The 143117-nt window shown below is 41.5% G+C and overlaps 9 protein-coding genes across 9 annotated transcripts in view; all 9 read right to left on the minus strand.

Annotated features, from left to right (window-relative positions):
• Positions 1-864: 864 nt before the first annotated feature.
• On the minus strand, positions 865-8117 carry LOC123016560 (vomeronasal type-2 receptor 26-like). Its single transcript, XM_044417073.1, has 6 exons — positions 8023-8117; positions 7443-7734; positions 5280-6134; positions 4487-4711; positions 3285-3411; positions 865-1766 (listed from the first exon to the last, which is right to left on the minus strand). Exons 1-6 carry the CDS (start codon positions 8115-8117, stop codon positions 865-867), a joined length of 2496 nt encoding a protein of 831 aa, XP_044273008.1.
• Positions 8118-13531: 5414 nt separating this feature from the next.
• On the minus strand, positions 13532-21106 carry LOC123016561 (vomeronasal type-2 receptor 26-like). The gene is made up of 6 exons (XM_044417074.1): positions 20892-21106; positions 19999-20290; positions 17947-18804; positions 17270-17497; positions 16270-16396; positions 13532-14433 (listed from the first exon to the last, which is right to left on the minus strand). Exons 1-6 carry the CDS (start codon positions 21104-21106, stop codon positions 13532-13534), a joined length of 2622 nt encoding a protein of 873 aa, XP_044273009.1.
• Positions 21107-28047: 6941 nt separating this feature from the next.
• LOC123016562 (vomeronasal type-2 receptor 26-like) lies at positions 28048-34220 on the minus strand. The gene is made up of 4 exons (XM_044417075.1): positions 33372-34220; positions 32719-32946; positions 30531-30657; positions 28048-28949 (listed from the first exon to the last, which is right to left on the minus strand). Exons 1-4 carry the CDS (start codon positions 34218-34220, stop codon positions 28048-28050), a joined length of 2106 nt encoding a protein of 701 aa, XP_044273010.1.
• Positions 34221-42821: 8601 nt separating this feature from the next.
• On the minus strand, positions 42822-48841 carry LOC123016563 (vomeronasal type-2 receptor 26-like). Its single transcript, XM_044417076.1, has 5 exons — positions 48551-48841; positions 46288-47088; positions 45642-45869; positions 44875-45001; positions 42822-43723 (listed from the first exon to the last, which is right to left on the minus strand). Exons 1-5 carry the CDS (start codon positions 48839-48841, stop codon positions 42822-42824), a joined length of 2349 nt encoding a protein of 782 aa, XP_044273011.1.
• A 4392-nt stretch (positions 48842-53233) lies between these two features.
• On the minus strand, positions 53234-77087 carry LOC123016564 (vomeronasal type-2 receptor 26-like). The gene is made up of 9 exons (XM_044417077.1): positions 76800-77087; positions 74177-74404; positions 65247-65520; positions 63807-64060; positions 61443-61838; positions 59058-59918; positions 58372-58599; positions 56368-56494; positions 53234-54135 (listed from the first exon to the last, which is right to left on the minus strand). Exons 1-9 carry the CDS (start codon positions 77085-77087, stop codon positions 53234-53236), a joined length of 3558 nt encoding a protein of 1185 aa, XP_044273012.1.
• A 4605-nt stretch (positions 77088-81692) lies between these two features.
• On the minus strand, positions 81693-90197 carry LOC123016565 (vomeronasal type-2 receptor 26-like). Its single transcript, XM_044417078.1, has 6 exons — positions 89983-90197; positions 89175-89466; positions 86792-87652; positions 85390-85611; positions 84207-84333; positions 81693-82594 (listed from the first exon to the last, which is right to left on the minus strand). Exons 1-6 carry the CDS (start codon positions 90195-90197, stop codon positions 81693-81695), a joined length of 2619 nt encoding a protein of 872 aa, XP_044273013.1.
• Positions 90198-93928: 3731 nt separating this feature from the next.
• LOC123016566 (vomeronasal type-2 receptor 26-like) lies at positions 93929-104115 on the minus strand. Its single transcript, XM_044417079.1, has 4 exons — positions 103399-104115; positions 100903-101130; positions 98739-98865; positions 93929-94830 (listed from the first exon to the last, which is right to left on the minus strand). Exons 1-4 carry the CDS (start codon positions 104113-104115, stop codon positions 93929-93931), a joined length of 1974 nt encoding a protein of 657 aa, XP_044273014.1.
• A 6771-nt stretch (positions 104116-110886) lies between these two features.
• LOC123016568 (vomeronasal type-2 receptor 26-like) lies at positions 110887-119404 on the minus strand. The gene is made up of 5 exons (XM_044417080.1): positions 119114-119404; positions 117528-117610; positions 116751-116976; positions 114186-114312; positions 110887-111788 (listed from the first exon to the last, which is right to left on the minus strand). The coding sequence occupies exons 1-5, from the start codon at positions 119402-119404 to the stop codon at positions 110887-110889; spliced, it is 1629 nt and encodes a 542-aa protein (XP_044273015.1).
• Positions 119405-128372: 8968 nt separating this feature from the next.
• The window catches only part of LOC123016569 (vomeronasal type-2 receptor 26-like), a 19271-nt gene continuing 4526 nt past the window's right edge, over positions 128373-143117 (minus strand). The window contains exons 3-6 of the mRNA XM_044417081.1: positions 135762-136601; positions 135076-135303; positions 131270-131396; positions 128373-129274 (exon numbers count right to left, since the gene is read on the minus strand). Of these exons, the coding sequence (XP_044273016.1) occupies positions 128373-129274; positions 131270-131396; positions 135076-135303; positions 135762-136601 (2097 nt within the window). The remainder of the gene's footprint in view (positions 129275-131269; positions 131397-135075; positions 135304-135761; positions 136602-143117) is intronic.

Here is a 143117-nt window from a genome sequence, read left to right on the forward strand (position 1 = left end):
TTTCATCCTCCCACTGTCTGCCATTTTGCTCCAATAGATTTCTTCATTTCATTTCTGTTGTTCCACCCCTACTCCTTGCTTGCTGTCCTTATTTTGCCATACCCTGAGAAGACTTCCTCACAGGGCTTCTCATAGGCCAGCCCCAATCACCTGCCCTGACCTCCAAATGGGAGTCTTCCGGGCTGTCTGCATTATGCTGTGGTGGCTCAAAGGAGGGATGTGAATTTTCTGGACCTCGCTCTGGGAAGTCTTTCCCTGGAACAAATCTGTGATGCATATCACCTTGTCCAGTGCAGCCCTCTCTCATTGTGTAGCACTTCGCTGCTTTTTAGGAAAGGCAAATAAAAGACTTTGAATGTATCTCTTCATTCTGAAGTCCTGTAAATGCCTTTTGCAGTCTGATGAAGCAAGGGTTCTTGCGTCTGTCAAGCCTATGATTGATGTTTGCCTATCTTGGTTGGTCGTAAAGTCAAAGAGGGATTTGGGGTTGGGTCCAGGAGGTTGTTAGTTCCTGTCTTAGAGAAGGAGTGGTGTCTTCCACTTTAAAAAATGCTATTATTGCATCACTCCTGAAAAACCTGCATCAAAACCTGAGTCACATGCATGTCTATGTCTTTGCTGTGAAAATTCATTGTCCTAGCTGAAAGGGAAGGTCATGGTACAGCAGGGCATTTTGTACAAATGGTTTTTTTTTCTGTGAACAGTTATAACTTTAGTCATTTTCTAAATGAAAAATTCAACTAGCAAGAAGTTGGTGAGTTTTGCAGGAAAGCAGGTGCAGACAGGGGAATTTTCACCTATATTCCACACAGATGTCAGTCCCTAGGTCCCACATCATCCCTAAGAGAAGACACTTATAATTCTTCAGTCTTTCCTTCTGATAAGCTGTTCCCTGCTGTTGAGCTCAGGTCTTATTAAAATAACGTAACATTTAGGGGAAAAGATGCAACCAAGCAATCCAGCACTGGAGGCCAAGATAGAGAATATCTCCACAGCTACCATGTGTTTTCCTTTGGTGCTCAGGTAGGTTGGAACAAAGGATAACCAAACACTGCAAAAGACCAGCATGCTGAAGGTGATGAACTTGGCTTCATTGAAGCTGTCCGGGAGCTTCCTGGCAAAGAAAGCCACCATGAAGCTGGCAGTTGCCAGGAAGCCCAGGTAGCCCAGCACACAGTAGAACATAGTCACAGAGCCCTCGTTACATTCCTGGACTATTTCCTCAGGTACTGTATGAACATCGACATCTGGGTAGGAAGGATACATGGCCAGCCACACAGTACAGATGCCTGTTTGAAGAAGGGAGCAGGAAAAAACGATGGAGCTGGCCAGCCTTTTCCCCATCCACTTCCGCATTCTGGACCCTGGCTTGGTGGCCATGAAAGCCAGAACCACTGTCATGGTTTTTGCCAGTACACAAGAGACAGCCACTGAGAAGATGATGCCAAAAGTGGTCTGCCGGAGGAGACATGTCACCTTCTTTGGTTGGCCAATGAATAGGAACACACAAAGGAAGCAGAGCAGGAGGGAGATGAGGAGAGTGTAGGTGAGGCTCCGGTTGTTAGCAATGACTATGGGAGTGTCGTGGTGCTTCACAAATAACCCTAAGACCAGAGCTGTGGTCAAAGAAGAGAAAAGACCAAAGAAGGCTAAACTGAGACCCAAAGGTTCTTTGTAAAACAAGAAGGTTATTGTTTTGGGAATGCAGTAGTCCTGGTCCTTGTTTGGATAGCTTTTGTCTTCACATTTCTGACAGTCATCCATGTCTGAAATAGGAAATATGTGGTCCTGATCTCACAAAGGAACCGTGTATCTTTATTACATGTGGTAATTGTCTGATCACATTAAGCAAATTAAATCTTATCAAAAACTTAAATTGCACTGATAATGTTAAACTTTGCAGTCATGGTTGTGCAGTGCATAGCTTTTTAGGTCTAAACATATATTGGGTTTTAAAAATAGAGCAATCATAATGCCTCACATAATACAGCTCCACAATTATTAAGTAATGGTCTCTTTCTTCTGAATTGACTGCAGCATTCAAACAGTGTTGAAACCTAGACCCAAATAAATTATATAGAAATACTATCATTGACCAAAATTGCTAGATCTCTGAACAAGGACTCTGGACATGTTAAATTCTGTTTTATATTATCTCTTCCATTACACTGGCGCTCGAGTCAAAAGAAGGGATGGAAGAGGCAGTGAAGTTTGATTTTGTTGAGGTTTTCTGGGTCCCACCTCCAAGTTCAGTTGGCCTGCTCCTGTTTCCAATTGCATTCTATTTTTCTTTTCATGTGAATGGGAAAAATCACTCAGAAATGTGCCACAGTGCCCCATACACTGGACATGCAATCCCATGCACAGTGAAACAGAATAAAGGCCTACTGCTTCCAGTATGTTGTCCAGGGCATGCTGGTAGTTGTAGGCCTTTTCTTACATAGAACTGCACTGTCAAACTGCAAAATGTGCTTATTTCCATTTTTGAAGAAGCACCATTTCCCCATTTCATTCCCAAGTATGAACATTTTTCAAATTACAAATATAGCCTATGTTGTATTTTGTATTAAACACACTTTAAATGTTCATATGCATGCTGTACACATTCCATTAATAATTGTATCCTGCATGCAACTGTGACTTATACACACATTTCTTTCTGCAAGCACATTTATTGTTTCAGGAATTTTGGACATTATTTCCTATGTAACTCTTGTATGCACTCCTGTGTAATATATGCATGCTTGTCTGTGTTTTACCGAAGAACTCCACTGCAACATTGTGAGAAGAGAGAATTTTGACAGTAGGCTGAGTTTCAGTTCATGTACTGTTCCAAAAGTGTGAAATTAGGCAAGTTAACTTTAACATGTGATGTGAACATATTTCTGCCTTGCTTTTTTGCTGAGAATAAGATTGTTATAGCATCGCCATGGTGATGTTATAAGTGCTTCTTCCATTGATTAAATAAAAGTGAATTGCTTTAACGGAACGTAGAATGAGGCAAAATAACCAGCCAGAAGTTCTGATCACTGGCCAGACAAGTTCCACCACTCTATGCCTCCACATGTCATGCTTTTACACATGACATGAACTAAAATCTTGGAACCTGCTATAAAGAAGCCATTTATTTCTGTTTCTACCTCAACTTTTGCGCAGACCATCTAACATTACACCTCTGCTTAACTGGAAATTTTCAGAAAAGTTGCTCTTGCTGATTCTCAGCAGAAAAATTCTTGATTTCTTGTTTTCTTGTTTTATGGAAGAACATGAATCAACCAACTCACCTTCATGCTCTGCAATCTTCCCTTCTGGGCATGGAATGCAATTGTAACAACAGAATGGCTCTCCTTCCTTTACTTGCTTGCTTGTACCAGGATGGCAACTCACTGTACACACAGAAAGAGGCTGGACCTAATTCAAGAATGAATGGGGAGAACAACCACAATGAGCTTGAAATCCTTACATTTCTGTGTTCTTCTTGTATTTTACTAAAACAACCATCACATTTCCTGTCCTGTGTCAATTGTCTGAACACGAGTATTGGATATGCCACAGGCTATTACCTCTTCTTAAAATTCAAACAATGAATATGGTACAGCATTATTTCTCTTTTAAAAGTACAATAATTCATGAGGATGGGTGAGTTTTTTATAAATGTAAACTCAAGTTTACTTCCTACATGGACTTCTTAAAAATACTTTAAATTTCATCCATTCACCCTTCCTGAAACATTTCACAAAAGTGCTGAATAGAACACATGCACATGGACACTGGCTTTTAAATGCAGATCTATGAATACATCTTTTGGACAAAAAGTTGACTTTGGCCTATGCATTCTTATAGTGTGTTGGGAGGAATCCAGGATTGGAGTTGGCATTTCTGGGTTCCTATTGGCAGGACAGAAAGGATGGAGGAAAGGAATTCCTCATTTCTTTCTTCCTGCCCACCCCCATCATACCCCCTGCTTTAATTTTCCATTGTGGAATTATTCGATTATGTCTCAGGTTAGTTTGGTCTAAATTTCATCCCAGGTTGTGCTCAGGGCAGAGGGCTTTGGGAACTGTATTTGCAGCACTTCCCTCTGAGACTGATCTCTAAGGGAGAGTTCTGTGGGATTTCTAGTGGGCAGGAACTTGGATAATCAGGCTCCACCAGCATTCATCTTTGTCTGACCATGTCTCAGTCTGCCCACATTTTGCTCTGGGGCAAAAGACTTAGTGGCTGAAATCTGATCTGAAACTTCTGTAAGCTGGAAGGAGTGCAGGGGTGACCTTAGCCCCTGTGCCCCTTCCACCCTTCATTGGAGGCTAGCAGTCCTCCAAATTCAGAAGCTTCTGGGTATCCACATAGGATGGTGTCATTAATATATTAATTCTAATTGTGTTTCACTCAAGTTTCTAATTCTTTTGAAGATTGCAAGCCAAGTTTAAGGCCATTTTATTGGTAGAAAGATAGGGTAGGAAGAACATGAGTGAATGAACCTCACCTGGTTAAACCAGAGGTGCCATGTTATAGCCTCATCATGGATCAGTAATGCCTGCTCTGGATCCTGTGGATCTACCCTTCCAACTTTCACACGGTGGAAAGTTTGATTGGAGGAAAGAACCCAATTGAGCACATCAAATCCAGTTATAAGACACCCACTCTGGTCAAAGGAAACCTTGTCTCCAGCGCTGTTATTAAAAGAGATACTTCTCAGAAAGTGATGGAGCTAGATTAAAGGGAACAAGCAAGAATTTGGGAAAAGCTACATCTGGCTATTCCAAGCTGGGGTATAATGGCACTCAGTTCAAACATTTCAGTGCAGAAAAGATAGGTAGAAGAAGAAGATTTGGCTTTTTTGGACTACTAGGAGGAGCTACATTTAATGTGCCTGAAGAGGTTGGGATTTTGTGAATCTTGTTATGGGACCCTACGTAATAGAAGGGTTGAAGCATGTATCTCCCATGAAATTAGACAGAAACAGTACTCTTGGTTTTTCATGGAGGAAAAGAGTGCCAGCACAAAGCTCCTTACCCCATCCTGGTATGATGAAGCCCAATGCCATCTAGTGAATCAAATCTTCATGAACATTATTAATGTACATGTATAGTCTAACTCACCTAAAGCCATAATATTTCAGCACTGCATAACAAGACAATGCTAAGTGCAAAGACTTGGGAAATTTGAGGAAATTATGTGCATGTGGAGAGTTTGAGAAGCAATTTACTACATAGCTTGTGGCTTTCTTATCTCCCAAAGATAGTTGCTTTCCAACATAGTGATGTTGAGCACATTACCTGCCAGGAATCTGGATTCTGAAGTTCTCTTCTACGTGTTCTTTCTCTCTGTTTGAGATTAGATGAGGACATGGCATGCAGAGCATGGGCCACAGCATAGACAGCGTTGTAAACACTGTAGCTGTGCCCGGTCATGCTCATTTCAAAGAAGGACCCTGGAAGGCTCTCCAGCTTCTCATCACCTGTACAAGGAGTCTCCTCCTCTGTTCCTGTAACCTGATCTGTGAATTTACAACCAAAGGCTTGTTGCCAAAAATCCCTGATAAATCCATCTGCTTCTGTACCAGAAGGGTTCCTGCCTTGGAGAAATGCCTTGAATCTGGGTAGATCACCAGAGTGAATTGTCAACGACAGAGCACCATCAAATATGCTTGCATCCCAATTCCGTTGATAGACCAATGATGTGAACTCCATCTGGGCTGCCATTATCCATACTATACCTCTTGGTTCAGCTGACACATTTTTCATACTTGAAAGATATGGTAACCATCTCAAAAGGACCAGGGAGTAAGAATCTCCATAAACCACCAATGCGTTGGCTTTGCTGCTCATGATTTGATTATACATGTTTTCTCCTTGTTGCAACATAGCAGAGAAATCAGTGATAAATTTGAATGTGGGAAGTTTTTCTATGAAGGCAAAGCAGACATGATTCTGGGAAAACTGTGGAACCAGAGTTTGTACAATTTTTTCTCCATTCTCATCATCCATAATGAGCATCCCAATCCAAGTCCACCGAAAATGCAGGAATAGTGAAAGAATCCCCCTATACTGAAGGGCTTCCTGAGGGACCATCTGGTAGAAAGGAAGACCTGGGGTTTTATCATTTATTATATGAGCAGCGCCATATACGAGCTTGAGAGAGCAAGAAAGAGAGAGAAAGAACATGAAGAACAGCAAAATATTGCAGCTATTCATAAAATGTGTGTTAGCAATCGTTGAAAGTCACCTTCAAATTAGGATGGTAGGATGCTTCTGATAAGAGAATAGCTGTTGTCCATCCTCAGCCTACATTGCTTGGCAGGTTCAATAAAAGTTCATTAACATCAGTTAACATTCATGTATATTCTTAGGGTTCAGGAGGCTGAATCCAAACGGATTATTCCCAGATAGCGTCCTTTTTGCATGTCAGGATGTGGTAATCTTTTACATTCTTAGTGTAAGATGTAATAATTCTTGATGACCTAAGGTCAAACTCTTCCTGTATGTTGTAGCTTTGCACATAGTACTGGTGGATTGCCTTATTGCTCAAAAGAGGCCAGGTTGACCTATCCACCTGATAATGACATTTGGGTGTCCATGAACAGGGAACTTTTATAAACAAATGAACAAATAAATAGATAAGTGTCATATCATGAAGCCATCCTTCTCACCCAGAGATGAGAGATGCTTTACTACTGTGGTGAGTTTGTGGCTGTTCCCACATTGAAAATCAGTGTCCCCATCTTGCTGCAAAAGATGTTCTGAGGTTGGCATGGATCTGCCTCTTTGAGGTAGCTCTCTTGACCCCCTGTGACAATCAGTCCCTCTTTCTCTTGCATTCAGGATGTGACAGCTGTTTTCTTATGTACCTAAAAGAGCAATGCTTGCATACAGGAGGGATGCATCAGTGGGCATAGTGGGACCTATACCTGGAGAAATCCCCTAAAGGATCCAGTGTAAAATGAGCCTACTGAGTGGCAATTGTTTGCTGACTGGATTGTTTGGGTGTAATGGAAGAATGTGGAGAGCTAGACTAAGGGGAAGGGGATAGAGTATACCCCACCTAGCCGCACTGTGTAGCACATGCAGCTTATACTACCACTACTTGTCACAAGAGGAAAAATAAGAATGCAGAGGTACTACCCTAGTCTAGACTTGTTGTTTGTGTGTGTGATTGTGCAGAAACACACACATGCATATATGTAGAGGGAGGGAAGAAGAGGTAATTGCAAATACACAATGGCACAACAGCAAAGCATCAAAGATGATCTAGTTCAACAGCTGTATACATATTCATTAATGAATGAAATATCCAAAATATACAGACAGTATGGCCCCTCTAACTATTTTCATTAGAAATATTTCTTGTTTTGAATCACCCAGTAAGAAATTGGAAAGGGTGAACGAAGCCTCAGTCATGTCACCATCTTCCATTTTGCCCAAGACTGACTAGTCTCCTACCTGTGGAGTCTTATAAATATCCAAGAGTGCTGCCACATGGAGGGAGATTTGGGAGTCGAGTCCCCCGATGACTGCTACAGGGTTGCTCTGCATGTCACACACATAGTTCGGGACCAATCTCTCCTGTGCAGATAAAAGTAGCATTGTGGCATGATGGGTCCTATCTGCATTGTTATAGCTGTCATAAATGTTGAAACCCAGAGTGAGATTGGGTAGTATCTGAGTGTTCTCATTTATCTCCTTTATGCCAAACACCAATGCCAGGATATGCTGGTAGTTCTTAGGCACTACACTGAAAAGAAAGATACATTCTGCATCAAAAGAGTATCTCCAAAAATGATGCTATTGCCACCCTGTCCTGTGTCTTCTTCATCTTCTCACTGTCTTTCATGATTGTCTCTTTTGTCTAAAGTCATCTTAACAAAAGTATCAAGAACAAACAATAAGTCTGGTTGTGTTCAGAACACAACACTCCCTATGCTTCATAATTTTAGTAGAAATGATGTCTAAGAGTTCTGAAGAGAAGCTCTGGTCCTCATTAGTTTATTTAAGATTGATATCAATACCATTAAGTCCTTACACAAGATCGTCCAACAGTGCCGGTGGGGGATCTTCTGTGTAGCGCAGTTCAGAATTGTATATGATGGCAGCATGACTTACAATACTACCAATCATGTGGTCTGCTGGCTGATGATATGAGTGAAGTGGTGAGTGAGGGTGCCAGACCCTGCATTTCACAATGCCAGCCTTGCAAACCAGATGAGGAAACACCACTAGAAAGACTACTAAAATTATCATTCTCAGTGCTACCACAGATGGTCCTTATGGGCATTGATCTCTCTCTTTCCACCTCCTACAGCACTATAATTAGTCTATGCATGCTTAAAATTGCCTTATTTGAAAACCGTCATTTTTTATGTGATCTGAACCCTGGAGTATCCAAGACCAGAATGGCAAATCCTCACCAGTTGCTTGCCCTTCACCCCAGGAAGAATACTGGGTCTTTATTTCACCATCTACTACCCTCTTCCAAATTACATTTGCAAGTGGTCACTGAAATCCTATAGGGGTTTTAAAGCAATGCAACTTTGATACAAAAACAGTCACAGGAAGGTAATTATTACGTTGGAAATTCCTTGCTATTATTTTTTCCTCGTGGTAACTGAAATGTCACTGAGGCTTGGTTGAGTAGGTAGAGTAAGTACTGTCCTTTTAATGATCAAACAAGAAATTAAGTATTAAGTCAAAGATGAGATTCCCTGAGGAATTATCTAAGAAAACAGCCTTGTCACATATCCTGAAGTCATTTCCCTCCCACCTTTTTTTGTTTGCACATGCTATTGCACGTGTGTGTGTGTGTGTGTGTGTGTGCACACATAGAAATCTCTTGGAACTGTAGCACTAGTAGAGAGATTTGCTGTTTTCTCTCTGCTATTTCTTCATTTTTAAACCCAGGGGGAGAAACTGAAATCAAGCAATGCATCAGTCCTAAATGCAGACACACACACTGCCTGATGGCCACACTTCTTTGAGTGGTTTAGGGAAATAAGGCATCTTTACATTTTCCTACATGGGCAAACATGAGCCTCAGAAGTGCACATAGTATTATGTAGGAAACTGGTATTGGAAGTTGGGAAGCAGTTCAATGCCCTTTCCTTGTTGCAATGGTCCTACTTCAAGTCCTCCTCCACTGTAGTTGCTTATGTTTTTAAGAATTCATGGGTGGACCCACATAGCTCTCCTACATTGAGTCTAACCCTATTTCTGCACCACACTGTCTGTGTGTGGATATCCTTAGACTCATACCATAGAACAGCAGAGTTGGAGGGGGCCAAGAAGCCCATCAAACCCCTGCTAAGTGCAGGATTCCCAGTTAAACCATCCCTCTCAAATGGCTGTCTAGATGCATCTTCAGTGTGGGAGATCACAGACCTTCCTATGTCACTGGATCCATTGTCATACTGCTCTGACCATCAGGAAGCTTGTCCTGTGTGTGCATTCATGTTGGGAAAAAAGAGAGATCCATTTGGTATTAGTCACAATACTGAATAATGCGTTTGTTTTATAATGAGTTTGTTCTATAAATCACGTAGAATCCCCATAAAGAAATGAAAGAAACAGAAATAACTAAATAATATACAAGTACTTGTGTGTGCCATATAAAAGAACGTATGCAGAGACTAGTCATTGGTCCTCTATGGCACCCTCAACTTACAAGGAAGCACTTGTGCAATCACTAGAAAGAAATGAACTGATGTGCACTTTGACAGCAATGTGAATGTAAAAAGGCAAATGCTAGGGTTGGGGTGTCTGCTTCAGGGATGCACAAATCCTGCACTTTCACTTTCTCTTCATTTTGCATTTTTTCCCTTAGGATTTGGATCGTCTTGAACTGGGGAATTAGCCACCCAGAGAGTCTAAAACAGATAGGTTGATATATTGCAAGCAATTTTCCTAACATCAAACACACCAGTGGTTTTTTTTTTTTTTTTATTACAAGAATGCTTTAGATCGGGGAGCCTGGCTATCAAATTCATAAAAGGTAAATTTGGTTCACAATGTTGTGAGCCACCCAGAGAGCTTCAACTGCTTGGTGTCAGAGAAAAATGATAAATAATAAATGAACAGGAAACTAATTTTGGTTTTTCTAGTGCTTCAAACCTGCAAAATTAGGTAGGTTCACATTGAAATATTAACCAAATAAATCTCTAACCCTGTCTGTTTTGGAGAAGGAAAGACTCAGTGTAAACAGTACCAATACATTTATTTTCCCAGGCTTTCTTCATGATGTCCTTAGCTTTGTCTCTGCTCTTAAGTTTCTTCCTGTTGATGGAGGACAGTAATGAGTTCACATTATACTCTCACAGCACATTCTCCAGGACTTGATAGTTTGGAGAAAAAAACTTTTATTGGTTTCATTTGGAGCCAGAGAATCAGGCAATAACAAATACAGGGTTAGAAGGATGACTTGAGTTTCTTTGTCAGCATTAACTGAAAATGAAGCACAAATTCAGTGGGAATCTTAAAAAAACAAAAGCAAAAAAACCTTAAGAACTTCATAAAGAGCAAGGTTCTTTCTTTCTTTCTTTCTTTCTTTCTTTCTTTCTTTCTTTCTTTCTTTCTTTTATTTGGGTAATTTTTTACCCTGCCCAATACCCACCCAGTGGGTCTCAGAATGGCTTGCAGTTCAAATCCCATAAATACATATATATCCAAATAATACAATACAGGGAGTCATAGAGTCACAAAGATATACAGAGTCATAAAGGCAACGGATTACTTCCACTTCTGGGATCCCCCCACCCCCCTCAGTCTCACAAAACCAACTGATCCTATGCAGACTCTAAAGAACTGCCATCCCCTCATATACACTTTTTAAACTTCCAGGGAAGAGAAGTCAGTTGTAGGGGTGGAGTTCCAATACATCCCCTGTGTGGCACCTCTGACTTTGTTCTCATTTTCTGTGAGTCCAAGTTCCTGCTGAGCTTATCTAGTTTTTGTGCAGCACTCACCAGGAACTGAGATGTTCACAACTGCTAGGGGCATCCTTCTTCCATGCCACATACAGTAGCTATTTGTGCTGCTGCTCCTGACATGAGAACTGCACAGCAGAATGGAGCCTTGTGCAACCACTAGCTGTGTCCCTCTTCTGGGCGATGTGCAGTAGCTCCTTGTGTTGCCAGTTGATCAACCTTCATTCTGTTGACTTCATTCTGTTGTGTTGACTTCCTCTTGGCTTGTTTGTAGGACTGGGCTGAGCATGAGAGGAAGTCCACAGATGCCAGATGGGCAGCTGGAGTTCATCCGCAAAATATTCTTATCTTTTCATCCTCTTTATCTTGATGGAATGCGTTTGTTCCTCCCATAGTCTCCATCCATTAATGAGTAGAGAGGTGCTGCAAATCCATTAATGAGTAGAGAGGTGCTGCAAATCTGTGGAGAAAACCCACTAGATTCTCTGGCCACCAGGAATGATGGCTGGGGAAGTTTGCTAGTTGTGGATTCTGGAGGGACCTATTGAGAAAGAGTTTGTCCCAAGCCCATTCATAGGAAATTACAAGTGATAAGGTACAGGATTCAGTTTCTGAAAAAAAATCCAAAATCATTTGCAGTCATACATCATTTCTTTTGGCAAAAACTTGGCATCTTTTTGGCAATGTACACCAAAAAAAGAGAACATCCATCTTCTCCCTAAAAAAAAGCTTACATAATCTCTGCTTCCATGACTCCATTATTTAGCACAAGGCTAATTGGAAGAATTTGGGCCAGTGGCAGACTCTCAACCCAAACAACTTCACTGGGTTGTTTTTATCGGGATAAGACTGATAGGAGGAGGAGAATGATGCAAGCTGTTTTGAGTTCTTTAAAAAGAAAATGGTGTGATATATTGCAGAGTATACTTGCAGGTGAGTCAGATCCTGATTCTGACAATAAGTAATAAAATAAGATGTTCTAAGTATCACATATACCAGTTGAAATACTTCATCAGACATCCATAATGGGAAAATGAACCTCTCTGAATGAACTGATTGAGCAGCCAGGGTAGCATTGATTGCTTTTTGCCAGTGGTCCATATATGTGTGTGCATCACTGAAGAAATATGATTTTATGTCTGCTGGTCAGCATAAGAAGCTACAGAAACATTGAATATCATTGGAAATGCAAATATGCTGATGGACTTCATGAAGAGCAGCTAAAAGTGGATCTGGGATTTGTCAAAATTATTATGATTTTTCATGAGCATTAGGGGTATGGCAAAATTTGACTCTTACAAAAATAGAACTCTCTATACTATAAATGATAGTGAAAGAGAGGTGTGCATTCTTCAATATTTTCTTTTAATAAGCTGTTCTACATTTTTCTGCTCAAATCTCATAGAATAATGTAGCATTTGGTGAAAAGAGGCAGCACAGAAATCTTACACTAGATGCTAAGATGGAGAAGATCTGCACAGCCACCATGTATTTCCCCTTGTTGCTGAGGTAAGAAGGAACAAATGACCAGCATGCTGAAATTGATGAACTTGGCTTTGTTGAAACTGCCATGCAGCTTCCTGGACAAGAAGACCACACTGAAACTGTTGGTCATGAGAAGGCCTATGTATCCCAAGGCACAGGAAAACATAGTCACTGAGCCCTTGTTATATTCCAGTATGATTTATTCAGCCATTTTTTTATTTATTTAAAACTTTTATATGCCGTCCCCTCATTCCACGGCATCTCAGGGTGGCTTACAACTTAGAATGGAGAACATGTCAACATCTGGGAAAGGGGGTGAGTTTCCCAACTTCGCCACCTTGGGGGTGCCTCTTTGGCAAGCCAGAGTGAAAAGGGGAACCAGTGTTGACTCTCCCTCACCACTGCTGCCTGCTGATTCTCACCCTCACCCAGGCTGCCACGCTGAACTCAGTGCTCTTCTCTCAGCAATGATGAGCTCATCTTTAGGTTGAAATTTTTTTTTTTTTTTTTTAGGTTGAAATTTTTTATTTAAATAAAAACATACTACAAAGGTACAAAAAGGCCCAAAAATTGCAACATTACAAAAATAGAAAGTACCCCATCCGTTATTTACATCTGTTCAAACTGCCAAATGTACACAGATTTACAAGATTCCCAGGCTTTACGCATCAAATGTACAAAAAGAACTTTGTATTGGCTTTTCCTGATAGCTTCATGCCATGTGTCTGAGCAACATGTATGAGTGATTTACGGACATTATGTTATTGGGGCATGCGCCCCACTCAACCACGGCCATAATTTCCTCCACCTACTGGGCGGCATCCTCCCTTTTTCCTCGCGGCTCAACCAAAAAATCTTCTCTTGGACAAATTTGACTGAGCCGGCCACGTCAGCCAACTTTTGTGTCTTTATCTCTCTGTGGCGTTGGAGGGACAGCGCCAACAGAACGTACCGATTTATCAGCCTAATTGTGGACCACGGCACAGTCCAGTACGACTTGGGAGCCGTGGTCTCTCTCCACCGCCGCTTCATCTTTAGGGCAGTAGTGCTTTCCAGGTAGCTGCTAGGTGAGAGTGGCAATGTTCCACTCTTGACAAGTGGATTTGTACTTCTATCCTTGGTAAGCATTCTTCAGTGTTGTCTGGTAATTAGCTGTCCCCTGCTGTTCAGATCAGGTCTCAGCAGAATAACGTAGCATTTGGGGAAAAAGAGGCAACACAGCAATCCTGCACTTGAAGCTAAGATGGAGAAGATCTCCACAGCCACCATGGATTTCCCCTTGGTACTCAGGTAAGTTGGAACAAAAGAGAGCCAAACACTGCAGAAGACCAGCATGCTGAAAGTGATGAACTTGGCTTCATTGAAATTGCCAGGCAGCTTCCTGGACAGGAAGGCCACCATAAAACTGATGGTTGCAAGAAGGCCCATGTAGCCCAAGGCACAGTAAAACATAGTCACAGAGCCCTCGTTACATTCCAGTATGAGTTCTTCAGCCATGGAGAACATGTCAACATCTGGGAAAGGCGGTGAAGTTCCCAGCCACAAACTGCAAATGCCTGCTTGGATGAGGGAGCAGGAAAGAACAAAGACACCAGCCTCCTCCTTTCCCAACCATTTCCTCATCCTGGATCCTGGCTGAGTAGTCATGAAAGCCAGAACAACCAAGAGGGTTTTTGCCAGCACAGAAGAAACAGCCACTGAGAAGATGATGGCGAAGGCAGCTTGTTGGAGGATACAGGTGACATCCTGAGGCTCACCAATGAAGAGCAAAGTACAGAGGAAGCAGAGCAGAAGGGAGCTGAGCAGAGTGTAGGTGAGTGTCTGGTTGTTGGCTTTGACTATGGGAGTCCTGTGGTTCCTAATGAAGATACCCAGCACCAGAGCTGTGATGAAAGCAAAACCATGAGCAAGAAGGGCTAAAGTGAGCCCCAAAGCTTCTTCATAGGACAAGAAGGTTGTGGTCTTCGGAAGACAGAAATCCTGATTCTTGCTTGGATACTCTTTATCTGAACATGAATTGCAATCATTCATGTCTGGAAGGGAAGGGAAGGGAAGGGAAGGGAAGGGAAGGGAAGGGAAGGGAAGGGAAGGGAAGGGAAGGGAGCAGGTGGTGGTGAGTTTACAAAGAGAAGGAAGGCAAGGCAAAACCAAGAAGTCAGTGTGGTAAACTCTGACTGACTGATTACAGAAATGGAGCATTTGTCTGGATTGATTGTATTTGGACTATCCTTGGTGTTTAAACATTACTGAACAGAGCAGTCTTTGGATGATGACAATTTATTCCCATGGAGAAGGATTTCTCCAAAACCATAGAATTCAATGTGTCTGCTTTAAATGTGACTGCTTGGGAGGCCTCTATGGCAAGCCAGAGTGAAAAAGTGGGACCAGTGCTGCCTTATAATTGCTGTGTACTTACACCCCCTGCAGCTCAGTGCTCTTCTCTCAACACTGACCAGCTGACCTTTGGGGCAGTGCTGTGCCCCCACTAGCTGCTGTAGTAGAGTGGAAGCTGTCCACTCTTGTCAAGTGACTTTGTGATTTGATCCTTGGTAAAACGCATGCTATGTCTTCTGGTTCAGACAAGAAAGCCAATGATAATGATCCACAGAACCACAGAACAGGCCATGTGTAGTGGTTAAGAGCGTGGGACTGGGACTCAGACAATCTGGGTTCTAGTCCCGTCTCACTCATGGAGCCAACTGGATGACTTTGGGCCAGTCACAGACTCTCAGTCCAACCTACCTCACAGGGTTGTTGTGGGGATAAGATGGAGGAGGAGATTGAAGTAAGCTGCCTTGAGCCTTTGTAGGAAAAAGGCAGGATATAAATCCAAAAATAAATAAATAAATAAATTGTTGCTTTTTGTGGTTTTTAATAAACTATGAACTCTATGACTGGGACAACACAACTGAACAATCAGTGGAAAAAGCAACCATTTTTGTTGTTTCCTGCATATCCACCAGTCAGTACCTTACCATTTATCTATTACATTTTTATGCTGCTCAGTGCTAAAGGGTTCTGTGTGGATCAGAACAACTATAACCATAAAATACTCTGTAAAAATCTAACATTTGAAAATACAGTGTAAAATAAAAACAATTTCCAAAGCAAAAACTAGGAGTAACCAAAGGCTTAACATATAGCCAAACAGTTAAAACCACAGAGACTAAACAGCTAAAATATCCAGGAACACAATGTTTGAACCTGGTGCTGGTAAATGCTCATCGTGTGCACCAGGCAAGCATGTTTGGGAGGTTCATTCCACAAATGTGGTTCCACAGGGACATCTCTCTTCTTAGGAGCTACCACCTTACTTCCTTTAGTAAGGACTCCCAAAGAAGAAATTCTTTTGATGAGTTTGAAGTTTGGACAAAGGTATGTAAAAGAAGATACTCTTTTTGGTAACCTCAACTATTGGTAGCCTCAACCATTTAAGGCTTTGAATGTTAAACTGTGCAGATATCAGTGCAGTCATATTAATGACATGTAGACCCACACCTTCAGATCCCCTTCCCCAGCAATTTTAAGTAGATATTGCACAGGATGGAGGATAGCAAAGACTCCAGCAGAACTTCGTTACATGTCTGCCAAGTCATCGTACAAGAATCTGTGATTAGCCATCCCAGCACTGCAGTCTGAACTACTGCAGTTTTGTGTCTCCAAAAACCAACGCAGACAGATGATCCTGAAGGATACTGTTGTTCATGCTATAGAGAACTGATGAGTGATGCAAGGAAAGGGACTCATTTCCCTTTCTCCAACTCCCTCCCTTGCAAAACCTTCAGACTCATTTGAACTAGTGAAAAACAATCACCCCAATGTACAAACGTGCACTTTGAATACCTATCCAAGGAATGCATATTTCCTACCTTCCTGGCTTGAAATCTTCCCAGCTGGACATGGGATGCAATCATAGCAGCAATATGGCTCCCCCTCTTTCACTTTCTTGCTAGAGCCTGGTCGGCAACTCTCAGTGCATACAGAAAGTGGTTTTGTCTAATATGTGAATTAAAAAGCAGGATAAATATATTGGGAGAAACCATCTGTACAAACAGAAGGTTCTCATGTCAATAGATGAGTTACAAACTAATCCTGCATTTCAGGAATGTGCAAACCTTAATTTCCTTCATCTCTAATTTTCTTTATTGAAGAGATCAGTTACATATTTACTAATTAGCAACACTAATTTAAAATAATGAAAGAAGATATAAAGTGTTCAAGCATGCAACTTAGTTGAATGACAGTTTTAAAATGGAACAGTGGATGTATCATCAGCAATGGAATGGGCAGAAATTAAATGCTATTTTTAAAAACCCTTTAAATGGACCATTCCAGTTTTGAGCTGTCTGGTTTTTTGCTGTCTGTTCAGTAAAGAACTGTGTGTGCTAAACATTTATTAGCACTTCACTCAGAAAGCTGTATACTAGAACCTTCTGAGTCCTGCTGTGAGAGAGTTTGGCTGGTGAAGATCTGAAGTCTATGGCTGGTGTCATAATCAGGCTCTGGCTATTCTATGACTTACTAAATATTCCAAGCACTTCTCAGAATAGGCATTAAATGGATATTTACAGGAATCCTGGTTGAATTAGCATGGATGTATTTTACTGAATATTACAAATGTTTGCTGTGATATTCCATATATTAAAAACTGACATGAATTAACAGTATATAAATTTCTTTCAGTGTTTTACAACTAATAGTAATGCACACCAAGAGATTCCTGCTCATGGGAAAACTCACTCTCTTATGTCTTCACCCAGTATACTTATCTCAGTGATATTCATTTTTGAAGTATGCAATTTTTTAAAATGAAAGCTAGGAGGACTGAAGATCAGAGCTCATTCCAAGGAGCTGGCCAGTGGCCCCTACCTGATTAAACCAGTGGTGCCATGTGATGGCCTCCACATCAATGGCAAGTGTTGGGCCTGTAGAAGCCTGAAGATTGATCATTCCAACTTTCACACGGAGAAAGGATTCATTGGCAAAAAACTTCCAGTTGATAACATCAAATCCAGCTACCACCTCCCCTTTCTCATTGAAGGAAACCTTGTTGTGAGCGCTGTTATTAAATGAGACAACTCTGAGAAACTGATGGAGCTAGATTGAAAATAGGAACAAGATGTTTTCAAATATAGCAGTTTAGCATACAAGGCTTACTTCTAACATCAGCTTTAGAAGAATGTCATGAAAGATTACCATGTGTGGGAAATAAGGCTGAAGAAATGTTACTCATGTATTGAAAGGGAATTATCTTAATCCTTTTCTTTTTTGCCTCTTGTAAAGAACTCATGACAGTTTAAAATAATGTTATCCATTCCAACAGTCTCTGTGCAGGAACTGTCTAAGGTCTCTTAGGCTGAAAGAATGTGAATGACCCCAATTCACACAGTGAACTTAGTGGCTAGATGGGGGTTACAATTTGGACCAGCACAGTTCAACACTCAAAATAGAAAAGCTGGGTAGGTGACAGAAATGTGAAGTTCTTGCAACAAAAAAAAAAAGGGGGGTGGGCTACTTGGAGAACCTGAGTACTTGGAGAACATTACCTGCTGCTGCTTATAATTTCTGAACTTCTGTTCCTTCCTCTTCAGCACTGCCCTGTGTTTGACTTCAGATGAGGACATGGCATGCATAGAATGAGCCACAACATAAACTGCATTGTAGATGCTGTAGCTGTGGCCGGTCATGCTCATCTCAAAGAAAAATCCAGGAAGGCTCTCAAGCCTTTCCTTCCCATTGCAGAACTCCTCTTCCTCTTCCTCTGCTACTGTATTTGGGAAAACGCAGCCAAAAGCTTGTTGCCAAAAGATTCTGAGAAAATCATCTCCTTTTGTGCTTGCTGGATTTCTGCTTTCTTCAAATGATTTGAACCCTGGTAGGTCACTGGAGTGAATCCTCAATGTCAGAGCACCATGGAACATTTCTGTCTCCCAATTCCTTTGATAGACAAATGCATTGATCTCCATGTGGGCTGAGATTATCCATACTTTGCCTTTCAGTTTGCTTCTCCTGTTCACTTCTGATATATATGATAGCCATCTAAATAATGCAAAGGAATATGATTCTCCATGGGTCACCACTACATTGGCTTTGCTGTCCACTAGTTTATCATATATTTTTGCCCCCTTTTCTAAAATGTCATTAATTTTAGTGATGTAGGTGTGTGGGGGGATTTTTTCTATGAATGCAAAACAGACCCTTCTTTTGGAAAACATTGGAAAGACAGTGTGCAAGAATCTTTCTCCATTGTCATTATCTATAGAAACAAGTCCAATCCACATCCAGTTGAAATGCAGGAGCAAAGAGAGAATCCCCTCATACTGCCAGGTTTCATGAGGAACCATCTGATAGAAGGGAAGTCCTGGGGTCTTGTCATTCATGACTGGAGCCACACCATAGATGAGCTAAGGAGAGGCTGAAGAAATGTTAGCAAGATGGCATTAATGATTCGAACATGTTCAGTCTGTTCCACATGCATGCTGTTGGCAATTCTGAGAAAAGCACTGCATGACTTGTGAATTTTATGCTTTCCAAGCTAATTCCCAGTTTGTGACAATTGAGAGTCCTCAACATGTATTTGAGGACAATTCTCATGGTTCCGAGCAATCATGGCTTCAAGAGGGTTGGACTGCAACACATCTACATGCTGTCTTGTTCAGAAAACTTCTCAGTGAACCTTCAACACCTATAGAAGTGTTGAAATAATCATGGCTTTGCAAGTGAAGTTTGTATTCTATCTTTCCAGGGCATCAGACATACCATTCATAATAATAATAATGTACTGAAACACCATGAAAAGGGAGAAATATCTTTAAAGTCCAAATTTTAACAACCCATCAGATCAATTGAATCAACCCACAAAATGAGGTTGAATCAACCCACAACCCAGATTCTGTGCTTGACAGAATTACATGGGCAGGTACTGCTGAGGTTCTCTGTTCAGGTCTACATGGACTATTGTCACTCTCCCCCAGCAGCAAGCTGGAGAGGATCAGTGCCCTCAAGATCAGCTGGTCTGCACTGAGAAGAGAGAACTGAGTTGTGGGGAGTGATCAGCTTAGGGTAGTGATAGTGGGAGGCAGCACTGGACCTTTTCTTTGGTATAATCTTACTGAGCTCTACCCCAGCATTAATTGGTGAATTTCACTAGATTGCAAAAAATCACAATGTTTTACTTTTATCTTTTTTTTTCTTTAAGGGGTGTTTTGAGAGCAGTGTGTAACACACAATGGAAAAGGAATATTTAAAAGTCACAGAAATTAGTATATTAATGATGGTAGGAATATTAATAATGGCAAATAGTAATGATCAAAAAGGCAAGTGAATATTTCCAGTCGTTTACATTCTAATGTCATTCTAAAAGATATATGTACTCTTTCTTGCAGATGATAGCTCTACATGTTTTGAGAAGGAAATCCAGCATGAGGAGAGAATCGCGTAATCTCACATTATGTAAATTGAGTAAAAAGAAATAGAATACTTCATCCAATTGATTTCACTGGAAACATTTCTCAGACACAATCTGGGAACAACAAAGGAAGTGTGGGAGTGTATTTATATTCCCATCTCTCACTTACAGAACAGAACAGTTTTCCTACCTGTGGAATCTTGTATATATCCAAGATATTTGCCATATTGAGAGAGACTTCGGAGTCCAGTGCCCCAATGACTGCTATTAGATTTTTATGGATGCTGCATGAATAGTTGGGAGCCAACCTCTCCTGAACTGACAGAAGTTGCAGGGTGGCCTGACAGGTTCTCCTTGCACTGTCATAGCTGTCATAGACACGGAAGCCCAAAGTGCAATTGGGCAGTATGTGAGGGCTCTCGTTGATCTCCTTTACTGCAAATGCCAAGGCCAGGAGATGCTGGTAATTCTTTGGGATCATGCTGCAAGGAGAGGCAACAACTGAGGCACAGTGCGGAAGTCAGCATCTACGAAGCACAACTATACATGCACGGCCAGAAAGAAAGTATCTTGAGTTTGTGGAATAGGCTGAAAAAGAGCAAGTCATGGATTGAGAGTCAACACTGACATAGCAAAGCTATGTGGATATACACTTTAGTAAGCAAACTCCTTTGAGTTTGACAGGGCTTTGTTCCTGGGAGCAGGTGGTAAGACTGATTACAAAAATGTCTATGTCAGAGAGAATGGGCTGCAGAGAATACTGGAGAAACTGTGTGGAAAATAGGTAGGCATGAGGGAACTGTCTTTGAGAAAATAGCATTACAAAATTAATGAATCGTCTTTGACTCTCTGTGTGTGGTTGTGTCCATGCCTGATTCTGTGGTAATTGGATGGAATGAACTTGTTACTGAGTAGAGGTAAAACTGACATGGATGGGGCATAGAGTCATTTATGGATTGATTCCTCCTGGGCTATGTATGTACGACTGTACTTTCAGCCACAGTTTTTAGGCAAGAGCTCAGGGATTGATCATGGCTGTGACAGATGAAGAAGAATTGAAAAGAAACAGCAGAAACTCCTTACATGAGTTCCTTGAGTGAGTCTGGTGGGGGTTCTTCAATGAAGGTTATTGATCTGGATCTGAAGAAACCATGAAAATTGATGCTGCCGATAAGGATGTCTCCTGACTGATAGGCATGCAGTGGCAATTGGGGCTCCTGCACACTACATTTGAGAATCTGTGTCTGGCACCTTTTTTGGGAAAAGAGTGCCAGAAGCAAGGCCTCCAAGAGCACCATTCTCAACACAATGCCAGTTCTTTTCTGAACATCCAGACTTCCTTGTTTTCTTTGGCAATACTTGGGTCATTGAAGCATTTTGAGATGGAATTCTCTTCTCTAACAGTAGTTTGATCTGTTGACACTTTTGTTAGCTGATATAGATGTATCTTACATGGAAGCACAGGCTTGTTCCTAGTCCTTGTTCCTAGTCCCTTTCTCATCTCTACCTTGTTGTAAGCATATTTATAACAACCTTCTTGTTTTTCTGTTTCATTTGGCCTGTGGCCATTTGAACCTCCTGAGAGGTTTTATGCAGCAACAGAATTAATTGTTATCCTTTTGATAGTTAAAATGCAGGTTAACTACCAGGTCAAAGTTGCAGTTTCTCTATTGATTTGCTTTGGGGACAAATATGCTTGTTGCATCCAAAAACTTAATGCTTGGAAGGTCTCAATGAAAGAGGAGAACTATCCTCCATTTGTGATATTTTCTGTGTTTTGGATAATATGTAAATTAATCTTTATACCCTTATGAATTATTACTGATATAGCTATCTATTTATCTATCATCTTAAAATTATTTTTCTTATTCATGGTTTTACATTACTACTGCTGGCAAGTGTGTGCCTTTAAAGTGTTGTCTGCATAAGAAAGGATAGAGGGGCATGGCTTTTAGTCAGAATTGTGCTGATGCAGGCATAAGTCATATGGTATTTTGTTGAACGTTGTTAGAATTGATGGACTTGTTGCCAGCACATATACTTTGTGGCTGAAAATGTTGTGGAGACTTCATCAAAAAATGGAGTTCATTCTGTTGTCTTGGAGAGTGTATTGCGAGAGTATAATGTGAACTCTTCACTGTGTTCACCAACAGGAAGAAACTCATGAGCAGAGACACTGCTAAGGACACATGCAGAAAGCTCTGGAAAATAAATGTATTGGTACTGTGTACAATGAGCCTTTCCTTTTGCATAGCACCCTTGAACATCCACTCTAGAAACCAACGGAAAAATTCACACAACAGGACTGAAAGCAGTCTCTTGGAGCTCACAAAATCCACTGCACTCATGAATGGAGTTATGCTTACAAAACAAGGCTTTCCCTCTGCAAAGAAATTGGAGCTGGAGAAGCCCCTCTTGGTCTACGCTATTTATTGGCACCCTCAGCAGTCTGAAATACTTAAAGAAAGACACAATAGGAGGTATCTTCAGTTTAAAAAATCCTTTACTGCTTTGAGCAATGTTACTAGTGATTTCCACAGAACTATTCAAAATCACCAGAAGGTTTCTGTGTTTTATACATTTTCATAGTGCTGTGTCAGAATTTTGAGCATCTGCACATGGAGAGTGTGTGCTGTAAATATTTCCTGCATCTGTCCGCTGCTTGAACCCTAAGATCTCTCATTCTTTGGTACCCAGTAAAATATCTTGTTCAACCCTAATGTACTCAAACCTGTTTAAGAACGGAAGCTGTGCCCCTTCTGGCACAATACTGATCCACTGGCCTTTTTCTTCCTTTTTCTGTATTCAAATAAACAAGTCTGCTTCCTACATCCATGTTCCAGTCTATTCACAAAAAATTGGCTGTCTGTTTGCCTCTCTCTCACACACATACACACACACACACATGTTAGGAATGGGCAGACATTTACTGGGACAGTATTTTAATGTTAACCTACCTAATTTTGCAGCTTTGAACCACCAGACAAGCCAAAATTAGGTTTCCATCTATTTATTATTTATCGTTTCTCTCTTCCACCAGGCAGCTGAAGCTCTCTGGCTGGCTCACAACATTGCAAACCAAATTCATCTTTTATGAATTCCATAACCGAGTTCTCCAATCTAAAGCATTCTTGCCATAGAGGGCCAATGACATGACTGGCCTCTGCATAAGCTCACCCCATTACTGGTTTATTATGGATTCATTTCCTTTTCTTTCATTTCTCTGGTGAATATATGTGATTTATAGAACAAACGCATTCAACAGTAGTGAGAGTTCTCAGAATTGTGAATTATGCCAAATGGATCATTCTCTTTTCTGCCCATGAATGCACACACAGGACAAGCTTTGAAGAGCTCTCATCTCCACAACAACTATGTAGTCCCCCTTGCTGCTGAGGGACAAAAGAGAGCCAAACACTCCAAAAAACCAGCATGCTGAAAGTGATGAACTTTGCTTCATTAAAACTACCAGGCAGCTTCCTAGACAGGAAGACCTTAGTGAAAGTGATGCTTGCAAGAAGGCCCACATAGCCTAAGGCACAATAAAATATGATCACCAAGCCCTCATTGCATTCCAGTACTATTTCTTCAGCCATGGAGAACATGTCAACATCTGGGAATGGGGGTGAAATTCCCAGCCACACACTGCAGATGCCTGCTTGGATGAAGGAGCAGGAAAAAACAAGGACACTGACTTTCTTCTTTTCTAACCACACCTCCTCCTGGATCCTGGCTGATTAGCCATGAAAGCCAGAACCACCAAGAAGGTTTTTGCCAGTACAGAGGAAACAGCCACTGAGAAGATGATAGCAAAGACAGTTTGTCAGAGGAGGCAGGTGACCTCCTGAGGCTCACCAATGAAGAGCAAAGTGCAAAGGAAGCAGAGCAGAAAGGAGCAGGGCAGAGTGTAGGTGAGCTTTTGGTAATTGGCTTTAACTATGGGAGTCCTGTGGTTCTTCACGAACACTGCCAGCACCAGAGCTGTGATGAAAGAAAAGGCAAGAGCAAGGAGGGCTAAAGTAAGACCCAAATATTCTTCATAGTACAAGAAGTTGTTGGTCTTTGCAAAACAGACATCCCAATTCTTGCTTGTACAAAATCTGAGCATTTTGTACAATCATTCCTGTCTGTAAAGAGAAGTGAGGGGAGGGGGAATGTGGTGCTAAGAGCTAAAACAAATTCTTTTAAGGATAAGGTCTGGCTATCTACCTGAGACCTGCAGTGCAACACATCTCCATGGTGGCATGTTGCAAAGCTTATTCTTCTCAGTTACCTTTCTTCGAGAAATGTCAAAACAGTTATGTATGTATATGTTAAACTAGTATCTTGGTATTTCAGGACATCAGACACAATGCAAATAATAATGAAAATGCACTAAGATACCATGAAAAGTGGCAATGTTATATCTAAGCTATAAGAAACCCATCAAATCAATTGAAGCAACCCACAAGGTGGGTTGGTTTCTGACTCCCTGCTTGACAAGAATACATCATCAGGGAATGTTCAGATGTTTCTCAATTCAGTTCCTCTCTGCAGAATTTGGCAGGTTTGACGTTTGGAGAAACTTGCATCTGAATGAGAATTTGATCTTCTATAACTGTGTCAGGTTGTACAATTTGCATAACCTTAAAAGATAACACTGTCATGGATTTTTTTCTTTATTCCTGTGGTTTGATTATACTGTGTAGCACAAAATGAAAAAGTCACAAAAACATTTACCATGGTAATAACTATAGCAATAATGATACTAACTACTAGTAATGATCCAAAAATACAAGAAGTTAGAACATATTTTCAAATATCTTAGGTTTAAATGGGAGTTCAAATCAAACTGTGTGTTGATTCTTGCAGAAGTTAACTACATGTAGTTTGGAAAGGAACACCAGCATGATTCCACCACAGCAGGATCTCTACCTGTGGAATCTTGGCGATATCTAAGATATTTGCCATATGGAGAGAGACCTGGGAGTTCAATGCCCCAGTGACAGCTATTAGTTTATTGTGGATGTTGCATGCATAGTTTGGGAACAATCTCTCCTGTACTGAGAGAAATTACAGGGTTGCCTGGCAGGTTCTCCTTGCATTGTTGGAACATCACCGGAACCTTGCTTTTCCCTAGTCCCTTCTCCATCTCTATCTGGTAGTAGGATTCTTTATGTCAGTCTTCACTATTTTGTGTTTCATGTGGTCTGGGGCTACTAGAACTCAAGTGGTTTTTTGGAGTGGCTGGATTAATTGCTGCCCTTTAGATAATTAAGATGCCAGTTCATTACCATTTCAAAGTTGAAATTTCCCTGATGAATTGCTGGGAGAAAGAATATGCAAACTGCATCTAAGCATGGACCTCTTAATGCTTGGAATGCCTCAATGAAAGAGCAGAACTCTCTTCCATTTGGAGCATTTTGTGTGACTGCAGGATATTATGGAAATTAATCTAGTTTGACATGTGCACTCAAAGGTATCACTCAGTTCAAGAATAATGGTTAAACACTGGGAGGTGAAAAGTTTAGTTCCAATATAGAGGTCAGGAACTTCATCTTAGAAAGCAGGAGATTTTATGCAGCCTTTCTGTAGCAAGCAGTAACTGTGCACACATGGTTTCCCATTGAGAATCTTTCAATGATTCCTTTCTTTTGCAAGAAGTTATTCTGCATGCACATTTTCTGATTTAGGATCCTCCAATGATTACTTGGAACCATTTTGGTTTCACCATGCAGGATGTAGGATAGATAAGTAAGCCTTTGATCTTCTTTAAACTACATTTTAACAAAGGATCCTGTGTGGGCTCCTGTATTTTAATCCACTCTTCCTATCCTCTTCCACTCTTTTTCTCCTTATACTTTACATAATAGGTTGTAATACTTCTTCAGTGAAGTGCAGTTTCTTGCAGTTCAACTCACTGCTCAGTGCCTCAGACCAAAGATCTGGCTCCCTCACTGGGGTCCAGGATGGAGAAAATACAGTAGAGCCCATGCCCATCCCCCTTGTTCCAATTGTCCCCAAAGGTTCCATGAGGCTCAAGGCCAACCTTCATTGTGTTGCAGTGGATGATCAAGTGGTGATTCTCAGCTGCTGAGCTAGTTTGCACTAGCTGCCTTGCAGCATGGTTGGGTGGATTTGCCTTCCTTCATTTACAACCTCAACCTTCATTTACAAACTCAGCTGGCACACCCCTGGACATGCATCCAGACTGTACAGGGCATTCTCCCTGGACAAGCATCCTAAATGGAAAATTATGAGGTATTTATTTTCCATGCCTCTGTTTCCCTCCTGAAATAAATGATTAATTCCCAGTGAGCTCAGAATATTTCTGGAAATGCAAAATGTATGCTTTACTTTGTGATCTGTCATCATCCTGGTTAAATGGTTAACAAGAATCAATTAATACAAATGGGTTTCATTGCTTGCAATCATCATTAGCTATCAGAGTTGAGGCATTAAGAACATAACAATATAAAGCTATGCAGAATCAAAGCAAAGGTCCATCTTGCCCAGAATTGCATATATATGATGGCAAACCAAATTCCTGCAGGATTCCTCAGGATCCCTCAGGAAAAATGAGTGGAAGCCCTCCTCCTGTCCAAGCTCCTCAGCAACTGCTGCATGCAGCCATGGCTGATCTGGTAAAGAAGGTAGCACATAGCCAGCAAGGCCATTGGAGTAAAGCAGGGAATATTAACGACATGTGAACTCTGAAAAGTTCAAGGGCAGAAGCAGAAAGCAGAAGCAGAAAATATGCATCTCTACTCTCACAGTGTCAGCAACCAGGGAGAGGGCAGCTGACTAACAGAGTACAGGCACCGGGACCCAGGCAGACAGGATGAAACAAGTCAAAAGTATAGTCCAAAGTCAAGCCAGGAGCCAATACACAAACCAACTCTGTAGAAATAGGTATCGTAGTCCAGGACTAGCCAAAGGTTGGACAGCTGGGGGAGGCAGACCAGTCAGAGAAGGAGAGGTGCAGGCAGGACACTGGGGCGCAGGCAGGGATGCAGGCACAGAGTTCCAAGTCTGGCAGACCAGGAAGAGCTTCATCAACAAGAGGAAACCTTGTTGCCAAGGCAGCTTCTGAAGAGAAGAGCTGGTTCTTATATAGCTCTTCCCCAGTGCTCCCCAGGTGCAAACTCATGATTGCTCTGGCAGCTGCAGTGGACTGAGGAAAGAATCCTGCAACTACCAGAGCTGCTCTGCTAGCCCTTGACCAGCAGAGGGAGCCCTGAAGCTGCCTCGGGTCTTGACACACAGGCTTCATGGGAGTTCCACATAGATCATCTGGGTGTGTTCTTCGCTTGGGATAAGAAATTTGTTGTGGGGGTGGGACACCATTAAATTCTGTGGATTAGGCTCTCTGGACTCTGCTTGCTGTGGCCCTGAGTGTGTTTTCCTCAAGAGCATTTCCAGTATTTGTGCAGCACTCTCCAGGAATGGAGATCTCCACAGAACCCTTCTTTCATGCCACATGCAGTTCTTTGGACTTTTTTCTGCTTTGCTGTGAGTTGAAGTTTATGGTGAGGTTGCCCAGTGTCTGTGCAGTACTCAGGAGTGGCGGTCTCCATAACTTCTGGCAGCATTCTTCTTCCATTTCAGTTTGGCCATAGGAAGCTCCGCAGATATGGAGCACTGTGCAACCACCAGTGGTGTGCTTCTCTTGTAGCACATGCTTCAACTAATTGTGTTGCCTGTTGCTCAACCTTTATTCCATGATTATTTGTGGACTTTCTCTTGGATTGGCTCACTTTGCAGGACTGGGATGGATGTGATGGAAAGTCCACAGAGGGGAGAAGGATGAGCTTTTTATCTTCTTCATTTTGATGGAGCATGTAGGTTCCCTCTGTAGTCCCAAACCACAAAAGAGCAGAGAACAGCAAGTTATCTGCTTGGTGTAGGTCATTCACTGGACAATGCAAGTCCGGCTAGTAAGAATCCAGTTCACTTATCAGCTTCCTGGCATACATGGCCAGGGTTTGTGGGTTACTAAGCAGCAATTCAGCCCCCTGAGCTGTGCAAGAAGCACCATTCTTTTATGTACACTGCTGCTCCTGGAACTGAGAACACAAGTAGATTTTTTCATAATTACAGGATTTTTATGGGGTAAACTTTGATTCACATCTCCAAAGTGGCACAATCCTCCAGACTATAAATGAAATGAAGAACAGCCTTTTATAAAATAAAATATTATTTTATTCTAGAGCAGAACCCTTTACACTGTACATGACAGTAGTGGACAGGTATGTGTTCTTCAAGATTTTCTTCTAACTAATTGTTCCCTGTTGTTTAGTTCAGGCCTCAGCATGATAATATAGCATTTGGGGAGAAAAATGCAACACAGCAACCCTGTGCTAGAAGCTAAAATGGAAAAGATCTCCACAGCCACCATGGATTTCCCCTTGGTGCTGAGGTAAGAAGGAACAAAAGAGAGCCAAACACTGCAAAAGACCAGCATGCTGAAGGTGATGAACTTGGCTTCATTGAAACTGCCAGGCAGCTTCCTGGACAGGAATGCCACCATGAAACTGATGGTTGCAAGAAGGCCCATGTAGCTCAAGGCACAGTAAAACATAGTCATGGAGCCCTCATTGCATTCCAGTACTATTTCTTCAGCCATGGAAAAATGGTCGACATCTGGGAAAGGAGGTGAACCTCCCAGCCACACACTACAGATGCCTGCTTGGATGAGGGAGCAGGAAAGAACAATGACATTGGCTGTCTCCTTTCCCAACCACTTCCTCATCCTGGATCCTGGTTGAGTAGCCATGAAAGCCAGAACGACCAGGAGGGTTTTTGCCAGCACAGAGGAAAGAGCCACTGAGAAGATGATGGCAAAGGCACTTTGTCGGAGAAGGCAGGTGAGCTTCTGAGGCTCACCAATGAAGAGCAATGCAGAAAGGAAGCAGAGCAGGAGGGAGCTGAGCAGAGTGTAGGTGAGCTTCTGGTTGTTGGCTTTGACTATGGGAGTCCTGTGGTTCTTCACGAACATAGCCAGCACAAGAGCTGTGATGAATGCAAAGACAAGAGCAAGGAAGGCTAATGTGATTCCCAAATCTTCATCATAGGACAAGAAGGTTGTAGTCTTTGGAAGGCAGAAATCCTGATTCTTGCTTGGATATTCTGTATCTGAGCATGGATTGCAATCATTCATGTCTAGAAAGGAAAGCAGGGGGACAGTTTGTGTTTAGCCTACAAAAAGAAGGAAGGCAAGCCAAAACATAGAATTCAATGTCCTTAATTTTTTATTAACTGGAATCTTGGCCACCTGACCACAAAAATGGAGCAGTCCCAGACTAGGCACTGGACTGAACTCCGGTCTTGTTTCAGTGTTTGAACATCACTATGCAGGGCAAACCTTGGATGGCTCAATTATCTTTCCTGTGATGCAGAGACTTCCCCCAAAACCTTCAAGTAAATTCTTCTGCAAATGGGATGCTTCTCTTGGAAGCCAGAATGGAAGGTAGGAACCAGTGATGTCTTTCTTATATCCTTGCAACCAGCTGATTCTCACATTTGCCCCCCAGGTCAGTCCTCTACTCCCAACACTGACCAGTTCATCTTTAGCACTGGTTCTCTCTGCCTAGCTGCTGGTTCTGAGTGGCAATTGTCTGCTCTCAAATTGTGTATCCAGATTCAGACAAAACAGAAAGCAGCTCTGGTTCCAAGAAGCCATAGAACAGGTCAGTGTTGCTGTTTGTAGTTTCTACTATGCCATGGACTCCAAGATTTGTTTTGGATGACAAATCATACAGACAAATCAATTACATTTCTGTGCTGCCTTATGGTCATTGCATTCTGAGTGGATTAGAGGAACTTGTTGAAATATGTAGTTCAAAATTTGCAATCTGTAAAGCAAGGTAGAGCAGCAACACAAAAGTTCAACATATGGACAAGCATTAAAGGGGGGGAAAAAAACGAGCAGCTAAAATGCTCGGGAAAGCAATGTCTGCACCCGGTGGTGGAAGGAGCACAATCTCTGTGTCAGGAAATCCTCTTTGGATGCTCATTCCACAAGTGAGGTGCCACAAAGAAATCTTTCTTCTTAGGAGCCACCACCTCACTTCCGTTAGCAAGAATTCCTGAAGAAGAAACACCCAGGGTGATTTTGATGTTTGGGCAAAATATAGTGGCACAGAGATGTTTCTTTCAGAGTAGTCACCCACATAATTTTCTTTTGCAGGGACTTCTGAAGAAGAAAGAGCTGTGCTGAGTATATATTATTTTGATTTTTTATTACATTGTTTCTCTACTATATGTATTTTCATGGAAAATCTTGGTATGGTTTACAATAAAATATATAAAAAATTACAATACTTTATTAAAATTGGATTAAATAGTATGTTGCAAAGTATAACTTAGGATGCACCCCTTTTGGTAACCTTCTTCACTGATTTCATGTTTGCATTGAAAAGGAGGCGGTATTACATAGGGCCCTGTGGAACTCCATTCCAGGACTGCCAAGGCATAGGACAAAAATCAGGGACTTTCCTGCCCAGCAGCAATTGAACCAATGCAGTTTTCTGTCTGCAATTGCCAACCCAAACAGCTGATCCAAAAGAATACCATGGTTCATAGTATCGAGAACCAATGGAAGGTGTAGGGGAATCAACATGTTTCTCCTCCAACTACATCCCTTATAAAACCTTCTGATTCCATTTAAACCACTGAAGAACAATCACACCAATCTACAAACAGTCACTTTGAATATCTATCGAATGAATGCATATTTTCTACCGTCCTGGGTTGAGATTTTCCCGGCTGGACATGGGATGCAGTCGTAGCAGCAATACGGCTCCCCCTCCTTCACTTTCTTGCTTGAGCCTGGATGGCATCTCTCAGTGCATACAGAAAGTGGCTGTGACTAATACATGAATTCAAAAGCAGGATATGTATCTAGACAGAAACATTCTTTAAGCATTTCTCAACTCAAAGGATGGGTTAAAGGACTGACCCAGCATTTTAGGAATGTGAATCTTAATTTACTACCATGTATTGCTAGTTTTATTTATTTTGTGGTGAGTGCTCAAGGATACCCTCCATTTGGAAGATAGAAATACAGCAAAAGATAGAATAGTTTAATGGATGAAATGCCACTTCTAGAAGTTGCAGTTCTTCATATATCAGAGGTTATATTCAAAGAGTGTCTTGGAGTGTCAGCAACTTTATTTATTTCAAGAGAAAAATGATCGCTTTTCACTGGAAACCAATAACATCATTATTACAGATGTGTCTCAGCAGCACCCTTTGAACCCAAAGCTTATGTACTAGAGAAGGTAGAGATCTGGAATTAAGTGAGAAAATTTGGGAGAAACAAGAACATGATAATGACAATCCATATTTTTTATCTCATTGTGATTCAGGCTGTAAGTGCAGCAGCGAATGGCTTGAAGAACATGGCAGAAGTTGTCTATGCTGATGGACAATGTTCTCTTGCTGGCACTGGAAATGCAGCAGTGCAACTCACAGATATATCAGACCAACACTACTCCAGCACAGAAGGGAAACCAGTAATGCAGCACAAAGAGGACAGAGACAGCGGGCAAACAGGGTAGAACAAAATTACTGCAAAAGCTATACTCCTTGAAATGATAAGGATGTCCCAAATGGTAACATAGCTTTGAAATATACTGCTTCAGCTCTACATGTAAATACCTTGGATAAAGATCAATGGACTAAGAGATCCTGATTTAAAAACCTTTGTTTAATAAAAAGGACTGAAACAGTTGCAGTAAGTGAAATGGAAAGGCAGTCAGCAAGGATGCTTGGTTGCTGCCCTCTTGTCTCTCAATTGCAGGGCTCAGAAGACAGCATAAGGAGTAATTATGGTGAAGAGAGCTTTGGAATATGGGCCTTCAACTCAAAAAGGGCACCTTGCTTGAAGCTGCTGCTGCTGAAACACTCATAAAAGGAGGACCTCATGGACACTTCCCTTGATCAGCTTTCTGGCACCAGCCTTGAGGTTTCCAGAAAAAAATGCCACACCTGTATTCCAACTTGGAAGGCAGGGGAAGATTATTGCGAGAAGATAAACAAGGGAAATGGGCAGGGGACTTCCAGGAAGAGCAGAGGTGACCTTTCTCCCCTTTACTACCATCTTGTAATTTTTATAGATTAGAGTTTTACTCATCTAGTTGAATGGGTTTAGTGGGAGAGGGAACAATATTGGAAGTGGGTCAAGTTATGTTGACCTCTCCAATGTACTTCGCTTACTGCAGAATGCCTGCCCAGTCTACCTTTCTGAGGTCCCAATCCGATTCATGCAGAGCATGAACACACTTCTTTCTGCACCAGCTTGGAGGGAAGAGGGACAGGCATGTTTCAGAACAACGAACTGAGCAACCTGAATAGACTATAACTGCTCAGATGCTTTCTTGGGTCAGAGAAGATATCAGTATGCAATATACTTTTTCGGTGGCTTTGCTGCAAAGACTTATGTATATTAAATATTTTATTAGCATGTCACTCAGAAAATTGAATGTTCAAACCCTAATCGCACCCATATAAATAGGTTTTGCAGGTATTGATCTGAAGTCAATTGCTGATGTCATAACCAGGCTCTGGCTATTCTGCAACTCACTAAATATTCCCAACACATTAGGGAAGACCTACAAGGACCTTACACAGATATTCAATTACCAGTATTTGCATGATAGCCATTTATTGAGTATTAAAAATCCTTGTTGTGATATCCCATGCATTAAAAACAGATATAAACTAACTGTTTTACTTCCTGCTGTTTTGAGCTAACAACATTGGGGGTCAAGAAAGCCCTCCTCATGAGAGCCTTCCCTCTTTTATGCCTTCACTTGCTTCTTTCAATCCAAATGGAGTTTTGCCTGAAACTTTCTGGACGTGACTGAAATGAAAGCCAGCAGGACCGAAGATCAGAGCTCATTCAAGGGAGCTGACCTGTGGTTCCTACCTGATTAAACCAGTGGGGCCATGTTATGGTCCCCTCAGCAATGGTGAGTGTTGGGCCTAGAGAAGCCCGAGGATCGATCCTTCCAACTTTCACACGAAGAAAAGATTCATTGGCAAAAAACTTCCAGTTGATAACATCAAATCCAGCCACCAGCTCCCCTTTCTCATTGAAGGAAACCTTGTTCTGAGCACTGTTATTAAATGAGACACCTCTGAGAAACAGATGGAGCTAGAATGAAAAAGAAAACAAGAATAGAGATTTTCAACAGTAAGAAGACTGACTGAAGAAATGCCACTCATGCACTAAGTTGGAGTTATATTTATGCTTCCCCTTTTGCCCATTGTAAAGAACTCAGGACAACTTAAAATACCATCCTCCATTTCATACTTTTCCTCGCAGAAACCCTCTAAAGTGTGCTATGCTGAAATAGGTGACTGACTCCAATCCCTATAGTGAGCATTTTAGCTGAGTGTGGGTAAACAAATTGGATCTCCCCAGTCCCACATGCAGAAGAAGAAAGCAGAAGGAAATGACTGAGATTGGAGTAAGATAGAGGGAGAGAAATTTGGAGTATACTTAGACAAAAAATACAAGGGCCCTTGTCTCATCAAAACACATGGGTGCTTCACTCCTGAATACTTGGAGAACAGTACCCTCCATGGCGCTTCACTCCAGATCTTCTGATTTTTATTCTTCAGAACTGCTCTATGTTTGACTTCAGAGAAGGACATGGCTTGCATAGCGTGGGCCACAGCATAGACTGCATTGTAGATGCTGTAGCTGTGACCAGTCATGCTCATCTCAAAGAAAGATCCAGGAAGGCTCTCCAGCCTTTCTTTCCCAGTGCAAATCACTTCTTCCACATCATTGTCTACTGAAGTTGGGAAAAGGCAGCCAAAAGCTTGTTCCCAAAAGATCCTGAGGAACTCATCTCCATTTGTTCTGATTGGATTTCTGCTCTCCTCAAATGATTGGAATCCTGGTAGATCATTGGAGTGAATACTAAAGGACAGAGTACCATGGAATATTCCTGTTTCCCAGTTCCTTTGATAGACAAATGCATTGATCTCCATGTTGGCTGAGGCTATCCACACTTTGCCTTTTAGATTGCTTGTCCCCTTCACCACTTCTGATATATATGGCAGCCATTTATACAGTGCAAAGGAATATGATTCTCCATGGAGAACTACTACATTGGCTTTGCTGTCCACTAGTTTATCATGTATATCTGCCCCCTTTTCTAAAATGGCATTAATTTCCTTTATGTAGGTATATGTAGGAAGTTTTTCTATGAAGGCAACACAGACACCTTGCTTGGAAAACATTGGAAAGACAGTTTGCAAGAATCTTTCTCCATTGTCATTATCCATAAAAACAAGTCCAATCCATATCCAGTTGAAATGTAGGAGCAAAGAGAGAATCCCCTCATACTGCAGAGTTTCATGAGGAACCATCTGATAGAAGGTAAGTCCTGGGGTCCTATCATTCATGACTGGAGCCATGCCATAGATGAGCTAAGGAGAGGTTGATTAAATATTGGGAAGATGACTTTAATGACTGGAAAAGTTCAGTCGAATGCACATGCATGCTGTCATCAATTCTCAGCAAAGCACTGCATGGCATGGGAAGTTTCTGCTTTCCAAACTAATACCCAGCTCCCAACATTCAGGAGTCCTCAATATGTGTTTGAGGACAATTCTCCTGGTTCCCAGCCATCATGGCTTGATGAGACTTGGAGTGCAAGGGATCTCCATGTAGGCTTGTATGGAATGCTTGTTCTTCTCAGTTTCCCTTCTTTAAGAAGAGTTGAAACAGTCATGAATGTGCAATTTAAAATAGTATCTCATCTTTCCATGACATCAGACATAAGAGGAATAAGAATTACAATCTGCTTAATTACCTTGGCAATGGAGAAACAGCTTTAGAAGCAACAGTTTACAAACCCATTAAAACAATTACAGGAAGCACCTCAGTTGCCAAGCTTGACAGGAATTCAAATATGAAAATTGAGTTTCTCAGTTCTGGTGTACACAGAAGAATTTGGATGGTTTTTGCTAGGCAGATACTAACATGTAAATACAGGGGAAATACATTTTGATCTTCGAAAACCATTTCTGTGATTTTCCTGTTTCCACATCCATATTATGCAAAATCAGTTCATCAAATCAACACGTTCCTGGTTATGTCACTAACTTTTCAGATCAAAATATACCTCCTGTACCCCTATATACCTCACAGAGTACTGAAATTTAGATGTTGAAATGTCTATATACTTTGACAGATGTACTTCTTTTATTGTACATCTATGAGGAAAGGTGAAAAATATGGAAAATAAATGCAATGATTGAATTTGTTCTGGGACCAGCCAAGGAATTGTGATGGTGTATCCATTTCCACATCACTCACAAGGAGAAAGGAAAAGTGCTCCTACCTGTGGAATCTTGTAGATATCCAAGATATTTGCCATATACAGAGAGACCTGGGAGTCCAATGCCCCAACGACTGCTATTAGATTATTGTGGATGCCACATGCATAGTTGGGGACCAATCTCTCCTGTAATGACAGAAGTCGCAGGGTGGCCTGAAAAGTTCTCCTTGCATTGGCATAGCTGTCATAGACATGGAAGCCCAAAGTGCAATTGGGCAGTATGTGAGGGCTCTCATTGATCTCCTTTACTGCGAATACGAAGGCCAGGAGATGCTGGTAATTCTTAGGGATCATGCTGAAAGGAGAAGTGACAGGAGGGTCTGAGTGGAAATCAGCAACTACAAAGCAAAGCTTCACATGTATAGCCAGAATGAAAGTGCCTTGAGTTTGTGTAGTAGGCTGAAAATGAGCAAGTCACAGAATGAGAGTCAACACGGACAGAGGAAAGCTATATGGATGTGCAAGTAGTAGGCAAACTCCTTTGAATTCAACAGGGCTTTATCCCTGAGAGCTGGTGGTAAGTGCATACAAAAATGTCTACCTCAGAGAGAATGGGCTGCAGGCAAACATACTGGAGAAATTGTGTGGAAAATATGAAGGCATCAGGAAGTCGCATTCAAGAAAATTGCATTACAAGCTCAATGCATCATCTTTGTTTTGTGTCCATGTCTGCATTCATGAGCATGCTGATTCTCTGGTAATTGGAGGAAATGAATTTATGACTGAGTAGAGTAAAAATGACTGGGATAGGGCATGGAAGAATTCATGGGTCCTTTCCCTGTGGCATATATGTTAGGCTGCACCATCAGCCACAGTTTTAGGGCAAGATCCCTGAGACTGATCAGTGTAGTGGCAGATGAATAGGGAATCAAAACAAACAGAGGTACAGCCCTTACATGAGTTCTTTGAGCGAGTCTGGTGGGGGTTCTTCAGTGAAGGTTATTGCACTTGAGATGATTAAACCATGAAAAGCAATGCTGCCAATGAAGAGGTCTCCTGACTGATAGGCCTGCAGTGGGAAGGGCGGCTCCCAGAGGCTGCATCTGAGAATGTGTGCCAGGTACAAGCTTTGGGAAAAGATTGTCAGAAGCAAGACCTCCAAGAGCACCATTCTCAATACAATGTCTACTCTTTCCAAGTACCAGACTTCCCTCTTTTCCTGGACAACACTTCAGTCCTTGAAGCACAACAAGATGGAATTTCCTTCTCTAGTGGCCGTTTTCTGTGCTGACAGCTCTGTCTGCTGATAGAAAAGTATCTCACATCTCAGCAAAGGCACCTTGCTCCTTCCTTCTTCATCTCTCCCTCACTCTGGGCATATTTATGACAGTCTTCCCAGTTTTCTGTTTTATGTGGCCTGTGGTTATTTTGAACTCTATAGGGATTTAATGGAGCATCAGGATTAATTGCTGCCCTTTGGATCATTAAAATGGAAGCTAGGTGCCCATTCAAAGTTGCAAGTCCCCTAGTAAATTGCTGGGTGCAGGAGATATATTTGTTGCATCCAAAAATGGGGCACTTAATGCTTGAAATGACTCTTCCATTTGGGGACATCTTGCATGTGCAGGATGTTATGGAAATTAATCTTTCTCATCATGCACACACCAAGGTATCACTCAGTTAAAAAAAAAAAGTGGTTAGGCATTGGGTGGTTAAAGGTTGAATTGCAATATTGGGTGGTAGGTAGGTAGGTAGTGCATTATATCAAGCTACGGGCCTTTTAAAATTTAGAAAGCCATATGATGCAATTCTAGAAAAGAAAGCTTCAAATCTGTTGTGGTATTTAATTGAAACTGAAGGAGTTAAAAAGGGACAAAAACTAATTCTGGACCAGTCATGTTCAAGAAAGTACTCCCTTCAAACCCCGCCTCCCAGATCTTATCTTCTCAGCTGAAAAGGCAAAGAGAGAAACTGTATGGTATGTATGCATCAAGGTCTGAAAACTGAAATACTATTTTCTCAAAATCAGACTATGCATGTATAGCACGTGAGAAACCCCTCAAAAATTGTTTTCTGACTCTGTATATAGAGAGCAATAGATAATGCAATGAGGAAAGTTCTCCACTTTGAGGGATCCTCAGATACAGTTGTGGTGCTCCATTGGACTTCGGAATATCAGCCAAACAGGAGAGCTGAATGCATAGGTGGGACACATAGGGCTGGGAAAACCATCCAAATGTACTTAGAGATACTGACTAAATAATTAGATTAAAAATGATCATGCTTAAATATTTGCATGTAAGGCTGACTTTGGCCTCTAAAGAGGCTTGCTTAGTAGCTCTAATCTCTGAGCTGAGAGTAGTCAGTTACAGCCCCTAGAAGATCATCAGAAGTGGAGTGTCTATGGATGATGGAATTTAAAAGAACAGAATGTTTGGAATTTTTGATAATAACGATTAAACTATTTGTTTCCGAAAGAATTTGCATAAGAGGATTTGTTCCTACTCAATGTTTTGGAACACCTAAGTATGCACAAGCTGTAAAAGAAGGGGGCCCTCTTTCAAGTCTCAATAGGGCAGCTGAGTTGTCCCTTGGGAGAGCAAGGATATGCCTTAGAAAGTGACATTGGATTATCTGAAGGCTAGATAGAATATCTGCATTCCATCCCCAGACTTCACCTCCATATAGGAGGTGAGGAATGATCTTGCTCTCCAATAGCTTCAGTGCTGTGTCTATAAGGCATCTGCCCACAGTGTGGGAAAAATGCAAGATTGACCCTATGATCCCTAGTGCTGTAGGTTTCAGCATTACCAGATGGAGTTTGCAGTTCAAGGTATCCTTGGAAGTAACTCGCAGGTATTTGAAGGAGCAACAGTGTTTGATTGAGCTACCAAGGGTGCTCCAAAATAAAAATCTAGGCCTTTTCCTAACAACAAAAAACATTTCCTCAGTCTTTGTATAATTTGTAGTATTTTTTTCTTCTTTACAATATTGCCCCATTTCCTGTGAAAACCTTCTTAAGCCAATTATAGTTTGAGAAATCAGGGCAGTATCTTCAGCACATAAGAAAATTGAAATTTTTGATTGGTCCAATGAAGAAGTTTTAAATTATGGTCCTGATAAACTCTTCATGGTATTGTTTACATATAACTTTTTTTTGCCGTACTTTTTATTAAATTTTAAAACAGTACTAAAAACATCAATCATCACAAACATCAGAACTACTGAGTCAGCCCCTTACTACATATCTTTTAACATTCTGTAATCATATTCAGATCCATTTATGGAATCTCAAAAAACATTTTTAGATCTAAACCAAGTCCCGTTTCTCCAGCCAATTAAAAAAAAAAAAAAAAAGGTTCCAAATTTGATAGAAGTCACTATCTTCTTTCTCCTTCTGCGGTAAGATCAGTCCATCCATTTCTTACAGAGTCCCATTTTCCTTGACCAATATTAAAAGAAAGACTCTCCAAATTTGATAAAAGTCAATATCTTCTTTCTTCTTCGATAGTAGCTTCAATCTAACCAACTTTACACAATTCCAGATCTTTTCATTTTTCTAATATTAAACAGATGAACTCCTCATTATAATAGTTACAAATACGATCAAATACATTTTTTGCTTACTAGTATTCCAGTCTAATATCCACTAAAAAGGAAAGTGAAAGAAAAGTTCCAAGATTAAAAAAGAACTAAAGACTTTTAACCCAATTTATGTTCACATGTCTAACATCCATTTAGCATCCTTAAGGACATCTTAGCTAATCTATTTAACGACAACAATTATCTATGATATCTTTAAAACAAATTTTCTTTAAGCTAATTCATTAAAGTTTCACATTCAATTAACTCCTTTTAAGAGTCCAGCTCCTTACAATCTTTAATATATCTTGCTTGTAAAAAGTGGAGGAGCTGTACTGTATTTAGTACAGCTCCTCCACTCCCATAATAGTCATTTTCTAGTGTAGCAATTCAAAGACAAAAGAGTCATGCAACTTAGCTTTTGGTCATTCATTTTTAAGATAAAAAAGAAAGAAAAAGAAAAGACTCTCTCATTTTCCCTTATATCACCCACAAAGGAGAGGAAAAAAAAGGGGGGGGGGGACTTCATTCCTATTCTTCTCCTTCTTAGTTCAGTTTAAATCTTATCTTATATTCTCTTCATAATTCAACACATTTAAATGTAGGAAAGCTTCCACAGTTAAAATCATATACCTTAGCCTTTCCATACCACAATAAACATGCCAACCCATTTATACCATTCCTTTTTAAGATTTCTTTTTTACACCTCTTCCAAACTACTTTTGTTTTAATAGGGTTTGTTGAAAATCAATATTTTTACACTTTACATCTCCAGCCCATCTTTCTCCCCTTGGTGTTATTTGTTGAAAATCAACCCACTTCAAAGTCTGTATTTCAATCTTCACTATTTCTTGCTTTATCTTCAGTGATCGTAGCATTTGTTGTAGGTCAGTATTTATTCCCAATGGCTGTGCTTTTTGCTGCAAATCAACCTTCACTGTTTCTTCTTCCTCAGAATCAATTTTAGTTAATTCAGGATCCATCCATCCTTCAAAAAAAAAAAAAAATCCTTCCTTTAGTGGCCAAATTTGTTTCTTTTTATCCACAGTTACAAATTTTTCCAATTTTTCATATACTTGTAGCATTTCTTCTATATTCTGTTCAGTTTCGGATTTTACATCAATCACCATCTGCTTAAAAGAAGCATCAAGCTTATCAAAGAGCTTTTTTTGTACAATTGAGAAGATTTCCTGTTGTCTCAACATCACCTCTTGGGATATTTGTAAAGTTGTTAAAGATTCTTGTATTTCCAAAAAAATATCTCTTCAGCTCTACCATTGTTGCAATAATTCCAATAGCCACAAAGTGGCAGCCAAGTTCAGTTCCACTTTTCTTTTCTCTAGATCACTAGCAGTCAGAAGGTTGACAAGTTGCCAAATACTTTGGCAGAAGTCCCAGAAACGCAGGAGAGGAAATGGAGATTCTTATATCCTTCCTCTTTTCTCCCTTTTCTCTCTTTTTTGTTTTTTATGCCAATTAACAACAGATATAGTTTTTCCACAAGTAGTATTGCAAAAGGAAAATAGGAATGCTCACCCAAACGGTCGTCACATTAAAGAAGAAAGCATCCGACAATGTGAAAAATATCCTGGCGAGTGTCCAGTTGATCTTGACAGAAGTCCAAACAGATATCCAAAATGATCGGTCAAAGTTTTGAACTCCTATCACGTAATTGCACCTTAAAAATTTAAACTAATTTTATACCCTTAGAGAGGTTAGAGGAAAAAGTCTTTTTCTTCAGCTTCAACGTGGACAAAAGCCTCAGCACTCTCTCATCTCAGACACAACCTTAACATCTGGAGGGTATTTCTTAATGCCAAATTATACACAAATGCAGCTTTTCCACGGATAATATTGCGAAAGAAATAAAAAATATTTACTCAGCAGTTCTAATGCTTATCTAGCTAATAAAAATCCTAAGCTAATCTTCAAATATGTGGAGAACTTGAAGGGGCTGAAACCACCCCCTGTGTTACACAGTTGAGAAGTACCTGAATTGCTCTCAGCAGATATGAGATTGACATCTTACATCAAGCCAAAAGTGTGCCCAGGCAATCTGACTTCACCCCAACAGGGCTTAGATGAGTCTCCCACGACTCGCTGCCGAGTAATACCGGCATGATAAACGTACTCCATTAATCACATCCATCTTGTTCCAATGCCATCTTGGAATCCCTTGTTTACATATAACTTGAATAACAAGGGGAAAACATACACCCCTGCTTCACATTCTTCTGATGGAAATTTTGTTGGTTAGGAGGACAGATGTCCCCACCATAATTTGTATGAAAGTGTCTCTGTGCTGCTCTTGGAGCAGAAAAGGAAGTCTCATGTGGATACTCAGTACACATCCATATAAACACATGAAATAAAAAATAAAATTGATTCAAATGAGGCTGTGAAATCAAGGAACGCTACATAAAACACTTCTGCATTCCTGCTTACTCCAGTGTTTGGAAGTGGTCAATAGTACTGAGACCAAGATCCAGTACAGAGAACCTTCATTTTATTCAAGAAACAGGAGTTTTTACACCATCTCTGTGTATGAAGCAGATATTGTGCACCCATATTATTCAATCCATGATCTTCCATTGATTTTTTGGAAACATTCTGGAAATTGTGGGAGCGCCTGTACTTTCATGATTTCCTCCTTTCCTCTTTTGACTTTATGCTATAGGTTTAATTCATCTTTAATGGAATGTAGTCTGTCACAGTTCAGCTCACTGCTCCTTGCCTCAGTCCAATGGTCTTGCTATCACCTAGGAGTTCAGGTTGCAGAACATGTAATAGAGCCCATGCGCATCAAGCTTATTCCAGTTGTCTCCAAAGGTTCCATGAGGTTTGAGGTTAAACTCCTTGGGGTTGCAGTGGATGCACAAGAGGAGATTCCAAACTCCTGCGGTTGCTGTGTTCTAACACACTTGCAGGGCGATTGGGTGGACTTGCCCTAAGCATCCTCATCTGTACATCATGAGGTATTCATCTGCAGTGCAGGCATCTCTTTCTCCTTAAAAGAATGATTAATTCCCAGGAAGCCTAAATCTTTGCCAAGCATGTAACATTAATGAGTCCAAGTTATTAGAAAGCTTGCCCAGCGTTGTGTAACAAGTTTGTTCTACTTTGTTCAGTGACCATTTGGGAACTTCTTTTTGGCATGACCTGCTGTGTAGCACGTGGCTGAACAGGACAGGAAATCTGCAAATGCCAGAAAGATGCCTGGGGTTTATCCCAAACCTATTAGTAGCATTTCCTTCTATTCATTTGGAGGGAGCATATTTGTTCCCTCTGAAATCATCACCCGTTTATGAGCGAAGCATTGCAATGAACGAGCTAGGTGCAGGAAATGCCCTGGATTCCTCGGTTTTGGGATTCCAGACTCCAGTGCACTTAGCAGCCCACTCCAACTTCCTGGCAGGAATGCCCATGATTTCCGGGGTTGTCAGCAAGAATAGAGCCCCATGTGCTGGGAAAGCAGAATCATTCCTTCATCTCCACTGTTGCTCTTGGCAGCTGTGAGTATGGAAGAAGTTTGGCTAGCAAGAATGGAACAAGCCAAAGCTATGAGTGCAAGCATGAAGTAGCGACTAGAGCAGCTCATGTTCCTGGGTCAAAGAGCATTGGTAAGGGGCTGCAGCTTTGGGTACTTTCAGTCATACTGCATTATTGCTCCCCACCTATTCCTAGCAAGAACCACCAGGGGTATCCTGGTCCTGCAAGTACTTGCGTGGTTAATCTGGCTGTGATCCTGACAATATGACAGAAGATAAGATGTTCTGAATATTACATATTGCAATGTATCACAAGGCTTATCAAAATGAGAGTTATGTGATCAGAGTAAACAGACAGAGCAGCGAGGGTAGCATCCATTACTTTTCCTTAGTACCTGGGGTCCAAAGATGCATGTGCATTCGTCCAGAAGCATGGTTACCTGTTTCCTGCTCAGCATAGGCAACTACAGAATCATTTGAAAGTCATTGATAATGGTAAGCTGCTAATGGTCTTCATGAAAGGCAGCTAAAAGTGAATCTGGGGGTATATGCAGTAAGACGTGCATCCTTCATTAGGGTTCGATTCTGGTAACATTTGATTCACTCCGCCAAAGTAGCATAACCCTCTACACTGTACATGACAGTAGTGCACAGGCATGTGTTCTTCAAGATTTTCTTCTAACTAGCTGTTCTCTCTTGTTCAGCTCAGGTCTCAGCACAATAATGTAACACTTGGGGATAAAGATGCAACACAGCAATCCTGTGCTAGAAGCTAAGATGGAGAAGATCTCCACAGCCACCATGGATTTCCCCTTGGTGCTGAGGTAAGAAGGAACAAAGGACAGCCAAACACTGCAAAAGACCAGCATGCTGAAGGTGATGAACTTGGCTTCATTGAAACTGCCAGGCAGCTTCCTGGACAGGAAGGCCACCGTGAAACTGATGGTTGCAAGAAGGCCCATGTAGCCCAATGTACAGTAAAACATCACCACTGAGCCCTCATTGCATTCCAGTACTATTTCTTCAGCCATGGAGAACATGTCGGCATCTGGGAAAGGAGGTGAAGTTCCTAGCCACACACTGCAGATGCCTGCTTGGATGAGGGAGCAGGAAAGAACAATGACACTGGCTGTCTCCTTTCCCAACCACTTCCTCATCTTGGATCCTGGCTGAGTAGTCATGAAAGCCAGAACCACCAAGAGGGTTTTTGCTAGCACAGAGGAAACAGCCACTGAGAAGATGATGGCAAAGGCAGTTTGTCGGAGGAGGCAGGTCACTGCCTGAGGCTCCCCAATGAAGAGCAATGCACAAAGGAAGCAGAGCAGGAGGGAGATGAGCAGTGTGTAAGTGAGCTTCTGGTTGTTGGCTTTGACTATGGGAGTCCTGTGGTTCTTCACGAACACGGCCAGCACAAGAGCTGTGATGAAAGCAAAGACAAGAGCAAGGAAGACTAATGTGAGCCCCAAAGCTTCATCATAGGACAAAAAGGTTGTGTTCTTTGGAAGACAGAAATCCCAATTCTTGCTTGGATACTCTGTATCTGAGCATGGATTGCAATCATTCATGTCTGGGAAGGAAGGGAATGAGATCGTATTGAGCTTACCAAAGAAGACAGGGGATCCAAATCATAAAATTCAATGACCTAGATTCTGTATAAGCTGGAATCCTGGCCATAAGAACACAAAAATGTAACAATGCAAGATTAAGGCTCTGTACTGAAATCTGGCTTTGTTTCAGTGTTTGAACAACACCCTGCAGGGCAAACCTTGGATGGCTCAATTTTCTTTCCCATGATGCAGAAATTTCCCCCTCATCTTGGAAGTTAAATTTTCTGCAATTGGGGTGCATCTCCTGCAAACCAGAATGGAAGGTGGGGACCAGTGATGCCTCTTCTATATCCTTGCTGCCAGCTGATTCTCACTCCCCCCCCCCCAAGTCAGTCCCCTAGTCCCAACCCTGGCCAGCTCATCTTTAGGCCTGGTTTTCTCTGCTAATGTTCTGGTTCTGAGTGGCAATTGTCCGCTGTCAAATTGTCTGTCCAGATTCAATCAAAACAGTGAGCCATTCCGGTAATAAGAAGTCATAGAACAGGCCAGTGTTGCTGTTTGTGGTTTCTACTATGCCATGAACTCCAAGATTTGTTTTGGATGACAAATCATACGGATGTGTGTATGAAGGCAGTCATTGCTTGTTGTGTACTACAAAGCCACCTAGTGAGTATTTATGTATTTCTTAGCTAAGGAAAGCAACGTCTGCACACGTTGGTGGAAGGAGCACAATCTCTGTGTCAGGAAATCCTCTCATCTCATTTCACAAACGTGGTGCCATAGAGAAGATTCTCTTTTATCTGGGGGCAGGGCAGGTGTTACACGGAGACTTGAGGAGGCATCGTACAAAATTCAGGAACTTGCAGTTTTGTGCCTGCAATTGCCAATGAAAATAGCTTATCCAGAAGAATACCATGGTTCATTGTATCAAGACCCAATGAGAAATGCAAGGCTATCAACATGAATTGATTCCCTTCTCCAACTCCACCCCTTACAAAATACTCTGATCCCATTTGAACCACTGAACTACATTCAATGAATGCATATTTCAATGTATTTTATCATGTTGTAAGCCGCCCCGAGGTTTCGGCAAGGGGCGGCATAGAAATGCTATAATAATAATAATAATAATAATAATAATAATAATAATAATAATAATAATATTTCCTACCCTCCTGGGTGGAGATCTTCCCAGCTGGACATGGGATGCAATCGTAGCAGCAATATGGCTCCCCCACCTTCACTTTCTTGCTAGAGGCCGGACGGCAACTCCAGGTGCATACAGAAAGAGGTTGTGCCTAATGCAAGAATTAAAAAAGGAGATTGAACATATGGAGAGAAACCTGATGGACTAAGTTTACTTGCTGCCAGTGGAGATGCAGCAGTGCAACTCACAGATGTGTCAGAGCAACACTGCTCCACCATAGAAGGGACACCATCTGTGCAGCCTAAAGAGGACCGAGACAGTGGGCAGACAGAGTAGACTTACTCCCAGAGCTATACTCCTTGGAATGCTAAAGATATCCAAAATAGTTGGATGGGTTTAGTAGGAGAGGGAACAATATTGGAGGTGGGTCACGATATATCAACCTCTCCAACTTACTTCGCTTACTGCAGAATGCCTGCCCTGTCTACCTTTCTAAGGTCCCAATCCGATTCATGCCATTTACTTAGTATTGAAATTCCTGACTGTGATATTCCCAGAATTAAAAACTGATATTAATGAACTGTAATTAAATAATAATTCCTGCTGGCTTGAGCTTAGAATAACAAGGGCCAGGAAGACTCTGTACATGTCAGTCCTCTCATTTTTATTTCTTCACTTGCTTCTTTCTCTCCAAAATGAGTTTTGCATGACACTGTTGAACTCGACTGAAATGAAAGCCAGGAGGACCAAAGATCAGAGCTTGTTCAGGGAAACTGAATTGTGGTCCCTACCTGATTAAACCAGTGGTGCCATGTTATGGTCTCCTCATGAATGGTGAGTTTTGGGCCTAAAGAAGCCCAAGGATCGATCCTTCCAACTTTCACACGGAGAAAAGATTCATTGGCAAAAAACTTCCAGTTAATAACATCAAATCCAGTCACGAGCTCCCCTTTCTCATTGAAAGAAACCCTGCTCCCAGCACTGTTATTAAAGGCGACACCTCTGAGAAACTGGTGCAGCTAGAATCAAAATGGGGGGAAAAGTTTAGAAGATTCTCGGCAGTAATGTTTGTGACTGAAGAAATGTCACTCATTCACTAAGTTGGAGCTTCCCCATTTTGCCCATCATGAAGAACTCAGGACAGCTTAAAACACCATCCTCCATTTCATACTTTTCCACACAGGAACCCTCTAAAGCGTGCTATGTTGAAATAGGTGACTGACTCCAATTCACAATGTGAATATACTAAATAAGTGTGGGTAAACAAGTTGGATCTCCCCAGTGACACACACAGAAGAGGAAAGCAGAACAATGTGACTGAGATCGGAGTATGTTAGAGGGAGAGAAATTTGGAGTATACTTAGACAAAAAATACAAGGGCTCTTATCACAGCAAAAGACATGGGTGTTTCACTCTTGAGTACATAGAGAACAGTACCCTCCATGGTGCTTCACTCCAGATTTTCTGATTTTTATTCTTCAGCACTGCCCTGTGTTTGACTTCAGATGAGGACATGGCATGCATAGCGTGGGCCACAGCATAGACCGCATTGTAGATGCTGTAGCTGTGACCAGTCATGCTCAACTCAAAGAAAGATCCAGGAAGGCTCTCCAGCCTTTCCTTCCCAGTGCAAATCACTTCTTCCACATCATTGTCCACTGAAGTTGGAAAAAGGCAGCCAAAAGCTTGTTCCCAAAAGATCCTAAGGAAATCATCTCCCTTTGTTCTGTTTGGATTTCTTCTCTTCTCGAATGATTGGAATCCTGGAAGATCATTAGAGTGAATGCTGAGGGAAAGAGTACCATGGAATATTTCTGTCTCCCAGTTCCTTTGATAGACAAATGCATTGATCTCCATGTTGGCTGAGGCTATCCACACTTTGTCTTTTAATTTGCTTGTCCTTTTCACCACTTCTGATATATATGGTAGCCATTTCAACAGTGCAAAGGAATATGATTCTCCCTGTAGAACAACTACATTGGCTTTGCTGTCCACGAGTTTATCATGCATATCTGCCCCCTTTTCTAAAACGGTATTAATGTTATTGATGTTGGTGTGTGGGGGTAGTTTTTCTATGAAGGCAACACAGACACCTCTTTTGGAAAACATTGGAAATACAGTTTGCAAGAACCTTTCTCCCTTGTCATTATCCATACAAAGAAGTCCTATCCATGTCCAGCTGAAATGCAGCAATAAAGAGAGAATCCCTTCATACTGCAGAGTTTCATGAGGAACCATCTGTTAGAAGGGAAGTCCTGGGGTCTTATCATTCATGACTGGAGCCACACCATATATGAGCTAAGGAGAGGTTGAGGAAATATTAGCAAGATGACTTTAATGACTGGAACAATTTCACTTGAGTCTACATACATGCTGTTAGCAATTCTGAGAAGAGCACTGTTTGACTTGTGAAGCTTCTGCCTTCCATACTAATGCCCAGCTTCCCACATTCAGGAGTCCTCAATATGTGTTTGAGGTAATTTCTCCTGGTTTCCAGTCATTGTTTGGTGAGAGTTGTAGTGCAACACATCTCCATGGAGGCAAGTTCAGAATGCTTGTTCTTCCCAGCATCCCTTCTTTAAGAAGAGTTGAAATAGCCATGAATGTGCAATTTAAACTACTATCCCATCTTCCCATCAGATCAGTCTTAAGATGTATAAGAATTACAATCTATTGAAATACCATGAAAATTGAGAAATAGCTTTACAATCAAGACTTTATAAACCCATTAAATCAGTTGTAGAAAGCGTCTCAGTTTCCCAGCTGGACAGGAATGCAAATAGGCAAATTGAGTTTTTCAGTGCAGGCCTACACAGAAGAATTTGGATGGTTTGACTTGTGCAGATATTAACATGTGAATTAACCAGTCCAGTGGATCTTCTGCCCACTATAACTGTGTCAGGTTGAGTTCTTTACTGGTATTCACATCTATGCTATGCAAAATCAGTTTGTCAAATCAACACTTTCCTGGTTTCTTTGTTGAATGCTCAAAGTCAAAATTTACCACGTGTACCTCTGTATACCTCATGGAGTACTGCAATCTAGATGTTGAGATGTCTATGTACTTTGACAGATGGCCTACTTTTACTCTACATCTATGAGGAAAGGTAAAAAATATTTAAAATGAATGCAATTATTCAATTTGTGCAGGTTTTGTTTTATCTATTTACATTTCAGTATAATTTCCAGAATTTTAACTTTTAAAAATAAATGTTCAATGTGTTATACCCAAGTATGGAAGGTTGACTAACCCTAGATTGTAAAAAAATACTATTTTTGACTAAAATTTCTGATTTTTTTTTTGAAAGTCTGGTTTAAAATTTAGTGGAATAGAAATTTTTAAAGTCACACATTTTTTTTACCATAGGAATCACAATAGATTAATAATGACTACCGGTAATGATCAAAAAATGAATGTGGTTAGAACATTTTTCTCACTATCCCAATGTTAAATGTCATTCCATATATGTGTTAATTCTGGCAGTTGGTAGCTATATGGGTTTTGAGAAGGAACATGAGCATAAGGAGAGAATCATGTAATCTCTCATTATTTAAAACAAGTAAAAGAAAGATGAATAAGAACTCATCCGCTTCATTACACTGGAACATTTCATCAAACAGGAGCTGGGAACTACCAAGGAAATGTGATAGTGTATCTGTATCCCAATCTCTCACACCAAGAAAGGGACAGAATTCCTACCTGTGGAATCTTGTAGATATCCAAGGTATTGGCCATATTGAGAGAGACTTCGGAATCCAGTGACCCAATGACTGCTATTAGATTATAGCAGATGCCACATGCATAGTTGGGGACCAATCTCTCCTGTACTGACAAAAGTCGCAGGGTGGCCTGACAGGTTCTCCTTGCATTGTCATAGCTGTCATAGATGTGGAAGCCCAAAGTTTGATTGGGCAGTATGTGAGTGCTCTCATTGACCTCTTGTACTGCAAATGCCAAGACCAGAAGATGCTGGTAATTCTTGGGAATCATGCTGCAAGGAGAGGCAACAGTTGAGGCACAGAGTGGAAGTCAGCACCTATGAAACAACACTATCCATACATGGCCAGAAGATGCCTTGAGTTTGGGCAGTGGACTGAACAAGAGCAAGTCACAGAATGAGAATCAACATGACAAAACAAAGCTATATGGACCTACACAATAGGAAGCAAACTCCTTTCATTCTGAGAGGTCTTCATTCATGGAAACAGGTGGAAAGACCATGTACAAAAATGTCTGCATCAGAGAGAATGGATTGTACACAAAAATATTGGAAAAATGTGTGGAAAATATGAATGGATTAGATAATGGCTTTCAAGAAAATTGCATTTGAAATTAATGCATCAGCTTCTCATATTGTGTCCATGTTTGCATCCATGAGCAGGCTGATTCATTCTTTATTGGAGGGAATAAATTTATGAGTGAGTAGAGGGGGAAATGATAGGGTGGGGCATGGAGGAATTCATGGATCCTTTTCCCTGTGGCATTCATATTAGGCTGCAGCTTCAGCCACAGTTTTTGGGCAAGAGCCCTGAGAATGGTCAATGCTATGACAGATGATGAGGAAATAAAAAAGAACAGCAATTCAGTCCTTACATGAGATCTTTGAGGGAGTCTGGTGGGGGTTCGTCACAGAAGGTTATTGCACTGGATACAATTAAACCATGAAAAGTGATGCTACCAATGAGGATGTCACCTGACTGATAGGCCTGCAGTGGGAAGGGTGGCTCCCAGAGGCTGCATCTGAGAATGTGTGCCAGGCACAAGCTTTGGGAAAAGAGTGCCAAAAGCAAGGCCTCTGAAAGCAGCATTCTCAACGCAATGTCACCAATTTCCAAATACCAGACTTCCCTCTTTTCCTTGACAGCACTTCAGTCCTTGAAGCACGGCTACATGGAATTCCTTCTCTAGTGGTAGTTTTGTGTTCTGTCTGCTGATATAAAATATCTCACATCTTAGCAAAGGCACCTTGCTCGTTCCTAGTCCCTTCTTCACCTCTCCCTTCTTCTGGGCATATTTATGACAGTCTTCCCAGTTTTCTGTTTTATGTGGCCTTTCACTATTTTGAACTGCAGAGGGATTTCATGGAGCATCAGGATTAATTGCTGCCCTTTGGATAATGAAAATGCAAGTTCACTACCTGTTCAAATTTCTATGTCCCCTAGTGAATTGCTGGGGGCAGGGGATATATTTGTTGCATTCAAACATCAGTCTCTTAATGCTTTCATTTGGGGGCATCTTGTATGTGCAGGATATTATGGAAATTAATCTTGTTCATCATGCACACACCAAGATATTACTCAGTTCAAGAAAAACGGTTAGGCGTTGGGAGCTGAAAGGTTGAATTTCAATATTGCAAGGTGGGTAGGTAGATAGGTAAATTGGTTGTTCATAGAATCAAGCCATAGGTCTTTAAAAATTTAGAAAGCCATATGATACAATTTTAGAAATGAAAGCTTCAAATCTGCTTTGACATTTAATTAAAACTGAAAGAGTTAAAAAGGGATAAAAACTAATTTTGGAACGGTCCTGTGCAATAAAGCAACCACTTCAAAACCACCCTTGCTCTTATCCTCTTAGCTGAAAATAGAAAATGTACGACAAATGTGCATCAAGATCTGAAAACAGAAATGATATTTTCTCAAAATCACAACATGCATTTATGGTAGATAAGGAACATGTCAAAAAAATTTCTCCCAGTTTTTTATAGAAAGAGCAATAGATAATGCAACGAGGAAGGTTCTCCAATTTGAGAGATCCACAGATAAAGCTGTGGTGCTCCACTGGATTTGGGAATATCAGCCTAATAGGAGAGCTGCATGCCTAGTTGGAACATGCAGGGCTGTATAAACCATCCTAATGATGTATTCAGAGATATTGACTAAATAATATTAAAAATGATCATGCTTAAATATTTATAAGAAAGGATGACTTTGGCCTCTAAAGAGCCCTGCTTAGTAGCTCCAATCCCTGAGCTGAGAGTGGTCAGCAGCAGCCCCTAGAAGATAATCAGTAATGGATTGTCTATGGATGATGGAATTTAACAGAACAGAATGTTTGGAATTTTTGATAATAACACATTAAATTATTTGTGAGCTAAAGAATTAGACCAAGAGGATCTGTTCCTACTCAATGGTTTAGAATGCCTAAGAGTGCACAAACCCTTAAAGAAGGGAGCTATCAGGTCCCAAAAGGGGAGCTGAATTGCCCCTTGGGAGAGTAAGGGACAACTCCTTAGAAAGTGATTAGAAAGTGATTTTGGATTATCTGAAGGCTAGATAGAATATACTAATTCCATTCCCAGAATTCACCTTCATATAGGAGGTGAGGAATGACCTTGCTCTCCAATAGCTTCAGTGCTGGGTCTATCAGGCATCTGCCCGTGGTGTGGGAAAAAGCAAAACTGACCCTACCATCCTTAGTGCTGTAGATTTCAGCATTACCAAAAGGAGGTTGCAGTTCAAGGTATCCTTGAATGTAATAATTAGGTTTGTCCCTCTCCTGTGCCACATGCACCAGCTACTTATGTTGCTGGTTTGTTCTACTTTGTTCTGTAGACTTTGTGGACTTTGTGCTTGGCTTGCTGTGTAGCACTTGGATGAGCATGGGTTGAAATCTGCAAATGCCAGATGGACACTTGGTGTTTATTCCAACACTATTACTAGCATTTGCTTTTCTTTATTGGGATGGATCATGCTGGTTTCCTCTGAAGTCATCACCCATGTATGAGTAGAGCCATGCAATGAATCGGCTAGGTGCAGGAAATCCCATGGATTTCTTGGTTTTGGCTTTCCAGATTCCAGTGCACTTAGCAGCCGACTCCAACTTCCTGGCAAGAATGCCCAGGATTCCTGGGGTTCTTGGCAGGCATTAACCCCATGTGCTGGGTAAGCAGTACCATTTCTTCATCTCCACTGTTGCTCTTGGCAGCAGTGAGTGAGGACGAAGTTTGGCTAGCAAGAACGAGGCAAGTCAAAGCTGCAAGTCCAAACATGAAGTAGCAACCAGAGCAGCTCATGTTCATATATCCAAGTGTAGAGGTACGGTGAATCATCTGCTGCAGTTTCCTGGGCTTTTGGTCATATTGCATTATTGCTCTCCACCTGTTCCTAAAAAAAACCTCCAGGGGTTTCCTGGTCCTGCAGAAACTTTCATGGTTAATCAGGCTGTGATCCTGACAAGACAAAGGAAGATAAGATATTCTAAAAATTACACATTGCAATATTTCATCAAGCTTCTTGAAAGGAGGGTTCTCTGCTATGAGCGAAGAGACAGAGCAGCCAGTGTAGCATCTATTGCTTTTGCTCAGGATCTGGGGTCCAAACATATACATGCATTGGTCCAGAAACATGATTTCAGGTTTCCTGGTCAGTATAGGCAGCTACAGAATCATTCTAAAGACATTGATAATGTTAGGATGCTGATGGTCTTCATGAAAGGCAGCTAAAGGTAAATCTGGGGGTATAAGGAATAAGATTTTAGTCATTCATGAGGGTCCAGTTCTGGTAACATTTGAGTCACTTCTCCAAAGTAGCAGAACCCTCTAGACCAGTGATGGTGAACCTTTTAGAGACCAAGTGATCAAACTGCAACCCAAAACCCACTTATTTATCACAAAGTGCCAACACTACAATTAAGCCTGAAAACTGAGTTTTTACTTTAGAAAAAAACACCTCACAGCCTGTTCCAGCAAATATACTCGTATATATATATATCCTTGGCAGCACACTGACCAGCCATGTGAAAACTCAGACGAGTCACGGCTAATGAGACACATCTCGTGATGTCACCGTCTGACCCCACTACTGCTTTCTAAGCATGCACATGGCCCCTATGTGAACTGTTATCTGATGCTCAACTGCTGGGGCGAAGCTGGGGCAACTTTGCTTGCATGCTGACAGAGAGGGCTCTGTGTGCCCATTGTGGTATGCATGCCATAGGCTCACCAACAATGGCCTGACCCTACCCTGCTGCACACCGCTAACGCTAATATAGGGCTAAAGATCCACTTACTTGAGTAGTTCTTTCTGCACAGCTCAACATTTCTGCCCATTCTAAACACAGTCCAACCATCAAAACCATGCCTGGATGCCTCATTTCTCTAACCCTAACCCTACCCTTGTGAACACCCCCTCACCTTAAAGTACTTAAATTCCATTGAATATGGAGAAATTCTGAAAAAGCCTTCTTTGAGTACCTTTTTCTGTACTGCTCATCATTTCCACCCATTCTAAACACATTCCAACCATCAAAACCATGCCAGGACAGCTCATTTTTCTAACCCTAACCCTACCCTGATGCACCGCTCTGCTGTGGCACGTGTGCCATAGGTTCACCAGCACTGCTCTAGACTATACATGACAGTAATGGACAGGCATGTTTTATTCACGATTTTCTTCTTATTAGCTGTTCCCTGTTGTTCAGCTCAGGTCTCAGCACGATAATATAGCATTTGGGGAGAAAAATGCAACACAGCAACCCTGCACTAGAAGCTAAGATGGAGAAGACCTCCACAGCAACCATGGACTTCCCCCTTGTGCTAAGGTAGGAAGGAACAAAAGAGAGCCAAACACTGCAAAAGACCAGCATGCTGAAAGTGATGAACTTGGCTTCATTGAAACTGCCAGGCAACTTCCTAGACAGGAAGGCCACAGTGAAACTGATGCCCGCAAGAAGGCCCATGTAGCCTAAGGCACAGTAAAACATGGTCACACAGCCCTCATTACATTCCAGTATGATTTCTTCAGCCCGGGAAAACAGATCAATATCTGGGAAAGGGGGTGAAGTTCCCAGCCACACAGTGCAGATGCCTGCTTGGATGAGGGAGCAGGAAAGGACAATGACACTGGCCTTCTCCTTTCCCAACCACTTCCTCATCCTGGATCCAGGCTGAGTGGCCATGAAAGCCAGAATGACCAAGAGGGTTTTTGCCAGTACAGAGGAAACAGCCACTGAGAAGATGATGGCAAAGGCAGCTTGTCGAAGGAGGCAGGTAAGCTCCTGAGGCTCACCAATGAAGAGCAATGCACAAAGGAAGCAAAGCAGGAGGGAGCTGAGCAGAGTGTAGGTGAGCTTCTGGTTGTTGGCTTTGACAATGGGAGTCCTGTGGTTTTTCACGAACACAGCCAGCACCAGAGCTGTGATAAAAGTGAAGGCAAGAGCAAGGATTGCTAATGTGAGCCCAAAAGGTTCTTCGTAGGTCAAGAATGTTGTGGTCTTCAGAAGACAGAAATCCCAATTCTTGCTTGGATACTCTGTATCTAAGCATGGATTGCAATCATTCATATCTAGAAGGGAAAGGAAAGGGAAAGAGATGGTGTTGATCTGACAAAAAGAAGACAGGCAACCCAAAAGAAAGAATTCAATGTCATAAATCTTAGTATATTAATATCAAAGGAAATCCTGACTCTCTGAATACAGATGTGGAGCACCTGTCAGTCCCAGGCTCTGGATAGAACTCTCTTTGGCCTATTCTTGATCTTTAAACATCACTAACAAGGGCAGTCTTTGGATGCTGACAATTATCTTACCCACGACTCAGAAATTTCCTCCAAACCTTGAATGTTAAATCTGCCTACCTTTGGGACACTGCACTTGCAATGCCTCTCTTGCCAGCCAAATTGAAATATGGGGGGATCTGTATTACCTCAGGTCCCCCCACATTATCCTTACTGCCACCTGATTCTTACCCACCCCTCCCCAAATCAATACTCTTCTTTCATGGATGGCCAGCTGATCTTTAGGGCAGTGGTACTCTCTAGCTATCTGCTGGGTGAGAGCAGCAATTATCCACTTTAGCTCAGTGGATCTATGCTTGGTACCATGACAACTTGTCTCTCCTGAGTCAAACAATACCACAAGCTCTTGTGGTACCAAGAAACTATAGAATAGGGCATTATTTTGTTTTGTGGTGTCTAATAAACCATAAACTCCATGATTGGCTTTGGATGACAAAGCTGATGGACTGTTATAAAAAAAGCAACCATTGCTTGTTCTGTCCTGTAAACCCACACAATGAGTATGTTTTGTTTTGTTTTGTTTTATTGATCTGTTATATTTCCCTGCTGCCCAATGGTCATTGCTTTCTGAGTAGTTCAGAAGAACTAGTTTAAAACTGATGTATAATATAGAAAGCAAAATGCAGGAGCAACACAAAGGCTGAAGATACAGCCAAGCATTTAAAAGGAGAGAGACTGAACAGGTAAAATATCCAGGAAAGCAATATCTGCACCTGGTGCTGGAAAGAGCACAATCTGGCAAAGGGCCAGGCAAGCTCTCTGGGATGTTCACACCAAAGTGCACTGGCTCAGAGAAAACTCTCTTCTCAGTAGCCCCCATCTCACTTCCCTTAGCAGGGACTTCCAAGGAAGTATAAATTTATGTTTGTTTTGATTTAAAGTATTTCTCTACCATATATATTTTTATAGAACATCCTGAGACCATTTACAATAATAAAAATATTAAACCAATTTACAGTATCTGATTAAAATAGGATATTTAAGAGGAGATGCTGTTCTTGGTAACCAGGCCTCAAGCCATGTAGGTTTAGAATATTTATTCTAGCAGACATCAGTCCACATATGAACTGGCAGCTGGTGCAGATATTATGCCAGCCTTTTAGGGCTTCTTAGCAATTTCCTGCCCTGCTTTGGACCATCTGAAGTTTCCAGACTATTTTTAAAAGAAGCTTTTAATAAAATGCCTTACCGCAATCCATCTAACAGGCTACCAGAGCATATGACTGGACATGGATATGATTGGCATATCAGCCTAATCTGGTGAAGGGTCCCCCTGTGTCTCAAGGAACAGTTCTGCCTAACCTGAACTGTTACGGGGAGTGCAGCCTTCTTTAGAAGAAGTGTAATATCACTTTTCCAGGCATGTGAACCACACCTGCAATACCCCCATATTGCTTGGATTGAATCTCAGTTTATTACCCCATATCAATTCCATTACCGTGGTCAGGCACTGATTCTAAGAATTGCTTGCCTCTCCTGGACTGAATGAAAACATGTAGGATAATTTTGAAGTTTGAGCAAGTATATAGGAGAGGAGATGCTCTTTTTAATCACCTGGCCTCAAACTATTTAGGAATATTAATTCTAGCAGATATCCATCCAGACACATCGATAACATGTTGATCCACACCTCCAGATCACTTACCCCACTGATTTCATGAAAACATTTCAAAAGATAGGGAATAACACAGAAGAATGTGGAGCTGCATTCCATGAGTGCCAGGGCATAGTACAATAATCAGAGATTAGCCATTCAAGCAGCAGTTCAACGGCTGCAGTTTCATTTCTCCAGTTTCAAACCCAGACAGTTCATCCAGAAGGATACCTTTTGTTAGTATTATTGAACACTAGTCAAAAGTCCAAGAGATTCCACACATTTCCACTTTTCTTTCTCCATTCCTTACAAAACCTTCTGATTCCATTTGAACCACAGAAAAACAATGACCCCAATCTACAAATCTGCCACTTTTAACATCTGTCCAATGAATGCATATCTCCTACCCTTCTTGCTTGAAATCTTCCCGGCTGGACAAGGGATGCAATCATAGCAGCAATATGGCTCCCCCTCCTTCACTTTCTTGCTAGAGCCTGGACAGCAACTCTTGGTGCATACAGAAAGTGGTCGTGTCTAATATGTGAATTAAAAGCAGCATAAATATATCGAGACAAATCTTCTATAAAAATGGAATGTTCACAAGTTATTGCATGTGTTACAAACCGGCCTGGCATTTCAGGAATCTGTGATTCTTAATTGACTACCATGTATTGCAAGTTATCTTTATTTGGTGGTGGGTGCCCACAGAGACCCCTATTTTGTAGGCAGAAATACAGCAAATGATAGAATAATTTACTGGATGAGATGCCACCCCTTGAAATTGGATTTCTTAACTACCTGTAAGATATTATCTTAGATGGGTGCATTGAACTGCTTAAAAATCTGTTAATTTCAACAGGCAAATGTTTCGTCTTTGCTGGAAACCAGTAGCATCATCATCGCGGATGTGCTTCAGCAGCACCCTTTGAACCCAGAGCTCATATCCTAGAGAAGGTACAGCTCTGGAATTAACTGAGAAACTGTGGGAACAAGAAAGTCATGATAATGACTTTCAGCATATTTCTTTGATCTAATTTGAGACTCAAGTCAGTAGATATCCCAGATAATTTGCTGAAGATCATAGCAGAAGTCTACTATGCTGATGGACCAAGTTTTGTTGCTCCTGGAGATATAGTAGTGCAACTGACAGATCTATCAAAGAGGACAGAGACAGAGCCTGGACAGGGGACTAACAGAATTACTCCCTAATATATGCTCCTTGGAATGCTAAAGATGTCCCAAATGTTGGTGTAAATGTACATGAAGGGCTGAAGCGGAATGTGTAAAATTGAGTGGGTTAAATTCAATGGAGAAAGAAATCCTGCCTTAAAAACCTTTGTTCCGTGTCCATATCATCACTACAGATTGCTGAAGAGGACTGAACTCTTCAGAGAAATAGCTTCATAATAAAAAGCAATGCAGATGAGCGGCTGAAATGGTAGTTATACATCAAATGGAAGGCAGCCAGAAAGGACATGCCCTGGATGCTCTTTGCTTTCCTGAATTGCAAGGCTGAGAAGAACAGTTATGGGGTAATTCTGGTGAGGAAAGCCCTGTAATATGGGCCTTCAGTACAAAAAGGGCACCTTGCTTAAAACAGTCGATGCTTAAACACTCATAATTGGACTACCTTATTGACACTTCCCTTCTCTTGCACTTTTGTAGCATGTGCCTTGAGACTTCCCAACAATATTGCCACAATCTAATCCAAATTGGAAGGCAAGGGCAAAGTATCAGGAGAAGATAAACAAGGGAAGTGGGGGGAGGGCCTGATGGGAAGAGCAGAGATGACCTTTCTCTCCCTTCATTCTGTCCTGGATTTTTTTTTCTTTTTGCATATTGCTTAAAAAAAGGACTTTTCAGACCTCTTTTGTGGGTGCTAGCTGTCTTTGCTTTTGCAGGATCTCCAGCAAAGAATTATGAACAAGAGTTCCTGAATATTTATTTATTCTTACTTACAAGCCTTACTGTGACAAAATTTGGATGGTAGTGATCTGAGGTCTATGGCTGGTGTCATAGCCAGGCTCTGGATACTCTGTTACTCACTAAATGTTCCCAACACATCTGGGAACAAGCACAAGGGCAATAGACAGACATTTACAGCAAATACTGGTTGAATTAGCATGGCTGCATTTTAACTGAATGTTTCAAATGTTGGCTCTGATATTCCTTATATAAAAAACTGACATAAATTAACTGTATTTAAATTTCTTCCAGTGTTTTGGAATTAATAGTATTGCGGGCCAAGAGAGTTCTTCCCATGCAAGTTCTCCCTTTTTATGCCTTCACTTCGCCCAATATGCTTTTTTCAATCCAAAAATAATTTTGCATGACACCTTGTTTGAACTGACTCAAAATCAGCAGGATTGAAGGTCAGTGCTTCTTACACCGAGATGACCAGTGGCTCCTACCTGATTGAACCAGGGGTGCCATGTGATGGCAGCCTCATCAATAGCAAGAGTTTGGTCTGGAGAAGCCTGAAGATCGAGCTTTCCAACTTTCATACGGAGAAAAGATTCATTGGGGAAAAACTTCCAATTAATAAACTCAAATACAGTTATCACCTCCCCTTTCTCATTGAAGGAAACCTCATTCTGAGCACTGTTATTAAATGAAACACCTCTCAGAAACTGATGGAGCTAGATTGACAATGGAAACGAGAAGGAATAGTAGATTGAAGTTTAGCTTACAAGGCTTAGTTCTAACATCAACTGAAGAAGAATGTCATTAATAATTTCCAAGACTGAGAAAGGTGATTGAAGAAATGCTACTCATGTATTGAATAGGAGTTATCTTGATGCTCTTTCTTTTTACCCCAATGGAGAACTCAACATAACATAAAAGTAGTTTTTCATCCCCAACTTTTCTCCTCACAGCAACCCTCTAGGGCCTGTTAGGCTGAAAGTAGGTGATCGACCCAAATTCACACAGTGAGATTAGTGGCAAAATGGAGGCTACAAGTTGGGATTTTCCAGTCCAACTCTCAGAAAAGGAAATCAGAGGAAGGTGACTGGAGTATAATTTGAAGGGGAGTTTGAGGGCACTTGTGACAGCAAAAGACAAGGGGGTTTCACACTTGAATGCTTAGAGAATTTACCCTCCATGGCTCTTCATTCCTAAACTTCTGTCCTTTAGTCTTCAACATGGCCCTGTGTTTGACTTCAGATGAGGACCTGGCATGCATAGCATGGGCCACAGCATAGACTGCATTGTAGATGCTGTAGCTATGGCCAGTCATGCTCATCTCAAAAATAGATCCAGAAAGTCTCTCCAGCTTTTCCTTCCCAGTGCAAATCACTTCTTCCACATCGTTGGCTACTGAAGTTGGGAAAAGACAGCCAAAAGCTTGTTCCCAAAACAGCCTGAGAAAATCATCTCCTTTTGTGCTGATTGGATTTCTGCTTTTCTCAAATGATTGGAATCCTGGTACATCATTGGAGTGAATCCTCAAGGACAGAGTACCATGGAATAATCCTGTGTCCCAGTTCCTTTGATAGACAAATGCATTGATCTCTATGTGGGCTGAAGCTATCCATACTTTGCCTTTTATTTTGCTTTCCCTGTTTTCCAGTTCTGGTATATATGTCAGCACTCTAAAAATTGCAAAGGAATATGATTCTCCATGGAGAACTACTACATTGGCTTTACTGTCCACAAGTTTATCATGTATCATTGCCCCCTTTTCTAACATAGCATTAATTTTAATGATGTAGGTGTGTGTGGGGATCTTTTCAATGAAGGCAAAGCAGACACCTCTTTTGGAAAACATTGGAAAGACAGTTTGCAGGAATCTTTCTCCATTGTCATTATCCATAAAAACAAGTCCAATCCACTTCCAGCTGAAATGCAGCAGCAAAGACAAAATCCCCTCATACTGCAGAGTTTCGTGAGGAACCATCTGATAGAAAGGAAGTCCTGGTGTCTTATCATTCATGACTGGAGCCACGCCATAGATGAGCTAAGGAGAGGCTGAAGAAATGTTAGCATGAAGGCATTAATGATTAGAGCAAGTTCATTCTGATCTATAGGCATGCTGTCAGGAATTCTCAGTGAAGTATGCCAAGACTTGTGAAGCTTATTCTTTCCAACTTATGCCCAGCCTCCCTCAATCTGGAGTCCTCAACATGAATTTTAGGACAATTCTCATGATTCCCAGAAATCATGACTTGATAAAAGCTTCAGTGCAACACACCTCCATGGAATCATGTTCCAAAGTGTATTCTTTTCAGTCACCCTTTTTAGAGAAATACCTAAATAGTCATGAATGTACATGTCAAACTGGCACCCCATCTTTCTAGGATACAAGACATAATGTTAAGGTTGATGATGTACTAAAATACCATAAAAAGGGAGAAATAGTATTGCACACAAAAGTATTAAAACCAATCAAATAAGTCAAATCAAGCCAGAAAAGGAGGCATCACATTCCTCGTTTGAAAGAAATCCATGTCCTGGCAGTTCTGCAGTTCCTAATTCAGCCCTACATGACAGATTTTTTCTGATTTGCTCTGTGGAGGAACTTGCATTTGAATAAGGGGATCCCTTCATTTTGATAATTTTTTTTGCCACAGCAGTGTCAGGTTGTAATATTTTCTGGTTTCCACATCCATGTTATGCCAAACGGGTTTGTCAAATCATCACTTTTCCGGTAATGTTCCTAACTGTTCAAAGTCAGAATATGCCCCATATACCTCATACACTGCTGCAATTTAGGTGCTGCAATCTCAATGAACTTTGACAGATGGGCATCTTTTACTTTACATCTATGGGGAAAGAATATTTTAAATGAATTTAAGTGAAAACATTTTAAACAAATTTTTATTGTTTATGCTATGGTACTAAGGATAGAACCATAGAGCCTATTGGCAAGAGTGGACAATTGCCACTGTCACCCAGCAGCTAGCTGGAGTGCATCACAGCACTGAAGATCAGCTGGTCAGTGTCGCGAGGTGAGCACGTGATTTGGCAGGGGTGGTGGTGAGAATCAGGTTTCAGTAATGATAGGTGAGGAAGCAATAGTTCTGTGGTTTTCTTTGGTAACTTTTTCTGGTGTTCTTCCCCAGCATAAATTGCTGACTTGAGCTAGGATGCAAAAAAATACAGTGAAAAAGGAATGTTTAAAAAGTCACAAAAACTTGTAAGACATTGATTATAGGAATATTAAAATTGTTGATAGTAATTATAAAAGTGCACATGGTTACAACATATTTCTAGTCATCTTATGTTTGAACATCAGTGCAAACAGAATGTGTGTTCATTCTGGCAGAGGGCAGATATATGGAGTTTAAGAAAGAGCACCATCATGAGGAGAGAGTAATGTATTCTCCCGTTATATAAATGAATTAAAAAGAAAATGACTAGGAACTCCTCCACTTGGTTTCACAGGAATGATTTCTCAGACAGGAGCTGGAAACAACCAAGGAAGAGTGGTATTATAGGAGTATTCAAATCTCTTACATATAGAAAAGAACAGGATTCCTACCTGTGGAATCTTGTAGATGTCCAAGATATTTGCCACATTGAGAGAGACTTCGGAGTCTAGTGCTTCAATGACTGCTATTAGATTATTGTGGATGTGGCATTTATAGTTGGGGACCAATTGCTCCTGCACTGACAGAAGTCGCAGGGTGGCCTGGCAGGTTCTCCTTGCATTTTCATAGCTGTCATAGATACGGAAGCCCAAAGTGTGGTTGGGCAGTATGTGAGGGCTCTCATTGATCTCCTTTACTGCAAATGTCAAGGCCAGAAGATGCTGGTAATTCTTTGGGATCATGCTGAAAGGAGAGGTGACACCTGAGGCACAGTGGAAGTCAGCACTTATGAAGGAAAACTGTACAAGCATGGCCAGAAAGAAGGTGCCTTGAGTTTGGGCATTAGCCTGGAAAAGTGCAAGTCACAGAATGAGAGTCTACATGGACAGAGCAAGGCTAAACCATAGGATGCAAACTGCTTTGAGTTTGAAGAGTCTCAGTTCCTGAGAACAATTGATGTGGCTGTGCACAAAAATGTCTACAACAGAGAAAAAGGACTGGAGACATGAATATTGGAGAGATTATGGCAAAAATATATAGTCTTGAGCAAGATGCTTTTGAGAAAATAGCATTACACAATTAATGCACCATCTTTGACTCTGTGTGTGTGTGTATGTGTTTTGTCAAAGTCTGCATTCATGAGCAGCCTGATTTTGTGGTAATTGGAGGGAATGAACTTATGACTGAGTAGAGTTAAAACAGACATGGATGGGGCATAACTTCATTTATGGGTCCTTTTTGCCTGGGTGTGTATGTACAGTTGCACCTTAAGCCACAGTTTTGAGGCAAAAGTTCTGAGACTGATCATTGCTGTGGCAGATGAAGAGGATAGTGAAACAATCAGCAATGCAATTCTTACATGAGTTGTTTCAGTGAGTCTGGTGCGGGTTCTTCAGTGAAGGTGACTAAGTTGGACATGAATAAACCATGAAAAGTGATGCTGCCAATGAGGATATCTCCTGACTGATAGGCCTGCAGTAGGTAGGGTGGTTCCCAGATGCTGCTTTTGAGAATGGGTGTCAGGCATACAATTTGGGAAAACATTGTTAGAAGCAAAACCACAAGAAGCACCATTCTTAGCACAATGCAAACTTTACCCTTGTCACCCAGATTTGCTTCTTTTCATCAGCCACACTGCATTCTTTGAAGTGCTCTAGGATGGAATTCCTTGTTTGAATGGTTGTTTTGTTTGCCTGAACATGTAGAAGCATCCTATGCTGCACCATAGGCACCTTGATTATCCTAGTCCCTTTATTATCTATGCCTTGTTCTCAGCATATTTATGGCAGCCTTCACTTTTCTGTTTCGTTTAGCCTGTTTCCATTTGAAACTCCAGAGGGGTTTTATGGAGCAGTAAGAGTAATTACTGTCATTCTGAGAATTAAAATGCACATTATCAGTCAAAAGTTGCAAATCTCCTGTTGAAAAGGTGGGGGGGGCGGGAGGTGGATATGTTTGTTGTATCTAAAAATTGGCCACTTTATGCTTGGAATGCCTCAATGAAGGAGCAGAACTATGTTCCGTTGGGGACATTTTGTGTGAATGCGAGGTATTACAACCATTAGTGTTGTTTGTCATGAGCACACAGAGGCATTTTGCAGTGCACATCCTTTTGATATAAAGTGGTAGTTATGCACACATGATGCTCCCATGATTCTTTGGAATCATTTTGGAATCTTTGTGAACTCAAGCATTTTCATCATCTCTTGCTCTCCTGTTCTACTCTTCTACTCATCTTCTCTTTTTACTTTGTGTAATAAGTTTTAATTCATCTTGAATGAAGTGTGGTCTCTTCCAGTTCATCTCCCTGCTCATTATCTCAGTCCAGGGTTCTGGCTAATTTTAGGGGTTCATTTTGGAGAAAATATATGAAGCCCATTCCCATCAATCATGATCTAGCTCTTTTCAAAGGTCCAATGAGATTTGAGGCTAAACTTCTTTGAATTGCAGTGGATGATTCCAAGCTCCTGAACTGCTTTGCACTAGCTCCCTTGCAGGGGGATTGGATCAACTTTCCCTAAGCATCATCTGAATGTGCTGAAGTATTTGTTTGCAATGTCTGCTTTTCTTCCACCTAAAAGAAATGATTAATTCTCAGCAAGCTCATAAATTTTCAGGTATGTAACATGCATAAATGCAAGTTCCTTGTGAGCTTGCCCAGTGTTTCTGCAGCACTAGCCCAGAATGGAGATCTCCACAATGCTAGCAGCATCCTTCCTCCATGTCACCTCCAGTAGCAGTTTGTGCTGCTCTACCAGATATGGAAGCAGGTCATGGGAAGGTCAGCAGGACTGAAACTCTGCACAAACACTAACTTGTGCCCCTTCTGTGTCACGTGCAGCAGCTACTTGTGTTGCCAGTTCCTCAGTTTTGCTCTTTGAGCATTTGTGGATTTCTTGGCTTTGCTTACTCTGTAAGATGGTGCTGAGCAAGAGAAGAAGTCTGCATATGCCAGGTGAAGAGCTGGGGTTGATCCCAACTCTTAGCATTTCCTCCTCTTCACATTGATGGATTATGTTGGTTCCCTCTGTTTTCTCCACCCAGTTCTGAGTAGAGATGTGTAAGGAACCTGTTAGGTGCAAAAAAAGAAAAAGAAAAAAAAAGTTCCATTGGATTCCCTAGGTTTGGCTTCCCAAATTTCAGTCCATTCAGCAGCCCAGTCGATGTTCTGAGTGAGTGTTCCCAGAATTCATAGGGTGTTGGCCAGGAAATGAGCCCCATGTGCTGTGTAAGCAGTGCCATTCTTCCATGCCCACTGCTGCACCTTGCTAGCAGGAATGCAGCAAGTCAAAGCTCAGTGTGACCATGAAGAAGTCACTGGAACAGCTCATGCTGCTGTGGAAAAAAGCAGCAGTGCAGGGAATCCTCTGATACACCTCTCTGGGCTTCCAGGTGCACTGCATCATTGCCACCCTCTTGTTTCCTGATAGCACCTTCATTTGTGTCCTGCCTTGCTGGCACTTTCTTGCTGAATCATGCTCTGACACTGACAATAAATAAGAAAGGAAAATGTTCTAAGTACTACATATGCCAATTGTAATTCATTGTCAGGATTCCACAAAAGGAAGATGATACCCTATGAGTGAAATGAGTAGCATTGATTGCTTTTGCTTCATGCCAGGGTCCATATACTTAAGTTCATTGGTCCAGAAGCATGATTTTGTGTTACATGCTCAGGATTAGCTGCTACAGAATCATTCTAAAATCACTGGAAATATTCAGAAACTGATGGTCTTCATGAAAGGCAGCTAAAAGTAAATGCGGGGCTATGTGCTGGAATTGTCATGTGTTATGATTTTATTTCAATATGAGGTGATTTTTATATGATTTTTCCTGATGATGTACACATAAATCAATTCTCTAAAGCAACACAGCCCTCTAGACAAAAAATGATATTGAAGAACAGGCATGTACTCCTCAGTATTATCTTTTAATAATTTGTTCTTTGTTGTTCAGTTCAGACCTCAACATAAATACATAACATTTGGGTAAGAAGATGCAAGCCAGCAATCCTGCACTGGAAGATAACATGGAGAAGATCTCCACAGCCACCATGGATTTCCCCTTGGTGCTGAGGTAAGAAGGAACAAAAGAGAGCCAAACACTGCAAAAGACCACCATGCTGAAAGTGATGAACTTGGCTTCATTGAAGCTTCCAGGCAGCTTCCTGGACAGGAAGGTCACAGTGAAACAGGATTGCCAGGAAGCCCATGTAGCCCAAGGCGCAGCATAACATCGTCAAGAGCCCTCATTACATTCCAGCATGATTTCTTCAGCCATAGAAAACATGTTGACATCTGGGAAAGGGGGTGAAGTTCCCAGCCACACACTACAGATGCCTGCTTGGATGAGGGAGCAGGAAAGAACAATGACACTGGCCCTCTCCTTTCCCAACCACTTCCTCATCCTGGATCCTGGCTGAGTAGCCATGAAAGCCAGAACAACCAAGAGGGTTTTTGCCAGCACAGAAGAAACAGCCACTGTGAAGATGATGGCAAAGACAGCTTGTCGGATGGGGCAGGTGAGCTCCTGAGGCTCACCAATGAAGAGCAATGTAGAAAGGAAGCAGAGCAGGAAGGAACTGGGCAGAGTGTAGGTGAGCTTCTGGTTGTTGGCTTTGACTATGGGAGTGTTGTGATGTTTGTTAAATATCCCCAGCACCAGAGCTGTGGTGAAAGCAAAGGCAAGAGCAAGGAGGGCTAAAGTGAGCACCAAATCTTCATAGGACAAGAAGGTGGTGGTCTTTGGAAGACAGATATCCTGATTTTTACTTGGATACTCTCTGTCTGAGCATAGACTGCAATCATTCATGTCTGGAAAGGAAAGGAAAAAGAGATATTCTCGATCTGAGAAAAAGAAGACAATGCAAATAATTCAAACATGTCATAAATTTCAATATGATGTCATGTCTCTTCCCCTCGTCCGGACTCTTGTGATAGAAAGTTACACCCAGCTTGGTAATTTTCACTCTTCTACTATCAACTTCACTCCTTCAAATGGTTCCTCATTTTGGTTCTCACACTTTCAAAATGGTTCCTCACATCTTCACATTAGTTCCTCACTTTACTAACCATAAGGCAAGCTGAATTCATTTTGAAATGTCCTTCAAAGAGTCTCCTTTTTGCCAACAGTGCTCATGCCTTGAAGTGTAGCAGAGTGGACAGACAGCTTAACAGCAACTCTCCCTCCTACTCCAGCAGGGACTGCTGCATAACAGTCTGATCTATGGGGCTGTTTGCGCCAATGGACTCCCCCTGCACCAGTATCTTTGCCGGCATGAGTGAGAGGGGTGAGAATCAGAATGTAGGTTTCTATGGATGGATTTCATCAATGAACTGTAGTGACTAAGCTGTCCCAGGCATAAAACCACCTTTCCTCCAGCTGTAAATCTGAGCTTCTCTCCCATTCCTGGCACCCTCCCAGCTTCAGTAATTGCCTAATAAAATGAATTTTCAGATGTTCTGGTGAGTTTTCCTTATTTGTCAGAAGACGTAGGTGCATCTGCTTCCGAGATTTCCTTCTATGAATGGAGGGATGTTTTTTGGGAGGGTGTTTTCCACTATTTAGCTCCACCAGAACAGTAAAAAATCAACAGCTTCCAACAGCTTCTAGATGACTTCCTTCTATTGGGCCATCTGTACATTACTAGTTTCATAAGAAGTTGCATTTGGGTTTTGATAAATAAACTTATTGAATTAACATGGTTGTGTTGCAGAAGAAGAAACCATTGAAAAAAATGGTCTCCTTTTCTTTTAGACATTGGTCATTTTTTCATTACAGTAATCAATTTATATCTTGCACCTTGGTGCTGATGTAATTGGTAGAAATGTTAGATGGACCAACATTGCTTAATGTATGGAATTTTGGTATACACTGATTATAAAAATGTCAACAATGTCTGACAACACTGTAAGAGTAAATTTGATTTTTGAAATGATCTGGCTAGATTAGGGATTTTATGACTCTGAGTGCTTTGAGCACCTATGCTAAAACAGAATATTCTTTTATATAAAGAGCCTTTTTGGCTCTGGCCTCTTGGCAGGGCAGTAGAGCAGCAGAGGCACAGGCTGGGAGAGAGCGCAGAGTGGCCAGGGGACCTGCGAAGGCAAGGGAGGAGCTGGGCTGTGGAGCAGAGGGCCAGGAGCAGCAGAGAAGAAGGGGGCAGGGCCAGAGAGGCTGGAGGGGCCAGAAGGGAGCAGAGGGGTGGGGCGTCGTCCCTTGTCTGCATCCCTTCGCTGCGGCCCGGGCTGTCCAGAGACTCCCTTCCCTGAGACACAGAGGTTTGTTTTGTTTTGTTTTGTTTTGTTTTGTTTTGTTTTGTTTTGTTTTGTTTGTGCTGTGCTTTGTTTTTCTTCCAATTTAAATTTAAGTTTATTTTATCCTTGTGTGTGTGCGTGAGTGGGTTTTTGTCTGGGAGAACTGGGTGAGTGAAAGGAACTGCAGGACTAACAAGGCAGGGGACCAAGGTAAGGTCTCAGAAGGGATAACGATGGCAGACCAGGAGATGGCCTTGGCAGGAGTTACGTGTGTTGCTGTCCACTGCAACAGCTGCAACATATTTGCCCTTCTCCTCCAGGAGAGGCAGGGATACACTTGTCCTCGGTGCAAGATGGTGACCCTGCTAGAAGAGGAGGTGAGGTGCCTGAGGGCCAAGAGAGCTCTCCAGGCCCCCCAGAGCAGCCCCCCTCTGGACAGAGGGTTGAGGGAGATGCTACAGAAGGAGCAGCCCTGGAGACATGGAGTCATGTCACCCACAGGAGGAGCAGGCCAGCATGGCCTCCTCCTTCTCCTGGCACCAATCTGGAGCTGGGAAACAGGTTCTCTCCACTTGGGGAGGCTGGGGCTGATGAGGCCTCGGGGGACCAGCAGGACCCCCAGCCTGAGATGTCAGATGGCAAGGGGGCTGCTGCAGGAGAGGCGAGGGCCAGGGCATGGCCGCCCATCAGCACCGGAAATGTACGGAGGTGGGTGATTGTTGTTGGGGACTCCCTGCTGAAGGGCACTGAGCCAGCAGTGTGCTGCCCCAACCTGGAGACAAGGGAGGTTTGCTGCCTGCCGGGCGCACACATCCGGCATGTGAAGGATAGAGTGGAGCGTCTTGTTCGCTCCAGGGGTCACCAGCCGCTCCTGGTGATCCATGTGGGCACAAACGATGTGGCCAGGCAGGGTGTGGTTGGAACCACCAGGGACTTTGAGACTTGGGGAAGAAACTCAGGGAGCTGAAGGCCCAAGTGGCCTTCTCATCAATCGTACCTGTCCGGGGACTTGGGCCAGGAAGGGACAGGGGGGCCTCTGAGGTGAACGACTGGCTTAGGGTGTGGTGCCAGAAGGAACGCTTCGGGTTCCTCGACCACGGCACTCATTTTCTTGCCAATGGACTTCTGGCAAAGGATGGGTTACACCTCACGAGGAAGGGGGAAAGGTCCTTTGGAGATGCTCTAGTGAGCTTTGTCCAGAAGACTTTAAACTGAGCTGGGGGGGGGGTCAGGTCCTCCAGGAAAGTGTCTGCACTGGACAAGTGTGGGGGGAGGATCAGGGCTCTAGGAGCAGGGTTTTAGAGATACTGCAGGGACTGACAGGACTCCTTCAGAGAGGGGCCAGGTATTAGGGAGGATGGGAGGAAGGAGGAGGCTGGGAACTCCAAGGAAAGGAAGTGGTGGGAAGGAGTTGAGGTGCATGTACACCAATGCTAGGAGCATGGGTAATAAGCAGGAAGAGCTTGAAGTTCTCCTGGGAATAGGAGGGTATGATCTGGTGGGAATCACAGAATTTGGTGGGATGAAAGGCAAGTCTGGAATGTGAACATAGAAGGGTATCACCTTTTTAGAAAGGACAGGAAGGGAAAGAGAGCTGGGGGTGTGGCTTTATACGTCAGGGAAGGGATAGGATGCAGTGAGATAGAATGCAGCACAGATGGGGATTCGGTAGAGGCAGTCTGGGTGAAACTTAGGGGTTTTGACAGGGAAAGAGACCTGACAGTGGGGATATGTTATCGCCCTCCAGGTCAACTTGAGACCCTGGATGATATCCTGACAGGCCATATTCTAAGGATATCTCAGGGGAGAGACACAGTAATTATGGGAGATTTCCATCTCACGGATATTACTTGGGAGACTCACTCATCTATGATAGCCAGGTCACGTCACTTCCTAGAAGCTATTGAGGGAGCGTTTTTCACACAGAGGGTCCAAGAGGCGACGAGGGGGGAAACATCCTTGACTTGGTCTTGACCAATAGGGAGGAGCTGCTAGATGAAGTACAAATTAGGGGAGCTCTGGATGCGAGTGATCACTCCATCCTTTGCTTTTAGATCAGGGGACTTTAGCTGGGACTTCTAAAGGGCCAACTTTGACCAACTGAAGGCCAGGCTGGGGAAAGTCTCCTGGGATAGGTTACTGGAAGGTAAGCGAGTTGAGGAGGGGTGGATAGCACTCAAAAGGGAGGTTTTGGAGGCGCAAGCCTTGACGATACCTCTAGTCAGTAAGGTGGGGAGGCGGAGGAGAGTGCCGCCATGGATGTGAAAAGATGTGGTTAGAGGGATTAGACAAAAGAGGAACCTCCGTAGGAAATGGGTACTGGGGGAAATAGACAAAAGTGTATACCGGGAGGAGGAGGGGGCCCATTGAAGAAGGATTCTTCGCAAGGCTAAGGCTGATTACGATCTGAGACTTGCCAAGAATATCAAGAGCAATAAAAAGGGCTTCTTTCAGCATGTAAATAGGAAGAGGAAGGGGTGACAAGTGGTGGGACCACTAAATAAGGAGGAAGGAGATGCAGTGACTGATATGAGGGAACAGGAACAGATGCTAAATGACTATTTTGCCTCTGTGTTCTCCCCAAAGCAGGACGGGGGATATCTGCATAGGAGATTGGATGAGGCTGGGGACTTAGGGGCACTGATTAGAGTCACCCCCCTTGAAGTCAAGGGGCTCCTCAGGGCATTGGACGTTACAAAGACGCCAGGCACTGACGGGTTACACCTGAGAGTACTTAGAGAGTTGGCAGGGGTTCTCTCACACCCGCTGGCCTCCATTTTTGAGACCTCGTGGAGAATGGATGAAGTTCAAGAGGACTGGAGGGTGGCATCAGTGGTCCTAATTTTCAAAAAGGGTAGTAGAAAGGACATGGGGAATTATAGACCGGTTAGCCTTACGTCCATTGTAGGAAAAACAATGGAAAGGCTCATAATAGAGAGAGATCTAGTGATGCTAGATAGGGAAGGGAGGCTGACAGCCACACAACACGGCTTCCGTAAAAACAGGTCCTGCCAGACAAACCTTGTGGAATTCTATGACAAGGTTTCGAGATGGCTAGATGAAGGTGATGCAGTGGATGTGGTATACCTGGATTTCAGCAAGGCCTTTGACAAAGTGCCCTATGATATCCTGGTGGAGAAACTGAGGAGTTTCGGGATACACCAAAGCACTGTCCGGTAGATTAGGGCATGGTTGACTGACCGAAAGCAGAAGGTAACCATTAGTGGGCAATCATCAGGATGGCGGCCAGTGACAAGCGGAGTCCCGCAGGGCTCTGTCCTGGGGCCGATCCTGTTTAATCTTTTCATTAATGACAAGGAAGAAGGGGTGAACAGTCTGCTGATCAAATTCGCAGACGACACTAAAACTGGAGTAGTGGCCACAACTGAGGAGCAGGTACTCCAGATCCAAAAGGATCTGGACAGACTATGGAAGTGGGCAGGAGACAGCAGGATGGCATTCAATGTGGATAAGTGCAAGGTCTTGCACTTGGGGCATAGGAATAGCTGTCATAAGTACAGGTTAGGTGATAAGTGGCTGGAGAGCAGCACTTGTGAAAGGGACCTCGGGGTGCTGGTTGACTGCAGGCTAAACATGAGTCAGCAGTGTGATGCGGTGGTCAAGAGGGCGAATGCCACCCTTGGTTGCATAGCCAGAAGTGTGGCTTCTAGATCAAGAGAGGTATTACTACCACTTTATACGACTCTAGTGCGCCCGCAACTGGAGTATTGTGTTCAGAAAGGATATAGCCAGGTTGGAGTCAGTGCAGCTTAGGGCCACAAGGTTGGTTGCTGGTTTGCAGGGGATGCCGTATGAGGCGAGACTGAGGGAACTGGGTCTCTTCAGCCTGGAGAAGAGGAGACTCAGAGGGGATATGTTGGTGACGTACAGGTATGTGAGGGGATGTCACATGGAGATGGGTAGAGACCTGTTCTCCCCTGCAGAGGAAGGCAGGACGCGCTCCAACGGAGCAAAGCTCAGGGAGCCAAGGTTTCGTTTGGATGCCAGGAAGCACTTCCTGACAGTCAGGACCCCGAGGGTGTGGAATGAGCTTCCACGAGAGGTCGTTGAGGCCCCATCGGTGCGGGTGTTCAAGGATAGGCTGGACGTCCACATGGTGGGCATGTTGTGAGCGGAGCCGGCTGGTGCCGGAGGTCAGACTAGATGGCCCAGGAGGCCCCTTCTGACTCACTCCGTTTTCTATGTTTCTATGTTTCTATAAATCCGTTAGTTACATTTTCTTTTTCTGATTTAGTGTCAACAGTTCTTTCTATGCCTCTTGATCGTTTTAACACAAACCATTTGAGATCTTTCCATGCTACAAAGTTACGTCACATGATATATTATACAAAAGTGAAACAAGAAAGACGAGGAAGACTTAGGAATTAAAAGAAGAGATATTTGCACAACTCTGGATCAAAGGAAACCCCTACATTCTGATTAAAGAAATGTAGCAGCTGTCCATGTTTTCTGCTTTAGACAACATGGCAAGCCATTGTGGTACCAGGAAACCATAGAATTGGCCACTGTTTCTGTTTTTGGTTTCTATTAAACCATGAATCCATGAATGGGTTTGAATGACACAACTGAACAGAATGGTTAAAAACCAACCAGTGTGTGTTGTGTCCTGCAAATTTCTCTGTCAGGTTTTTTTTCCCTTGAATTTCTATGCTTCCCAATGGTCAAAGCTTTCTGAATGGCCCAGTTAGATCTTGATATGGATATAAGTTGCATATCAGTCTAAAGAGGTGAAAGGTGCTCCATGCCATGAGGTCCACCTGTGTCTCAAGTGACAATGCTGCCTAGCCTGAGCCCCTGGGGGGTGGGGGTGTGCAAACCTCAATAAAAGAGGTGGAATATCACTCATCCAGGGATGTGAAACATGCTTTCAATACATGCAGCTTCTCTGAATTGAGTCTCAGTTTATTGCCCCTAATTATGTCCATTATCCAGGCCTGGCACAGATTCAGGGAATCCACTACCTTGTCTGGAATTGGTGAAAAGGAGAAAAATCTAGTGACTTATTCATATCGAATAAGATAACCTACACACCAACAGGTAACCTTCGCAAATGATTTCATGTAGACATTGAACAGGATGGGGAACTACAAAGAGCCCCATAGAATGCCATTTGCCTTCATTGTAGGAATTGAACCACTGTGGTTTAGTGTCTCCAGTTTCCAAACCAGACAGCTGATTCAGAAGGATACTGGCATTGATAATATCAAAAGTCAATGAGAGTTCCAAGAGAAGCAATAAGTTCCTACTTATCCAACTCCTTCACTTACTCCTTTTGATCCCATTTGAAACCCTGAAGAACAAACACCCCAATCTACAATACAGCCACTTTTAATATATTTTCAATGAAAGCCTATTCCATGCTGAGAGATGCTTCTGATTTCTCAAATTTCAAACTTAAAGGGAGTTAAAAATGAATGTCTTCTTCCAGGTCTTCCCAGATTAGTTTTCATATCAGTTTTAAGTAATACATTGTCTTACTCACTATTGAGTGCAAATTCTTGTAAACAATCTGGAGCCTATGGGAATGGGGCAGTATAGAGAGAGAGAGAGAGATAGACAGATAATTTTTTCCTACCCTCCTGGTTTGAAATCTCCTCAGCTGGATATGGGATGCAGTTGTAGCAGCAATATGGCTGCCCCTCCTTCACTTTCTTGCTAGAGCCTGGATGGCAACTCTCAGTACGTACAGAAAGTGGTTGTGTCTAATACGTGAATTTAAAAAGCAGGATAACTATATGGAGAGAAATCTTCTTCAAAAGTGGAAGGTGCGCAAATCAATAGATGAGTTACAAAACAGTAATGTGCAAATCTTAATTCAATACCATGTATTTCTAGTTTTCTGTACTAGTGCTGTGTGCCCACACAGATTCTTATTTTGTAGGAAGAAATACAGCAAGTGATAGAATAGTTTATTGGATGAGATGCCACTTTGAGGATGCCTTGCTTGACTAGACATAAGAAATTATAGGGAGGATGTTCCCTGGTCTCCTGAATTACAAGGTTTAGAATAGCAGATGTGATGTAATTCTGGTTTGAAGCAGCCTTGGAATATGGGCCTTCAACACAGAAAGGGCACATTATTCAAATTAGTCTGCTGATTAAACACTCATAATAGGAGTACCTTGTGGCCTGTACTATTTTTGAGCATCTTTGGGCACTTGCCTTGAGGCTTCTGACACAAATGCTGCACTGTATTCCAACTTGGAAGGCAGGGGCAGAATATCATGAGCAGACAAAAAGGAAAGTGGACAGAGGTGGCTTTTGGGAAGAGTAGAGGTGACCTCTGTACAGTCTATTGGTGTTGTCATAACCAGACTAGAGGTATTCTGTCTTGCTAAATATGCTCAACACATCTGGGAACAGGCACAAGGGAATTAGGTAGACATTTACAATAACATCTAGCTGAATATGCATGGTTGCCATTTAGCTGAGTATTAAAACTGCTGCTTATGATATTCCATATATTAAAAAAGTAAATAAATTTAACTGTATCTAAATTACTTTGAGCTGTTTGCAGTTAATAGTGTTCCTGATGAGGGAAGCCCTCCTCATGCGAGTCCTCTCTCTCTTTTGTCTTCACTTCATCCAATATACTTCTTTCAAACCAAAATCAGTTTTGCATGATGCTTTGCTGGAATCAATGGAAATGATGCTTGTGATATTCCATAAATTAAAAACTGACTTAAATTAACAATATTTAAATTACTTCCAGTTGCTTGGAGTTAACAATATTGCTGACTAAGAAATGCCTCCACATAGGAGTCCTTTCTCTTTTATGGGTTCACTTCATCTAATACGCTACTTGAAACCAAAACCAGTTTTGCATGATGCTTTGATGGAATCAACTGAAATGAAAGCCAGCAGGACAGAAGATCAGAGCTCATTCCAAGGAACTGAGTGGCTCCTACCTGATTAAACCAATGGTTCCATGAAATGGAATCCTCATCTATGGTGAGTATATGGCCTGAAGAAGCCTGAAGATCAATCCTTCCAACTTTCACAAGAAGAAAGGACTCATTGGAAAAGAACTTCCAGTTGATAACATCAAATCCAGCTACCACCTCCCTTTTCTCATTGAAGGAAACCTCGTGTTGAGCACTGTTATTGAATGAGACACTTCTGAGAAACTGATGGAGCTAGATTGAAATGGAAATAAGGAATAGAAGATTGCAGTTTAGCATACAAGGTGAAGTTTTTGCATCAGGTGAAGAATGATGATTAATCAGTTATTAATTATTTCCAGGGGTGAGAAGACTGACAGATGACATGTTAATCTTGCATTGAATGATAGTTATGCTGATGCTCTTCTTTTTTGCCTCCTGTTAAGAACTTAAGACAGCTTAAAATGATTCTCTCCACTCCAACTTTTTCCCCGCAGGGACATTGTAAGGCTGAAAGTAGTTGTCTGATTCCAGATGACACTATATGATTAGATATATGGAGGCTAAACATGGATCTCCCCAGTCCAACACTCAGTAGAGGGAAGAGTAGAAATGTGGAGTATAATTTGAAAAGGAGTTCAGGGGCACTTTTCACAGCAAAAGACATGGGCTTGAGCAATGGGAGAACTTTACCTGCCATGGCTCTTCATTCCTAAACTTCTGTCCTTTGGTCTCCATGATTGCCTTGTGTTTGACTTCAGATGAGGATATGGCATGCAAGGCATGGGCCACAGCATAAACTGCATTGTAGATGCTATAGCTGTGGCCAGTCACACTCATCTCGAAGAAAGGTCCAGGAAGGCTCTCCAGCCTTTCCCTCCCAGTACAAATGTCCTCTTCCACATCCTCCTCTACTGAGGTTGGGAACAGGCAGGCAAAAGCTTGTTCCCAAAAGAGCCTGAGAAAATCATCTCCTTTTGTGCTGAGTGGATTTCTGCTCTCCTCAAATGATTGGAATCCTGGTACATCATTGGAGTGAATCCTCAAGGACAGAGCACCATGGAATATTCCTGTGTCCCAATTCCTTTGATAGATAAATGCATTGATCTCCATGTGGGCTGAGGTTATCCATACTTTCCCTTTTAGCGTGCTTTTCCTGTTCTCCAGTTCTGGTATATATGGTAGCCATCTAAATAGGGCAAATGAATATGATTCTCCATGGCCCACCACTACATTGGCTTTGCTGTCCACTAGTTTGTCATATATTTTTGCCCCTTTTTCTAAAATGGCATTCATTTTAGAAATGTAAGTGGATGGGGGGAGTCGTTCTATGAAGGCAAAGCAAACACCTCTTTTGGAAAACATTGGAAATACAGTTTGCAGGAATCTTTCTCCATTGTCATTATCCATAAAAACTAGCCCAATCCATGTCCAGCTGAAATGTAGGAGCAAAGACAGAATCCCCTCATACTGCAGAGTTTCATGAGGAACCATCTGATAGAAGGGAAGTCCAGGGGTCTTATCTTCCATGACTGGAGCTACACCATATACGAGCTAAGGAGAGGCTGAAGAAGTGTTAGCATGATGATATGAATGATTGGAACAAGTTCAATCAGATCCATATGCATGCTGTCAGCAATTCTGAGAGAAGCACTGCACGAGTTGTGAAGCTTATGCTTTCCAAACTGTAACCCAGTCTCCCACAAAATATATCTCCATGTTCAGAGTGCTTGTTCTTCTAAGTAACCCTTCTTTAAGAACTGTTGAAATAGTCATGACTGGCATCCCAACTTTCTATGACATCAGACTTTAGCCTAGTATTAATAATAATATATTGAAATAGCAATAAAAAAGACAAATAGCATTACAGCTGAAATTTGATAAAGCCATCAAATCAATATAAGCAAGCCACAAAATGAAGCTTATTTCCTCCTTGACAGGAATATATGGGCAGGCCATGTTGAATTTCTTGATTCTCGCCTTCATAGCAGAATTTGACCAATTTGACCTGTGGAGAAACTTGCATCTGAATGAGAGGGACCATAAATTTATTTCTTTTTTCCACCTTAAATTTGTCTGGTTGGACTATTTTCTGGTTTTGTCATTCATGATATGCCAAATAAGGGGTTCAGAATTGAAATATTGATAACAGCAGGCAATTATTGATTTCATATAATTATAGGGCTATTTTGCTAACTGCTTGATGTCAGAACTGTTGTCTATATAAGTCTTATTTATCTGTATAGCTAATTGAGTACTGAAATTCAGAGGTCTAATAATGGTAACAATGTTAATAAAAGTGAATAGTAAAGGCTAACTTTACAATTATTATAAAATAATAAAAATAGTAAAAATAATACTGAAGTACCATTAGTGGTTAGATTTTTCTAGTCATCTTATGTTCAAATGTCAGCCCAAAGGTATACATGTTCCTCTCTCAGAAGGCAGTTATTTTCCTTTGGGAAGAAACTCCATCATGAGGAGGGAATAATATAATCTACCATTATGTAAATTGATTAAAAGGAGATGAATAAGAACTCATCTGCTTCATTTCACTGGAACAATTTGTCAGACAGGAGCTGGGAACTACCAAGGAAGTGCGATTGTGTGTCTGTATCCCATCTCTCACATAAAGAAACAAGATTCCTACCTGTGGGATTTTGTAGTTATCCAAGATATTTGCCATATGGAGAGAGATCTGGGAGTCCAATGCTCCAACAACTGCTACTAGATCTTTGAGGATGCCGCATTCATAGTTAGGGACCAATCTCTCCTGTACTGAGAGAAGTCGCAGGGTGGCCTGACAGGTTTTCCTTGCATTGTTGTAGCTGTCATAGACGCGGAAGCCCAAAGTGCAATTGGGCAGTAGGTGAGGGTTCTCATTGATCTCCTTTACTGCAAATGCCAAGGCCAGGAGATGCTGGTAATTCTTAGGCATCATGCTAAAAGGAGAGGCAACTGCTTAAGCTCAGAGTGGAAGTCAGCACCTACGAAGCACAGCTATACATGCATGGCCAGAAAGAAAGTGCCTTGAGTTTGGGCACTAGGCTGTAAAAGAGCAAGTCACAGAATGGGAGTCAAAATGGGCAGAGCAAAGCTATGCAGATATACACAGTATGAAGTAAACTGCTATGAATTAGATGGCGGGGGGGGTCAGTCCCAGGGAACAGGTGGTAAGACTACATGCAAAAAATGCCTACATCTGAGAAAATGGGCTGCAGACATGACTGTGGGGAAAACTGTATTGAAAATCTGTAGACTTGCTGAAACTGCTTTAGAGAAAAAGCATTATAAATTTAATGAATTGTCTTTGACCCCCTCTGTGTGGTGTGGTGTGTCCATGTCTTCATTCATGTGCAGCCTGTTTATGTGGTAATGGGGTGCAATGCATTGATTACTGATTAAAGGTAAAACTGGCAAGGATGAAACATAGAATCATTTATGGATCCTTTTCCCAGTGGTGTCCTTGTATGGCTGCAACTTCAGTCACAATTTTGAGAACAAGTTCTGGGACTGACCAGTGCTGTGATAGATGAAGGAGAAATAAAAACAAGCAGCAATGCAATTCTTACATGAGTTCTTTGAGTGAGTCTGGTGGGGGTTCTTCAGTGAAGGATACTGAACTAGATTTGAAGGAGCCATGAAAAACAATGCTGCCAATAAGGATGTCTCCTGACTGATAGGCTTGTAGTGGAAAGTGGGGCTCCCAGATGCTGCATTTGAGAATACGTGCTGGACATAGGATTTGTGAAAAGAGTGCCAGAAGTAAGACCTCCAAGAGCACCATTCTCAGCATAGTACCGCTTTTCTGAACACTCAGATACCCCTTTTTTGTGGACAACACTTCAGTCCTTGAAGTACTCTGGAATCAAATTCCCTTCTCGAATGGTCATTTTGTCTGATGAAAGTTGATTCTGCTGATAGAGAAGTATGCAAGATAATACCACAGGCACCTTGGCTTTTCCTAGTCCCTTCCTCATCGCAACCTTGTTCTAGGTATATTTATAACTGCCTTCACTGTTTTCTGTTTATTTGACCTGTGGCCATTTGGAACTCCAGATGGGTTTTGTGGAGAAGCAGGATTAATTGCTTTGAATAATTAAAATGCAAGATAATTACCTTGATTGACATGTGCAAACAGAGCTATTACTTAGTTCAAGAAAAATAGTAAAACACTGGGTGGTTAAATGTTTAGTTCCAATATAGAGTCCAGGAACTTTCACTCAGGAAGCAGGAGATTTTACACTGCCTTTCTGTGTAAAGCACTTACTTTGCACCATGTTTCCCCAGTCATGTTCATCCTTCATTCTTTAGAACCATTTTGGTTCAATTATGTACTATTTTGGGTAGATAAGTTAGCTTTTGGTCTTTTTAAACCTTTCGGTCTTTTATATTATGAAAAATACATGTGAGCTGTTGTCTTTTCATCCTCTCTTCCTATCCTCCTGCACTCATTCCCTCTTTTTAATTCATAGTATAGTTTGCAATTCTTTTTCAGTGAAGTGCAGTTTCATCCAATTCAGGTCATTGTTCAGTGCCTCACTTAAAGCATCTGGCTACCATATTGGGGTTCAGGCAGGACAGAATATAATACAGCCCATGTCCATCACCCTTATCCAGTTTCCTCCAAAAGTCCAGGAGGCTAAACCTCTTTGGGTTGCAGTGGATGCTTAAGAGGTGATTCCAATCTCCTGGGGTGGTTTCACAAGCTCTCTTGCAGGGGGATTGGTGGACTTCCTGAGGTGTTCTTGTTTTTGTTTGTTTGTTTTTGCACCATTACATTTCAGTGTCAATAGCTTTAAATGTGCAGCTGTAGCAATAGGATGTCATAAGTATAACGTCCAGGATGTGGGCAGTAGGCAGCTATGGTCAGGATGCTAGCGGCAGGGTGAAGATGCAGGGGGGAGACTGGCACCATATTTTGAAGGCTAGAGGTGGGAGGCACTTCTTCAAAGATTCCAGTGTCAGGAGCTGATGAGACAAGAGAGTCTAAGTAAATGGACCATCCAAGAGCAGGCCAAAGGTCAGAGACTGGTAAGACACAAATTCAGAAGAAAGACCAAGTAGGGAGAATGGGTGCTAGGGTAGAGTCAGGCTGAAGACAAGGATAAAGACAGGGACCTTATTTATTTATTTAAGAAGCTTCTATGCCGCCCCATTCACTGAGGCCTCGGGGCGGCTCACAATAATAAATAAATAAACACAATATAAAAACAATATAATTTGAGTTGACCTGGCCAAAAATTAAAATAAATAAATAATATTAACAATTTAAATACCATTTGAATAGAAAGGTCTTCGCCTGGCGCCGAAAAACAAATAACAACGTAGGGGAGCGCATTCCATAGATTGGGCGCCACTGCAGAGAAAGCCCTCCTCTGAGTACTTACCCTCCTAATATCCTTCCCGGAGGGTTCCTGGAGAAGGGCCTCTCCCACTGATCTCAAGGGGCGGGCGGGCATATATGGACGTAGGTGTTCCTTCAGGTAACCAGGACCCAATCCGTTAAGGGCTTTATAGGTCATAACCAACACCTTGAATTGGGCCCGGACTTCAACGGGGAGCCAGTGAAGCTGACGGAGAACTGGAGTCATGTGAACATAACGCCCAGTCCCCGTCAGCAGCCTGGCAGCTCTATTCTGAACCAATTGTATCCAGACCGTCTTCAAGGGCAGCCCCACATAGAGCGTGTTACAGAAGTCAAGTTGGGAAGTCACCAATGCGTGTGTCACTGTCACCTGGCAATCGTTCTCCAGGTAGGGACGCAGCTGATGGATCAGCCGAAGCTGAAAGAAAGCGCTCCTCACCACCGCTGACACCTGAGCTTCCAGTGAAAGCTCTGGGTCGAGGAGCACTCCCAAGCTGCGGACCTTGTCCCTAAGGGAGAGTGCAACCCCATTCAGGACTAGGTCAAGGTCCCCTTCCCCGAAGCCCGATCTGCCAACCAACAGGACCTCTGTCTTGTCTGGATTGAGCTTCAGTTTATTGGCCTTCATCCAGCCCATTACCTCAGCCAGGCACTGGTTCAGTACAGCCACTGCCTCACCTGGATTGGAAGAGAATGCAAGGTAGAGCTGGGTATCATCAATGTACTGGTGATTCCGCAGCCCACACCTCCTGATGACCTCTCCCAGCGGTTTCATGTAGACGTTAAATAGCTAAGGGGACAAAATGGATCCCTGCAGTACTCCATGGAATAGCTGCCATGGCGCAGAGCCATAGTCCCTCAGCATCACCTTCTGGAATCGGCTATTGTGATAGGAGCGGAACCACGGCAAAGCAGTGCCTCCGACCCCCAATCCCATTAGAAGGATGCCATGGTCAATGATATTGAAAGCCACTGAGAGGTCCAGTAGAACCAACAGGAATGCACTCCCCCTGTCCTTCTCCCTGCACAGGTCATCATTCAGGGCGACCAAGGCATATTCAGTACCATACCCGGGTCTGAAGCCAGACTGAAATGGGTCCAGATAATCAGTTTCATCCAAGAGTGCTTGGAATTGTCCCACCACCACCCACTCCAACACCTTGCCCAGAAACGGGATGTGGGCCACTGGACTAAAATTAGTGGCCATCTCTGGATCCAGTGACGCCTTCTTCAAGACCGGTCAGACTACTGCCTCCTTTAAAGGGGCAGGTACCCAGCCCTCCCTCAGAGAGATGTTAACCACTTCCAAGATCCAGGTCCCTATCCTATGCTTGGCCTTGTTAATCAGACAAGATGGGCAAGGGTCCAATAGGCAGGTGGTGGGACGTACTTGTCCAAGCACCTTGTCCACATCATCAAGTTGCAGTAACTGAAATTCATCCATCAATTTTGGACCAGACAGTGACATTGGTACCTACCCAGAAGCCTCTGAATCAATAGTGGATGGGGCCAGGTAGGAGCCAGGTGGGTGGGCACCTGCTGAGGCAGGTGCTTAGGGCAAGAAAAAGCTGGGAACATGACCACGAAGTAGCAACTTGGATTGCTTGGCAAAGAGTAGCAGTGCAGCGAATCCTCTGATGCAATTCTGTGGACTTCCAGATGCACTGCATCATTACCACCCTCTGGTTTCCTGATAGCACCTTCATTTGTGTTCCTGTCCTGTGGGCACTTTCTTGAATTGTGATCAGACACTAAGTAAGAAAGTAAGATGCTCTAAGTACTACATATGCCAGTTGCAATGCATTGTAAGGTTTTTGCAAAAGGAAGATGATACCCTATGACTGAAATGAGTAGCATTGATTGCTTTTGCTTCATGCCAGGGTCCATATGCATACATGCATTGGTCCAGAAGTATGATTTTGTGTTACATGCTCAGAATTAGCTGCTACAGAATCATTCTGAAGTAATTAGAAATGCAATGGTGCTGATGGTCTTCAGGAAAGGCAGCTAAAAGCGATATAGGGCTATGTGCAGGAATTTGCATGATTTATGATTTTATTTTAATATGAAGAGATTTTCATATGACTTTTCCACATGAGGTATGCATAAACCACTTCCCTAAAGCATCACAACACTCTAGACTAGAAATGACAGTGAAGAACAGGCATGTATTCATCAGTATTTTCTTTTATTAAGCTGTTCCCTGTTGTTCAGCTCAGGCCTCAACATAATAATATAACATTTGGGTAAGAAGATGCAAGCCAGCAATCCTGTGCTAGATGCTAAGATGGAGAAGATCTCCACAGCCACCATGGATTTCCCCTTGGTGCTGAGGTAAGATGGGAAAAAAGAGAGCCAAACACTGCAAAAAACCAGCATGCTGAAGGTGATGAACTTGGCTTCGTTGAAGCTGCTGGGCAGCTTCCTGGACAGGAAGGCCACAGTGAAACTGATGGTTGCAAGAAGGCCCATGTAGCCCAAGGCACAGTAAAACATAGTCATAGAGCCCTTGTTACATTCTAGTATGATTTCTTCTGTCATGGAGAACATGTCGACATCTGGGAAAGGGGGTGAAGTTCCCAGCCACACACTGCAGATGCCTGCTTGGATGAGGGAGCAGGAAAGAACAGTTGCACTGGTCATCTCCTTTCCCAACCACTTCCTCATCCTGGATCCTGGCTGAGTGGCCATGAAAGCCAGAATGACTAAGAGGGTTTTAGCCAGTACAGAAGAAACAGCCACTGAGAAGATGATGGCAAAGGCAGTGTCTTGGAGGAGGCAGGTGAGCTCCTGAGGCTCCCCAATGAATAGCAATGCACAAAGGAAGCAGAGCAGGAGGGAGCTGAGCAGAGTGTAGGTGAGCTCCTGGTTGTTGGCTTTGACTATGGGAGTCCTGTGGTTCTTCACGAACACGGCCAGCACAAGAGCTGTGATGAAAGCAAAGACAAGAGCAAGGAAGACTAATGTGAGCCCCAAAGCTTCATCATAGGACAAAAAGGTTGTGTTCTTTGGAAGACAGAAATCCCGATTCTTGCTTGGATACTCTGTATGTGAGCATGGAGTACAATCATTCATGTCTAAAAAAGAAATGAAGTGAAAGGAAAGGAAAGGAAAAGAGATGGTGCTGAGCTTATGATAAGAAGGAAGGCAAACCAAAATTTAGAATTCAATGTCATAAATCTGTGTAGCAACAGAAATGGAGCAGTGTCAGCCTGAGGCTCTGCACTGATTTCTGTTTGGCCTACTCTGGGTGCTTAAGAATCACTAACCAGGGCCATCTTTGGTTAGTCAGAATTGATAGAATAGGTCAGTTATTCTGCTCATGGTTTCTAATAAACCACAAACTCAATATTTGAGTTTGAATGCAAAAACAGACCAATTAGTATAACAACTCAAACATTGCTTGCTGTGTCCTGCAAACCTACCATTCAGCATTTTGATTTTTTCACTATCACCCAAACCGTATTACATTTCTATGCTGTCCCCAGGTCAAAACCTTCAGTGTGGCTCAACAGATCTAGCACCAGAAAGTATACTGATAATATCTAACATTTAAGACTGCAGTGTAAAATAGAAACATTTTTCAAATCAAACCACAGGAACATCACAATGGCTTAACATGTAGTCATGCAGTTAAAGCAACAGAGACTGAAAAGCTAAAATTTCTAGGAAAGCAATGTCTCCACCTGGTGCTGCAAAGGGCACAATCTGTGTGCCAGGCAAGCTCTCTGGGAAGTTCATTCCACAGGTGTGGCACCACAGAGTCTCTTCTCTTCTTTCCGGAGCCACCCACCTCCATCCTTTTAGCCAGGACTCCTGCCGATGAATCACTTTGGATGATTTTGAAGTTTGGGCACTTATATTTCAGAGAAGATTATTTTTTTGGTAAACTGGCCTCAAACCAATTAGGATTAATTGTAACCAATTAATTTGAATGTAATTCTAGGACACTTTGGTCCAGATATGGAATGGCAGCCAGTGCAGATAGGAATGACCTAAAAACCACCGTATTACCCAGTACTTGTTACCCATTTTGCTACCCTAGTTTGGACCAGCTGTAGTTCCTAGACTGTTTCTAGAGGCAGTCCTAAGTAGAATGCATTTCAATTAGTGTATACCTGACTGGAAATAGATATGATTGGCATATTGGCCTAAGCTGGTTAAAGATGCTCCATGCCACAGGGAACCCCTGTGTCTCAAGTGACAATTCTGCCTAACCTTAGCCTATATGAGGAGTGCACCCCTCTATAGAAGAAATGAAATATTACTCCTCCAGGGATGTGAACCACACCTGAAATACCTCCATCTTATCTGGATTGAGGTTCAGTGTATTGTTCACTGTATGTATTCAGTGAAGTGCATTACCATGACCAGGCACTGATTCAGAAAATGCACTGCTTCAACTGGATTTGGTGGAAGGAGGGAAAAAGCTGGTGTTTATGCATATTGATGACATGGGGGTCCACACCTACAGATAAACTTCCCAAGTGATTTCATGTAGATTTTTAATAGGAGCAGGGATAATACAGAGCCCTGTGGAGCTCCACTGCATGACTGCCAATGCATAAGATCATCATCGTCATCATCCCAGCAGGAGTTGAATGACTCCTTTTGAATGACTGAAAAAATCTTCCCATTCTACAAAACAGCCACTTTTAATGTGTATTAAAGTGAATGCATATTGCCTACCATCATGGCTTGAAATCTTCCCAGCTGGACATGGGATACAATCGTAGCAGCAATATGGCTCCCCCTCCTTCACTTTCTTGCTAGAGCCTGGATGGCAACTCTCAGTGCATACAGAAAGTGGTCGTGTCTAATACGCGAATTAAAAGCAGGATAAATAGATGAAGAGAAATTTTCTTTTAAAATGGAAGGTTCTCTTGTCAATAGATGAGCTCTAAGACTGACTCAGTATTTCAGAAATGGGTGGATTTTCATTTACTACAACTTATTGTTAGTTTTCTTTATTTGGTGCCCATACAGACACTCACTTTCTAGAAAGAAATACAGCAAATAACTTATTTATTTATTTACTGGATTTTATCTTGCATCATTAGCCAGAAGCTTCCCTGAAAACCACTGGAATATACTGAATAAGATGCCACTTTTTGAGGTATATCAAGAATCTTATCGCATTGCTTGCCTATATATTATCTTAGAATAATGCCTTGAATGTCTTACAAATCTATCAGTTTCATTAGGCAAATGATTACTCTTCACTGGAAATCAATAGCATGATCATCATCAGCAGACGTTTAATTGAGTGCTAATATACTACAGAAGGTTTATGAAATCAAAGTGTATGAATGTGTGTATTGAGAACTACAATTCATGTATAAGCTGTCAGAACAGGTTTATGATAATATCTATCCATATATTTCTTTGATCTCATTGGGATTCAGGCTTGTAAGTACCCCAGATAATGTGCTGAAGGTCATAGCACAAGTCCACTATGAGGATGGACCAAGTTATATTGGTAGTGATCAGAAGTCTATGGTGCATGGCATAACTAGGCTCTGGCCATTCTATGTCTCATCAAATATTGCCAACAGATCTGGAAATTGGCACAAGAACATTAGAAAGATGTGTACAACAACTGGTTGTATGTGCATGATTGCAGTTTAGCTGAATTTTAAAGATGCTTACTGTGACATTCCCTGTAGAAAAAAACTAATATAAATTTAAGTGTATTAAATTTCTGCCAGCTCTTTGGAGCTTATATTGGTGGAGAAGAAGGTCCTCCACATGGGAGCCTTCTCTCTTTTTTGTCTTCACTTCATCCAATATGCTTCTTTCTAATCAAATGAAATGAAAGCCAGCAGGACTGAAGATCAGAGCTCATTCCAAGGAGCTGACCAGTGGCTCCTACCTGATTAAACCAATGGTGCCAGGTGATGGTCTTCTCATCAATGGCAAGTGATGGAGAAACCTGAAGATGGATCTTTCCCACTTTCACTCTGTGAAAGGATTCATTGGCAAAAAACTTCCAGTTGATAACATCAAATCCAGCCACCACCTCCCCTTTCTCATTGAAGGAAACCTGGTTCTGGGCACTGTTATTAAAGGAGATACTTCTAAGAAACTGATGGAGCTAGATTGAAAACAGGGATGAGAGAGTTTAGAATAGATCACCGCAAAGTATATAATTCTACATTCTAAGAGCAGGAGCAGAATGATGTTGAGAGTGCTTTTCAGGTGAATTAAAGAAATGTTCCTATTTATACATTTATTTATTTAAACATTTTTATGCCTCCCCATTCGCCGAAGCCTCAGGGTGGCTTACAACAATAAATTAAAATAATTATAATCTTAAATTAAAAAATATAAACATTAGATTAAAAATACAAAAATACAATATAAAATAAGCCACCCTGGCCAGATAAAATTCAATAATATTAACATTTAAAATGCCGCTTAAATAAAAAGGTCTTCGCCTGGTGCCGAAAAACAAATAACGACAGCGCCAGGCGGACCTATCTGGGGAGCGCGTTCCATAACTTAGGCGCCACCGCAGAGAAAGCCCTCCTCCGAGTACCTACCCTCCTAATTTCTTTCACGGACGGTTCCCAGAGAAGGGTCTCTCCCGCCGATCTCAGGGGGCAGCTGGGCATATATGGATGTACATTTATGCTTACATTTATATTCTTCTTTCTTCCTTTGTAAAGAACTGAAGGCACCTTAAAATGTTCCCTTCCACTCAAGGTTGAACATTAAAAACCCCTTGTGAAGTGGCTTAGGATAGAAATAGATGATTAGCCCAAAATTACAAGGGAGTTTTATGGCCAAGTGGAGAATGTAGACCAGATTTCTCAAGTGTCACTCCAATGATCTAACCACTATACAGGACAAGCTCTCAAAAGTAATAGGGTGTTAACCTGCAAAATCACAACACTAAGTCACTGATTACAATGCGGACAGTGTTCTGAGCAAATTAGAAGTTGGTTGATGCAGAGACGGAATATATAAGGCTGTTGTAGACCCAAGAAACATGATGCTCTCTTATATAAGAAAATTGAGAAAATTAGATTTCTATCAAACTTGGGACTCTTTTTATTATTGGCTAGAGAAACGGGGCTTCACATAGATTTAAATATGTTCATTAATTAACATAAAAAGAAAAAATGTGGGGGGTCAACCCAGTAGGTCTGATGTCTCCAATGATTGATGTTGTTTTTAGTTTTTCTTTGTATTAGCTTTATTTAGAATGAAACTTATTGAGAGAGAGAGAGAGAGAGAGAGAGAGAGAGAGAGAGAGAGAGAGAGAGCATTACCTGCCACTGCTGTTCATTCCAAAGCTTTTTTCCTTCATTATCCATCACTGCTTTGCACTTAACTTTAGATGACAACATGGCATGTAGTGCATGGGCCACAGCATAGACAGCGTTGTAGACAATGTAGCTTTGGCCAGTCATGCTCATTTCAAAAAAATATCCAGGAAGTCTCTCCAACTTTTCCTTCCCAGTGCAAATTTCTTCCTCCATGTCTTCCATCATCATTTCAGGAAATGTACAACCAAAGACTTGCTGCCAAAAGTACCTGATAAAATCATCTCCTTTGGTGTTGAAAGGATTTCTGCTCTTCTCAAATGATTTGAACCCTGGTAGCTCATTGGAGCTAACCCTCAGTGAGAGAGCACCATAGAATATTTCTGTCTCCCAATTCCTTTGGTAGGCAAATGCATTGATTTCCATCTGGGCTGTCATTACCCAGACTTTGCCTTTCATTTTGCTTGTTTTGTTCCCTGCTTCAGATAAATACGGCAACCATCTAAAAACTGCAATGGAATATGATTCTCCATGGGCCACCACTATATTGGCTTTAGTGCTTTGTAATTCATCACTTAATTTTGCTCCCTGTTTCATTACATCATAAAGTTCAGTGACATAAGTTAATTTGGGAATTCTTTCTATGAGAGCAAAACAGACACCTCTTTTGGAAAACATTGGAAAGACAGTTTGCAAGAATCTTTCTCCATTGTCATTATCTATAAAAACAAGTCCGATCCACGTCCAGTTGTAATGTAGGAGCAAAGACAGAATCCCCTCATACTGAAGAGTTTCATGAGGTACCATCTGATAGAAAGGAAGTCCTGGGGTCTTATCATTCATGACTGGAGCCACACCGTATATGAGCTAAGGAAAAAGTGAAGAAATGTTAGCAAGATGACATTAATGATGGGAGCAATTTTCATCCAATCCACATGCAACATAATTGAATTGATATGAATCAATGAAGCACTTTCTAGGCTTCAAAATAAATCAGCAATTCTTAGAACAACTCAAATTTGCATTTTATATTTTCCTCAAATCCTCATCAGGACAGCTAACAACAGCAATAACAATGCACTAAAATACCATGCATTACACCTGAAATTTAAACACTAATATAATACAGGTAATGACATTCGACTCAGTAGAGGAAAACAATATCAGATTTAAGATATTTTCCAGACAGCTTATGATACAAATGTCAGTCCACATAGAAATGACTGCCTTCTGACAGAATGCAACTACATCTACTTTGACAAATAGCTCTAGAGTCAGGGGAGAGAATCTTTTATTCTCCTTTATCCTTTAAAGTGAGCAAGTTTCCCTACACTTTGAATGTATAGTATGCATATATCAGTGCAGGTGTTTCACAAGGCAATAAAGGGGAGGAGAATTACAGGGATGATGTTGGAGCAGAGTAGTAAAGCAGGAGCTGAAATGTTAGAGAAACCAAGCAAGGCCAGAAGTTACAAAGACTTTTTCTAGCATTGCTTATCATTTCAAGTTAGCTTGTATGATAGTTTGACCGAGTCTCACCCTTAATCCAATACTGCAGACATTCTGAGGTAGCTTGAAATACCCTGCAAGACTGGAACCATGGGTTGCAGAATAGCATCCCTCTTTGGGGGAAAATTTGAGCAGGTATCATTCTCTCTGGCTAGGAGCTGGTTCCACCTCTGGCTCTAACACCATATTTTCTTGTCATATGGGAGAGATGCCAAGGGTTTCTGGGAGGATCCTGGCTCCACCGCCATTGGCCAGTTCTGTCTTGGACTTCCCCCACTAACACCTTAGGTGAAGGAATGTTGCGATCCAAGGAAAGGTCCTGAACTGGAGTCCTAGCCTGAAATCCTTCTTCCTTCTAAATAAGAGTCTTCTAGGGGAGCTATGACACACGTACCTCATCAGTAGTCAGCAGAACTGTGGTGTAGTGAGTGGTTGATCAACTCACTAAGGGTCAGTTTCTGCATGGCTTATGATGATGCATAAAGCAGCCTGTTGCAAATCACCCACAAGAACAAAATTAACCCTGAGAAAAAAATTGTCTCATCCAGCTTGCGTCTCTACAAAGATGGGTCCTATTTTCAAATATTTTCTATCAGGTGTACAAACACCTCCACACACACACACACACACACATCCTGCAGTCTGAGTAGAATTAATAATTATAATTATTCTTTTCAGTGATCAGATATGAGATACACACATACATACTAGTGTTCTTAGACTGGCTATGTCATTGAAAAGAATATTTAAAAAAAGATAATGTCTAATCTGATGATTTCTGATGCAACACTTTCTGAGACAGAATTTGGGAAGAAGCAAAGACGTGTGCAAGATGCTTTTCATTTCCATTTTCACCTACATATGAGAGCAGGTTTCCTACCTGTGGAATCTTGTAGATATCCAAGATATTTGCCATATTGAGAGAGACTTCGGAGTCCAGTGCCCCAATGACTGCTATTAGATTATTGTGGATGCCACATGTGTAGTTGGGGACCAATCTCTCCTGCACCGAGAGAAGTTGTAGTGTTGCCTGACAGGTTCTCCTTGCATTGACATAGCTGTCATAGATGCGAAAGCCCAAAGTGTGGTTGGGCAGTATCTGAGAGCTCTGATTGATCTCTTGTATTGCGAATGCCAAGGCCAGGAGATGCTGGTAATTCTTAGGGATCATTCTGAAAGGAGGGGCAACACCTGAGGTGCAGAATCAAACTCAGAATTTATACAGCAAAGTTTTATGCATGGTAAGAAATAAAGTACTCTGAGTTTAATGGTGCTTATTCCCTGGCAAGTGCTTGGAAAGCCACGTATGAACATGTCAGTATTAGAGGGAAAAAGATCCACAAACATGTATATTATGGGAAGTGGCATACTAATTCTGTTTTAGGGGAAGTTGCATTCTGAAAGCAGAGAAAGTTGAATTAGATGGTTAATATGGGCTCTCTCTCTCTCTCTCTCTGTATGTGTGTGTAGACTACTTTGGTTATTTGATGGAATGAATTCATAACTGAATATATGAAAAACTGAAATGGAATGGATAAAAAAATGACTTTTGCCTCTCTTCCCCAAGGATGTGTGAATAAAGTTGTATAAAGTTGCAGCATAAACCCCTGTTTTGAGGCAAGAGCCTTTCAAAAGATCATATCCATGACAAAGTAAATGCAATAAGACATGCAACAATCAATCCTTACACATATTCTTCAAGCACATCTGGTGGGGGTTCCTCAGTGAAGGCTGTTGAACTGGACATGAAGAAACCATGAAAAGCAATGCCACCGATAAGGATGTCTCCTGACTGATGCATGTGAAGTGGAAAGGGAGGCTCACAAAGGCTGCATTTGACAAAGGGAGCCTGCTGTACCCTGGATGGTAAGTGTGCCAGCAGCAAGACCTCTAAAAGCACCATGTTCAGTACCATGCCAAATCTTTTTTCTGCACACACATTTTTTCTATTGCTTTTGCAAGCCCACCACACTGAAATGCTCAATGACTGAATGGGCTTCTTCCATAGTACTTTATTCTGCTAATAGAAACCTAACTAATATAAAACTTGCAACATCTCCAGAAACTTTTCTTGTTCTTAACCCCTTTCTGATCAGCAAGGTGTAAGAGGTATACATATATTTAGGACATCCTACATAATTGTGTGTCATTTGGCTCTTGCCCAGTGAAATTGCAGAGGGGTTTTATGAAGCCACAATCTTAATTATTATCCTTTTGATGATTATAGGGGAAGTTAATGATCATTTCAAAGTTTTAGATTTTCTGTAGAAATGCTAGGAAATACACACACACACACACACTGTTGCCCCATCTGGAAAGATTCAATCTTGGCAAAGCTACTTAAAAGCACTCTTTTGACATTTGTTATGGGAAAGCAATGTGACATTTTAACCTTTCGTAGCCTTATTTTTCTCAGTGCTTCTGAATAGTGCATCCTGCACTTTGAAAAGAGAAGCATTGGTGAGGAAAGGTTTTTCATGTTGGACCACTCTAAGTGTGTAGGTGCAAAATACCAACTTAAATGTTTTTGGTTTTTTTTTTTTTTTTTTTTTGCAAATTACCATATATAAAATTTCAAGATCATTTTTTAAAATGAAGGCATTACCATGATTAAAAATGGACTCTTTCTGCTAGATTGATTCAGTGCATATTATGTTCTCTAGTAAGTACTTCCATATAGCCCAAAGTGCCTGACCCTGCCAAATTTTTGAAGCTAAGCAAGGTTGGGCCTGGTTGAAATATGTAGGGGTGACTTAATGTTGTAAATCACCCAGACAGCTTTGGCTACATGCAGTATAGAGACGTAAATAATAATAATAATAATAATAATAATAATAATAATAATAATAATAATAATAATACAGTTTTAATGAACTTTGAGATTTTCTTTGGTGAACAATAAACTGGGATGAAATATTTCATACTTGGAACTTTGGCTTGGTCCTATCTATGGTAGTACTTATTCTGTGCACAGATGAAACACTGAAATTCTGGCTGTCATACAGCTGAGGTACACAGATTATCAGCAGGTGTGGCCTTCATCATCACATGTCATGGAAATCTGCATCTTCCGAATTTCTTTTTGACCTGCATTTAACAAGTGTATTGGATACTGTGCCCTAGATGTTTAATTCCTCTAATCCTCTCTCTTTAAGAGGCAAGTCTTAGGGTAAAAAGTAAAACTAAGAAGTGAAATTAAGTAAATTGTGGAGGCCTCTAAATATCTCCCTGGTCATCTAGGGGCCTGATGGGTTTCTCCAGGTTCCTTTCTTCTTGACTTGGTCTTTTTATTTTATTTATTTTATTTTATTTAATGCTATTTTAATTAATTGTAAGTGTTGTTTTATGTACTGTATATTATTGTTTTTATATCTTGTTGTGAACCTCCCAGAGAGCTTCAGCTACAAGAGGTATAGAAATGTAATAAATAATGATAATAATAAGAACAACAATAATGTTAAGTAAAATTAAGATGCAGGCTATATTTATTTAAAAAAAAAACCTAGAGCAGCTATTGCAGGGCAACTTTTTTGGACATATAGTTTCTTAGCCTTAATACTGTTTTCATTGGAACAAACGGCACTGATATACTTGAGCAAAAGGAAAACCTTCTGATTCTATGGCTTTAGTCTGCATGACTTTAGCCAAGAGGGTAGTTCATAAACCTTTTACCACTCACTCCAGTGTTCCTAAGGAATTTTAATTTCCCAGCATTCAAAACTGCTACTTCTGGTACTTGTTAACATAAAAACTGTTCATGGAATGAGAAGCCAAAAATTTTCTCACTAATTATATTCAGAATGTATTCCATTAATTTGTCTGTTTGCAAAATCTATCAGCTGTGTATGTGTGTGTCTATGAGTGAAAAGCATCAGTGAGATCTGGGATCCATTTATGTGTGTGCATAAAAATGGGGTTTTATTGAAAGTCTAGCACGTCAGTATTTTCTCCATGGTGTTTTCCCAGTTACAGAATTTCCCTACATATACTGCTATTTGATTTATGGGGGGAAAACTTACAAGCATCGTATGCATTTATTCATTTCAGTTTTGTATTGACCAATGGTCAAACTACTCTGGGTGAGTTGCAAAAGTTAGGGAGCTTTAAATTATTTTTCATGGTACATATATGAGCCTCAATTCTCAAGTGAGTACCTTTGACCAGGAAGGTGGAATTATTAAAAAAGCATAGACTCATGTCCTCTATTGCAACGATTCTAATCCAAACTCACTCCCAGTATGACTGTGGTGAGAGATATTAGTCTTCTTCTTAGTACTGATAATCCATAGGTGATCTCACCCAACTGCTCCATGCCACATTTATAACAAACGTATGGGTGTGCACCTTGACATGTTCATGGTTCTGGCAAAAAGGGATTTCTCTGTTGTTGTTATCAAAATAGATAATCCTTGCTCTTCTTGATGAACAGATGAAATAAAGTTATAGTTCTTCAAGTATCAGTCAAACAAAATTTTGCCATGGTGTTTTGAAATGTAAATTTCACTATTGCTTGTTTCTTAGGGACAGATGTGTTTCTATCCAAGAAAGAATCTAAAAGCCCGTTAAAATCCTCACCCACAATTCTATATTCAGAAGTAGCACCAATCAGATCATGAAACATAACAGAAACATTATTGGGTCCATACTCATTAAACAGATTGATTATACTGTCATTATGTTACCCAGCCAAAATCAAAAAGCACTAATCACTAAAGAGTCACTAATCACCAGTTGACCTAAGGAAAAGAGCTGCGTATAGGTTAGAATCACAATTCATTTATATTATGTTGAAATATCAGTTATATATACCTCTCAACCTCGTTGTTTTCCCTCAACAAATGTACACAAGCTAACATTAAATGTGTTCTTGTAGAACAACCATATCATATTATGTTCTTCTAACTCTGAAAACATTTTCTTCCAGTTATATGGATGATACAACTCCTTGATAGTTCCTGGGATCACATTACACACCCAAAACTGCAAAAATGATCAGTTGTCCAACACATAGAAATGTAACAAAAACTCCTAATACTTCACTTATTTAATTAACTTGTACAACATAATTTTATAAGAATATTAATCACTGGCAGAAAAATCCTAAGCAGTATAGCATCATTTGGATGCCTCTCTTTGAGTTCAGAAAAACACTGCAACTTACAAGCTGGGGAGCTTTGCTCAGCTCCTCCACCTGCCACCTGCAGTCTGTGTGGAAAAAATCATGTAAAGTTCATCACAGCAATCAGAATACATTTTACTACTTAGAATTAGGAGCACAGATGAATACATTTGCATATTCATGCCCCCAAAAGAATCCCACATTAGTTTCCTTATCAACAGCTACAACTACAGAAACAAACTTACATTTTTTCTAAAGTTAATAATGGATTATTAAGAGATATGAGATGCTGCTGAGAGAGAAGATTATGGGAAAACACAGGTTCTTGGTGCAAACATGATAGTTTACATTAAACACTTCAAAACTGGTTCATGCTATACACGAATCTTTCAACTAGCAATAGGCTGGAGGGGAAGATCTACATAGTGCAGGGGCAGAAAAGGAAATGTTCATAAACATTCTACAATACAGACACATGCCTCCAGTTTTTCATAATAGCAAATACGTAACATTGTTCAATCTTTTCTTCTGATAAGCTGATCCCTGCTGTTGAGCTCAGGTCTTATTAAAATAATGTAACATTTAGGGGAAAAGATGCAACCCAGCAATCCAGCACTGGAGGCCAAGATAGAGAAGATCTCCATAGCTACCATGTGTTTTCCTTTGGTGCTCAGGTAGGTTGGAACAAAGGATAACCAAACACTGCAAAAGACTAACATGCTGAAGGTGATGAACTTGGCTTCATTGAAGCTGTCTGGGAGCTTCCGGGCAAAGAAAGCCACCATAAAGCTAGCAGTTGCCAGGAAGCCCAGGTAGCCCAGCACACAGTAGAACATAGTCACAGAGCCCTCATTACATTCCAGTACCATTTCCTCAACTACTGAGTGAACATTGACATCTGGGTAGGAAGGATGTGTTCCCAGCCACACAGTACAGATGCCTGTTTGAGTAAGAGAGCAGGAAAAAACAATGGAGCTGGCCAGTCCTTTCCCCATCCACTTCCGCATCCTGGACCCCGGCTTGGTGGCCATGAAAGCCAGAACCACTGTCATGGTTTTTGCCAGTACACAAGAGACCGCCACTGAGAAGATGATGCCAAAAGTGGTCTGCCGGAGGAGACATGTCACCTTCTTTGGCTGGCCAATGAATAGGAACACACAAAGGAAGCAGAGCAGGAGGGAGATGAGGAGAACATAGGTGAGGTTCCGGTTGATAGCAATGACTATGGGAGTGTCATGGTGCTTCACAAATATCCCTAAGACCAGAGCTGTGGTCAAAGAAGAGAAAAGACCAAAGAAGGCTAAACTGAGACCCAAAGGTTCTTTGTAAGACAAGAAGGTAATTGTCTTCGGAATGCAATAATTTTGGTCCTTATTTGGATAGCTTTTGTCTTCACATTTATGACAATCATTCATGTCTGAAACAAAAAAGATGTGATCTTAATCTCACAAAGATGACATAAAATTTAATTATGTGCTTTATTTGTCCTGTTATAGCAGTAAAATATCTTATTTCCACAGATATGATGAAATGTGGCAGTAGTGATTTAAGTAGCGCAGATTTTTGTAGATAGTAAACAAACAAATTTTGGATTCTAAATTCAAAGAGATCACTATACTCTGCCAAATAGGTCTGGTACTCCACAGTTCAGCATTCAAACAATATTGAAAGATAGATGCAGATAAACTATATTTCAATAGTAACATTTTAACATACTTGTAGATATATCAGCTTACTTAAACTGGTCTTGGAACAAACTTTGAATTTTTCTTGACAGTACCCTGATGATGTGTGAGAAATAAAGGAATAGAAAAAGCAGTGAAATATCAGCTTGTTAAGATTGTCAAGTTTTTCTGAATTCCACCTTGAAATGCAGATCACCAGATATGAATTTGGACAGTGGTTTGGACTTCAAATCTGAAGAATCCTATGGCCCTCTATATGCTGTCCAGAGTTAAAGTGTACACTTGTGTACTTTTTAAAGACAAACAATAGTACTTAAAAGTGTACTTTTTGAACACACATGCAAATCCAAGAATATGCATGGGTTTTGTTCTGGGTTTTTTGTTTTTGTTTTTATGCAAACAAAACTATTTGTGTTCTTGTTTTCATTCAGTGATGTTACTAGCATATTTGAGTAAAGATCTGAGCAAAATTACCTTACCATACACCCCTAGTTAATAATACATTTTTGTTATTGATAAGGCAGGAGAGGAAAAGTCTTAAAAGCTGGCAGGGAAAGATGGACTAATCTGGCAGTGTTGGTTCCTTTTACAGCATAATACTTTGGCCCCATAGCAGATGCCTGCAGGCCTCTGAACTTAGAAGCTTTCAACCTCTAATGGCAGCAGGAGGTGCAGGGGTAACAATCTCAGCTGATGAACCTGTCCTTACCCATACCTTGCATTTCCCCTATACAGCTGTTTTTGGTTGTCTAGACTTAGCACTCTCCTTAATGGATCACTGCCTTGTCATGGTGAAGGGACATGTGTAGCTCATTGAAGCTATAAGCTATGCTGTGCAGGGTCACACAAGATGGACAGGTCATAGCAGAGAGCTCTAACAAAACATGATCCATTGGAGAAGGAAATGGCAACCCACTCCACTATCTTTGCCATTAAAACCCCATGGACAGTACCAAAAGATAAAAAGAGATGATGTCGGAAGATGAGCCCCTCAGGTCAGAAAGTGTCCAATATGCTACTGGGGAAGAGCAGAGGGCTAGTACTAGTAGCGTCAGAAAGAATGAAGCAAGTGGGTCAAAGCCGAAAGGACACTCAGCTGCGGATGTATCTGGTGGTGAAAGGAGAGTTCGATGTTGTATAGACCTATACTCCATAGGAACCTGGAATGTAAGATCTGTGAATCAAGGCAAGCTGGACATGGTCAAGCATGAGATGACAAGACTGAACATCGACATCTTAGGAATCAGTGAACTAAAATGGACAGGAATGGGTGAATTTAATTCAGATGACCATCAGGTATACTACTGCGGGCAAGAATCCCTCAGAAGAAATGGAGTAGCCTTCATAGTCAATAAAAAGAGTAGGAAAAGATGTACAGGGATACAGTCTCCAAAATGACAGGATGATCTCAGTTCGCATCTCATTCAACATCACAGTGGTCCAAGTCTATGCCCCAACCACTGGTGCCAAAGAGGCTGAAGTTGATCGGTTCTATGAAGGCCTACAACACCTTCTAGAATTAACACCAAAAAATGAAGTCTGTTTCATCATGGGGGATTGGAATGCTAAAGTTGGAAGCCAAAAGATAACCGGAATAACAGGCAGGTTTGGCCTTGGAATACAAAATGAAGCAGGGCACAGGCTGGTAGAATTTTGTCAAGAGAATACAATGGTCATAGCAAACACTCTTTTCCAACAACCCAAGAGATGACTCTACACATGGACATCACCAGACAGTCAACACAGAAATCAGATTGACTATGTGCTCTGCAGTCAAAGAAGGAGAAGCTCTTTACAATCAGTAAAAACTAGACCAGGAGCTGACTGTGGCTCAGATCATGAGATTCTGGTTGCAAAATTTAGACTTAAATTGAAGAAAGTAGGGAAAAACACTAGGCCACTCAGGTATGACCTAATCATACCCCTGATGAATATACACTGGAGGTGACAAATAGATTTAAGGAATTAGATCTGATAGACAGAGTGCCTGAAGAACTAAGGACAGAGGTTTGCAGCATTGTACAAGAGGTAGCAACTATAACCGTCCTAAAGAAAAGGAAATGCAAGAAAGCAAAATGACTGTCTGAGGAACTTTACAAATAGCTGAGGAAAGAAGGGAAGCGAAAGGCAAGGGAGAAAGAGAAAGATATACCCAATTGAATGCAGAATTCCAGAGAATAGCTAGAAGAGATAAGAATGCCTTCTTAAATGAACAGTGCAAAGAAATAGAAGAAAACAATAGAATAGGGAAGACTAGAGATCTCTTCAAGAAAATTGTGGATATGAAGGGAATGTTTCATGATAAAGGACCAAAATGGCAGGGACCTAATGGAGGCAGAAGAGATTAAGAAGAGATGGCAAAATTACACAGAAGAACTATACAAGAAAGAGGTTAACGTCCCTGATAACCACGATGGGTTGGTCACTGAGCTTGAGCCAGACATCCTGGAATGTGAAGTCAAATGGGCCTTAGGAAGTCTGAGCAACAACAAAGCTAGTGGAGTATTCCAGCTGAGCTATTCAAAATCCTAAAAGACAATGCAGTAAAAGTGCTACACTCAATATGCCAGCAAATTTGGAAAACTCAACAGTGGCCACAGGATTGGAAAAGGTCAGTTTTCATTCCCATCCCAAAGAAGGGCAATGCCAAAGAATGTTCAAACAACTGCACCATTGCACTCATTTCACATTCTAACAAAGTTATGCTCAGAATCCTACAAGCTAGAGTCCAGCAGTATGTGGACCAAGAACTACCAGAAGTACAGGCGGGATTTCGAAGAGGGAGAGGAACTGGAAAACAAATTGCCAAAATATGCTGGATCATGGAGAAAGCTAGGGAGTTCCAGAAAAACATCTACTTCTGCTTCATTGACTATGCTAAAGCCTTTCATTGTGTGGATCACAACAAATTGTGGAAAGTTCTTAAAGAGATGGGAGTACCAGACCATCTTTTTTGTCTCTTGAAAAACCTATATGTGGATCAAGAAGCAACAGTGAGTACTGTGCACGGAACCACTGATTGGTTCAAAATTGAGAAAGGAGTTTGGCAAGGCTGTATACTGTGGCCCTGCCTATTTAACTTATATGCAGAACACATCACGAGAAAGGCGGGGCTAGATGAATTACCAGTTGGAATTAAGATAACCGGGAGAAATATCAACAACCTCAGACATGCAGATGATACCACTCTAATGGCAGAAAGTGAAGAGGAACTAAAGAGTCTCTTGATGGGGGTGAAGGAGGAGAGCACAAAAGTTGGCTTGAAACAACATTAAGGAAACTAAGATCATGGCATCCTGTCCTGTCACTTCCCTCCCCACTTACCCAAGCTGAAAAAATAATTCTCAAAAGACAAAATACAAATGGAGAAATATTATGTTAAAGGAAACCCAATCTAACTGTAGAAGGAAAATCCCAAAGATGGCACTTTGATAAGCACTCATTAAATTTTGAACTACAGTAAATAAGCCATCTATTTCAATTTCTATGTCAGCCTGGTCCCAGACCATCCCCCATCACACCTCTCCTAAACTGGAAAAAAAATCAGAACAGTTTGTTTTACTATATTGCAGTAGAAGTCATGGAATCTAATGCCTTGCTGCCCCATTTCTTATGGCAAAACCTGAATCCACCAACTCACCCTCTTGGTCAGAAATCTTCCCTTCTGGACATGAAATGCAATTGTAACAACAGAATGGCTCTCCTTCCTTCACTTGCTTGCTTGTACCAGGATGGCAACACGGAGTACAAACAGAAACAGGCTGGACCTAGCAATCACAATGAGCAAAAACCCCTAAGATTTTGGGAGTCCTTTCATATTTCATGAAAACGATTGTGGTGCTTTTGGTTCTATCTGAACTGTCAATGCTTGATATGCCTCAGACTATTGCTTATAAACAATCAAATATATAAATATTGTTCTTGATCTGGACTTAGTTATACTTACAATTAAAATACATGGGGATTAATGCAGTCACGCCAAACATCTCACTGATTCCAGTGGGTCTGCTAGAGTTTGCCTAAGGGTGCCTCTGAGTTCATGGGCTTACACTTTTCCAGTCAGGACTGGAAGAAGTGGTGGAACAGATCTTCATCTCCTGGCTCTTCCCACTCTGCATTTCACTAGATGGATGCTTTCTGATGAAGTCTCAGAAGTGGAGGGAAGGAAGCTGAAGTTGCTTCAGAATATCTTGAATCTTGGCCATTCAGGTCTTCACTTTCAATACTCCCTTTAAGTCTTCCCCAAGATTGCTTAGCCAGCTTCAGAGAAGACCCTGTGTAGTTCCTTGTGAGGGAGCGGGAGAGGAAGGCCAGGGCTGTAGAACCCAGCCTGGAGGTGGAACACTGTCTCTCACCTTCGAGCTGGGGATCCAAACTGTCTTATTTATTTATTTATTTATTTATTTATTTATTTATTTTGTGATTTATATCCTGCCTTTCCCCTACAAAGGGTTCAAGGCAGCTTACATCTCCTCCTCCATCTTATCCCCACAACAACAACCCTGTGAGGTAGGTTGGGATGAGAGTCTGTGACTGGCCCAAAGACACCCAGTTGGCTCCATGGCTGAGCGGGGACTCGAACCCGGATCTCCTGAGTCCCAGTCCTGCACTCTTCACCACTGCGCCACACTGGCTTATCACCCCTCTAAAAATGCCTAGGGGATATATCAACATTCCTTAAGCCTCTAGTCAATTGGTAATATTCTCACTGCTATACTGTGAAGAAACAGGACTTCTATTCAAAAATAAGCAAGTACACACACAGATTTTAAAATAATTTTTGATATAGACCTTGGGTAGTATTTCTTCTTTATGCATGACTGAAATTCTTTTGAGATATCTATGGTACATATGACTGGAAATGAATGACTGATAATGGCCTCCCCTTTTCTTTGGGTTTTATTTATGCCAATGAATATCATGCCACAACTACGTAAAAACTTTTCAGAGTGACATTCTGGGCTGTTGGCCATAGTATTGATCAGATTCCCATGTTCAAGTTTGGAGAAGGAGATCTGACATGCAGCCCTAGGACCTGAGTCCAGATTGCCTTTTCCCCTGCAGCTGGCAAGGAAAGAACTGCTATCTGCTTTTCTGAGGTTGCAGAAATGTTCAACTTCCTTCCCTCTTCCTTCAAGGTGCCACAATTAGGTGGCTGAAATCAGCTATTTAGCTGCTTTCCAGCATTGGAGTAGTCTGTGAAAACATTGCAATGAAGTATCAATTGAATTAACAGAATGAAAACCACAGCTCCACTCTTCAAAATACTCGTCCACCCTGTATGTAAAATATTTAATGAACTTGGATGGAATTTGACCAGCTTACGGATAAACAAAGCCCCTTTACACTGTATGTTGTGCTGCAGTGACAGAGAAGATGAGAAGAACCCCTGCAATGCACCCCATTTATGGGTTTTCCCCAGATGAACTGTGAGGATCAGTGTTGGATGTGATTTCATACTCAGAATTTTCCTCCCTTCCTGTCAGATCATTGCTCACCAGATAAAATGGACAAGGAAATGTGAATTTCCATTATATTAGGTCACATACCTGCTTCAACTACACCACATGGAAGTATTTTTCAGGCTGTGGCCACAGCTTACCACCAAAGACCTTCAAACCAGCCTATCGCAGCTGCCGAAAGATTCCAATTCTGGCCCATGTCTATTTTGTGAGTGTTTATTCAACTCTATTCCATCTGGTTCCTCTCATACATGCACATCATTGCTTCCTATGATTGTAAGTCAACCTGATTCCATTTTCTTGGTAGAAAGAGAAGGTACAAAAATAAGAAGTAAGTCTCACCTGATTAAACCAGTGGTGCCATTTTATAGCCTCTTTTTTGATCATTAATGCCTTGTCTGAAGTACCCTGGAGATCTACCCTTCCAACTTTCACACGGTGAAAAGATTGGTTGGAGGAAACAACCCAATTAATCACATCAAATCCAGCTACTAGCCACCCACTCTGGTCAAGCGAAACTTTGTCTCCAGCGCTGTTATTAAAAGAGATACTTCTCAGAAAGTGATGGAGCTTGATGAAGAAGAACAAACAAGAATTTGGAAAAAGCTACAACTGAACATTCCCAAGTAAGGCATAATGACATTTGACAAATAATAGCAAAGGCAGTTTTGATGGTAAGGATGTTTTATGGAAGAAATGCTTAATTATAATATAATATATATTATAATATTGTATATACATAAATATTAGATGGTATTGATACTCATGTGATGCAGCTCCCTAGTTTGTCTTTGGTGAGGAATCAGGGTGATTGACACTTATTTATTCATTTATTTGGGTATTTTTACCCTGTCCAATACCTTGCATGTCTCTGTATTTAATCGTAATGCTCTCGAGACAAAATATTCTGTAATGGAGATTTCAGTGAAGGCTTTCTTAGATGCTGTTTTAGAAGGTACTGGAAGTTTGTGAACTATTAATGGCTTCCATAGCTTTTCTGCTTAGAACTTCCCACCATGTCTTTCAGTGGCTTTGTGCCTGGATGACAGCAGTTTAATATCCAGCACTGAATTATTTCATTGACTTAGATTACCTATGTTCCCAGGCAGTGGGTGCATTTGCATCCCTTGCCAACCCACTCCATCAGGAAGCCTTGGTGGGTTGGTTGTGCAAAAACTAAACCAAAAACTGAAAAGAAAAATACCACTTCCCCGATCCCCAAAAGAAACCTCTCAATAAGCCCGACAAGTCTCACTGAGGGTTGTTGGCCTCCTTCCTCCCCCATTACCCCCTTGGTTTCCCTGTAGGAATCATGGGGAATCCCATGGGGGAAACAAGACTTTTCCCCCTTCTAACTCCTTTCCCAATGGATGCTCTATTTTGAAAAGTTTCCAAAAGTAGCTGTCAAACCTGTCAAAACTCCTGTTCCCCTTGGAAAAAGGGAGGAGCACATTTGTGGTTTTCCAAACAGAAGAAGACCATGGTGGAAGAGATCTGCACATATAACCATCAGGAATCACAGACAAAGATTCTGCATCTGGTGGATCTGCTGAGAGAAGGAAAACCTTCTGCAGAAACAAGAATGCTTTGACTGAGGTGGCCTCCTTGCTTTGTGACATTCTAGAAAGACTTGAAGAACAAATGCCTCAGCCTCTTCGTGCATTAAGGGTATAACAGCCACTCATTATGAGACCATTTGGACACAGAGTGGAGACAGACCAGTGCATTTCCCTGTTCATAAATATATATATATATATATATATATATATATATATATATATATGATAATTTCTTATTAGAGATGTATATACCACCTTTGTGGAAAAGCCATCAATGTGGTGCACAGCAATGCAAAACAATAAATAGAAATGTTGAAAGAATATTAAAATAGTAAAAGCATTATAAATTAAAGAAATACACATTTAAAAAGCCAGATTGAAAAGATACCTCTTTATACCCTTTTTAAGTGTTGAGTTAGTGGGAGGCCAGTTATACTTCTTGAAGGAGCATGCTCCATCATTTGGAGGCAACACAGCCTAAGGGAGGGAGTAAACTTACTGGTGGGAGGAGATATTTCTAGACCCCTGTTCTTAGAAGCATAATGGGAGAGTGCAAAAAGGAGGAGACTATCACTGTAGGGTCTGACTGGTCTTTCTGTAACTAAACAAAGGAATTGTTCTCATGATAACCATTGGTTTTCACATTTTAGAGCAAAGAAGAAAGGGTAGCAGAAGGTTAGGATTTTGTGGATTGGTGGAAGGAACTACATGGTATGTATGAAATATAAGCTTGAGTTCAGTGGGTGTTATCATGGACCCATTTGCAATACAAAGGTTGGAGAATGCACTTGCCAAGAAATTAGACAAGACATTATCAGACAACATGATTAGACAATTAGAAAATGAACAGCATTATTGTCTTTCTTTTAAGAAAGAACATAATGGCAGTACAAAACTCCTGATTCCACCAAGATACAGTGAAGTCCAATGTCATTTTGTGGCCACACTCTGTTGGAACACTAGTCATCCATACAGACACATGCACACTATATAATTGTGGCAAGTTAAATATTATTATGTAATGATATTAATGATTTCAATAATTAATAAATATTATTAATAATTTCCCAAGCAGCAAGGGCATGGCTGATTTATGGAAGCTGAGAAGGCTGACTTAACTGTAGACTACACCTTTCATATTTTTTCCTGATGGGCAGAGATAGAAGGGTCTCCATGTGAGCATGGGAAGAGTTTAACATAAAGTTTACTAGACTGTTTGTGGGATGCTGTAACACCACACATTTGTTGATGTTCCTCCTGAGGTTGTTGAGAGCATTACCTGCCAGGAAACTGGATTCTGAAGCTTCAGACCTCCTTTACTTGCCATTGCTCTGTGTTTGAGATGTGATGAGGACATGGCATGCAAAGCATGGGCCACAGCATAGACAGCATTGTAAATACTGTAGCTGTGCCCAGTCATGCTCATTTCAAAGAGGGACCCTGGAAGGCTCTCCAGCTTCTCATCTCCTGTACAAAGAGTCTTCTCCTCTGTTTCTGGAACCTGATCTGGGAATACACAGTTAAATGCATGTTGCCAGAAACCCCTGATATATCCATCTGCTTCCACACCAGAAGGCCTTCTTCTCTGAGGAAATGCTTTGAACCTGGGTAGATCACTGGAATGAATTGTTATGGACAGAGCACCATCAAATATGCTTGCATCCCACTTCCATTGATAGGCTAATGAAGTGAGCTCCATCTGGGCAGTCATTATCCATACTACACCTCTTAGTTTAGCTGTCACTTTTTCTATACTTGAAACATATGGCAACCATCTCAAAAGGACCAGGGAGTAAGAATCTCCATAAACCACCAGTGCATTAGCTTTGCTGTCCATGATCTGATTATACATCTTTGCCCCACGTTGGGATATATCAGAAAATTCAGTGATTAATTTGAATGTGGGAATTTTTTCTATGAAGGCAACACACACATGATTCTGGGAAAACTCTGGAAACACATTTTGCACAAACTTTTCTCCATTCTCATCATCCATAATGAGCATTCCAATCCATGTCCACCGAAAGTGCAGAAGAAGAGAGAGAATCCCCCTATATTGAAAGGATTCCTGGGGGACCATCTGGTAGAAGGGAAGACCTGGGGTTTTTTCATTCATTATTGGAGCAGCGCCATATATAAGCTGGAGAGAGAGAGAGAGAGAGAGAGAGAGAGAGAGAGAGAGAGAGAATAAGTGGCATCCATGCAGCAATTTTCCATGTTCCATGATTTATATCAACATTCTTAATCAACTATTATTGTTTCTATGCAACAGTATACATGGCAGTAGTTGAAATAACAGTTGTACAATATCAATTTAGCGAGCCTGAAAGATTCCATATAGTTAGTACAACCTATGTTTGGGAAAATTTCTCAAAGAGTCCAATATGGAATAAGGGGCCATGGCACTGTAACTGTGTCAGAGTAGAGGGGCATCAAAGGATTGTCCATTTTCTTACAGTACTATTACTGCTGTCACTTTCAAGTATCTCCTGGAACTGCATGTATGTACACATAAGAGAAAGAAACAGAGAGACAGATGTAAAGCAGTCTAACATCGGAACAGTTCTGGATCTGTCTACTTGAAGAGAAGGCTGAAACAAAAAGAGTACTCTTCTTAACCTGGAAATATCCAAAATACAGAAAAATAAGGCCCATTGGATTATTTCCATAACAATCATTTCTTTATTTGAAACACACAGCAAGAAATCTGAAAGGACAAAAGAAGTGTTAGTTACATTCTGATATTCCATTCCATCCTGAACTTATACAGATTAGTATCCTACCTGTGGAGTCTTATAAATATCCAAGAGGGTTGCCACATGGAGGGAGATTTGGGAGTCGAGTCCCCCGATGACTGCTACAGGATTATTCTGCATGTCACACACATAGTTGGGGACCAATCTCTCCTGTGTGGATAAAAGTAGCATTGTGGCATGATAGGTCCGATCTGCATTTGTATAGCTGTCATAAATGTTGAAACCCAGAGTGAGATTGGGTAGTATCTGAAGGTTTTCATTTATCTCCTTTATGCCAAATATCAAGGCCAGGATATGCTGGTAGTTCTTAGGCACTATACTGAAAGAAACATTCTGCATCAGAAGAATATCCACCAAATCAAAGTATTGACATTCTGTCTTGTCCTCCTGATAGAGCCATCGTTTAAGTGAAAAGGATGGCAATTAGAAGAAGGGCCTTCTTGGTGGTGCCTTCCCCCCCCCACCCCGTAAAGGGTTTCCTAAAGAGGTCCACCTGGCACCATCACCACTTTCATTTTGGTGCCAAGCAAAAACTATCCTCTTTCACAGATACTTCAAGACCACCAGATTATAAGAACTCTCTCCACTAGAAGCAAGTTTTTCCCCCTCTCCCCTTTGTATTACAATTGTAATTGTAATAATTGCAAAGTTAACCTGCATTTTAGCATTAATGCTGTTAGCCACTTGGAGAGCCCTGCCACACTATTCAACAGCCTAAACATTTGAACATGCATACACAAACACTTAAATCTGAAGTGGCATGCACAAGAATAGCAAGGAGAATCAATATGTGTGTATGAATTCAGAACACAACATTCCCTATACACAAAAATGGCAGTAGGAATGGTGTCTGAGAGGATTAAAGAAGAGAGATAGTATAAAAAGTGGTTTTCAAAGGATAAGATAGGAGAGTCCTAGCATGCAGCTAGAATAGACATGTGAAAATATTCACATGGAACCATGGTAATTCCTTAAATGGCTGTAATGAGAAGGAGGCTTTGGACTCCAAACTTCCACCAAGTATTTCTCAAAGGGACTACAGTTATAAAGCTGGAGGGGTTTATCTGAGCCCTAAGCAGTGGTAGACATTCTAGATTCAGTCCTTGGCATCACCAATTAAAGATGGCTAGACTAGGAAAAAAGTGCTGTCTCTGGTCTGGGAGACTGGTGCCAATCCATAAAGAGAGCAAAACCAACTTCAAAATCAGGAAATTTCAAATATTTAAAAGTTGCACTCATGAAGCCTCCTATAGCAAATAACATATGGGTAAAAAGACATGTGGGTAAAAAGAGCCCTAATTTTTCGGCATTCCTAAAGCTGCTTTGTATTTCTCCATGCTCAGTTCATACACCTGCTGTTCTAACTATAGAGCTCTTTAACTGAGAGAAAATGAATGAAAAGAGAAAATGAATAATAATAATTAAAGCAATAAGAACAATGAAGACAGCACTAATAAAACAAACAATGGCTAATTCCTTACATAAGTTGTTCCACAGCTGGTGGCAGGGGCTCTTCAGTGAAGAGCATTTCAGAATTGTGGATGATAGTGGCATGAGTCACAATGCTACCAATCATGAGGTTTCCTGGCTGATGATACGAGTGAAGCAGGGAATGTGGGTGGCAGACCTTGCATTTTACAACGCCAGCCCTGCATACCCGGTGAGGAAACAGCACCAGCAAGACCACCAAAATCATCATTCTCAGTGCAAACAAAGATGTTCCTTACATAGATCGTAGCATTCTTAGTCTTTACATGATTGAAACTGTCTCATTTGACTGTACTATGGCTTGCATGAGCTGGACCATGCAGTAACCAAGACTGAAATGATGTATCCTCATCTGTTGCTTGTCCTTCTCCCTAAGAGTTAACACTGATGGATATGTATTTCACCATCCTCCACAGTCTTCTCAGTTGGATTCACAAGTGGTCACTGAAATCCCACAGAGGTTTGAAGAGCAGCAGAGTTAATTACAGTCATTTTAATTAAAAAAACAGTCACAGGTGAGCATAGATTTTCAGTTGGAGATAGCTTGCTATTAGTTTTTCCTTGTGGCTATTAGTTTGTCCTTTCTTAGTGAAATTGCACTGGGGCTTGGATGAGCATTACCAAGGAACATCCTTTTGCTAACAGGAAGTCAATTAATAAGTCAAAAATGTGATTCCCTGTGGAGTTGCTAGAGAATTATGGATACTTTGTCACATATTCTGTAGTTTAGTTTTTCACACTGATCTCAACAAAGCTGAGAGTTCCTGAGGTCACCGATCTTTGGAATTCCATCTTAAAAGTGCAAATGGCATTTTCAGGTTATGTTAGGGGAATTGCTGTTCTATGCTGCTTTCCTCCCTTGGCTGAAACTCATCACCACTTTTTTTTGCCAGTGTGGCTTCTCCAGTTCCACAACTGTGAAATTGAACAATGCTGGAGGTGTGAAGATTCACTGCTGCACACATATTCTGGTCTAAATGCACATCATCTTGATTAGCATCAGGTCCACTGATGCTTGATTAGCATCAGGGGATTAAACTTTCCCCATATCTGGTTTCTTTGATATTTCATCTGTCCCAATGGGCGGGGGGGGGGAGTGAAGAGTAAAAATAAAGATACATTTATCCCGTTTAGATCCTTCCTCCCTCCCTCCCTCCCTCCCTCCTTCCTCACACCTGGGTGTGCACGTGAACTTTCCAAAGAAAAACTGGTGTCAAGCAAAATGTTTAACCCTGTTCTCCTGAAATGCCATGGGCCCAAGCTGGACAGGTATGTACTTACACAAGAGTTAAAGTGAAGCACTGAACCTCTTGACTTTCAGGCTTGTTTAATTCCATGATTGTGGGGATGAAGAAATAACCCTGATTAGATAGGTAGGGAAGCAGGCCTTGAATGCTCCATCAAAATGCAAGGTCATCAGGGGCCTCCAGAAACAAAAGCAGTTGTGGATGAGAAGTTACTCATTCATCTTACCTACACTGAATATTGCAAGTGTCCTTCCTCAGCCTGGTGACCTCCAAATGTGTTGTATTATGACTTACATTGTGCCACTCCAGAAAGGCAGCACACTAGGAGAAGGATGGAATTGGAAAACTGTCTGTGGAGGAATTGGGGCCATCCAATGAAATGTGCGAATTCTGTGGTTTGAGTCCATGGTTGCTTTTTTGCAACCCAATGGCTTAGCATAAAGCTGGTCATTTACTTGTTTCATTTAAGTAATTAATGTTTGACTATACATAGTTTAAGTATGATTTGCCACACTTAAAGATTAAGATGTAGAGATGTCCACTACACTGGTTGGCTTTAAAAATGGGATTGCCACACCTATGAAGGATACAGCTATCAACAGCTACTTTTTATGGTGGCTATGTATTCCATCCAATAACCATCTGTATGTCTACATGATTCTGGAGAACAAGTGGGAGAGAACTACTTCATATCATCATTGTGGATTTCTCACATGTAGTTGATGACCCCTCTATGAATACATTTCTAGACCACATAGTCGTTACGTAGGTTCTATTCCACAGTAACTGCTATACCACTGCTACTACTAGAGGTTCCACATAACCATCATAACTAGTTGCCTCATCCACCATGAATGGTTGATGCAAAATACACTATTTTGAGGCAGCAGCTTTAGAAATGAACATGTCCAAGAAATGAGAAATGGAATAAAAAGAAGCAGCCATTCCAATCATACACAAGAACAAAGTCTGGTGGTGGGATGACTGAAGACTGCTCAGCTAGGGAAGAGAGCACCATGGATGGCTATAGCACCAGTAATGCAGTCTCCTCACTGATGGTACATTTGAGGTAGAGCATGTGAATCACAGATATTGCATCTGACAATGTGTGCCTGGCATACTACATAACAGGACCATGCCAGTGGCAAAACCACCATCCTCAGTACAATGGCAAAGCCCCATAGATCACCCTCTTTTCTTCTATAACACTACCATCATTTAAGAATACACTCCCCAAGCTGGTAGCCTTTTGGACTGCAACTCCCCAAATTCCCATCCAGCAGGGACATTGACTGGGCATTCTGGGTGTTGCTGTCTGATCGTGTCTGGAAGGCACAAAGTTGGAGAAGGTTGATTTAAGCCATCTGCACATAGAACTGAGAGAAAGGGTAGGTAGTAAGGAAAAAGTTTCTTCCTGAGTTTCTTAATAAAAAAGAAGTCAGAGTCACTGGAAATGAAGAGCAGAGGAAGAAATTTTGACCCAGGAAAATAGAATGGCACTTAGGAAAGGGACCTGGGTAGAATAGGACCCTTTTAACTTAGGGTAGAAGGATGTGTTTATAACTGGTTGTTTTATTACCCCTTGACTCTCATAGTGTGTGCATCTTTTGTGGTCGGTGGAAGCTTTGTGTGCATACTCATTTACATTTTAAAACTCACTCTTCTTAATGAGATGATTTCCAATCAAATTGAAATTGTATTATTAGAAACTTTGTGGTCACTTTTTTGGGGTGGTGATAGAATGTGCTACCTGCTATCCATGTAATGCCCAACCTCCACTGGAGATATTGGAGACCTAGAGATACTTGACCCAAAAGAGTGAAAGAAATAAAAATAATCAAAGGTTTCCTCTTGCTGGCAACAGAAAAGGCCACTAAAGGAAATGAGCAAAGAGGTGTGTCAGCACTTTCCTGGTTTTCCTTCCACCCATGAAACAGGACACTGCCAGTCCATGGCAGCACCATAGCAATTAAATGAGACAACAGACTATACTGAGGTATAGTGAAGGATAAAATGGCACGCAGTGATGACAAGATGGTGAGCACGATATGCAGAGTTGACCACAGTTTGTTGTGGATGACTGATGATAACTTTGGGCCACTGACTTCTCTTGTTTTTAGAAGAACCTTGTCCAACCTTGTAGCCTTTAAATGAGCTGGGGGATGAGGTGAATGATTCCATCATTGGCAACTAGCATGGTTGCTGGCACCCTGGATTTAGAGTTATGGGGGGCAGGGTAAAGCTGGCACAATGGGGGTTTTAGGCATTTCCTCCTTTCTCATCCTCTATCAGTCATCTAGCCAACATCCCAGGAGGGACCATAGTTGAGTATTGAGGAGAGCAGGATGACAGATGCAGAAAGTGGTCATTATTCCATTCCATATGCCTGTCCATGTCAGCAGGGAGGATTGCTTATGGGCAACTCCACTCTCACAGCATCTACAGGGCACAGGGAACCAGAAGTAGCTGTCAAGAAGGGAAGACCCACTTCTTGCTAAGCTTCCAGTCCCAAAGTGAAGTAGCTCTTCCTTCCTCACTACTCAGCTATGTCATGCTGATACTGAGCAGCAGAGGGTGAGAAAGAGTGACATCAAACTGAGCTTCTAGGACAAGGTAGTCCTTTCTTCCTTGTTGCTCAGCATGAGGAAGCCCATATTCCTTTCCTGCTGCTTAGGTGCTGCTCAGTACTGAACCTCAATGGTGAAGTTCTCACTAGTCAGGTTGCAGGGAGGGATCCGGGCTGTCTGCACTGCATATGTGCAAGACTAACACCACTTTATGTTTCCTCTTGGCCTGATTGCCTGAGCAGACCTGGAAAAGGAGGAGATACAGGGCAACCAGACACGCTTGGCCAGACTAGCAACACTTCATTGATTTTGCCCAGGGAGTCTTGTATTTTAGCTCAGCTTGCTGTTCAGGTTTGAATTGCATGCTAAGACATGGGGAGTTTCCTAAACTCCAGGGTGGTCTATAAACCACTGCAAAGGAAAAAGGAAGGCACACTCAATGTGAGTCTTGCATACCTGCTGAAGAAACAGCAATGACAAGGCATTAAAATTACCAAAGTCCATGAAATATTACTTCTACAGAGGTACATTTAGGGTGTTAATTTCCATTGCAAAGGGAAAGAATTTGACCAACACTGATGACAAAAAATGGATGAGCAGCAAGGATGTATAAGCAGCTGATCTTTGCCAAGGACATCACTACTGAGTTTTTTAGGGTTAGATAATACAATATAACTTCATAGTAACTTAAGAAGCACACAGGCATTCTTCAGCATTTTCTTCTTATTAACTGTTCCCTGCTGTTCAGGTCAGGTCTCAGCACAATAATGTAGTATTTGGGGAGGAAGATACAACACAGCAATCCTGCACTGGAAGCTAAGATGGAGAAGATCTCCACAGCCACCATGGATTTCCCTTTGCTGCTGAGGTAAGAAGGAACAAAAGAGAGCCAAACACTGCAAAAGACCAGCATGCTGAACGTGATGAACTTGGCTTCATTGAAGTAGCCAGGCAGCTTCCTGGACAGGAAGGCCACCATGAAACTGATGGTTGCAAGAAGGCCCATGTAGCCCAAGGCACAGTAAAACATCATCACTGAGCCCTCATTACATTCCAGTATGATTTCTTCAGCCATGGAGAACATGTCAACATCTGGGAAAGGGGGTGAGGCTTCCAGCCACACACTACAGATGCCTGCTTGGATGAGGGAGCAGAAAAGAACAATGACACCAGCCTTCTCCTTTCCCAACCACTTCTTCATCCCAGATCCTGGCTGAGTAGCCATGAAAGCCAGAACGACTAAGAGGGTTTTAGCCAGTACAGAAGAAACTGCCACTGAGAAGATGATAGCAAACGCAGTTTGTCGGAGGAGGCAGGTGAGCTTCTGAGGCTCACCGATGAAAAGCAATGCAGAAAGGAAGCAGAGCAGGAGGGAGCTGAGCAGAGTGTAGGTGAGCTTCTGGTTGTTGGCTTTGACCATGGGAGTCCTGTGGTTCTTCATGAACACGGCTAGCACCAGAGCTGTGATAAAAGTGAAGGCAAGAGCAAGGAGGGCTAAAGTGAGCCCCAAAGCTTCTTCATAGGACAAGAAGGTTGTGGTCTTTGGAAGACAGAAATCCTGATTCTTGCTTGGATACTCTGTATCTGAGCATGGATTGCAATCGTTCATATCTAGAAGGGAAAGGGAAAGAGATGGTGTTGATCTGACAAAAAGACAGGCAACCCAAAAGAAAGAATTCAATATCATAAATCTTGGCATCAAAGTAAATCCTGACTCTCTGAATACAGAAGTGAAGCACCTGTCAGTCTCAGGCTCTGGACTGAACTCTGTTTGGCCTACTCTTGGTGTTTAAGCAATGCCAAGCAGGGCAATCTTTGGATTACAACAATGATCCTTCCCATGATGCAGAAATTTCCCCAAACCCTGGAAGTTAAATGTGCCTACTTTGTGGTCACTGCACTTGGGATATTCCTCCTGCCAGCCAGATTGAAAGATGGGGAAGCAGGGCTGCCTCCTCTCATTGCTACTGCCAGTTGATTCTCACTGCACTCCTCCCCCCAGTTCAGTGCTCTTCTCTCAACATGGAACAGCTGATCTTTAGGGCGGGTGAGAGCAGCAATGTTCCACTGTTGCCAAGTGGATCTATGATTCTATCCTTGATCCCATGATGTGTCGAGATCCGGCTCGACAATCGGTGCAAGAGAGTTCTTGTGATCCCGGATCCCCGTCCTCCATAATTGCTGTTTGCAGAACAGCGGCTAGGGAAGTTACAACTGGCACCTTATCTGATTCCATATCGTCGGGCGGTTTTGATGGCGGAAGGAAGTGGTGCCTCTCATTTTGAGGAGGAGGAGGGGCTCTAGGAATCGGAGCTGGCGCGGGCAGCAAGATTTTTGGCAAGTGAGCAAGTGAGGCAGTCCCAGCTTCCAGTTGCTGATTGAATAATATATTAGTCGGCGTTAGTCCTTTAAGACAAGCCTGGACTTTACACCATGTGGATAAAATCCTGGAAGTCATTCTGGGATGATCCTGAAAGCAGCTGCCAATTTTACACCAATCCTCAAGTTTCATCGTGCCTGACTTTGACATCCAAGGGCAAATATCATGAATTGCTTTAATTAATGCTTCGACGTCACTTTCAGTGACAGAATGTCCCTCTTTAGTAAGTAAAAAATGAATGTCTCGTTTAAAAGCCTGTTGCTCAGTAGACAAAGAAGAGCCCATTGTGTTCTAACTTGACCAATCACACTCACCCGGGATCCGAAGATGCGTGGCGCCTGTAACCCGTGCCGGGCGTGGGGAGGTGACGACCGCGGGAACCGCCAGCTAGCAGCCGGGTTGAATCAAGGCAAACCGCTTGCCTTACAAAGTTGCTTCACTGGGAACCGCCAGCTTGCAGCTGAAGGTTGAAATCAAGGCAAACCCTTTGCCTGACAAAGTTGCAAAATTGCCTGACAAAGTTGCAAAATTGCCTCACACGGGGCACCAGCTTGTCGAGATCCGGCTCGACAATTGGTGTGAGAGAGTTCAGAGAGAGAAATAAAACACTGCAGACAAAGAATAAGTTTTAAAGCATGCTTGGTTGGTTGTTCGGGAGAACAAAGAAGATCTTCGCAGAAAATTCCACTGCGTCAACACAAGCAGCCCTTTTTATTATTTCACAGATTGATACATTTATACTTGCGTAATCCAATAGCCATCGAGTAAAGCAGTGAACACCCTAGTTGATTGTGCGCAAGCGCAGGATTCACAAAGGCTTATTGATTGCTTATGCGCAGGCGCGGGTAACAGGAAGCGTACTTATTGCTATATATGGTCACAAGCCTTATATGGTTACACAGGTGAAGTACAATGCTATTAGCTGAGTAAGTTGCAATACTGCTGGCTGGTAAATCACATTACTATTGGCTGAGCGTAGCGTGCCTAGCTACAGCATGAATGCGGAGAGGCAGGGGTGAATTCCCACAATGATGTGTTGTGTTTCCAGATTCAGACAAAACAACAAGCTATTCTGATACCAAGAAGCCATAGAATAGGCCACTGTTGTGGTTTGTGTTTTCTACTAAACCATGAACTCCATGATTGAATTTGGATGAAAAATCGAATGGACTTGTGTAAGGAAGCCACCATTGCAAGCCCACCCATCCTATATTTGATTTTATCTATCTGATGCATTTATATGATGCCCAATAGTCATTGCTTTCTGAGTTAGTTTAAAACTGTAGTGTCAAATAAAAATAATGTCCAAAGAAAAACCCCCTGAGCAACACAAAGGTTTAACACACAGCCACACATTTAAAAGGAGAGAGACTGAACAGGTAAAATATCCTGGAAAGCAATATCTGCACCTGGTGCTGGAAAGAGCACAATCTGGGTGCCAGGCAAGCTCTTTGGGAAGTTCATTCCACAAGTGTGGTGGCTCAGAGAAATCCCTCTTCAGGAGCCACCTGCCTCCAACTTCATCCCTCACAAAACTTTCGGAAACCATCTGAACCATTGAAGAACAGTCACCCCAATCTAGAAAACAGCCACTTTTAGTATCTATCCAATGAATGCATATCTCCTACCCTCCTCTCTTGAGATCTTCCCAGCTGGACATGGAATGCAATCATAGCAGCAATATGGCTCCCCCTCTTTCACTTTCTTGCTAGAGCCTGGACGGCAACTCTCAGTGCATACAGAAAGTGGTTGTGTCTAATATGTAAATTAAAAAGCAGGATAAATATATGGACAGAAATCATCTTTGAATATGGAAGATTCTCAAGCCAACAGATGAGTTACAAAACTGACTTGGCAATTCAGGAATGTGCAAATCTTAATTTACTACCATGTATTGATTGTTTTTTTCTTTGGTGGTGAATGCCTGCAGAGATCCCAATTTGGGAGGAAGAAATACAGCAAATGATAGAATAGTTTGCTGGATGAGATGTCACTTCAAGGAGCTGCATTTCTTGACAACATATCAGGTATTATCTTAGAAGCATGCCCTACACTGCTTCCAAACCTATTAATTTCAAGAGGGAAAGGATCACTAAAAACCAGTAACATCATCATCGCAGATGTGCTTCAGTAGCATCCTTTGAACCCAGAGCTCATATACTACTGAAAACAGAGATCTGGAATTAAGTGGGAAACTTTGGGAACAGCAAGGTCATGAGAATGACTATCGAAATATTTGATTTCATTTGTGATTCAGGCTGCAAGTGCACCAGAGAATGGACTGAAGGACATGACAGAAGCCCACTATGCTGAGGGACCGAATTACATCATTGTCAATGGAGATATAATCCCAAAGTGGACAGAGACAAGAGCTGGATGGGGAAGAATAGACTTACTCCCAAGTGGTGATAGAACTTTACATGAAGGATTGAAACGGTATATATCAAATACCTTGGATTAAGGACAATGGGCAAAGAAATCCTGATTTAAAACCTTTGTATCATTTGCTTATCACCATAGTAATTACTAAATAGGACCTAACTTTTTATACATAAGTAGCATGGATCCAATATAATAGCATCTATTAAATAGTAACAGGGAAACGGGTGCCATAAGTGAAATGGAAAGGCAGCCTGCAAGGAGGCATGGTGGATGCTCCCAGCTCTCAATTACAAGGCTGAGAAGGCCACATGCAAAATAATTCTGGTGATGGCAGCCTTGGAATATGGGCCTTCAGCACAAAAACAGTACCTTCTTTAAAGCTGCCTGTTGCTGAAACACTCCTAAAAGGAGTACCTTGGGGACACTCTCCTTCTTGAGCATCCTTGGATACCTTCCTTAAGGCTTCCAGACACAAATGTCACAGCCTATTCCAACTTGGAAGATGAGGGCAGAGTATCATAAGAACATTATCAAGGGAAATGGGGCAGGGGAGGGGCTTTCAGGAAGACCGGAGGTGACCTTCCTCCCCTTTCCTCCCATCCTAGCATGTCATTCAGAAAGTTATATGGTAGAACCCGCCAAGTCCTATTGTAAGAGAGTTTGGTTGATGTCTATGGCTGGTCTTATAAGCAGGTTCTGGCTGTTCTATGTCCCACTAAATATTAAACAACACAACTGACAATAGGCACAATGGCATTAGACAGACATTTACAGAAACATGGGGCTGTATTTTCATGGTTACAGTTTAGCTGAGTATAAAATATGCAGGCTGTGATATTCCACGCAGTAAAAAGACAGAAATTATCTGTATCAAAATTACTTTTAGCAGTTTTGATTTAACAATATAACCAAGAATGCCCTCCTCATGGATATCCTCTCCCTTTCATATCTTCCCTTCACCCAATATGCTTCTTTCAAAGCAAAATCAGTTTTGCATAATGCTGTGTTGGATTTTCCTGAAAGTAACACACCAGGAACAAAGATTAGTGCTTACTCCAAGGATGTGTCCATAGGCTCCTACCTGATTAAACCAATGGTGCCATGTGATGGTGTCCTCATCAATGGTGAGTGCTGTGCCAAGAAAAGCCTGAAGATCAACCTTTCCAACTTTTACAGGGAGAAAGGTTTCATTGGAAAAGAACATCCAATTGATAACATCAAATCCAGCTACCACCTCCCCTTTCTCATTGAAGGAAATCCTGTTCTGAGCAGTTATTAAATGAGACTCCTCTGAGAAACTGATGGAGCTAGATTGAAAATGGAATTAAGAAGGTTAAAAAGATGGCAGTTTAGTATACAAAATTAAGGTATAGTATCAGGGCGAGAATAAATAACCATTAATGATTTCCAGGAGTGAGAAGAAGGATGAAGAAATGCAACTCATTTTTTTTAATAGGAGTCATCTTTATGCTTTCTTTTTTTTTGGGGAAGGGGCACTGTGAAAAAGTCAAGAAAGCTTAAAATACTTCTCCCATTTCAACTTTTTCCCCACAGGAACCCTCTAAAGCCTGTTATATGGAAAGTACATGATTCACTCCAATTCACAGAGTAAGCTTAGTGGCAGGCCGCACTTAGCCACTTTAATCTCCCCAGTCCAACACTCAGAAGACGAAAGCAGGGGAAGGTGACCAAAATTGGAGTACAGTTTGAGGAAGAGACATTTGGAATATAATTTGAGGTTAAATATATGAGGGCTCTTGTCACAGCAACAGATATGGGGGTGTCACATCTGAGTACTTGGAGAACATTACCTGCCATGACTCTTCATTCCTAAACTTCTGTCCTTTAGTATCCATGATTGCCCTGTCTTTGACTTCAGATGAGGACCTGGCATGGATGGCATAGGCCACAGCGTAGACTGCACTGTAGATGCTGTAGCAGTGGCCAGTCATGCTCATCTCGAAGAAAGCTCCAGGAAGGGTCTCCAGTCTTTCCTTCCCAGTGCAGATCTCCTCTTCCTCATCCTCTGCTACTGCACTTGGGAAAAGACAGCCAAAAGCTTGTTCCCAAAAGATCCTAAGAAAATCATCTCCTTTTGTGCTGATTGGATTTCTGCTCTCCTCAAATGAATGGAATTCTGGTAGATCATCTGAGCGAATCCTCAAAGACAGAGCACCATGGAATATTCCTGTTGCCCAGTTCCTTTGATAGACACATGCATTGAACTCCATCTGGGCTGAGGCTATCCACACTTTGCCTTTTAGTTTGCTTGTCCTCTTCTCCACTTCTGATATATATGTCAGCCATCTAAATAGTGCAAAAGAATATGACTCTCCATGGGCCACCACTACATTGGCTTTGCTGTCCACTAATTTATAATATATTTTTCCCCCTGCTCTAGAATGTCATTAAGTTTAGTGATGTAGGTGAGTGGGGGGATTCTTTCTATGAATTCAAAACAGACACCTCTTTTGGAAAACATTGGAAAGACAGTTTGCAAGAATCTTTCTCCATTGTCATTATCCATAAAAACAAGTCCAATCCAGTTCCAGCTGAAATGTAGGAGCAAAGACAGAATCCCTTTATACTGCAGAGTTTCATGAGGAACCATCTGATAGAAGGGAAGTCCTGGGGTCTTATCATTCATGACTGGAGCTACACCATATATGAGCTATGGAGAAGTTGAAGAAATGTCAGCAATACAACATTAATGATTGGAATAAGTTCAGTCCAAACCACATGCATGCTGTCAGCAATTCTCAGCAAAACACGGAAAGACTTGTCAATGTTGAGCTTTCCAAACTAATGCCAAGTCTCTGGCAATCAGTAGTCCTCAACATGTGTTTGAGGAAAATTCTCACAGTTTCCAGAAATCATGGCTTGTTGAGAGTTGGGGTGCAGCACATCTACCATGGTTTCATGGTCAGAAAGCTTGTTCTCCCTATTGTCCCTTCTTTAAGAAGTGTTGAAGTAGTCATGAATGTGCATGCTAACCAGGTATTCCATTGCACACAAGTCTAATAAAAATAATGATGATGATTTTGCATATCAAACTGTTATCCCAGTTTCACATGACATCTGACTTAAGACCAATAAAAAATCCACTGGAACTCCATGGAAAGGGATAATCAACTTTTCTCCCAAAAGCTTAAAAGCTCATCAAATCAATTGAAGCATCAACCCACACAATGAGGTTTCTGTTTCCTAGTTTGACAGGAATACAGAGGCAGACAAACTGAGTCTATCAGTTCAGGCCAATACAGGAGAATTTGGCTTGTTTGCCCTGTGCAGAAACTTGCATCTGAACAAGACAGGCTATACATTTTGATCTTTTGTCTGTCATGACTATGAGTATGTCAGTTTGAACCCCTTGCATGTTATGCCAAATCAATATTTCAAATAATCACTTTTTTGGTTATGTTGCTAACTGTTTAAAGTCAAAATATACTTCCTGGACCACTATATACCTCAGAAAGTGCTGTAATTTAGATGATGCAATCATAAAGGACATTGACAGACGGACATCTTTTACAGCACATCTAGGAGAAAAGGTGAAAATATTTAAAATAAATGTAATGTTTTAAATGGTGCATGTTTTGTTCTATTTCTTTCTTTCTACCTGACCAGCATTTCTAGAATTTTATTTTTTTAAATAAATCTTCATGGTTTTTTACCCTAGAATGAATGGTTGACTAGCACTAAATTGCAAATAATAATAATAATAATAATAATAATAATAATAATAATAATAATAATAATTCTATTTTTGGTTATTTAATTGTCATAATTTACGGTGTAGTTTGATTACAGTGGGTAAAACACAATGCAATAGTAACCATGATAGTAAGATAAATGATGAATACTAGTGATGATTAAAAATGCAAGTGTTTAGTACGTATTTTTCAATATCTGAAGTTTGAATGATAGTCTAAATCAAAATATGTACTGATTCTGGCAGAAGCTGGCTATACAGGGTTTGAGCAGCAACAGCAGCATGAGGAGAGGACAATGCAATCTCCCATTATGTAAATTGAATAAGAAAAAGGTGAGCAATAACTCATCTGCTTGATTTCACTGGAACAATTTGTCAGACAGGATCTGGGAACTACCAAGGAAGTGTGATTGTGTATCTGAATCCCAATCTCTCACACAGAGAAAGGGACAGGTTTCCTACCTGAGGAATCTTGTAGATATCCAAGATATTTGCCATATTGAGAGAAACTTCAGAGTCCAGTGCCCCAACGACTGCTATTAGATTATTGTGGATGCCGCATGCATAGTTGGGGACCAATCTCTCCTGCACTGACAGAATTCGCAGGGTGGCCTGACAGGTTCTCCTTGCATTGTTGTAGCTGTCATAGATACGGAAGCCCAAAGTGCGGTTGGGCAGTATGTGAGGGCTCTCACTGATCTCCTTTACTGCAAATGTCAAGGCAAGGAGATGCTGGTAATTCTTAGGGATCATGCTGAAAGGAGAGGTAACACCTGAGGCTCAGAGAGGAAGTCACCACCTATGAAGCAAAGGTATACATGCATGGCCAGAAAGAAAGTGCTTTGAGTTTGGGCACTAGGCTGCAAATGAGCAAGTCACAGAATGAAAGTTAACATGGACAGTGCAGAGTTACACGAATATACACAGTAGGAAGCAAACTGCTTTGAATTTGATGTGGTTCAATCACTGGGAACAGGTGGTGAGGCTGCATACATCTGTCTACATTAGAAAGAATGGACTGCAGGCAAGAGAAATTATGTGGAAAATGTGTCAACCTGAGGAAGCTGCCCTAGGGGAAATTGCATTACAAAAGAAATGCATCATCTTTGCATGTGTGTTTTTTTCCATGCCTGCATTCATGTGCCGTCTGATACTGTGTTAATTGGAGGGAATTAATGTATAATGTATGTGGTAAAAATGACAGGGATTGGGCATAGAGTCATTTATGGGTCTTTTTTCCTGGGGTGTACATGTACGGTTGTACCTTCAGTCACAGTTTTGAGGCAAGAGTTCTGGGACTGATCATTGTTGTGGCAGATGAAGAGGAAATAAAAACAACCAGCAATTCTGTCCATACATTAGTTCTTTAGGTGAGTCTGCTGAGGGTTCTTCAGTGAAGGTTATTCCACTGGACATGAAGAAACCATGAAAAGCAATGCTAGCAAAAAGGATGTCTCCCGACTGATAGACCTGTAGTGGGAAGGGCGGCTCCCAGACTCTGCATCTGAGAATGTCTGCCAGGCACACACTTTGGGAAAACAGTGCCAGAAGCAAAACCTCAAGCAGCAACATTCTCAATGCAATGCCAACTTTAACACCAATGCCTAGACTTCCCTGTTTTCATGGACAAAACTGCAGTCTTTAAAGCATTCTGCCATGGATTCCCCTTTTCTAAGGGTAGTCTTGTCTGCTGACAGCTCTGCCTGCAGGTAGAGTAGTATCTAAGATAATACCAAATGCATCTCACTTTTTCCTAGTTCCTTTCCCATCTCTCCCTTGTTCTAGGCATATTTATGATAGCCCTTGCTGCTTTTTGTTTAATGTGATCTGTGGCCATTTGGAACTCTAGAGGGCTTTCATGGAGCAGTAGGAATAATTTCTGCCCTTTGGAAAATTAAAATCCAAGTTAATAACCAGTTCAAAGTTACAATTCCCCTGTTGAATTGCAGTGGAGGGAGTGTGGTATGTTTGTTGCATTCAAACATGGGGCATTTGAAATGCCTCAGTGAAAAAGCAGATCTAACTTCCAAGCTGGGGCATCTTGCGTGTGCAGGATAGTATGGAAATCAATCTTGTGTGTCATGTGTACACAGGAAAAATGGTTAAGCATTGGGGGAGGTTAAAGGTTTAGTTCCAATATTAGTAGGTAGGTAGATAGTTCATTGTATTACACATTTACAAATCCAGAAGATACAATTCAAGAAAAGAGAGCTTTAAATCTTCTTTGACAAGTTAATTAAAACTGAAAGAGTTAAAAAGGGATAAAAACTAATACTGGACTGGTCATGTGCAAGGAAGCAACCCCTTCGAAAACTCCCTAGATCTTATCTTCTTAGCTGCAAAGCCAAAGACAAAAACTGTATGACGCATGTGCATCAAGGTCTGAAAAAAGAAATACTATTTTCTCAAAATCAGACCCTTCATTTATAGCAGATAAGAAATCCATCAAAATTTTTCTCCCAGCTCTTTATATATAGAGAGCAATAAATAATGCATTGAGGAAGGTTCTCCTCTTCAAGGGATCCACAGATACAGGTGTGGTGCTCCATTGGAACTGGGAATATCAGGCAAACAGGAGAGCTGTATGCATGGTTTGAAAGTGCAGAGCTAAAGAATTGCCCTAAGTTTATAATTATAGGTGTTGACTAAACAGTTAGATCTAAAATGATCATACTGGAATAGTTTATAGCAAGGGGATATTTTGGACTTTAAAATTCATGATCAATCTTCCAGGATTTCTGAATAGTAGATCCAATTCCTGAGGTGAGAGTTTTCAGCTGCAACCCCTAGAAGATCATCAGGGATACAGTATTGTGGATTATGGAATTTAAAGAACTCAAATGTTTGGAACCTTTTGATAATAGATTAAATTTTTTGTGACCTAAAGAATTGGGAAAAAAGACCTGTTCCTATTCCAATGTTTGAGAATGCCTGTGTGCTCAGGTCCTAGGAGAAGGAAGCCTTGTTTCAGCTCTCAATAGGACAACTGAGGTGTCCCTTGGGAGAGCAAGGATACACCTTAGAAAGTGATTTTGGATTATCTGCAGGATAGATTGAATATCCTCATTCCACCCCCAGACTTTATCTCCATATAGGAGGTGAGGAATGATCTTGCTTTCCAATAGCATCATTGTTGGGTCTATCAGGCATTCACCTAGGATTCTTAGTGCTGTAAATGTGAGCATTACCAGATGGCAGTTGCAGTTCAAAATATCCTTGAAAGTAACTCCCAGGTAATTAAAGGAACAACATTGTTTAAGTGAGTTACCAAGGTTGCTTCAAGATGAAATTCTAGGCTTTTTCCTGCAAAATATTACTTTAGTCTTTGCTGATTTATGGTAATATCTTCTTCCTTGAAGTATTGCTCTAGTTGCTGTAAAAACTTTCTTAGGTCAATTTTGGTTGAGAAATCATTGCAATGTTATCAGCATATAACAAAATTGATTTTTTGTGCTGATCCAATGATGGAGTTGTAAATTGTGCTCCTGGTAAACTCTCTGTGGTAAATTCTCAGCTCCTGCTTGGATGAGCTAAAGGTGAATCTGCGGGTTTAATGAGTAGGAATTTTCATATTTATTTTCTAAAACTTGATTAAATTACATAGTAAAAAAAGTAATCAAATTAGGTACATAAAATACACAATAAATAAAAAAATGGAGAAAAACCTACAATTAAAATTATGCTAAACTAAAGCAAAAACAGTGCATCCAGCACCAAGACCATTGGATACATGTAAAATTGTTAACTCTTTCAGGATCCACTGTCTCCCTTCCAAAATTGCTGTGAAACTCATGGAGGTTCAGAATCTTTCCCTTTTGTTAATACATAATAAGCAGTCCCCCAAAATCAACAATAATATGCTTATGTGTCATGTCTTTTTTACTTTAATATCACAGGTTAATTTATCCCAACCTTCTCTGTATCAATCACTCAACTGAGACACATATTCTACTTTCCAATTCTTTGCTATCATTCATCTAAAAGCTGTTAAGAAATTTGCTATTAGTTTTTTTTTATATTCCCTTGCTCTCTATGATATATTAACAATAATGCAAATCCAGGTCTTGCTTCAATAGTTAAAGTCAGCATTATACTAATTTTTTCAAAAACCTCTTTCCTTAATTTCTTTCTGCAGATTTCTATGGAAATATGCAGGGAACATTTATCCCTTCTGTGGTCACATCTCAACCTGAAATAGAATTTTTACTATCCATTTAATTCAATTTTACCAGGGTTGGGTACCACTTTCATGCTAGTTTATGCAAAATTTACTTTATTTGTCCTGACATACATTTTCATATTTGCTTATCCCACTTTCCCCACTCTTCATTACTTATATTCTTTCCTAAATCTGTTTCCCATGGCACTTTAAAAGGATCATATTTTGCTTATTATCCTGGTCATGTGTACATTGTCTTGTTTTTCCTTTTCCACTATCATGTCTTCCAATTTAGTATAATCTCCATATCCAGCTTTTTTCTTGGACTCCTTAACCAATTTTTAAACCAACATTCTTATTGCGTCACATTAAACCAAATGATTTTCCCCCTTCTAATGCCACCTTTCTCTTTTTCTTATTATTCATTTTCTCTAATTAATGTTTCACTTAATCATGTGATTGTTCTGCAATATTTTTGCCAAAATTTCTCTCAAATTTACTGCAAATCCTTCTAATTCCATAACTGGATATAAGGGGAAACTGGTGGCATAGTATTTTTTAAAATTTTATTATTATTTCTATTAATTACAATTACATAGGGAAAAATAGAGATCAAAGGAAAAACAAAAACAGAACAAACTAAAGTGAAAAAAACAAAGTTGCCAAGGGAATTACAATCAACAGAACCCAAATATTGCAGCCCCCAGAACCAACTCTCCTTATATCTTCCCACGCTCTGTGAGAGTTTGCAAAAAACAAAAAACAATCAGTATTCTATACATCAACAGGTTTTCTAAGCAATTCAAATTCTAATGCTTTCCTTTTTTCCTTCCAAACTTCCCTGAACTTCCATTAATCATGCTAAGCACAATAAAACAATGACAATTTAACTTGTCATTAAATTCCACTAATGGTCTTCTGTTTACATAATTGGATATCTTCGTCTTCACTGAATATTCAGTTAATATATTTCTCCATTCTTCAGTGTTTGCGGGCTCCAGATATTTCCATTTCAAAGCTATTGTGATTCTTGCTGCTGTAATCATATACATGAATAACTCTGACTTTTTTTTTAAAGGACTCTGGAAAGATATTCAAAAGTGTGTTCTTTGGTCTCAAACTGAATTTTAAGGATTGTATATTCTATAGGATTGCACTGTGGCATGGTATTTTTTAAACAACTCTTTTTTCTACATGTTTCTTCTCCAATTCTCTTACATTCCTTTCCAAATTGGCCATGAACTTCATTCTCTTTGTTTCTCTATTATATGCCTCTTCAATAGATTCTCCCCTTGAAACAGCCTTCATTGTATCCCAAAATAGACTTCCTTCACTGCTGTCCCCATCATTAATTTCCCAAAATTCATTCAGTTTAACAAACATTTTATCTATATATATTCATTTTGCTTAATTTCCTCTCTTTATATTTATCATATTTACTTCAATTCCATAAGATAAAATTTCATTCAAAATTCCAGCAATGGAAAACTCTCTAGACTACAAATGATAGTGAAGGACAGGCATGTGTTCTTCAGCATTTTCTTCTTATTAACTGTTCCCTGCTGTTCAGGTCAGGTCTCAGCACAATAATGTAGCATTTGGGGAGGAAGATACAACACAGCAATCCTGTGCTGGAAGCTAAGATGGAGAAGATCTCCACAGCCACCATGGATTTCCCTTTGGTGCTGAGGTAAGAAGGAAGAGAGAGCCAAACACTGCAAAAGAGGAGGAGGGAGCATTGGGCCTTGGTTTTCTTTGGCAATTTTTAATGATGTTACATTCGAGCAAGAATGGGTGACCTCAATGAGATTGCAAAATATTACAATCTTTTATTTTATTTTTTATCTTTAAGGAGTGGTTTGATTGCATTGTGTAACACACAATGGAAAAGGAAATTTTAAAAGTCACGGAACTTGTACCATAGTAATCATGCTAGCAAGATTAATAATGGCTCACAAAAGCCAGAAAACTCAAGTGCTTGAAACATGTTTTTAGTCATCTTAAGAGTGAATGCCAGTCCAAACAGAAATATGCATTCATTCCGGCAGAAGTTTGCTATTAATGCTTTGAGAAGAAACTCCAGCAAGAAAGAATCATGTTAACTTCCACTAGGTATGTTTGGTAAAGGAAAGAAGAATAACTCCTCTGGTTGATTTCACTGGAAACATTTCTCAGGCAGAAGCTGGGAACAACAAAGGAAGTGTGGGAGTGCAGTTAGTTCCAACCACTTAGATACAGAAAGCAACAGGATTCCTACCTGTGGTATCTTATAGATATCCAAGATATTTGCCACATTGAGAGAGATTTGGGAGTCCAATGACCCAGTGACTGAGATTAGATTATTGCGAATGCCACATGCATAGTTGGGGCCAATCTCACCTGCACTGACAGAAGTCTCAGAGTGGCCTGGCATGTTCTCTTAGCATTGTCGTAGCTGTCATAGACACAGAACCCTAAAGTGAGATTGGGCAGTATGTGAGGGCTCTCATTGATCTCTTGCACTGCAAATGCCAAGGCCAGGAGATGCTGGTATTTCTTGGGGATCACGCTGAAAGGAGAGGCGACACCTGAGCTTCAGAGTAGAAGTCAGCACCTACAAAGCAAAGCTGTACATTCATGGCTAGAAAGAGTGTGCCTTCAGTTTGGGGACCAGGCTGAAAAAGAATGTGTCATATAACAAATTAAAAAAATAATGAACCATCTTTGACTTTCTGCCTGGGTGTGCTATGACTATGTAAGCATTCATAAGCAGCCTGATTATTTGGTAGTTGGGGGGAGTGAATTCATGACTGACATGAAATGGACTTAAAGACCTTAATGGATCCCTTCCCTCAGGGACATGCATGAAAGGTTTCCGTTTTAGCTAATTTTTAAGCAAGAGCTTGTGAATGATCATGACTTCGACAGATGAATAAGAAACTAAAACAAATATCATTTCAATGCTTACATATGTTCTTTCATTGAATCTGGTGGGGGTCCTTCAGTGAAGGTTATTGATCTGGATCTGAAGAAACCATGCAAAGTGATGCTGCCAATAAGGATATTCCACACAGATAGGCCTGCAGTGGGAAGGGTGGCTCCCACATGCTGCCTTTGGGAATACCTGTGAGGCACCCATTTTGGGAAAAAAGTGCCAGAAACAAGACCTCCAAGAGCACCATTCTCAGCACAAGGCAAGCTTTTTTCTAGACATCCAGACTTCCTTGTTTTCTTTGACAACACTTGTGTCATTGAAACACTGTGGGATGGAATCCTCTTCTCTAACTGTAGTTTTTTCTTATGACAGCTTGGTCAGCTCATATGGAAGCATCCTACATTGTAGCACACACACCTGAAGTATTCCGAGTCTCGTTCTCATTTCTGCCTTGTTCAAGGAATATTTATAACAGCCTTCACTGTTATCTGTTTGCTTTGACCTGTGGCCATTTGGAACTCCATTGGGGATTTTTCCAGCAGCAGAATTAATTGCTGCCCTTTTGACAATTGTACTGCAGGTTGACTACTGGTTCAAACTTGCAATTCCCCTGTTGAATTGCTGGGGGGACAAATATGGTTCTTGCATCTAAACATGGGGGAATTAATGCTTGGAACATCTCAATGAAAGGGCATTTGTGGTATTGCAGCACACACACCTTCTGCAGGATAATATGGAAATTAGTTTGGTTTGTTATGTGCACACAGAGATATTGGACAGTTCAAGACAACAGATAAAGCACTGAGAGGGTAAAAGTTTGGTTCCAATGTATTGGTCGGGCATTTTTCCTCACAGGGCAGATTTTATACAGCCTTCCTATAGGAAGCAAACCTATGTGATGTACTCTTGTAATTCCATTCATGATCTCCCTAGGACTTTTTGGACCATTTTCTTTCCATTCTGCATGATGTGCAGTAGATAATTAGGTTTTGGGTATTTTTTGAAGCATATTTAACCAAAGGAATCTTTGGGTGTTCCCATATTTTCATCCTATCTCTTCCTATCGGTTCTCACAATTTTAATTGTTTTTCAGTGAAATGGGGTTTCTTGCAAGTCATCTCACTACTCATTGCCTTAGACAAGGGTCTGGCCTCCTTATTGGGGTCCAGACTGGGGAAAATATAAGAGAGCCCATGTTAGTCCCCCATATTCCAGCTCTCCCCTAACATTCAATGAGGCTCAAAGCAACCCACTTTGGGTTACGGTGGATAATCTAGAGGTGATTTCACACTACTGGACTGGTTTTTAGCAGTCTAATTGGTAGGGAGGTTGAGAGGTTTGTCCTTCCTATTTATTCAGCTAGCCTGCCCCTGAACACCCATCCAGAGTGGAGAGAGCATAGTGTGACCATCCTAATCTGGAAATTATAAGGTTTTTATGTTCAGTTGTCCGCTTTCTTCCTCCTGAAATAAATGAATTCCCAGCAAGACAACTTTTCAAGAAATGGAACATTTATTATGCAGTGTCTTTGAGCTCTGCCATCATTCAGATTTAATGGATGTGCAGAGATGAATGAATGCAAACTGGTTCAATTGGTACCAATCAAGCTTTTATGTGAGTTTGTTCAGTGCTTGTGCAGCCCTCAGCAGGAATGGAGATCCCACAACTGATAGCAACATCCTTCTACTATGTCAGTAGTGCTTTGGATTGCTGCACCTGACAAGGAAGACTGGTCATGGGAAGCCCAGTAGAAATAGAGTCCTGCACATCCATTAACTGTTTCCTTCATCTGCACCACACACAGCACTGCTTGTGCTTTCAGCTGCTCTACACCCCCTGTGTGATTACTTTCTGACTTCCATTTGCAGAACTGAGCTGAGTTTGAGATGAAGCCTGCCGATGCTACAGGAATGCCTGGGGTTCATCCCAAAACTATTTCCAACTTTTCATCCTCTTCATAATGATGTAGCTTGTTCGATTCCCCTCTAGTCTCCAAGTACATATGAGCAGAATCATGCAACGAATCCACTGTGTGCAGAAAAGTTTGTAGCATCTCCATTTCAACAATATGCATGAACACACCAGTATTGTCTAACACTGATTGCTTTAAATGAGTAGCAGTACCAATAGAGAATAAGTTTCAGGTCAAAAAGGGGAAATAAGCAGCTATGATCAGGGTGTAGGGAGTAGGGTGCAGATGGCATATGGAGACTGGTGCCAGGTTAGGAGGGCACATCCTCCAACAGTTGAAGGTTAGGAGCTGAGAATAGGAGAGGGATGAGGCATATGCACAGTCCAGTGCAGGTGGAAGTTCAGAGAGTGATAAGGGACTCGTATTTAGGAGCAATATGAGGTAGGAAGGAAAGGGTGCAGGCACCAGCTGGGGTAGATGGAGACTAGATAAAGACAAGATAAAAAAAGGAATGAGCTGCAGCCAGACAGGTGTCAGGTGGGTGGGCAGGTAGGAAGGCACACAGGATGCAGGGGTAAGTGCTTAAGGTTGAGAAACCTGGGAGTCCAAGCTTGAAATAGGTATTGAAGTAGATCATATTTAAATGTATTTTTCCATGAGATATACTTGAATCACTTTTCCAAAGCAACAGAACCCTCTAGACTACAAATGATAGTGAAGAACAGGCATGTGTTCTTCAATATTTTCTTTTTATTAGCTGTTCTCTGTTGTTCAGCTCAGGTCTCAGCACAATAATGTAGCATTTGGGGAAAAAGATGCAACACAGCAATCCTGCGCTGGAAGCTAAGATGGAGAAGATCTCCACAGCCACCATGGATTTCCCCTTGGTGCTGAGGTAAGAAGGAACAAAAGAGAGCCAAACACTGCAAAAGACCAGCATGCTGAAGGTGATGAACTTGGCTTCGTTGAAGCTGCCAGGCAGCTTCCTGGACAGGAAGGCCACAGTGAAACTGAGGGTCGCAAGAAGGCCCATGTAACCCAAGGCACAGTAAAACATCATCACTGAGCCTTCATTACATTGCAGTATGATTTCTTCAGCCATGGAGAACAGATCGATGTCTGGGAATGCGGGTGATGTTCCCAGCCACACAGTGCAGATACCTGCTTGAATGAGAGAGCAGGAAAGAACAATGATACTGGGCCTCTGCCTTCCCAACCACTTCCTCATCCTGGATCCTGGCTGAATGGCCATGAAAGCCAGAACAACCAAGAGGGTTTTTGCCAGCACAGAAGAAACAGCCACTGAGAAGATGATGGCAAACGCAGTTTGTCGGAGGAAGCAGGTGAGCTTCTGAGGTTCGCCAATGAATAGCAAAGCACAAAGGAAGCAGAGCAGGAGGGAGGTGAGCAGAGTGTAGGTGAGCTTCTGGTTGTTGGCTTTGACTATGGGAGTCCTGTGGTTCTTCACAAACACAGCCAGCACCAGAGCTGTGATGAAAGAAAAGGCAAGAGCAAGGATTGCTAATGTGAGCCCCAAAGCTTCTTCATAAGACAAAAAGGTTATGGTCTTTGGAAGACAGAAATCCCGATTCTCGCTTGGATGCTCTTTTTCTGAGCATGGATTGCAATCATTCATGTCTTGAATGGAAAGGAAGGTAGAAAGAAGTTGTTGAGCTTAACAAAAGGAGACAGACAAGCCAAAACAAAGAATTCAATGTCATAAATCTTTATATCAACAGAAACCTTTGCTATCTCCCTAGAGAAATGGTGCAGCTTTCAGCTTTATGCACTGGACTGACCTGTGTTTGGCATATTCTTTGTGTTTAAGCATCACTAAGCAAGGCAATCTTTGGTTGACAACAATTATCTTTCCCATGATGCAGAAAGTTCCCTCAAACTCTTCATTTTAAATGTGCATACTTTTTGGACAATGCAATTAGGATGCCTCTATTACAAGCCAGAATGAAAGTGGGAGACCAGTTCTCCCTCTTCCTCATCACTACTTCCTGCTAGTTCTCACCCCCTTCCCCCAGTGCAGTGCTTCCCCCAGTGCAGTGATCTTTAGGGGAATGGTGCTCTCCAGCCAGCTGCTGGGGGAGAGCAGCCATTGTTCACTTTTACCAAGTGGTTCTGTGGTTCTCTCCTTGGTAGCATGTGTTGCTATGTTTCCTGATCCAGACAAGACAGCAAGCTTTTGTGGTGTGAGAAAACCATAGAACAGGTCATCGTTGTTGTCTGTGGTTTTTAATAAATCATGAACTCTCTAATAGGGCTTCAATGACACATCAATTGGACTTGTGTAAAAAAGCAAATTGCTTGTTTGTACTGCAAACCCACCTAGTCAGTATTTTATTCTTTTCATCTGTTACATTCCTATGCTACCCTATGCTCAGCACTTTCTGAGTGGTTCAGAAGAGCTAGTTCAAAACTGCATTACAAAATAGAAATAATCTCCAAAGCAAAACCCAAGAGCATCACAGTCCAGATATGGACTGCCAGCCACTGCAGATAGTATTTGCCTGAAAGGAGCATGCCAACCATTTACAGTTTGTTAGCAATTTTGCACCAGCTGATGTTTCCTCACCATTTGAAGGAAGTCTTAAGAATAATGCCTTACAGAAATCCATTGAATAGTCTATGGGAACTTAAATCATGAGTCCATACCTAAATGAATATGGATATAATTGGCATACAATAGTGAAAGGTGCTCCATTCTTCAGGGTCCCTGTGTCTCAGGTGACAGTTCTGCCTAATCTGAGTTGTTATGGGGAGTGCAGTGCTCTGTAGAAGAGGTGAAATATCCCTCCTCTAGGGATGTGGATCACACCTCCCATACATTCAAATTGTCTGGATTGAGTGTTTGTTTATGAGTCCTTATCAGGTCCATTAGAATGGCCAGGCACTGGTTCAGACAATCCACTACCTCACTTGGTCATGGTAAAAGGAGGGATAAAGCTGGTGTTTTACACACATTTAGAACAACAGAGACTGAAAATCTAACTGTCCAGGAAGACAGTGTTTGCACCTGGCACTGGCAAGAGCAAAGTCTGTGAACTAGGCAAGCCTCCTTGAGAAGTTCATTGCACAAGTGTTTTGCCACAGAGAAGTCTAACTTCTTAGGAGCCACCCACCTCACTTTCTTAGGTTGGACTCCCAAAGAAGAAAAACTAAGTCTGATTTCTAAGCCTGGACAAGTATATAAGAATGTTAATTCTAGCAGAAATCAGTCTAGCCATATTGATGACATGTTGGTCCACTCTTCCAGATCACCCTCTCAGGTGATTTCATGTAGACTTTGAACAGGAAGGATAACAGAGAAGCCTACAGAACTACACTTCAAGGCATGATAAAATAATCAGGGATTTGCCATCCCAGTAGCAGTTGAACCACTGCAGTTTCATATCTCCAAATCCCAATCCAGACTTTGCATCCAGAAGGAGACCTTGGCTAATACTATTGAACACCATTCAAAAGTAAAAGAAAATCAACACATTTTCACTTTCCTTTCTCCATCCCTTACACAACCTTCTGATCCCTTTTGAACAACAGAAGAACAATCACTCTGATCTAAAAAATAACAAAACAAAACACCAGCCACTTTAAATATCTATCCAATGAGTGCATATCTCCTACCCTTCTGACTTGAGATCTTCCTGGCTGGACATGGGATGCAATCGTAGCAGCAATACGGCTCCCCCTCCTTCACTTTCTTGCTGGAACCTGGAAGGCAACTCTCAGTACATACAGAAAGTGGCCGTGTCTAATGTATGAATTAAAAAGCAGAGAAAATATATGGACAGACATTTTATTTAAATATGGAAGCTTTTCAAGCCAATGATATTTGATATTTCTCCCAGCAATCGTAATTCTGACTTGCAATTCATCTAGCCCAGCATATAAATTAAATAGGGTGACAATATACATCTTTGCTGTACTCTTTCCCGATTTTGAACCAATCAGTTCTTCCATGTCCTGTTCTCTGAGTTGCTTCTTGACCCACATACAGGTTTCTCAAGAGACAAATAATATGGTACGGTACACCCATCCCTTTAAGAACTTGCCACAATTTGTTGTGATCCACACGTTCAATGGATTTAGAGTAGTCAAAGAAGCAGAAGTAGATGCTTTTCTGAAACTTCCTAGCTTTCTTCATAATACAGTGAATGTTGATGTCTAGTTCCACTGCCTCTTCAAAACCTAGCTTGTAGTTCTCAGTTCACATACTGCTGAAACCTACCTTGTAGGATTTTGAGCATAACTTTGCTAGTGTGTGAAATGAGCACAATGCTACGGTAGTATGAACATTCTTTGGCATTGTCCTTCTTTGGGATTGGAAGGTAAACTGACCTTTTCTGGTCCTGTGACCACTGTTGAGTTTTCCAAATTTGCTGGCATATTGTGTGTCACACTTTTATTCCATCATCTTTCAGGATTTTGAGTAGCTTAGCTGGAATACCATCACCTCTGCTAGCTTTGTTGTTTCTAAGGCTTCCTAAGGTCCCTTGACTTCACACTTCAGGATGTCTGGCTTGAGGTCAATGACTACACCATTGTAACTATCAGGGACATTAAGATATTTCTTGTATAGTTCTTCTGTGTAATCTTGCTGCCTCTTTTTAATCTCTTCTACCTCTGTTAGGTCCCTGCTATTTTTGTCCTTTATCCTGCCCATGTTGGCATGAATCATTCCCTTCATTGCTCCAATTTTCTTGAAGAGATCTCTAGTCTTTCCCATTCTGTTGTTTTCCTCTATTTCTTTACACTGTTCATTTAAAAAGGCCTTTTTACCTCTTCTAGGTATTTTCTAGTAATCTGCATTCTTTGGATATATTGTTCCATTTCTCCCTTACCTTTCACTTCCCTTTCTTTCTATTTGTAAAACCTCCTCAGACAGCCATTTTGCTTTCTTGCATTTCATTTTCTTTGGGAGGGTTTTAGCAGCTGCCTCCTGTACAATATAAAGAACGTCTGTCCACAGTTCTTCAGGCTCTCTGTCTATCAGATTGAATCCCTTAAATCTATTTGTCACCTCTGCTGTATATTCAGAAGGAATATGATTTAGGTCATACCTTAGTGACCTAGTGGTTTTCCGTACTTTCTTCAATTTATGCCTGAATTTTGCAAGAAGGAGCTCATGATCTGAGCCACAGTCGGCTCCTGGTTGTTTTTACTGACTGTGTTGAGCTTCTCCATCTTTGGCCTCAAAGCACACTGTCAATCTGATTTCAGTGTTGACCATCTGTTGATTTCCCTGAGTAGAGTTGCCCCTTGGGTTGTTGGAATAAAGTGGTTGCGATGACCATCGTGTTCTCTTGGCAAAACTCTGGTAGCCTTTTCAGGGCTTCATTTTGTAATCCAAGACCGAACTTGCCTGTTATTTTGGTTATCTTTTGACTTCCCAATTTGGCATTCCAATCCCACATGATGACAGGGAAATTATTTTTTGGTGTTAGTTCTAGAAGGTGTTGTAGGCCTTCATAGAACCTGTCAGCTTCAGCCTCTTTGGCATCAGTGGTTGGGACATAGACTTGGACTACTGTGATGTTCACCTGGTGCTAATGTTATATTCTTTTCAACACCAGGTAAAAACCTTTTTATTTACCCAGCATTTTAGTACTTAAATATTTTAACTAGCTTTTAATGGTTATGCTTAGTCACATTTCATCTAATTTTATTTTATTATGTTTGTTGCATTGGTTTTGTTTATTTATTGTTATGTTTATGCGGTAAGCCATTCTCAGATGTATTTAAGGACTGGATAAAGATACTGTAAAACAAACAAACAAATAAAAATACACTCCAGTACTGTTTTCTCCACTCTTTTATAGACTATGAAGGCCACTCTGTTTCTTCTAAGGGACTCTTGCCTGCAGTAGTATATAAGATGGTGATTTGAATTTAAATCGCCCATTCCTATTCATTCCTGTCCTTTTTAGTTCACTGATTCCCAAGAGGTCGATGTTCAATTTTGCCTTCTCATGGCCACATCCAGCTTATCTTGATTCCTAGATCTTACATTCCAGGTTCCAATGCCCTCTGGTCTTCCCGAGTAGCACATTGCACACCTTCCAGCCTTAGGGGCTCATCTTCTGGCATCAAATTTTTAGCCTTTTGATACCATCTATTGTGTGTTCATGTCAAGGATACTGGAGTGGGCTGCCATTTCCTTCTCCAAAAGGTCACATTTTATCTGAGCTCCCCCCTATGACCTTTCCATCTTGGGTGTCCCTGCATGGCAATAGCTTCATTGCTCTATGCAAGCCCCTTTGTTGTGACAAAGGCATGAATGTATTCACAGATACACTGGAACAATTTACTGCACCAGGGCAGAATAGAGAACAGAGACAGAGGCTGGACATGGAAGGGGCTGGACATTCCTAAGCTATATGCCTTGCAATGCAAACAGAAACAACACACTTACAATGTAGTAACAAGCAGGATACATTAACAGCTTATATGGAGGCTATAAGGGACCCAGCCAGGATGCATGACTGATGCTCCATGTTCTCCTGTATTACAAGGCTGAGAAGAACACTTGCAGTGTAATTCTGGTGATGCAGCCTTCTAATATGGGCCTTCAGGACAGAAAGGGCACCTTGCTTCAAACTGCCTCCTGAAGAAACACTGATAAAAGGAGGACCTTGGTGATTCTTCCCCTCTTGAGAAGGTGTGTGCCACCTGCCTTGAGACTTCCAAGCACAAATGCAACACCCTATTCCAACTTGAAAGGCAGCAGCAGTGTATCATGAGAAGATAAACAAGGGAAGTGGGCAGAGGGGTTTAGAGGAAGCAGAGAGAAGACATTTCTCTCCCATCCTCATTTCTTTTTCTTTCTTTTTCTTGATATCTGCGTTTTGCATATTGCATTAAAAGAGGCTTTGAATAGGCCATCTGCTGGTGCTAGCTACTTTTGCTGGCTTTCCAGCAAAGACTCAAGAGCATTACATTTTTTAGTACCATGTCACTCAGAAAGATGTATGTTAGAACCCTCTGAGTCCTGTTGTGATGGGTTCCATGGATTCTGTGGATGTGAAGTCAGTGTTGGTTTCATAACCAGGTTCTGGCTATTCTGCATCACACTAAATAATCCCAACACATCTGGGAAAAGAGACAAAGTCATTAGACAGACTTATATGATAATATATTTGCATGGTTGCTGTTTAGCTGAGTATTCAAAATGCTGTCTATGATATTCCATATACTAAAAACCTGACATAAATTTATTTAAATTTTTTCAACTTGTTTTGAGTTAACAATATTGTTAGCCAAGACAGCCCTCCATGTGTGAGTCTTCTTTCTCATTTGCTTTTATTTCATCCATAAGGCTTCTTTCAATCAAAAATCACTTTTGCATGATATTTTGTAGGGACCAACTAAAGTTAAAGCCAGCAGGGCAGAAGATCAGTGCTTCTTTGAAGGAGGTGATCAGTGGCTCCTACCTGATTAAACCAGTGGTGCCATGTGATGACTTCCTCATTAATGGTGAGTGAGTGGTCTGGAGAAGCCTGAAGATCAATCCTTCCAACTTCCACACGGAGAAAGGATTCATTGGAATAGAACTTCCAATTGATGACATCAAATCCAGCCACCATCTCCCCTTTCTCATTGAAGGAAACCTTGTTCTGAGCATTGTTATTAAATGAGACACCTCTAAGAAACTGATGGAGCTAGATCGAAAATGGAAAAAGAAACCTCAGAAGGATGCAGTTCAGTGTACAAGGCTACCATATAAGATCAGCTGGAGAAGAAACCCGTTAATGAATTCAGGGGTGAAAAGTGTAACTGAAGAAATATTCCTTGTGTTGGGAATAGAAGTCACCTTGTTCCTCTTCCCCCTTCTGGATAAATGAAGATAGCTTAGAAGATCTTCCTCATCCCCAGTGTTTCTACTCACAGAAATTCTCTGAAGTCTGTTATGCTGAAGATAGGTGATTGACTCCAATTCACACAGTGAGCTTAGTGGCTGAATGGGGGCTACAACATGGATCACCACAGTCCAACATCCAAAAGAAGAAAACAGAGGAAGGTGACCGAGATTGGAGTTTAATTAGAGAGAGAGTTTGGGTGGCACTTGTGACAGCAAAAGGTATGGGGGTCCCACACCTGAGTACTTAGAGAGCATTACCTGCCAAGGCTCTTCATTTCCAAACTTCTTCACCCTGTGCTTGGTTTCAGATGAGGACCTGACATGCATTGCATGGGCCACAGCATAGACTGCATTGTAGATGCTGTAGCTGTGGCCAGTCATGCTCATCTCAAAGAAAGATCCAGGAAGGCTCTCCAGTCTTTCCCTCCCAGTGCAGATCTCCTCTTCCTCATTCTCTGCCACTGCACTTGGGAAAAGACAGCCAAAAGCTTGTTGCCAAAAGATCTTGAGAAAATCATCTCCTTTTGTTCTGATTGGACTTCTGCTTTCCTCAAATGATTGGAATCCTGGTAGGTCATTGGAGTGAATCCTCAAGGACAGAGTACCATGGAATATTTCTGTGTCCCAATTCCTTTGATAGACAAATGCATTGATCTCCATGTGGGCTGAGATTATCCATACTTTGCCTTTTAGTTTCCTTGTCCTGTTCTCCACTTCAGGAATATATGTTAGCCATCTAAACAGTGCAAAGGAATATGATTCTCCATGGGCCACTACTATATTAGCTTTGCTGTCCACTAGTCTATCAAATATTTCTGCCCCTTTTTCAAAAATGTCATTAAGATTACTGATGTAGGTGTGTGGGGGGATTTTTTCAATGAAGGCAAAACAGACACCTCTTTTGGAAAAAGTTGGAAAAACAGTTTGTAAGAATCTTTCTCCATTGTCATTATCCACAAAAACAAGTCCAATCCACGTCCAGCTGAAATGTAGGAGCAAAGAGAGTATCCCCTCATACTGCAGAGTTTCATGAGGAACCATCTGATAGAAGGGAAGTCCTGGAGTCTTATTCATGACTGGAGCCACACCATATATGAGCTAAGGAGAGGTTGAAGAAATGTTAGGAAGGTGACAATAATGATTGGAACAAGTTTAGTCTGACTCTCATACATGCTGTCAGCAATTCTGAGAGAAGCACTGCAAGACTTGTGAAGCTTATATTTTCTAAACCAAAGCTCATTCTTCCACAATCAGGAGTCCTCAATATGTTTTTTGAGGAAAATCCTCATGATTGCCAGAAATCATGGGTTGAGGAGAGCTGGAATGCAACACATCTCCATGGAGGCATGTTCAGAAAACTTGTTCTTGTCAGTGGGCCTTTTTTATGAAGTAGTGAAAAAGTCATGAATTCGCATGTCAAATTGCTATGCAAACTTTTTCATGACATCAGGCTCAAGACTCATATCCACAGTAATGAACTGAAAGATCATGAAAAGAGAAAAATAACATTACAATCAAAGTTAAGAAACTCGTTAAGTTAATGGAAGCACCTTACTAAATAAGGTTTCAGTTTTCCTGCTTGACAAGAATTCACGGGCTGGAAAATTCAGTTTCCCAATTCTCGTCTGCATGGCAGAATTTGTCTGGTTGTTCCCATGGAGAAATTTGCATCCCAATGAAAGGGACCCTACAGTTCGATCTTCTGTCTGAGCAAAATATGTCTGATAGCATTATTTTCTATTTTCCACATCCATGTTATGCCAAGTCAGGCAGTGCAAATTGGAAATATTGGTAACAACAGAAAATTAATGATTTCAGATATTTATCTGGCTAATACCTCAGTGTCAGAACTGTTGCTGGTATATCTCTTATATCTCTGTATAGGAATACAACAGTATAATTCAGACTTTGCAATCTCAAAGGAATTTGTCAGATGGGCATTTCTTACTCTACATCTATGGAATATTGTGTAAACATCTGAAAAAATTCACATTGTTCATGCTTTGCTATCAAGGATAGACCCATAGAGCCATTTGTCTAGAGTGGGCAATTGCCATTCTCACCCAGGTGCTCACCTGAAAGCATTGCTGCCCTAAACATCAGCTGAGAGGAAAGCACTGAGTAGGGGGAAGGGGGTGACAAAGCACTGGTAGTAGTGATGGGAGGAGGCAGATCAGGTCCTGGGATTTCATTGGTAATTTTTTTTCAAGATTGAATGGGTTACCTGCCCTAGATTGCAAAATATTACAGCACTTTAGTTTATTTCATCTTTTTATCTTTAAGATTGCACTGTGTAACACACAATGGAAAAGGAATTTTTAAAAGTCACAAACTTGTACCATAGTAATCATGCTAGCAATATTGATAATGGTTCAAAAAACCAGAAACCTAAAGTGCTTGTAACATGTTTCAAGTCATCTTAAGATTGAAAGTCCAAACAGAAATGTGTGTTCATTCCAGCAGGAGTTTCCTATAAATGCTTTGAGAAGAAACTGCAGCAAGAGAGAATCATGTTAATGCCCATTAGGTAAGTTTGGTAAAGGGAAGAAGAATAACTCATCTGGTTGATTTCACTGGAAACATTTTTCAGGCAGAAGCTGGGAACAACCAAGGAAGTGTGGGCATGCAGTTAGTTCCAATCACTTAGATACAGAAAGCAACAGGAATCCTACCTGTGGTATCTTATAGATATCCAAGATATTTGTCATATTGAGAGAGATCTGGGAGTCCAATGACCCAGTGACTGAGATTAGATTATTGTGAATGCCACATGCATAGTTGGGAACCAATCTCTCCTGCATTGACAGAAGTCTCAGAGTGGCCTGGCAGGTTCTCCTTGCATTGTTGTAGCTGTCATAGATACGAAACCCCAAAGTGTGGTTGGGCAGTATGTGAGGGCTCTCATTGATCTCTTGTACGGCGAATGCCAACGCCAGGAGATGCTGGTAATTCTTGGGGATCATACTGAAAGGAGAGTGACACCTGAAGCTCAGAGTGGAAGTCAGCACCTATGAAGCAAAGCTGTTCATGCATGGCTAGAAAGAAGGCGCCTTGAGTTTGGACACTAGGCAGAAAAAGAGCAAGTCAAAGAATGAGGGTTGACACGGACGGAGCTACTCGTAAGTGGATATACACAGTTTGCTTTGACTTAGATGGGGCTCATCCCCCAGGAACAGGTGGAAAGACTGTGTACAAAAATGCCTGCATCAGAGGGAATGGTCTGCAAACATAATTACTTTGAAAATTGTGTTAGAAATATGTAGGCATGAGGGAACTGCCTTAGGGAAAATTACATTAGAAAATCCTTGAATCCTCATTGATTTTCTTTGTTTTGGTGTGTTGTGTACATGCCTGCATTCATGTGCAGTCCAATTCTCTGGTGATTGGACGGAATGAACTCAGGACTGGGTGGAGGTAAAATTGGTGTGGATGGAACACAGAGTCCTTCATGGATCCTTTACCCCAGGGTGCTCATGTACAGCTGCAGCTTCAACTACCCTTTTGAGGAAAAACTCTGGGACCAATTGGTGTTGAGAAGGGTGAAGAAGTAATAAAAACAAATAGCACTACAATCCTTACTTAAGTTCTTTGAGTGAGTCTGGTGGTGGATCTTGAGTGAAGGTTATTGGACTGGATCTGAAGGAGCCATGGAACACGATGCTGCCAATAAGGACATCTCCTGGCAAAAAGGCCTGCAGTGGGAAGGGAGGCTCCCAGATACTGCATTTGTGAATGTGTGCCAGACACACGCTTTGGGAAAACAGTGCCAGAAACAAGACCTCCAAGAGCACCATTCTCAACACAATGTCCACTTTTTTCCAAATATGCAGACATCCCTCTTCATTGTGAACAGCACCTCAGTCTCTGGAGCACTCTGGCATGACATTCCCTTCTCAAAAAGTAGTTCGGTTGGCTGACAGCTTTTTCTGCTAGTAGAGAAGGTTCCTACATTGCACCAAAGGCAGCTTGACTATTCCTAGTTCTTTCCTCATCTTTATGGATTTCTTGGCATATCTATGACAGCCATCATGGTTTTCTGCTTAATGTGTTCTGTGACCATTTAAAACTCCAGAGGCGTTTTATGGAGCAGCAGGATTAATTGTTCCCCATTGGATAATTAAAATGCAAGATAAGAATCAATTCAACGTTGTAATTTCTCTATTGAAATGTTCAGGGAAGATATGTTTGCTGCACTTAAGCATGGGATTCCTGCTTGGACTGCTTTCATCAGAATTGTGCACTGAAAGAGCAGAACTATCTTCCACTGGGGGCATTTTGTCTATATGGAATTTAATTTTGTTTCTCTTATGCTACACAGATGTTGCTCAATTAAAAAAAAAGTTAATCATTGAGAGGTTAAAGTTTTAATTCCAATGCAGAGTTCAGCAAGTTTTATTCAGGAAGCAGGAGATTTTAAACAACCTTTGTGTAAGATGCTGTTATTGTGAACTCTTGTTTTCCTTCTCAGGAATCCTCCAATGATTCCTTGGAACCATTTTTGAATAAATGTGAGCTCTTGTCTTTTAATCATCCCTTCCTCTGTTCCTTTACATTTTTCTTCTTATTATGTATGTAATAGCTTTACATTCCTCTTCAATGAAGTGTGGCCTCTTCCAGTTCAACTCACAACTCTGTAAGGGTGCGGATCCGATTGTGTGGGTCTGCCCCCGGAGCCAGATGGATCCGGATGGATTCCTGAAGGCCCTTGGGCCCTTAGGGAGTTACCAGCTGACAAGACTGGTGCTCCTGTTGAGGCTCTGGTCGAATTATGGAATGGGGAGATGACTAGGGCTGTTGACACGATCGCTCCTAAGCATCTTCTCCCGCCAAGCAGAGCCCACTCTTCCCCTAGGTATACATCTGAATTGTGGGCGATGAAGCAGGCCGGGAGATGGCTAGAGTGTAGGTGGAGGAGATCACGGGATGAATCTGACCGAACACACTTAAGAGCCCATTATCGGGCCTATGCTGTGGCGATGAGGGCGGCAAAAAAGAAATTCTTCTCCGTTTCCATTGCCTCCTACGTTTCCATTGCCTCCTCGACAGTGACACACGCGTTGGTGACTTCCTGACTTGACTTCTGTAACGCGCTCTACGTGGGGCTGCCCTTGAAGACGGTCCGGATACTTCAATTGGTTCAAAATGGAGCTGCCAGGCTGCTGATGGGGACTGGGAGTTATGTTCACATGACTCCAGTCCTCCGTCAGCTTCACTGACTTCCCATTGAAGTCCGGGCCCAATTCAAGGTGTTGGTGATGACCTATAAAGCCCTTTAACGGCTTGGGTCTTGGTTACCTGAAGGAGCGCTTACGTCCATATATGCCCACCCACCCCTTGAGATCAGCGGGAGAGACCCTTCTCCGGGAAACCTCCGTGAAGGAAATTAGGGGGGTAAGTAATAGGAGGAGGGTTTTCTCTGTGGTGGCACCCAATCTATGGAATGCGCTCCCCAGAGAGGTCTGCCTGGCACCGTCGTCGTTTGTTTTTTGGTGCCAGGTGAAGACCTTTTTATTCAAATGTTATTTTAATTGTTAATATTATTTATTTATTTTATTCTTTGGCCAGGGTGACTTAATTTATATTGTTAATTTATATTGTTTTATTGGATTCTATTTATTTATGGTTGTGAGTCTCCCCATGGCTTCGGTGAATGGGGCGGCATAGAAGTCCCCTAAATAAATATATATATAAATAAACTTATTCCCTCTGTCAAAGACTCTGTCTACATTTTTGGGGTTCTGATTGGGGAAAGTATAATACAGCCCATGCCCAAAACCCTTCTTCCAACTCTCTTCAAAAGACTTTTGTTTATTTGGGGATTTAATTGCTAACCAGGTGTTAATATGGTTCAAAGGAGACAGCCTTCTGGCTCTGATAGCAGGGCTAAACCAGCATGTATAAGCATATACTGTTGGTGTAGTCTAGGATTGGAAGTGTCACCTCCCTGAGGTCCTTCTTGCATCCTTTCCATTTTCAAAGGAATGGGGATCCTGTCCTCCCTTCTGCCCCACAGTCTCCTCCATACACATGCAGAAAATGCTGGGGAACTCGCTGCTTGGCTCTGCAGCTGCTTTGGTGCTTGTCTTGGTGAATACTTAGCAGAAAGAACTATCTAGGCTCACCAGTCCTCTCCCCATGAGGCCAGCACTGGCTCTTGCTTCTCAGTTTCCAGTGCCTCCCTTCCAGCCTCAGGGTGCAACACCAGTCCTGGCTTTTGTCTCTGTACCTACCATGGCAAGTCTGTATGCTGTCAGTCTGCATGTTCTCCGTCCTTCTCATCCCATTCATTTCTATGTCCTTCACTCTCTCTCTTTCACTGCTTTTGCTTGTCATTTATCCCACCATGCACCTTCATGCAGGTTTCACTCATTGAGCTCAATCCATGCCCTATCAAGGCAGTGGATTCTTCTGGTTGCAGCCAATGCACTGCTCTGAGGAGTCCCTCCCTGAGAGCAGTTATTTATTTCTCTTATCTGCTCCCTGGATTCTGAGGGGGAGGTGGTGAGCCCCCACAACCACTCACACAGCAGAAAATCCACCTGATTCCATAGTTTGGCTTCCCAGGCTCCAGTTCACTTAGTGGAACAGAGTCAAAGATCCTGATGAGTGTGCCCAGGGTTTGTGCAGGGCTTGCTATGAACTGAGCCACATCTGTTGAAGAAGCAGTGACTTTCATGTCCACTGCTGCTCTAAGTAGTAGAGAGTGTGAAAGAAGAGTGGTAACCATGAATGCGACAAGTAAAAGCTGAGAGTCTGACCCAGAAGTAGCCAATAGAGCAGCTCATGTTGCTGTGTCAAAGAGGAGCAGTGCAGGGAATCCTCTGCTGCAGCTTCCTGGGATTCCAGTTACACTGCATTATTGCCTCCCACCTGCTCCAGACAAGCACCTCCAGGGGCTTCCTGGTCCTGCAGGAAATTGCAGAATGAATCATGCTCTGATCCTGATATCAAATAGGAAAATAAGATCTCCTAAGTAGTACATATACCAGTTGCAGTACTTCACCTGGCTTCCTCAAAAGAAAACTATAATTTACAAGTGAACCTAGGGGCCAGTCAGGGTAGCATTGATGGGTCAGAGCTAGAAGTTCGTATGCATATGTGCATCAGTTCAGAAGTACAGTTTTTGTGTTTCCTGGTGAACATTACTTGCTATGGAATCATTCTGAGGTCATTAGAATTTAAACGGCACCGATGGTCTTCAAGAAGAGCAGCTAAAAGTGAATATAGGGGTACGTGTCAGAATTGTCATATGTATATGATTGTTCCAATCAAGTACAATTGAATCACTTTTCCTAAGCAGAGCAGCCCTTCAGAGTATGAATGGAATGAAAAGTTAGGCAAGAGGTCTTCAAAATTTTCTACTAATTAGCTGCTCTCTGTTGTTCAGCTCAGCTCTCAGCACAACAATGTAGCATTTGGGGAGAAAGATGCAACACAGCAATCCTGCGCTGGAAGATAAGATGGAAAATATCTCCACAGCAACCATGGATTTCCCCTTGGTGCTGAGGTAAGAAGGAACAAAAGAGAGCCAAACACTGCAAAAGATCAGCATGCTGAAAGTGCTGAACTTGGCTTTGTTGAAGCAGTCGGGCAGCTTCCTGGACAAGAAGGCCC

The sequence above is a fragment of the Varanus komodoensis genome, unplaced genomic scaffold (assembly GCF_004798865.1).
Source record: "Varanus komodoensis strain SLA01 unplaced genomic scaffold, ASM479886v1 scaffold86, whole genome shotgun sequence".
NCBI classification, from domain to species: domain Eukaryota; kingdom Metazoa; phylum Chordata; class Lepidosauria; order Squamata; family Varanidae; genus Varanus; species Varanus komodoensis.

Coding starts and splice junctions, on each gene's coding strand:
- LOC123016560 (XM_044417073.1), bottom strand. CDS start 8,117: ATGATTGGTAGTATTGTAAGTCATGCTGCCATCATATACAATTCTGAA. Junction 3,412..4,486: donor GGCACCTCTGGTTTAACCAG/GTGAGGTTCATT, acceptor TTCTTGAATTAG/GTCCAGCCTCTTTCTGTGTG. Junction 1,767..3,284: donor GAAGATTGCAGAGCATGAAG/GTGAGTTGGTTG, acceptor TTCCTATTTCAG/ACATGGATGACTGTCAGAAA.
- LOC123016568 (XM_044417080.1), bottom strand. CDS start 119,404: ATGATCCCTAAGAATTACCAGCATCTCCTTGCCTTGACATTTGCAGTA. Junction 117,611..119,113: donor ATATCTACAAGATTCCTCAG/GTAGGAAACCTG, acceptor ACTTCTCCATAG/CTCATATATGGTGTAGCTCC. Junction 111,789..114,185: donor GAAGATCTCAAGAGAGGAGG/GTAGGAGATATG, acceptor TTTCCCTTCTAG/ATATGAACGATTGCAATCCA.
- LOC123016562 (XM_044417075.1), bottom strand. CDS start 34,220: ATGGCTCCAGTCATGAATGATAGGACCCCAGGACTTACCTTCTATCAG. Junction 32,947..33,371: donor GGAGTGAAGCGCCATGGAGG/GTACTGTTCTCC, acceptor TTTTCATTCTAG/CTCCATCTGTTTCTCAGAGG. Junction 30,658..32,718: donor GGCCCCACTGGTTTAATCAG/GTAGGAACCACA, acceptor TTCATGTATTAG/TCACAGCCACTTTCTGTATG.
- LOC123016563 (XM_044417076.1), bottom strand. CDS start 48,841: ATGATTCCCAAGAATTACCAGCATCTTCTGGTCTTGGCATTTGCAGTA. Junction 45,870..46,287: donor GGAGTGAAGCACCATGGAGG/GTACTGTTCTCT, acceptor TTTTGATTCTAG/CTGCACCAGTTTCTCAGAGG. Junction 45,002..45,641: donor GGCACCACTGGTTTAATCAG/GTAGGGACCACA, acceptor TTCTTGCATTAG/GCACAACCTCTTTCTGTATG.
- LOC123016566 (XM_044417079.1), bottom strand. CDS start 104,115: ATGGATGATGAGAATGGAGAAAAGTTTGTGCAAAATGTGTTTCCAGAG. Junction 101,131..103,398: donor AGAATCCAGTTTCCTGGCAG/GTAATGCTCTCA, acceptor TTCTTCATCAAG/CTCCATCACTTTCTGAGAAG. Junction 94,831..98,738: donor GAAGATTTCTGACCAAGAGG/GTGAGTTGGTGG, acceptor TTTTTGTTTCAG/ACATGAATGATTGTCATAAA.
- LOC123016565 (XM_044417078.1), bottom strand. CDS start 90,197: ATGGTGCTTTTAGAGGTCTTGCTGCTGGCACACTTACCATCCAGGGTA. Junction 89,467..89,982: donor GATGTGCTTGAAGAATATGT/GTAAGGATTGAT, acceptor CCCTCCTTTCAG/AATGATCCCTAAGAATTACC. Junction 84,334..85,389: donor GGCACCATTGGTTTAATCAG/GTAGGAGCCACT, acceptor TTCGCGTATTAG/ACACGACCACTTTCTGTATG.
- LOC123016564 (XM_044417077.1), bottom strand. CDS start 77,087: ATGCCTAAGAATTACCAGCATCTCCTGGCCTTGGCATTTGCAGTAAAG. Junction 59,919..61,442: donor ACATCTACAAGATTCCACAG/GTAGGAATCCTG, acceptor GCCTCTCCTTAG/CTCATCTATGGCGTGGCTCC. Junction 54,136..56,367: donor GAAGATTTCAAGCAAGAAGG/GTAGGAGATATG, acceptor TTTCCCTTCTAG/ATATGAATGATTGCAATCCA.
- LOC123016561 (XM_044417074.1), bottom strand. CDS start 21,106: ATGGTGCTCTTGGAGGCCTTGCTTCTGGCACTCTTTTCCCAAAAAAGG. Junction 17,498..17,946: donor GAAATTATAAGCAGCAGCAG/GTAATGTTCTCC, acceptor TTTTCAATCTAG/CTCCATCAGTTTCTCAGAGT. Junction 16,397..17,269: donor GGCACCACTGGTTTAATCAG/GTAGGGGCCACT, acceptor TTCACATATTAG/ACAAAACCACTTTCTGTATG.